Source organism: Anguilla rostrata, chromosome 8 (genome assembly GCF_018555375.3).
Source record: "Anguilla rostrata isolate EN2019 chromosome 8, ASM1855537v3, whole genome shotgun sequence".
Taxonomy (NCBI): domain Eukaryota; kingdom Metazoa; phylum Chordata; class Actinopteri; order Anguilliformes; family Anguillidae; genus Anguilla; species Anguilla rostrata.
In genome coordinates this window covers 55,974,454-56,118,295 of record NC_057940.1, presented here as the reverse complement: position 1 = coordinate 56,118,295, position 143,842 = coordinate 55,974,454, and the positions used below count along the sequence as shown (strand labels likewise).

The window sequence follows — 143,842 nt, the reverse complement described above, 5'->3', positions numbered from 1 at the left end:
TACTGGCAGGACATAAGGAGAGAGAGGGGAGAGGTAGAGGGAGAGGGGGAGAGTGAAAGAGAGGGGGGAGGGAGAGTGAGAGAGAGGTAGAGGAGGGATACAGAGAGTAAGGGGAGAGAGAGGGAGAGAGAGGTAGAGAACACACAAAATGCAAGTGAGTCTTTCTCAAATTTAGTTTAAAACTCTAATGAGATTTATTGACCACACATAGGCAGAGCATGACATAACAGTAATTCTAAAATCAACTACCTCAGAAATAATCTTACTTGCACTTTACTGTGAGAACAATTAAGTAATTTTTTTTCTTTGTTTTATCAGCTGGTTTTAGTCTAATTAGTGGTTGGCTGGCAGTGTTGGTCTGGAGTCGGATTAAGTTGATACAGGGCAAGTTAATTTCAGAACCAGCTGCCTGAGTTGCTCTCTCCCTGTCCCTCCCTTGTGCGTGTGTGTGTGAGAGTGTTTGTGTGTGTGAGTGAGTATGTATAGTTATGTGTATGTGTGTGTTGTGAGTGTAATTGAGTATGTGTGGTTGTGTGTTTGGGTGTATGTGTGTGTGTGTATGAATGTGTGTGTATGCAGGACTGTGCAGGGCCGCGCCCGTGTGCAGGGCCGCGCCCGTGTGCAGGACCGCGCCCGTGTGCAGGACCGCGCCCGTGTGGGTGGCGTGGCTGCAGTGTGCAGGACTGCGCTTCGGGTGTGTAGGGACCGGCGCGTGTGCAGTTTTGATATTGTCGGCCGCGTGGACTTCGCTGATGACGGCGCTGAAATTTATGCAGCAGAAACGAGAGCTAATTGAGCCGCTACCCGCGATGCGACGCCCCAGCCCGCCTGTCAAATTCCGCCGCCCGCCTCCGTGATCCGCTATATGCACACCTCCGCTAACCCTGCTATGCAAGCGATGCCCCCCACCCCGCCACCCCCTCCCTGATCATTACTGCACCCCTCCCCTCCCCCTCCCCGATCATTGCTGCACCCCCCCACCCCCAATACTGTGTGTGGGGGGAGCTGTTACTGATGCACACATTATACTTCAACACACACAAATTATACACACACACACACACAGGTTGTATAATCAGCAAGTGTGTTGTATGCTTTTGAACAGAAAGCGAGAGAGGGAGAGAGAGAGAGAGTGTGTGTGTGTGTGTGTGCACATTGTGGGAGAATACATCCTTAATTATGACATTAAATGTATTGATTGTATTGATGAACGTTCCTCAGATGAAAGGCATTCTGTATCGACCGTATTCGTAACATGGAGGTGAGTGGTGCTGGATGCCTGTAGAGGGGGAGGGTCTTTGGGGTTAAAGGGTTTTGGGAGAGAGGGATTTTGAGGTTAAAGAGTGTCAGGCGAGAGGGTTTTTGCGGTGAAAACGTTTTGGGGGTTTAGGGGAGAGGATTTTGGGGGTGAAATGGTTTTGGGGGTTAGGGGGACTCAGCTGCTTCTGGGCTGATGGGCTCTGCTGGCTCTGGGCTGTGGACTCTGCTGGTTTTGGGCTGGGGACTCTCCTGGTTCTGGGCTGTGGACTCTGGTGGTTCTGCTGGTTCTGGGCTGTGGACTCTGGCGGTTCTGGGCTGTGGGCACTGGTGGTTCTGCTGGTTCTGGGCTGATGGACTCTGGTGGTTTTGGGCTGTGGGCACTGCTGGTTCTGGGCTGTGGACTCTGGCGGTTCTGGGCTGTGGACTCTGGCGGTTCTGGGCTGTGGGCACTGCTGGTTCTGGGTTGTGGACTCTGCTGGTTCTGGGCTGTGGACTCTGCTGGTTCTGGGCTGTGGACTCTGCTGGTTCTGGGCTGTGGACTCTGGTGGTTCTGGGCTGTGGACTCTGCTGGTTCTGGGCTGTGGACTCTGCTGGTTCTGGGCTGTGGACTCTGGTGGTTCTGGGCTGTGGACTCTGGTGGTTCTGGGTTGTGGACTCTGCTGGTTCTGGGCTGTGGACTCTGCTGGTTCTGGGCTGTGGACTCTGGTGGTTCTGGGTTGTGGACTCTGCTGGTTCTGGGCTGTGGACTCTGCTGGTTCTGGGCTGTGGACTCTGCTGGTTCTGGGCTGTGGACTCTGCTGGTTCTGGGCTGTGGACTCTGGTGGTTCTGGGTTGTGGACTCTGGTGGTTCTGGGTTGTGGACTCTGGTGGTTCTGCTGGTTCTGGGCTGATGAATTTTTCTCCTGTTGGATCTGCGCTGATGTCTTTTCCCCCTGTGATGCATTCATCCCAGAATCCTGCTGGTTTTTCAGGAAGCTCCTTGACCTCAGAGCACATCCAGGATGCTGTCTGCTCTCCACAGAATCACAAACATCAGGATATGAAATAATGTGCAAAACAGACCATACCATGCGGGGGGATTCCCTTCTTAACTGATCAGCACATTTTAAAAAGAGAAACATATAGGGTGTAATGAAAATACAGGCAGTAGAAACAGGAAATTGATATTCAAAGAGTAATTAAACAGTAAGTGATGTGCACAGGGTTATGAAACAGGAAGTGATGTAAAGAGTGGTGAAACAGGAAGTGATGTATAGAGAGCATAGAGCGTAGATAGGAACTGGAGAGACTAAGTAATTAGGATAGTCTATCACCAAGAAGAGGTATTTAGTCCAGTGGATTGCGTAAACCTGAGTCACGTAACATTCACCGAGCTGTGGGTATAGCTTCTGGTGATGATGTTTTAATTTTTGGAACGATTATGTGGCAATATGCAAAAAAAGCCTATTAATTCCCGTTAGCTGACAGCAGTATAAGGAGTCGGATTGATTTTGAGGTTTACACCAATTTTATTGCATGTTTGCTAACTGTTTAAAGCCCACAGATAAGTGTACGAAAGATACCTTGAGAATGATATTGCAAACAATACCCTGCCCTCAGCTGATATTTATAAACTTCAACTACTTTACGTGTCGTCATAACATTCAATTCCGCCTTTTCATAATGGTCTTTGCAGGCTATTCATCAGATTGTCATCATGTTCAGTGTGACAAACCGGAGTGTAGTGTTGACTCTGTGATGAGTAAAACAACTCGAATATAACTTTATGGAATCATGTCAAGTTAAATCACGCATTGTTTCTTATTCTAATGTGTATTAATGCAGGAGGTTTCGCATTATAGTTTATGAGGAAATGGAGAGGTGCAATACACTGGGTGCCATGTTGGTTGCTGCAACATTGGTTATAGAAGTCGTGGCTATAAAAGCAAGCGATGATGCCCAGTCAGTATCCTACAGTTCAGTGACGGAGAGCAGGGAAACAGGTAGTGATGTAATGGTGTCAGCTGTTTGGACATTAGTCCTGAGGAGCCGGGACTGGCGAGAGATAAGGTTGTCTTGATTTGCTAAAAGTAAGAACCTTTCTTTTCAAGAAAGACCTCAAGCCTGCCTTCAGATTTAAATGCAGGGAACTGGAGCGAGGAAGAGGCTTACTCATGTTGCCACCTACGAATGGAAGATAGTTCCACGAGATTCTCATCGGCCCCAAAAACAATTTACCTCGAGGAGAAGGGCGATCTCGGAGATTCCGTTTGGCGGATTTATGCACGGAAATATCAAAACCTGTTTCCGCCGTAAGCTGCATTATTAGTCTGCACTGCCGAGCGCCCACAAGCTCCAAATTAACCTTGCGAACGAGCGAATAAATAAATAAATTAATACGTGCATTTTTTAATGAATGAATGAATTAATCATGTCCGTACAAAATTCCCAGCCAGCTCCATTAGTCATCCTGCTCAGTGCCTTATTATTAATCAATATGGAATTTTCCTGAAGTAAGGGTCCGTGCCGTCACCGTCCAGATTAATTAAGAAGTTTCCGGAAGAGCTGAGACTCTCTGTGTTGTTTCTATGGCGATCTGCGTTCAAACGTGGGCTGGGTGTTTTTCTGTGCCCTTGTTGTCCGCTAAAGCACACAGTAGAGCACATTAGGAAGGCTAAATCACACATTAAATAGGGTTTAAGGGTGCATTAAAGCGCACACTCAGTAGGGTTTAAGGGAACACTAAAGCACATACTCAGTAGGGTTTAAGGGGACGCTAAAGCATACACTCAATAGGGTTTAAGGGAACACTAAAGCACACACTCAGTAGAGTTTAAGGGAACACTACACCACATACTCAGTAGGGTTTAAGGGAACACTACACCACATACTCAGTAGGGTTTATGGAGACACTCTAAGGTGGTAAACATGGAGAGAGAGGGATTGAGAGGGAGGGATTGAGAGAGGGATCAGCACTGTGATTTCTGAATGCTTGGCTGAAGACTTTTTTTTGCAGGAGACCCGGACGCAGAAAGAGACTGTAACCTGTTCAGTGGGAAACCATGGCGACTCAATGTGCCTCAATCTCCGCCATGCGTCACCGTGGAGAAACAGAGCAGGTTAGAACACAATCACCCTATCCATGTGACTATAACCCCACCCACGTAACTGTAACTTCACCCACATGACAGTAACTTCACCCATGTGACTGTAACCCCACCTATGTTACAGTAACACCACCCACATGACTGTAACTTCACCCACATGACTGTAACCCCACCCACATGACTGTAACTTCACCCATGTGACTGTAAACCCGCCTATGTAACAGTAACACCACCCACATGACTGTAACTTCACCCACGTAACTGTAACTTCACCCACATGACAGTAACTTCACCCACGTAACTGTAACTTCACCCACATGACAGTAACTTCACCCATGTGACTGTAACCCCACCTATGTTACAGTAACCCCACCCACATGACTGTAACCCCACCCACATGACTGTAACTTCACCCACATGACTGTAACCCCACCCACATGACTGTAACTTCACCCATGTGACTGTAAACCCGCCTATGTAACAGTAACACCACCCACATGACTGTAACTTCACCCACATGACTGTAACCCCACCCACATGTCTGTAACCCCACCACTCTGTCTAACTCTGCCCATGTGACTAAAGCTCACCATTTTTCTATGGTAACATATTTTCCTTGTCCTAAATCTATGTGTCTGTCATACTTTTGAATGATTCCCTTATTCCGGATTGCAGCACTGCTGTGTCTCTCCTGCCAGGTTTTTGTGTTATTTTGGGCCTCAGTAAGTGTCCTCATAATGTCAGTTAAATACTGGGTTGCACTTTTCAGACAGGAGGACAGGGAGGGAGGGAACTGCTGCAGGATTAAATGAACTCCTCCTCCAACTGAACACCTGCTCTGACTGAACACAGCTCCTACTGAACACCTGCTCTGACTGAGCACCTCCTCCAACTGAACGCCTGCTCTGACTGAGCACCTCCTCCTACTGAACACCTGCTCTGACTGAGCACCTCCTCCAACTGAACACCTGCTCTGACTGAGCATCTCCTCCTACTGAACACCTGCTCTGACTGAGCATCTCCTCCTACTGAACACCTGCTCTGACTGAGCACCTCCTCCAACTGAACACCTGCTCTGACTGAGCATCTCCTCCTACTGAACACCTGCTCTGACTGAGCATCTCCTCCTACTGAACACCTGCTCTGACTGAGCACCTCCTCCAACTGAACACCTGGTCTCACTGAGCACCTCCTCCAACTGAACGCCTGCTCTGACTGAACACCGCCTCCAACTGAACTCCTGCTCTTACTGAACACAGCTCCTACTGACTACCTGCTCATACTGAACCCTTGCTCCTACAGAACACTGCTCCTCCTGAAAACTACTGCTACTGAACACCTGGTCCTACTGAACACCTGTAACTAAAAAAATGCTTTTACGTACAATGGTCGAAAAACCAAATGAATGAATGAGGGTATTCAAACCTTGAATGGTCTTATTTGTTCAGAGAGGTCAAAGGTCAAAGTGCACACACATTCCTGATGAAGCAACACCGAGGACCCGCTGGTAACCACAGCAACGCGAGTGTCAGTCTGTTCGGCGTCCCCCCCGCCCCAGCCCCCCCTCCCCCGACACTGTCACAGACTCGCTCGGCAGTGGAGAGATATGAAAGCGCTAAAATTACTTCCGTGTGCTTCTATCCCCTCGGCCGACAGCGCTGCCAGACACGCGATTCAATCTCACAAGCGACAAATCCGCCGCCGCCGATCGCATCAGCTTCTCTCCGCGCGTCGGTGTGCGTCGTCAGGGAAACCGCGGGCAGGTTCCGTCGGCGTGGAGACCGCGGGGGCCGGATGGTGATCGATCTCCTCTCTGCGGCGGATATTAATGGGAATCAGATGGGCTCTCTGCTCTTAAGTGCGCTGAATTACGGCTGATGTCTCGATGTGCCTTAAACTGACAATACGAACTCCGACTCCCAGAAGCCTCGTCTGCTGCCACGCCCGCCGCTTCGCACCAAACACGGCCTGCACTCACCGTTAATTAACATCATAATTGTTAAAATAATTTCGAAGTTTTGTCCGCAAGCTTGTGTGGAACCTGAGCAGTGATTTTAAAGCACATGTTTAGGGTTTTACGAGCCTCCTGGGCGAGTGTGATATAATGCTGACTTTTATAAAATGAGTGAGGATAGGGTTTGTGGGGTTCAGTCAATGTTAAGGGTTTGATTCTGTGCACTCAGAGTCAAACCCTGCAGTGTATCAAACCCAGCGGTGTACACTCAAAATCAAACCCTGCAATTTATCAGAAACCCAGCGATGTATGAAATCCAGTGATGTTCAAATCCAGTGGTATATCAAACCCACAGGTATATCAAACCCAGAGATGTAGCAAACCCAGTGATGTACACTGAGAATCATACCCTGACTGTTACTTGCTTTCTGGGTCCTGCACTGAGACCAGAACACTGCCCAGAGGGGTCAGATTGCGGGTGGCTGTTTGGATCTTGCATCATACAAAGGAGCGAGATTGCAAAACCGAGCTCTAATGGGTTTACAGCAGTGTGCCATCGTGGAGCACTTCCTGCTAAAAACCGTCCTGTAGGTAATTAGCCCACTGCCACCCCAGGGCTTAATTAGTGCACCGCACACCCAGCTTAAAATTCTGCAGCATCTGGGGACTCGTCAGTCACCAAACCTCCTGCAGGAGGGCTGGGGGGGAGGGTGGGGTGGGAGGGGGGGGGGGGTAGAGTTGCCCTTAGTACTTACTATTCAATCCCCTACAGACACACCGTGTGGCCCAGTCAGAGATGGGCTATTTCACCAGAGCACCTGGGATAGAACTCCATCAGTACTGGGGCTTTATGACATCACAGATGACATCATGGACCCCTGAAGCACAGGTTGCTGGAACAGTGTGGAAATCCACCCCCTCCCCCCCACCAATCACCACTCACCAAAACCTGCCCAGCTCTGCTCTAAATCCAAAGATCTGGCAACCACAGAACAAGAGAAGGGGATGTAGAGGAAAAAGAAAAGATCAGCCGAGCGAGTGAGAGAGAGAGAGGGGGAGGGGGAGGGGGAGGGGAGTGAGGAGGTAGTGAAAGAGAAAGAAATTATAAATTAATTAGGCAATCTGGTCTCGGTGGAATTCCTGTGTGCGACACAGATAAATGACTGTCTCCGTGACTCTCTGTGCCGTCTGACGAACAGAGACGGCTTCTGTCAGAATATTACAGTCAGCGCTGTGCCCTGCCGATGCACACTCACAGGAACCAGCGCTGTTTTTCACAGACTGGCGACACATACAATTTCAGGTAATGAATTGAGGAAATAGAACACTGTATCTATTCGATCTCGCAGACGTCTGACCCTGAAAGCTGCACTGTGGCATTCTGGGAATTATTCAGTACGAAACTGGCACTGTGTTTATCAGACTTATCAGAGACTTTTCAAAAAATCAAACAGCCAGGATAGCCCCAAAGAGAGAGAGAGGGATGTTAGAGAGAGAGAGGGAGAGCGAGGAGAGGAAGACAGGCGGGGAGAGAGAGAGAGAGAGAGATAGAGAGAGAGAGAGGGAGAGAGAGGAGAGGAAGACAGGCGGGGAGAGAGAGAGAGTTCTTGTCAGTCCTCTTTAGGGGTGTGTTATCCATCCTGCGGTTATTGCGCTGAGCTAATCCGCAGAGTGTAATCACTTCCTGTGCCGACGCGCGTGGGAATCTGCAACAGCTGGGCACCGAGGGGACAGGAAGTCACTGACAGGAACATACCCATCATGCATTGCTCTGATGATACGCAGACATCTGCAATAACCAACCAGTCCAGCCTGTGGCCAAGGACACCTGCTTACACTCACACACACACACTCACACACACACTCACTCATACACACACATACACACGCACACGCACACACACACACACACACAGATGCACGGTTGCGGATGCACACCCCTGTGACCTCCTGCTAACCCCATGCCTGACACACTCACTCACTCCGCCCACTAGCTCATGCATTTCAGGGTGCTGGGTTAGGGATGGGATGGGATGGGGGGGGGGGGGGATTCACCCTTTCCTGCCCCCCAGCGACTAATTCAGTCATACTGCACCAAATTAAGTTAATTTAATTTTCCTAACAAGGTGAGAAATAGTGGATTGTGTCCCAGAAGCTTGATATAATCTGACTAGATGTATGTATAGAAAAAATAAGGTATTTCCCTATGATGGGTGTTATTTAATTTGTGTCCGAATTGAAATAGCACAACTTACAAACCATTTGTGCGATTACTGTGACATACTTTGATACTAGGTCTGTTGTTGTAACATAGTGAGCTTTTTAGCTGTTGAATTTTGGGTGTGAAATGTTTATTCAACAAACACTGTGACAAAAAACATCCAGATGATATGTAGATGAGTTATGAGTGCAAACCATCATAGCTAGCAACCAAATTAAAAAACATGACCCTGACAGTTTTGGTGTTTTTTTTTTGTTCTATTTCTGTACATGAGTCATATGTATTTGACTCACTGAAACGCATATAAATGTTTTAAAAAACATAAGAATAATTTCCCATGCATCAAAATAAAAAATGACCATAAAAATGTTAGTATTTTTGTCAATTTTGTATGTAACACATGTATTTTGCTCTATTTCCACTGAAACACATATTGCATCATGAATGTCTTTAAAATCATATTTATGTGGTTATTTCACCCTGCTTGTTAAATAAAAATTATTTCACATAGGTCTGATTAAACTAATATTTTGTTGCATTTTGGTCGCTTTTTGTATATAAGACTATAGTCTTATATGTATTTTGCACTATTTCCACTGAAACATATTTCATCATAAATGTCTTCCAAATCATATATATATGCTTATTTCGCCCTGCATGCTAAATAAACATGATTTCACATAGTCTGATTAAAAACAAAATTTTGTTGCATTTTGGTCGATTTTTGTATATAAGACTGTAGTCTTATTTGTATTTTGCACTATTTCCACTGAAACATATTTCATCATAATGTCTTTCAAATCATATTACGTGGTATCTTCACCCTGCTGTCAGTAAACCCGATCACATCATTGAATAAAAAGAATGAAAAAAGTATTTTTTGTATTTTGGCCACTTTTTGGAATAAGACTATAGTCTTATGTATTTTGCCTATTTCCACTGAAACACATATTGCATCATGAATGTCTTTAAAATCATATTTCATGTGGTTATTCACCCTGCTTGTTAATAAAACTGATTCACATAGTCTGATTAACGAAATATTTTGTTGCATTTTGGTCGCTTTTTGTATATAAGACTATAGTCTTATATGTATTTTGCACTATTTCCACTGAAACATATTTCATCATAAATGTCTTTCAAATCATATTCACGTGGTTACTTCACCCTGCATGTCAAGTAAACCTGATTCCACATCCATCTGAATAAAAAAAATAAGAAAAAAGTATTTTTTTGTATTTTGGCCACTTTTTGGACATAAGACTATAGTCTTATGTATTTTGCTCTATTTCCACTGAAACACATATTGCATCATGAATGTCTTTAAAATCATATTTATGTGGTTATTTCACCCTGCTTGTTAAATAAAAATGATTTCACATAGGTCTGATTAAACTAATATTTTGTTGCATTTTGGTCGCTTTTTGTATATAAGACTATAGTCTTATATGTATTTTGCACTATTTCCACTGAAACATATTTCATCATAAATGTCTTTCAAATCATATTCACGTGGTTACTTCACCCTGCATGTCAAGTAAACCTGATTCCACATCCATCTGAATAAAAAAAATAAGAAAAAAGTATTTTTTTGTATTTTGGCCACTTTTTGGACATAAGACTATAGTCTTATGTATTTTGCTCTATTTCCACTGAAACACATATTGCATCATGAATGTCTTTAAAATCATATTTATGTGGTTATTTCACCCTGCTTGTTAAACAAAAATTATTTCACATAGGTCTGATTAAACTAATATTTTGTTGCATTTTGGTTGCTTTTTGTATATAAGACTATAGTCTTATATGTATTTTGCTCTATTTCCACTGACACACATATTGCATCATGAATGTCTTTCAAATCATATTTATGTGGTTATTTCACCCGGCTTGTTAAATAAAACATATTTCACATAGGTCTGATTAAACTAATATTTTGTTGCATTTTGGTCGCTTTTTGTATATAAGACTATAGTCTTATATGTATTTTGCATATTCCACTGAAACATATTTCTCATAAATGTCTTTCAAATCATATTCACGTGGTTATTTCACCTGCAGTTAAGAACACTGATTCCACATCCATCTGAATAAAAAATACAGAAAAAAGTATTTTTTGTATTTTGCACTTTTTGGACATAAGACTATAGTCTTATGTATTTTGCTCTATTCCACTGAAACACATATGCATCATGAATGTCTTTAAATCATATTTGTGGTTATTTCCACCTGCTATTAAATAAAATGATTTCACATAGTCTGATTAAACTAATATTTTGTTGCATTTTGGTCGCTTTTTGTATATAAGACTATAGTCTTATTATTTTTGCACTATTTTCCACTGAAACATATTTATCATAAATGTCTTTCAAATCATATTCACGTGGTTACTTCCCCCTGCAGTCAAAGTAAACTGATTCCACATCCATCTGAATAAAAAAATAAAAAAAAGTATTTTTTGTCTTTTGTGCCACTTTTTGGACATAAGACTATAGTCTTATGTATTTTGCTCATTTCCACTGAAACACATATTTCATCATAATGACTTTCAAATCATATATATGTGGTTATTTCTACCCTGCTTTTAAACAGAATTTTCACATAGTCTGAATAAAAAATATTTTTGTTGCATTTTGGGTTTCTTTTTGTATATGACTATAGTCTTATGTATTTTGCTTTAATTCCACTGAAACATATTTCATCATAAATGTCTTTCAAATCATATTTATGTGGTTATTTCGCACTGCATGTTAAATAAACATATTTCACATAGTCTGATTAAACAATATTTTGTTGCATTTTGTCGCTTTTGTAATAAGACTATAGTCTTATGTATTTTGCACTATTTCCACTGAAACATATTTCATCATAAATGTCTTCCAAATCATATTCACGTGGTTTCTTCACCCTGCATGTCAAGTAAACTGATTCCACATCCATCTGAATAAAAAATAAGAACAGTATTTTTTTGTTTTGGCCACTTTTTGGACATAAGACTATAGTCTTATGTATTTTGCTCTTATTCCACTGCAAACACATATTGCATCATAATGTCTTAAAATCATATTTATGTGGTTATTCACCCTGCTTGTAAATAAAAAGCATTTCACATAGGCTGATAGTGAAAACTAATATTTTGTTGCATTTTGTTGCTTTTTGAATATAAGACTATAGTCTTATGTATTTTGCTTTAATTCCACTGAAACATATTTCCTCATAAATGTCTTTCAAATCATATTTATGTGGTTATTTCGCACTGCAAGTTAAATGAACATGATTCCACATCCACCTGAATAAAGAAATGACAAAAAAATATTTTCTTGTATTTTTGTCACTTTTTGGACATAAGACTATAGTCTTATGTATTTTGCTCTATTTCAACTGAAACACATATTTCATCATGAATGCCTTTCAAATCATATTACTGGTTATTTACTGATTTAATAACATGATTCACATCCATCTGAATATAAAGAAAATATTTTCGTATTTGGTCGATTTTGTATATAAGACTATAGTCTTATGTATTTTGCTTTAATTCCACTGAAACACATATTTCATCATGAATGTCTTTCAAATCATATATATGTGGTTATTTCACCCTGCATGTTAAATAATCATGATTCCACATGCACCTGAATAAAGAAATGACAAAAATATTTTTTGTATTTTTGTCACTTTTTGGACATAAGACTATAGTCTTATGTATTTTGTTCCATTTCCACTGAGACACATATTTCATCATAAATGACTTTCAAATATGTTGATCTGGTTATTTCTACTCTGTATTTTAAATTAACATGATTCCACATCCATCTGAATAAATAAAGCCAAAAAAATATTTCCTTGTATTTTATTTTTGTCATTTTGAATAAGACTATAGTCTTATGTATTTTGCTCTATTTCACTGAAACATATTTCATCATAATGCTTTAAAATCATATTTATTGTTTATATAAAAATTATTCCAATCATCTATAAAAATATTCTTTTGTGTTTTTGTATATAAGACATGTCTTTGTATTTGCTTTTTCCACTGAAACATATTTCATCATAATGCTTTCAAATCATATTGTGGTTATTTACCCTGCATGTTAAATAACATGATTCCTCCACGATTCCATCTGTGAATATAATAGAAGCAACATTTTATATGAATGTTTAATTTACGTATTTTTGTTAATCTATTATCTTGATAATAAGAACTATGTGTCTTTATGTATTTTTGCACTATTTCACTGAAACATATTTCATCATAAATGACTTTCAAATCATATCTCTGTGGTTATTTCTTCATGCATATTAAATAAACATGAGTCCACATCCATCTGAATAAAAAATATTTTCATGTATTTTTGTATATAAGACCATCGTCTTATGTACTTTGCTTTGTTTCCACTAAAACACATATTTCATCATGAATCAATTTCAAATCATACTGGTGTGGTTATTTTACCCTGCATGTTAAATAGACATTATTCTAGATCCATCTGATATAAGAGAAATAACATTTGTTCCTTTTGAAGAACTATTTTTAGTTTTGCTTAATTCACTGAATATATTCATCATATGTCTTCAAATTATATATATGCTTTCCCATGTAATACATTTCACATCATCATTAAAGACATTTATGCACTTTTCACTACTTAGTCTATGTATTGCTATCTGAAACAATCATGCATAGCTTTTTCATGATCTGATAAAGGCGAAAAAGAAACTGGTGAAGTAAGGTCTAGTGCCAGAAGTACCATTGCATCTATCAAAGGGCTCAACTGCTGTTATGAGTAAGCTGGTAGAGACTAGCATGAATCCTACCAAGTGACAAAACTAGTACTGGAATCACACTAATCATACAAAAACAATCCTGCCAGATACACTAACATAATAAAATTATCCTAGCTAGGTACAGTGAGCTGAACTATAGGCTAGGGAGGGGTGGGGAGAGGTGCAGCCTGAAGAGATGAGTCTTCAGTCTGCGTTTGAAAGTGGTGAGATTCTCTGCTGTTCTGACCGTCACGGGGAGGTCATTCCACCAGCGAGGGGCCAGGACAGACAGCAGACGGGAGCGGGAAGTGCAGACGCGAAGAGGGGGAGGTGCCAAGCGTCCAGAGGTGGCAGAACGGAGAGGTCTGGCTGGTGTGTAGGGTCTGATGATCCTCTGGATGTATCCTGGTGCTGACCCCTTAGCTGCCTGGTATGCAAGCACCAAGGTCTTAAATTTGATGCGAGCCATAACAGGCAGCCAGTGGAGGTCAGTGAGCAGGGGGGTGACATGGGAATGTCTGGGGAGGTTGTAGACCAGGTTGTAATTCCACTGAAACATATTTAATCACAAATGTCTTTCCAATCATATTTGGTTATTTCACCCTGCATGTTAAATAAACATGATTCCACATTTATCTGAATAACAAAAATGTATTTTGCTTTATTTCCACTGAAATGCATATTTCATCATCAATGTTTTTCAAATCATATTGATGTGGTTATTTATACCCTGCTTTTTAAGTAAAATTCCACATCCATCTGTATGAATATTTTTGTGACTCTTTTATGTACATCTGTAGTCTTATGTATTTTTTTCCTTTCCCAATTAAACACATTTAGTATACATACACATTTACATACCTAAAGTCTTATTATTTTTTCAGTTTGTTCAATAAACATGATTTCCATCTATTCGCATGAAAAAATAGCAAATGTTTTTCCCCACTTTTTGTATGTTTTTAATTTTTGCAGTTTTATGTATTTTGCTCATTGTCCACTTGTTCACTGAGGTGTCTTCAGGCTTCATTCACTTGGCTGTTGGTCGAACACAGGTATGCATCGTCAGGCAATCAAGCTCTAATCAGCTCCACCTACAGGATGAAGACAGGCAGACTCCACAAAGCAAGGGAATGCAACATGCTGAAACACATATTTCTTCATGAATGTCTTTCAAATCATATTAATGCACTGATTTCAGCCGGGTTGTAAAATAAACAAGATTTAACATCCATCTGAATTAAAACATGATTTCAAAAAGTAATAATTTCCTTAGGTATTTTGTCACCTTTTTGTATTTAAGACCGTAATCTCAAGAATTTTGCTAATTTTCACAAATTTAATCATATGTCTTTCAAATCATATTAATGTAGTGATTTCAGATTTTGGCTATAAAATAAACATGATTTACTGTGCATTTCGAATGAAAAAAATGAAATAATTTATTTTGGTGTTTTTTTTTTTCATGTTTCGTATATAAATCTATAATCTTATGTACTTTGCTGTTTGTCCACTGATACACATATTTCATCAGAAATGTCTTTCAAGTCATAATAATGCACTAACCATAATTCAATGAAAATATGAGACTTAACTCAAAAAGGTTTTTAAGAATATATTAATCGAAAACAAACTCTATTGCTAGCTCCTGAATTACGATGATTGGTAAATCATGTTCATTTTATAACAATGGTGAAACCCAGGAAGTGGCAGGCATGACCCAGCAAAGTGGCACAGGTGACCCAGGAAGTGGCTGAGATGACCCAGTAAGTGGCAGGGATGACCCAGGAAGTGGTCAGGGTAATGAAGCCATGGGTAAATGCAGTTGCTTGTGAGAATTCATCATTTCTCTTCCTGGGAGAGAAGCATTATTCCTATATTTCCATGGGCAGATATCTGGGGTCATCTATTACCCCCCCTCCCTCAGCACCCCCCACCCTACCCCCAACCCCGTGCTCTTACCTGTAATTGTATCTAATGCCCTTATAATTATCTCAACAGGCAATAACTCTGTTAAGTCAAAGCTGACAGGCTTTAAAAAGGACAGAGCACAGGCAGGAGCACTCCCTAATCTGTGCAGAGAGCCAGAGGGGAGGGAGGGAGAGATGAAGGGATGGGGGAGGGAGGGTGAGAAGGATGGAAGGGAGAAATAGAGAGATTGGGGCGGAAGAGATGGAGGGATGTTGAGGGAGGGATAGAGAGATGGGGAGAGAGGGATGAGGGATGGGGAGAGAGGGAGGGATGGAGAGAGGGCTGGCGGAGGGGGGATGGAGTGATGTTTAAAAAGGGAGAGATGGGGAGGGAAGGAGAGAGGGCTGGGGGAGGGGGGATGGTGTAATGTTTAGAGAGGGAGAGAGGGCTGGGGTAGGGAGAGAGGAGGCTGGGGGATGGAGGGGGCGATTGGGGGGGATGAGGGTGAGTGAGAGTGAGAGGGAGAGAGGGCTGGGGTAGGGTGCAGTTGCTCTGTGACCGCGTGTCACACGCCGGGCAGGCCGCTGATCTGGGTGATTAATCAGAGTCAGGGCGGTGGGGTGCTGGTGCTGGTGCTGGTGGGGTGGGGGTGCGGGGTGTGAGGGGTGGGTGGGGTAGACATGGGCCGTTGTCAAGAACAGCGGCCCCCCGACACCATGCCTGCTGCACCACCCCGCGACCCGCCTCACACAGACCAAGCCCTCCGATAACACCCAGCACACAGCCCGCACACACCTCACACACCCACCACACACTCACTTCCACACTTTCACACCAGAACACACAGTCAGGTAGCATGCCATCACACACAGCCACACACACACACACACAACCACACACAACAACACACACAGCCACACACACACACACACACACACCACACACACACACACACACACACACACAAACACACACACACACACACACACAGACTCTTTCTTCAGGCTCCACCAACACAGGCCACACCCACTCCTGCCTGTCACGTCTATCACTATTAAAGCAGCGATACAGCAACTCAAACCGCTAAACTAACTAATGCTAACCACAGCCGTACTACACATTATAAAAGAGGGACTAGTGAGGAGTGAAACAGGAAGAGAGAGAGAGGGAAAGAGAGAGAGAGAAAGAAAGAGAGACAGGGGTAGATGGATAAGAAAGGGGGTAGAGGGCCTACTCCAGGGAGGAGGAGAGAAATCTCTCAGTCAGCTGTTTCCATGGTGTCACGGGAAAAGTGAGTTCGACAGGATGAATAATTTATTTTCTGCTGTGTCCACTTTAGACACACACACACACATACATAGAGACACACAAACACACATAGACATGCACACACACACACATACATAGACACACACACACACACACACACACACTTTGAATTTCTGAATTTCACTTGTTCCTTACATCAATCTAGCTCCCAGTTTAATTCACATTTAATAAATCAGTTCCCTACTCTACACTTAGTGTTCACCATTCACAATTAAATAGATCAGTTCTCTACTAAACCACTTCTTGTTCACCATTCACCTTTAAATAAATCAGTTTCCTACCCAACCTGTTACTTTTCACCATTCATCTTTAAATAAATCAGTTTCGTACTCAACCAGTTGCTGTTCACTATTCACCTTTAAATAAATCAGTTCCCTACTCGACCAGTTACTGTTCACCATTCAACTTTAAATAAATCAGTTTCCTACTCAACCAGTTGCTGTTCACCATTCACCTTTAAATAAATCAATTCCCTACTCGACCAGTTACTGTTCACCATTCACCTTTAAATAAATCAGTTTCCTACTCAACCAGTTACTGTTCACCATTCACCGTAATAAACCAGTTTCCTACTCAACCAGTTACTGTTCACCATTCACCTTTAAATAAATCATTTCTGTACTCGACAAGTTACTGTTCACCATTCACCTTTAAATAAATCAGTTTCCTACTCAACCAGTTACTGTTCACCATTCACCATAATAAACCAGTTTCCTACTCAACCAGTTACTGTTCACCATTCACCTTTAAATAAATCATTTCTGTACTCGACAAGTTAATGTTCACCATTCAGCTTTAAATAAATCAATTTCCTACTCAACCAGTTACTGTTCATCATTCAGCTTTAAATAAATCAGTTTCCTACTCAACCAGTTACTGTTCACCATTCACCTTTACATAAATCATTTTCGTACTCAACCAGTTGCTGTTCACTATTCACCTTTAAATAAATCAGTTTCCTACTCAACCAGTTACTGTTCAACATTCAACATTAAATAAATTAGTTCCCTACTCAACCAGTTACTGTTCATCATTCACCTTTAAATAAACCAGTCCCCTACTCAACCAGTTACTGTTCACCATTCACCATTAAATAAATTAGTTTCCTACTCAACCAGTTACTGTTCATCATTCACCTTTAAATAAATCAGTTTCATATGCACCCAGTTACTGTTCACCATTCACCTTTAAATAAACCAGTCCCCTACTCAACCAGTTACTGTTCACGATTCACCTTTAAATAAATTAATTCCCTACTCAACCAGTTGCTGTTCACTCTTCACCTTTAAATAAACCAGTCCCCTACTCAACCAGTTACTGTTCACTCTTCACCTTTAAATAAACCAGCCGACTACTCAACCAGTTACTGTTCACCATTCACCTTTAAATAAACCAGTCCCCTACTCAACCACTTACTGTTCACCATTCACCTTTAAATAAACCAGTCCCCTACTCAACCAGTTACTGTTCACCATTCACCTTTAAATAAACCAGTCCCCTACTCAACCACTTACTGTTCACCATTCACCTTTAAATAAATCAGTTTCATACGCAACCAGTTACCGTTTACCATTCTCCTTTAAATAAACCTGTCCCCTACTTAACCAGTTACTGTTCACTCTTAACCTTTAAATAAACCAGTCCCCTACTCAACCAGTTACTGTTCACCATTCACCTTTAAATAAACCATTCCCCTACTCAACCAGTTACTGTTCACCATTCACCTTTAAATAAATTAGTTCCCTACTCAACCAGTTACTGTTCACTCTTCACCTTTAAATAAATCAGTTCCCTACTCAACCAGTTACTGTTCACTCTTCACCTTTAAATAAATCAGTTCCCTACTCAACCAGTTACTGTTCACCATTCACCTTTAAATAGACCAGTCCCCTACTCAACCACTTACTGTTCACCATTCACCTTTATATAAACCAGTCCCCGACTCAACCAGTTACTGTTCACCATTCACCTTTAAATAAATCAGTCCCCTACTCAACCAGTTACTGTTCACCATTCACCTTTAAATAAATCAGTTTCATACGCAACCAGTTACTGTTCACTATTCACCTTTAAAAAAATTAGTTCCCTACTCAACCGGTTACTGTTCACTCTTCACTTTTAAATAAATCAGTTCCCTACTCAGCCAGTTACTGTTCACTATTCACCTTTAAATAAACCAGTCCCCTACTCAACCAGTTACTGTTCACTATTCACCTTTAAATAAATTAGTTCCCTTCTCAACCAGTTACTGTTCACTCTTCACCTTTAAATAAACCAGTCCCCTACTCAACCAGTTACTGTTCACTATTCACCTTTAAATAAATTAGTTCCCTACTCAACCGGTTACTGTTCACTCTTCACTTTTAAATAAATCAGTTCCCTACTCAGCCAGTTACTGTTCACTATTCACCTTTAAATAAACAGTCCCTACTAACCAGTACTGTTCACTATCACCTTAATAAATTGTTCCCTTCTCACCAGTACTGTTCATTCACCTTTAAATAAATCAGTTCCCTCTCAACCAGTTACTGTTCACTCTTCACCTTTAAATAAACCAGTCCCCTACTCAACCAGTTACTGTTCACTCTTCACCTTTAAATAAACCAGTCCCCTACTCAACCAGTTACTGTTCACCATTCACCTTTAAATCTTTCAGCTCTATCCGCTCCCATACCGTCTCCTGTACCCTGCCTGAGTGCGATCTGAAAGATTAAAACATTTTTCATATTGAGGCTTTGAACATACACCTTTACTTTATGATGATGTCACAAAGTGAGGCTTTCTGGTCGTGCTGAATTCTGCACTGTGAAAGATGTTGATGTTTCGCCTAATTTGCGCTGGAAAGAAGCCATATAAGAATACACTCATTGTGATGCCTCGTTCGCTGTAACATAACATTTACAACAAATTAAACACAATTCCCATAACACTTATTGCACCACACACCCTGCACCTTGCCCCCCTCCTCCCCTTCCCATGCTGCTGCTGCTGTTGCTAGGACACAGTCCATGAACCCCCCCCCCCATTCTGCTGCTGCTGTTGCTAGGATACAGAAATTCCTTCTCTTTTCGACTGGAGACGTGTGACCGTTGGGTGACCCCTCATTCTCCCAATCATCATTGCACACACACACACACACACACCACACACACAACACACAAAACACACACACACACACACACACACACACACACACACACACACCACCACACACACACTCACACACACACCACACACACACCCACACACACACACACACACCTCACATGAATGTGCATGCATACACTACTCACATACAAACACACACACACACACACACACACCATCATGAATGGCAGCAACACACCATACAACACACACACACACACACACACACACACTCACATATGAAGTGTGAACACGTATCACATACAAACCAACACACCCACACACACACACACATATGAATGCATGCATGCACATATCACATACAACACACCACACACAACACACATCACTTGAATGTGCATGCATACACGTACTCACATACAAACACACACACACACACACACACACACTCACATATGAATGTGCATGCATACACGTACTCACATACAAACACACACACACACACAAGCACGCACATGCACGAACGCACAGGTACACACATATGCCCAACCCCGCACACACACACGCGCACACATGCACATACACACTCTCTCTCTCTCTCTTACCGTAGCACACCAATCCCTGGTTGTGAAGGCAACCTGTGTAATGGAGGAGAGGGTTATGGGGTCTGATGGTGTGATGCTCTCTCTCTCTCTAAACCGTCAACACAAACACCATCATATTGGGCTAAATCTCGAACATAGCAGCACTCTCAAACATTACTGTGGCTTGAATCAAAACCCTCCCATGCTACTCTCTGAGCCAAAACATCACAGAGAAATGTGGATTAGACAGGATTTTCACCCCAAATCATCCACTTAACCAGCACCTTTCTTTTCAGTATAATAATTATGGAAAACCAATAGTAAATGAAACATTCTATAGCATTTTGATGTGAGCACCTTCACCACTAAAAATCAATTTTCTGTGAAAGTGCCAAAAGAAACAGCTCTAAGTGAGACCTGCATGATTCAGCTGATTAGGTAAGTTTACGGGTATCGTGAGCTTGCAGAAAAATATCTTTCTGTTCCTGAGAGGAATAAACCCCAACCAATAACCCAAACACCCACCCTAACTCAACTCATAACCCAAACACTCACCCCAACCCAACCCAAATACTCAGCCCAACTCATCCCCTAACTTGTAATCCAAAGCACTCACCCCAGCCCCAGCCCCAGCCCCACCCCTAACCCAATCACCCGCTCGCAGTGAGCAGCATGAAACTGATCCAGGGTCAGTCTCTGGAGCCGCCCGGGCTGATCAGGTGTTCCTGCCCGTTCTTACCATCGCCATGGAAACCTCTAGCAGACGGCAACCACTTCCAGTCAGACCTGTTGTGCATCTGAGGCCAGCCGTGTAGGTCACGTGACCTCCTGCACCCCACATCGGCTGCGACCCCAGCCCGTGACCCCCGACCCCTGAACCCCACGACCTGAGGCCACATTCCACTGTCCCACCTGGCATTCTGTTCCCCAGACTGGTCTGGGGTCAGTGTGAGGATGACAGACATGTCCTCCCTTTGTGACAACATCCTGCTTTAAAACTGGCCCCGCCCACCTGTTCACAGGCATGCTGCTCATTGGTCATACTGCTTTAGACTGGCCCCACCTGCACAAAGGCATGCTTCTTATTGGTCAGTCCTTTTTCACTCTCATGTTCCCAAATGTTCACATGTTCACAGGCACACAGACACAGTTCATAATCAAAAACTGTTTTTATTTTATTTTTAAAATTTATTTTATTTTGTCATTAATAAAAGCAGCCAGACATCCCTCATTTCATTCATTCATTAATGTATTCTGAATAAAACAGATCTGACCTGGATAGCTGATTTTAAAACCATAATTTAAAAAAACTGTAATCGAGGGGTGTACAAAGATTTTTAAAAATCAATAAATATCTTTTTAAAAATTGGGTTTATAGGACAAAAAGTACTTCCCATCATCATTTAATTCATCACCCTTTTCCCATAGACATTACAATGGAAAATTGCAAAAAGAAATTCATTAAAAATGAGAAAACAATATATATTCATATATTTAAATATATTAATAATAAATATATCTCAGATAACCCAGTGTGGGATTCTCTGAAGTGGCCTGGCTCAGTGACAGGGCTCTGAAGGTGCACTGATGCAGGCTCTCCTGTGCTCCTCAGCGCATGCATGCAGGTTAAAGAGCTTTTGAGAATACAGACACAGATGCTCTTTTCAGATTAACATATGATTATTTTTTAAAAATTAAGACTCATCTTTGATGGTTAAATATGGCCGAAGAAGGACAGAAAATCCCAAGGCCATAAAAAGCCAGTTTTGGGAAAGCTCCCTAGCAGTAACTGAAGACAAGCTGCAGTTCCAGCTGAAAGCTGCAGGGGGCAGTGGCAGCCACACATTGAGGCGCTCAGCCGCTGCTGATGGGACCAGCTGCAGGCCTGTGGGTCTCTGCCTCTGCACAGGATAACAGCATCTGACCCAGCACCGCATAGTATCCGACTCAGCACTGCACAGCATCTGACCCAGCACCACACAGCACCTGCGACCCAGCATTGCACAGCATCTGACCCAGCGCTGCAGAGCACCAGACCCAGTGCCCCACAGCAGCTGACCCAGCACTGCACAGCAGCTGACCCAGCGCTGCAGAGCACCAGACCCAGTGCTGCAGAGCACCAGACCCAGCATCGCACAGCAGCTGACCCAGTGCCCCACAGCAGCTGACCCAGTGCTGCAGAGCAGCTGACCCAGTGCCCCACAGCAGCTGACCCAGCATCGCACAGCAGCTGACCCAGTGCCCCACAGCAGCTGACCCAGTGCTGCAGAGCACCAGACCCAGTGCCCCACAGCAGCTGACCCAGCACTGCACAGCACCTGACCCAGGGCTGCACTGCAGCTGACCCAGTGCTGCAGAGCACCAGACCCAGTATCACACAGCACCTCTTCCCCCCCCCCTTGCTCTCTCTCTCTCTCTCTCTCTCTCTCAGTGATAGAGAGTGAAAGAGTATTATTTGTATTCATTCTGTCACCATTAGCACTATCCAGTCAGACCCCTGGAGCGGGTGAGCGTTATCAGGGTAAATCACAGCGCTCCCATTGGCCAAGCAAACTTCCATGGGGTCTCGGGCAAGCCCCACGGCCAATCAGAAACGGCGCCTGCCTGTTGCCAGTCTCCGCGAGGTCAAACGGAGGTCACGGCAGGATGTTGCTGCCCTCCCCGTCGCTCCCGCCCGGGGAACAATGAACCTGCGGTTGCCGGGGAAACGGGCTCTGCAAAGCGCGGATGTTCCGGCCTGGAGGTGGGGGGGGGGGGGGGGGGCGCGTCGTTCGGAAGGAGTTTTGTTTAATTAGCAGCTTTTAATTACTGACCCAATAGGCGGGTCTGAGTAATTCAGCTGGGAAAGAATGGATCTCATTATGCACCCATCGAGCCAGCTATGTCTGAAATCAATAACCCTGCCCTACTTCCTGTCCTGGAATCAATAACCCTGCCCGACTTCCTGTCCTGGGCTTAACGTCAGCAAGCAGGGAGCAGGCAGGGAGGCGCATGGAACACCCAAAAACGTTCATTTCCCACAGCATATGGAACACCTCCCACATTGAGCTTTTCTATAACATACAATCAAAATGGCGGAGTGGACTGCTCCACAGGTGGCAGAGAGGAGCCAGTGAGCCACGTGACACGAGTGCATGCCGTCCCTGGGGACAGCTCGCGACCCACCCAGAGGAAAACCTTCCCAAAAAAAAGGGGCAAAAAAGGTCCGTTTGGGTGTGATCTGCTGGTGAAGGTGGGATGATTCACCATGGCAACCCGGGCGCTGGGCGGTGATGTATGTGGTAACCAGGGCGCCTCGCCCATCATGTGAACCCTGCGTAGCAACGGATGGGGGGGTAAGGGTTGCCACCGGTGATGGGCACGGGGACGTACCACTGAACGGCCATATGGGTGGGGCCGCTCTATGGTCTGAACCAATCGGAGGACTGGATCAGCTTAATGGGGCGGGACAACTTGCTGTCCTCGCCAAATCTTGCATTTCTACAAACGCATTCGCTGTGAGTCTATGACTCAAATCCTGTCGTTGTTCAAAGTCTCCAGGCGGTAAAAGACTGCTTTCAGTTCCACGCTTAATTGCAAATGTATTTTTGCAGAGGAAACCTGATCAAAAAATGAATTTGATCACAAGTGTAAGGCTCAGGGGCTCTGTGTTCAGTTTTACATACTTAGGCACTGGAGTCCCGGACAGAAGCAGAATTAGAGGGGGGTGCGGTGGGAGTGGCCCCCGTATGAGCAGCCGGGGGGGTGGGGGGGGGGGGGCTCTGCTGAGAATTTAACCATAGGCACCAACCAAGGCCTAATCCATAAAAAAAAAAACACCATTTAATGAAGACTGACCAGAAACATTGTGTATTATATGAGTTATAAAAAATACATATTTTAAACCAGAGTTGATGTTGAAATGTATTGTCTCTTTAAAACAGACTATAGCATATCTCATCAGGCCTCCCACTCATATGAATGACAGGCTAGCCCCGCCCCTGGTCGTGTACATGACAACCCAAGGACAGTGAGTTTCTGCCACAAGAAATTATTCTTTTTTTAATAGTTACTTTTATTTTTAATTTTACAATTTTAAAGAGGAATTAAATGACCACTGGATTATGTGTTTTAAATGAAGGGTGCCTATCTCTCTCTCTCTCAAGGTGACTTTATCTATGCTATAATATAACACTGGTGACTCATGATGTTTTGATGGCGTGTGAGTTTCATTCGTGACCAAAATAGCGGGGTTGTTGTGCCGCGCGGCTTCAGCTCGCGGGCGTGGGGAAGTGAAATGCGGACGCGGGTTTGTTGTCAGGCGACGGCTGCGCGGCTGGATTGACTTTGGCAGCCAGACCGAATGGCGTTGTGTTCCGGCTGCCGCTAGATAAATATTTTTATTATCCGCTCGCATCCGATGTCCATTGAGTGATATTTACACTGTACACCGAGCACAGCACAACAAACGGAGGTTATCCGCTGCGTTTTCCGTTCTGGCCACCAGGGGTGCCGCTGCTCAGCAGGCCGCTCTGCCGTGGAGCGCGAGACAGGCAAAGGCTTGCTGATGATTTTCACCATGGCAACGGACAGAGAGACGTCTCAGCTTTTCTTCACTTCAGCTGTTTTACTTGGCAGATCTTATTCACTGTGTAAACGTTTCAGATGCACACAGCGCGTCCAAAAACTGCTGACCATGCTATACTTCAAAGGCAAATATTCGATTGCGTATATACTGGATGATAACAGCCAACTAAAACCTTTGTGATTAATCTTGACCAAAATTACCTGGAGGTTACAGCGAAAATACTAGGCTTAATGTTCAGTCACCAACCTTGCATTAAGTTTTAGAATATAATATTTAGGAAAATGCCAATCAGTGAATTAACTGAACAGATATAGGGTGATGATTTTAAAATATAAAATTATATCATTATATAAAATAATGCTTTTTGTTTCGTTTTGTTTTTCCACAGAAACCATAGAAACCAACTGCACGAGTGAGAGGTTGCGCGCTTCATTAATCTCGCGCCCCGCCAGATTAAACGTTACAGTGGAACGACACCGCATCCGTCTCTGCCCGGCGGTCTCTGCCTCCGTCGCCGGCGTGGTAATCCATATTGTTGGAGTGCATTCCATAAATCACGGTAAACTGTCCTCGTTCCGGCGGCCGTCTTGCGGCCAGAAAACGGTATTTAAAGTGACAGACGCCGTCGAGGGAGTGGAGCCACTGAATAAACTACCGACGTCGTCACTAATAACGCTGTAATGAAGTAAATTATCGCCGTAACAAATGTACTAGGCTCCGGGGGGTGATTTCGGCGATACCGTTAAGGGCGAATGGAAACGGATATTATCCGCAAATGTGAGCGCCGGCCAGTGAATTGGAAATCCTTTAAGGACACGCTGCGTGATAAATTCCCAGCCAGCCCCCACCGCTGGAGAACGGCAGCCAGACACCCGAAGCACAATGTCCAACCCCAGCGGTTCCGGAGGACAACCAGGCTCCTGGGTCCTACAGGGTATACGGCTAATTCTCAGAATCCGGATCTGACCGACCCGTCCAGTGGGCCGGCACCAGAACACACCTGCTGGGCGGACGTTCACAGGAAACCTGGTGTGACCTGGCCTCCCTTTTAACGTCTGCAGGGGATACTCTTACCTGAGAACTCTTCGGCAGGGGTGTCCAGTCTTATCCAAAAAGGGCTGGTGTGGGTGCAAGTTTTTGTTTTAGCCCCAGCACTAAGACACCGGATTCAACTAACAAACTAATAAACTCGCCATTTTTGGGTAAGATTGGACACCCCTTCTCTAAGGGATTCTCATAGGAGGTTCCCCTAATCCTGTTAAAGTGCCCCCATGCCTGAATCGCTCATCCATGAGGGGTAACATCCGGCTGGACGTCCTGAAGCACCTTCCTGCTTCAACCCCCTTGCTGTCAGACAGCGCCCCATCGTGTGAAGATAACAACCGGAAAATAAATAAATAAATAGATTAATAACAGTGACTGGTTTACTGCTCCTTTTCACACATAGTAGTCTTTCCATCAAACGTCTCATCATAAAAATGTATGAGTCCAAATATGAGTCCCACTATAAACAGGAAAATTTACAACAATTTAATTTACTAAATACTAAATATGGGACAGAAAACATAATTTTCATCAAGAGGAAGACACACAGGCGTGGGCAGGCCGAGCTATGAATGGTACGGGCCCTGCCTAACTTCTGCCAGTGATTACATCACGCACTCCAAGCAGACCTTCGGAGGGGAGGCGGGGTGGGGGTTTGGGTGCGGTGTCTCTGTGGGAAGCGTCAGTTTGACAGTCCCCCAGAATTCCATGGGGTGGGGAGGGGGGCATGGAGATGATCAGTCAGCGCTGATCGGTTTTCTGTGACAGGCCAATCAAACACCTGCCCTGGGACCCCTGTCTCCAAACAGGCCCCCCCCCCCCCTTCCCCAGTGGGTAATCCGGCCCAAAATGCCCCAATTAGCGCCGATCGCGGTAATCCATACGCCCGCCCGGCCTGTCAGAGACTCGGACCGCGCGCGACTCGATCGACCCGCGCATAACCACGGCAACCCCCCCCCCCATTATACTACCGTCTCTTTCACACAGACTGTGGCCCCTCCCTGGCCAGGCACACACCGTCCAGCACACAAACTCTCATGGAATAGTCAGCAGTCTGCACCCCAGGGGGAAGCTCGTCTCCCCAAAATCACGCAGCCAGGCTTCATCCGCACCTCTGGCCAGTCCTCTCACACCAGGATGTGTGTCTGGGACGTCTGCCCCGGACGATGTGCCCCCCGCCCCCCCAGGCCCCCTCGTCCCCCCACCCCTAGAGGGCTGCCCCAGGCAGCGTGCTGAGTGAGGTACCGGGAAGGCCTGGGGGGGGGGGGTATGTTTAGGGCGAGGTGCGCCTGGGGTGAGCTCTCTCGCCCCGTCACTCACCAGTCACCCCACGGACACTCGACCCCTGGCTGACCCGCTCGTGACTGTGTCCTGATCATGGATGGGAGTGGGGGGGGTCATGTGACCTCTGACCTCACCCTTCAGGACTGGAGAGTGTGGTCACACCTCAGCCTCCCTGACCGTCCATCCTGTGTGTACGTGTGTGTGTGTGTGTGTGTCAGAGTGTACGTATATAAGAGTGTGCATGTGTGTAAGAGTTTATATATGTATAAGAGCATGTGTGTGTGTGTGTGTGTGTGTGTGTGTACATGCATAGAGGTGCTCATGTGTTGTGTTTCCCTGTTTTGATCTCTCCCCGCGTACACTGTACAGGTGAGCTCAGTCTGAAAGGGAAGGTGTGGAGCAGTGGCTCAGCAGGGACAGGTAACAGGTGAAGGTGTGGAGCAGTGGCAGAGCGGGGAGAGGTAACAGGTGAAGGTGTGGAGCAGTGGCTCAGCAGGGACAGGTAACAGGTGAAGGTGTGGAGCAGTGGCAGAGCGGGGACAGGTAACAGGTGAAGGTGTGGAGCAGTGGCAGAGCGGGGACAGGTAACAGGTGAAGGTGTGGAGCAGTGGCAGAGCGGGGACAGGTAACAGGTGAAGGTGTGGAGCAGTGGCAGAGCGGGGACAGGTAACAGGTGAAGGTGTGGAGCAGTGGCAGAGCGGGGACAGGTAACAGGTGAAGGTGTGGAGCAGTGGCAGAGCGGGGACAGGTAACAGGTGAAGGTGTGGAGCAGTGGCTGAGCGGGGACAGGTAACAGGTGAAGGTGTGGAGCAGTGGCGGAGCGGGGACAGGTAACAGGTGAAGGTGTGGAGCAGTGGCAGAGCGGGGACAGGTAGCAGGTGAAGGTGTGGAGCAGTGGCTGAGCGGGGACAGGTAACAGGTGAAGGTGTGGAGCAGTGGCAGAGCAGGGACAGGTAACAGGTGAAGGTGTGGAGCAGTGGCTGAGCGGGGACAGGTAACAGGTGAAGGTGTGGAGCAGTGGCAGAGCGGGGACAGGTAACAGGTGAAGGTGTGGAGCAGTGGCAGAGCGAGGACAGGTAACAGGTGAAGGTGTGGAGCAGTGGCAGAGCGGGGACAGGTAACAGGTGAAGGTGTGGAGCAGTGGCAGAGCGGGGACAGGTAACAGGTGAAGGAGTGGAGCAGTGGCAGAGCGGGGACAGGAAACAGGTGAAGGTGTGGAGCAGTGGCAGAGCGGGGACAGGTAACAGGTGAAGGTGTGGAGCAGTGGCAGAGCGGGGACAGGTAACAGGTGAAACAGAAACCTGACCAGGTGTGTTTCTGACAGAGCCGTCAGTCAGAGCCTCAGGCTCGCACAGATCAGACCGCTCAGGTAATGTTTTCCCCTAAACCTGTGAGCTTAAGCTCTCACCAGGGAACAGTCACAGTTACTCAACCTTCCACACACACATACACACACACACACACACACACACAGCCTCTCACCAGGGAACAGTCACAGTTACTCAACCTTCCACACACACACACACACACACACACACACACAGCCTCTCACCAGGGAACAGTCACAGTTACTCAACCTTCCACATACACACACCCACACACACACAAACACACACACACAGCCTCTCACCAGGGAACAGTCAGTTACTCTAACCTGCCACTCTAACAGACACCACGATAAGCCCCTCCCATCCCAAACACACAGGGCTGCCAGAACGATGTCTGTGTGCTGGCAGAGTACCTTTCGCCCTTCTGCAGGCTCACCCTGAAGCAGTCTCCATGACGACCACAGGGGTAAAGCAGAACAAGCCAAATTGTTCATATTTTACAGCAAAATATCTAGCAATGTAAACAACAGCAACAACACAGCTGACATGCTACAAATGCGTGATTGTCGGCTCCATGCTGACGTTAAACCCTTCTGAATGACCGGATTAACCATCAAAGCCAGTGTTGACTTGAGTATGTCAGTTAGCGGACAAATTATCCCTAATCCTCAAAGAGTTTTTTTTCTCTTCCATTTCTGAGCTTGACACGTGCGTGATCCTTCGCTTCCCCCACGTGCTCCGCAGACACGCGGAGAGAAGCCGCGGTCCGCCGGGCGCAGCGGCGATCGGACGGCGAGCCATTAATGCGAGGCGATGAAACCGCCGTCCCCCCGAGGGGTGGGGCGGGGGGGAGTCAGCTCTGTCTCCCTCTCACCTGGCAACCCCTGCAGGCATCGCACGAAACACCGCACCTGTCAATCTGTCCGCGCTCTCGTGCGCTCGCCCCGGAACGCCGGCTCGCAGGTGTGCGAATCGCTCGCGGCCCGACACGGGGATCGCGGCGGTTACGTTTGAAAAAAAACGTTTACGGTTTGTCCGTCTTACTCACTTGTCTCTGATGTCACACATATTTCGGCAACTGAAAAGCGAGCAGGGGTGCAGCGCGTCCCCTGCGACTCCCAACCCGGCGGCTTCAGCGAATCACCTGTAAACCACCGGTCTACATCAAAGGGAAACCAACCTTCTATCGCTGCATGCGGTCGCGGTCAGTTTAAAAAAAATGGAGATGTCTTTCAGAAACAAATGCTGTCATTCAAATTTTGAATGACTTCCCCATTAAAATTTTGCCGTCAACCTCAGACTTACTCAGCTAAATGCGATGGTTTGAAAAAAGGGAGCCACAATGTATCTCTAAAACCGGATGACGTCAGCAACGCTGCCAATCCATTCCTGTCAGGGAAACAAATATTTCTGAGAAGGACCCAGAATCAATCTGACTGTTATAATCGATGTGTGAACTGTGGTCAACATCAGACACCGAACATCTTGCATGTTTATAATGTAACAATCTCTACATGGGTCAAACTGGGTTAACTCTGGGTAAAATGCACACTACATGGCCAAAAGTATGTGGACACCTGACATTCAACATCTCATCAAACATGATGGACATTAACATGGAGTTAATCCACGCTTTGTTGCTGTAACAACCTCCACTCTTCTGGGAAGGCTTTATATGTGTTGGAGGGATTTGCTTCCTCTCAGCCAGAAGAGCATCAGTGAGGTCGAGCACTGATTGGACGATTAGGCCTGGCTCGCAGTTGGCTTTCCAATTGATCCCAAAGGTGTTGGATGCGGTTCAGACCAGTCAAGTTCTTCCACACCATTCTCAACAAAACCATTTCTATATGAACCTGGCCGTGTGCCTGGGGGCATTGTCATACTGAAACAGGAAAGGGCCTTCACCAAACTGCTGGGGAAGCACAGAATCATCTAGAATGTGATTGTTTACTATAGCATTCATAGCAGAAGAACTAAGGGGCCTAGCCCAAATCATCAAAAAACAGCCCCAGACCAAGGGGTGTCCAGATACTTTTGGTCATATAGTGTATATTCTTTAGATTCCAGTAAAACGTGAAAACAATCAGATACCAGTGAATTCACAACAACAACAAAAAATGGGGGAGGGCGGTTCCACCCGCCGTCCAGATGCCCCTGTAGGCCGCAGGGCCCAGCAGGTGACCCCTACCTGAGCCAAAACGCTGACAGGTACGAGTCCGAGCTGGGCACTGCGGTCCTGCTCCGATCCAGCGTGCTGCCACAGGGAACACGGGCAATAGGCTCAAATCTAACCCGTGTGCCAGGGAGGGGGTGGAGGGGAGGGGGCACGGGTGATTGGCTGAAACACTTAGCTGGTTGCCGGGGGAAACCCCGATGATCGTGGTCGCGGGTTCCCGCCGGCCGCGGGGCCTGTCGCGCATTCTCCACATGCCGCCATTACTCACAGGAGCACAAAGGATTGTGGGTGGTGTTGATAGGCCGGCACAAAGGGCCCGATCCGCAGACAGCCGGGCGAAACCCGATCCCCTGCCAATCTCGGGGCGGGGGGGAGCGGCTGATTGGCTGCCTGCCCAGGGTCACGGTGAGGTCGCATAGACCATGTGATGGATGGAGGGGTAAAGAGGCGGGGTCACGCTGATTCAGCTTTGAGAGGTGCAGGGGCAGGAGTTCAGTGCACTGTACTCTCTGTCACACACACACACACTGGCACACACACACGGGCAGGCATTCAGCTGTACTCTCTCTTTCTCACACACACGGGCACACACACACGGGCAGGCATTCAGCTGTACTCTCTCTCTCACACACACACACACACATAAATATACACACTCTCACACGTGCGTACAAGTGAGTGTGTGTGTCTGTACAGCTGCTCCAGGCAGATTCTCATCAGCGTCAGAGTCCCGTCTCTCTGTGAGCGGCTGCAGTACAGAGGGCTCTGCAGCGATTGCAGGCGGATATACAGCCTCACCACTATCCCGCCATCTTCGCGTAAAAGCACGCAAACAACCACGCGCTCGTCGGTTTGACCAGAGCTTTCCGACGCTGCCAAGCTTCCCCTGTCTAGCGTCTGCATCGGTTATAATCCGCCGTCGTGACGTGACCACGCCCAAGGTTCCATTCCAACAGGCGCATGACGAATCGCTGCTCCCGCTGATCCAAACGATTATTCGCTTTTCATTTACATTATCTATTTATTCAGCCGAAGCTTCCGCGTGCCACTGCCCATTCCCGTGTCAATAAGGAGTCAATGTTGAAGGCCATTTTTACTAATTTCACCTGCTGTAAAGGAGGTTAAGTACCGAACTGGCCGGTGAATTAGTATTGGGGGGTTGGTGATTGGCGGTTTAAATCCAATATTCACACATAACACATTGCCATCTTTTTCAGCTCCTGCCCAGACGTGGGTGATTAAAAATCCAAAAAGCTTATTTGCCAAGTTAGGATACCCCTGTTAAGGTAATGTGACAAGAGACAGTCCTGCTCCTTACTGATTGTTCAATACACCGAAACTGTCTAAAACTCTAGAGAGCAGGCTATTCCTGATTTGACAAATGGTAAAAAGTTTTACTACTGTGCGGTTCTGCTGTGAATTTGGGCAGAGGTATCCTACAGCGTATTCATCGAAGGTACTAATAAACAAAGTAGGGTCCCAGTAGACCTCCGATAAACTACAGGGATAATTTAAAAAAATAACCACAACGGCTTTCTGTGCTCTTGGGCGTGACTGTTTCCGTTTCCACGTTTCCATTTTCTGTCATGATTTTCTTTCATTATATGAACGAAATGGGGCATAAAAACGAATTTGCTTTAGGGAATGTAAGCGCTGAATTTAATGACCACTGGGGTAATTTAAATTTCCCCATCACGTTAAGAGACCGAACCTGAAACAAAACCCTTGCATCAACCATCAGACAGCTGTGCCATTTATCCACTGTCACCTGTTCAAGAAAGGCAAACATTTAAAAAAAAAATCCTTCTGCAACCGTCAGAAAATAAGGAGAATTGTTTTACATTTCTCTTCTTAACAGAATAACACGACAGTGAGCGTCCGCTCTTCCCTAAACCAAAAGGAACGTTTAAATCCCTGCGCGCGCATGGGCCAGTTTTCATGGGGAGACGCAACGCGCAGACAGTCCGGACACTCACTGTACTGCCTGACAGGCACTTAAATGAGGATTGCGCGCCAGGCGTGTTTCAGCGCTTCACCTCCGCCGGTCTTTTCCTTTCAGCGGTCTCGCGGAAAACATAAAACCGTTGGCTGCGTGGCCGCGGGTGATAGGATCGCTTTCACAGCTTTGGCTCGCGAGGCACTCAGTCAGGGCAGGAGCTCTGAAAGCCCTCGAGCACAGTCACCGTTCCGGGAACGTCACGTAGAACAGGTTTGGAAAGTGGCAGTAAAAACGAGACGACTGGTATTAAGTCAACTCGGATACGGTACATTTTTACTCGAGTGGATTGATTTTCTCCCGACTGAACTCATCAACTGCAGCAGTTGAATTAATAGAGAATTCTTTGATTCTGATTTCGTCTAGGCCTTTATGTCATATAGTTATGATAATCTAGAGACCTTAACCTATATATATATATAACTGAAATATTTGTGTTAGTCGTCGTTAATCTGTTAGTAGTTAACCTATTTAATCCATGCTACTTTTTAATAATATGCTGACAAACATTCGCCCAATAACTTTTAAAATGGCGTTGGATAAGTCACTGTCGATCTACGCTGGTCCGACACCACTGAAATTCGGGCTTCTGAAATTGGACCTGCGTAGATTGAATGCTTTTGAATTTCTCATTTACGGTGGCAGTAATCGACGAATTCCTTTCAACAATTACATTTCTTCCAGACCAATTATGACGTTTATTTATATTTGTAGGGAAGGGTGTGGGGCTTTAGGTATTGTAAAAATACGTGTTATTAAATGGTTTCATTAGCACCTACTTTACGCAATTCATAGGCTTTTACGCCCTCGGCTAGAGTCGATGAAAAGACATATGTAAGCTACTTTAAAAAAAAAAATCAAATGATTCATTGCTTTGTAATTGTCATTGTAATTTGTGTCGTGCGTTCAAGCGTGTGAACTTTTATAAGCTACAATTTCACATATAGGCCTTGTAGTATTGCACTATGAAATTTAATTGTTAACATTTTCCCTAATTTTAGCCCACGAAATAAATAAAATAAAATAAACGACAGAACTTCTATTATGTTGAACAGTAAAAGGAATGTAATTTTACTGCTATAAAATTCAAGCCTGGTAGCCTAAATATTAAACATTCTTAAAAAATCAAAACAAAAACTGTTCAATTAAAACACTTAGCCTGTTCGCACCCATATTTTCTTATGTGTTCAAACTTTTGTAAAACTGAAGATTTTATTTTTTGGCCTATTGTTCAGCGAGCAAAAGTAGTAGAAGACGTTTGGTTGTGAGGTTGAAAGACAAACGGACTAGGTTAACCCAAATATAGCTCAGGTTTTACCCTGATATAGCCTGGCTACGTCCCCGTCGGCTACAAAACTTTCACTTTGCAATCAAATCTAGCCAGGTTTTTTTCCCCACCCCAAAGATTTTTACTGGGTAATTGTCAAAATGTATCTCAATAAAGAAACGGATAATAACAATAATAATAATAATAATAATAATAATAATAATAATAATAATAATAACAATTATGTTATTTTGTTGACCGAAGCAAGTAGTTTCCCTTTCTAAGACACATATAGGCTACCAATACATTTTTTAGGTTTTGGTGACGATTCCAGTATTTCACAAGTACGATGATCAGTGTTTGTAAATCAGTTGCGTCCTTACAACAGTTTTTATACAATACTGTAGATTTCAGTCTGGCTTTCAAATGAAAACCCTAACTGGATGCGTCTGAGTTGCCTAGTTGGACGCCGTTCTCTGGTATAAAGGTTTGGACGTTGACAGTAAACATAAGCATATTTCCATATGAGTTCAGTTTTGGGAAAGAGATTCGAGTATGCGCTCTGCCTCTCTCACCAACATGAGAGAATAGGGCCCGACGCCAATCAGCGCACATATAGCCAATCAGCGCAGTGTAATGCATTCAGAACCGTAGGTGGCACAGTGCTGAAAAACCTCTTGCCAGGTCAGAAAACATGAGATCAATTTCAACATATCCAAAACTGCGGATCAGTATTGGATGAAACGTGAAACGTTGGATACCTCCGCGCGTGACGGACGGTTTACAGCGGGTACAGGGTGAAACTGTGTTTTGGTTTGGATGCTATGGCAACAAACTTTCTGAGTGACCGCAGAGTGACCCGGCCCGGGGTCGTGGGGGTCACGGTCTGTTTCTAATCCAATCACCTTGGTCCTCTTGTGCTCTCGCGACTCGTTCGCCATTGAGGGGATTCAAGAGGTAGTCCATCTACACCCCAAAAACTACTGCTTCCACAATGGCTTCGTCTATGCATCACTTTAATTTTAAGGGGTTTGATTTAGGACAAAGAACAAACAAGAAAAGCATGCAAATGCAAATGTACAATTATTATCGAGAGTTAGAGCTAAGGTCCGCGTGAACGCTCATGCAGTATTTCCTTCTTTTGGAACGTTAAGACAAATATGCTACTTGCACGAGATAATGTGCACCTAATACTGCATCCGACGGTTCGTCCATTTTTTCCTGTTCGTTATTTATCACATTCAACCGAAACCAAAACAAACCACGGAGGCGAAATGACTTAGCCTAAATAATTCAATCAAAGCGGCTTAAGCGCAATTAGGCCTACTACAATTGTCTGTAATAGGCAACTGGATTCAATATTTAGGTACATTTATCGTTATTAATAATAATAATAATAATAATAATAATAATAATAAATGTAATTTCATTGTAGGAAATTTCCCATAATACAAAAATATAAAGACAATATTTCCACATATAGGAAGAGACGCACTTAGAGAGAAGCCGTTGACTGAACTGGGTTGTTCAAAATTTGTTTTAAATTTAAATTGAATCTATACATTCCAGAAAAAAAATATATTTTATGTGTGTGTAATATTTTATAACATTGTGTCGGGTCTAACAATTGCGTGACCGACCCTGGACGGATTTATATGGGCCACGCGCCGGTTCCACATAGAGCGCGTGGTTAATTTAAGTTTAACATCTACCGTATAGGCACATAAACAAAGAAACACGTTTCGCACTCTAAGATATAGGCGTAGTGGTGTTTTATATGAAAATATAATAAGCATGAGTCTTCTGTATGCTATACGTTTGACATTTTTCACCTATGTGCTTCCGTCTTGCCACGTAAAAATAGAATGCTATATTTATTTATTTATTGTATAAACCTATTGCTGACACGAGAAAATCTAATGCCGCTTTTTAGTCGGACGTAAAATTACAATAATTAAAAATTTTCTTGCAAGACCATATAAAGCGGCACAACCAGGAGGATATCGCCCGCAGCACCACGCCTGCAACATTAGAATGTCCCTCTGGCGCAGAAATGATTCTTTACGATGCTGTTCTGCACTCTTTCATTTCAAAGCAATTTAATTTAAAATTGCTCAGTTTAAGGGACAGAACCGGTAAGGAACGATGCAGGGGCCGATGCAGGGAAAAATGTTCTAATTTTTAACAAATTTATTTGCGATGTGTGAGCCTTTCACGCTGGTCAGTATTGAATTGATGGTAAACGAAACTGTGATTTTATTTATTTATTTATTTTTATTTTTTTTTGGTCTGGTCGTACATTTCTCTTTTGGATAAAATTCTAATACGAATTATATAAACTGGTTCCCAGAGGTCACGCGGCTCCCCCACCGCAAAACATCTCACATTTTGGAACCGTCTCCACCTCTCCCCTGCGTGTAACGGCGCGTTAGGCTAATGTGCAATACTTTTAATACTTTCTCCAAAGTTTAAAATCTACTCCGAGGCAGCATTCAATATAGATACAGTCATATACAGCAGGATCATAAAAAACGAAACGAGAAAATGAGCAATTTTTTTTGCACAGACTACCGCGTGCTCATTTAGAGTTGCTAATGCACTTCCGGACTGTGCATTTCATGTTGTGAGGATATATCAAAATACTTCGGAAACACCGTCGCTGCAGTAAATTCAGGAAAGCGCTTAGGGCGCAGAAAATTGTGCAAGTGAATGTGCCAGCAGACTGACAACCAGTCAGACTCTCGCACAATTGAACTCACAATTAAATAAAATATAGGCTACAGATAATTACATATTTAAATTAATTAAAAGTTTAAATCTTAAAATTCGAAAATTAAGCCCGGACGTTTTTGTTTTAACGTTCCAAGAACATTAACTGCACTGAGCTGTTTTTCAAAAACTTTATTTCATCGTGACCAATGCGCTACGAGTCAAACGGGAAAAGAACACACATATTTAGGAGAAAACCGAAACGAAAATTCAGCCAAGCCCCAGAATTATTTTCTAATGATTTAAACTGTAAATAAGTGTCCACTAAGGCTGCACAAGGACAAGAAAGGAAAATCGAGCTGTTTGGTTCAGAAGAAAAACGCAAATCGCCGATGCAATGTAGTATACAGTTCACACAAAATATATCAGCTTGTACACAGTACGAAGACATCACCCATGCTTGTCAACCAGACCATTTCGCGCGCCCAAAAAGTTTCCATACACTAAAAACAGACATTGAATGTTTTAGGCCTTTATAAACCAGCTGTTTTTACAGAAAAGATGTCCCTCGCAAACAGAAACACTTACACGGTTTTCCTCCGTCTCACATCCGGGGAATAAGTGGCTGGATCCGCGCGGCCTGCACAATTACCTCTCGCACAGGTAGAATTCAAGGTAAAGGTGAACGCACATCATCAATCACTAGTCAATTTCAACGTGGCCGCGCACCTCAAAGCAAGACCCGAAGCAACGGCACTGACAACACAGCGCGTGTAATTTAATCCGGCGTCTCTGCTTCAGATGAACGCTGGAAATGACGGAGAATGCTGGGCAAGTTACAGCCTTTCTCAAACAAACACTTCCTCAGATCTGATCTGCTAAATTGGCAAGAAACTTCAAGGGTGGTCGGGGTGAATTCTATGCAAGGTCTGGCCCGAGAGGAACAATAAAATAAACATTAATAGGAAAGCCATTAACCTAGACTCGGATGTAATCCATTAAGAATGGCGCGGAGAAATCCGGAGTTAAAACCGTCTGATAGGCTGTAGTGCGTTTACTCTGAAACCATCTATCATTCATTGCAAGTATGAAAATGTTTACTGTCGGACCTAAACAAACCACACTGGGTTCGTACATCATCGAAATGATGCAAATTAGCTCAAGTTGTGCTAATTAATAAAATCTACATTAGTATCATACTAGAGGGGGGGGTGTGGATAACCGCTGTCTGCTGTCTGTAGCGAGGTGCACCGAAATACTGGTGCCACCGTGTCAACATTATTCACTACGCTGGCATTCCAACAATAACTTTTCCAGTGAGGAGGCCAATGTTCGGAGCTGAACGCCGGAAGTGGCTGAGCATGACGTCAGAGGGCCACAGCAAATGTGTCCGTGCCCAACATAGTAGGGCTGCACGTGAAAGACACGCCCCCCCCCCCCACCACCCCACCATGAAATCCAAAGCATCCAATCACGCACCCGAGAGAGAAACTTCACCAACCTTCTACTTTCAAATCGTAAAATATATTTTTATTTTATTTACTCCTGTACTCCAAACTACTGGGAGCGAACACAACATTTTTGTGACGATTTACGCGCCTGAAAAATGCTTCATCTTAGGTTTTAAACTTCTGAAAAACACTGAATACGAAATTGCGGTGCTACTTCTTCGAATTTCATCAAACCCATTACTAAGAAGGAGTGCGTGTCTACTAAGAAACTTAACTGATACCACCACACACACCACACACACACACCTAACCGTAACTCTAACACACCCCTATGAACCTCCGGAATTCTCAGTAAAGAGACAGGAATATCCCGCGCTGTCCTTCCTGCCACGCCGTCGCGAGCCTTTCTATATTTACTCTCAGTGTTTACACAGCGGAATTAATCCATGCGAAAGTTTTCCTTCGAAAAGAAAAATCTCGACGAGGGAATGACGAGGCTGTCATTCCCAGTGACGCTGACGCACGCGATCGTTTCCTCAAAAAGGGGATCAAAAGAAATCCACGCGCCTCCTCTGGCCAGTGCCGGTTTAACCGGACGCAGTCTGCACTGTAGACATAATTTTGCCTTATTTCAAAAGCCGTATTTCAGTCACTGTGTCCCATCTCAGGGGCGCGTGGCTGATTTACCCAAAACCTTCCATTTGCAATACGTTCATTAAGCAGACGCCCTTATTCAGAGGGACTTACAATGAAATATATTTATTCACGTAGGTGCTTCAGAATTGAGGTGCAAAACAGCTACAATACAATACATTACCCGTACTAAAACTTATTCGTGTTGTCTTTGTGTACATAATTAACACACTGTTTTAAAGATACGGAGTGAACTCTTAGCTGCGACTCTAAAAGTTAGGCCAAGTCAAACACAGGAAACTTGATCCTGTATAACCATTTCCAGTAACGAATTTCAGCAACCTTTTTTCCTTACTTCTAACTTAATATATTAGATTTAGGTACCCTGGCCACTCGCGAGAGTTAGCTGTAAATGTTATTACTTATTTGTTCTTAAAATAGATTATCCAAAAGAAATACCTCCTAGACAGACCTGACTATGTGGCCAGGAATAAGGCCGTTCCCAACATCAAGCACCCTCGATTCTATATCATTCAGGTGCGTCCGTTATAAAATGCGCGCATAATAAAGGGTTCTCGGTTTGGTCGCAAAACGGACAGGCCTTCGATTTATTTGTTTTGACTGTGATTCATCCTCCTATGCCCTGGTCCGAACTGAGATATTATCCACTAGCCATGTTTAATAGGTCAATAGGTCAGTCATAGATCACTGCAAATGGATTGAATGAGAAACGCGATGCTATCCATAGCTACATTGTGATACATTGAATAAACATTGTGCATCTTTATGCAGGGCTGAAATTAACGGAGATAAAAAGTGAGACACAAATGGAAGCATACAGCAGTATGTTATAGAAGCAAGTGCGATTTAATACATACACAGACCCGTAAGCTCCGCTCTAAAGGAAGTAAAAAAAAAAAAAAAAAAACATTTTTGTGTTGCGTTCATTTAAACGGTAACAGATGTCAGCTCATTTCTAACTGATAAACCCAGTGTCAAAGACAGCACGGGGAGGCATTGGACATCATGCAAACGTCACATAAACACTCCACTGGACACGAGACAGTCCCATGGCGCCAGTAACTCAACCAGGTAGGAATTACGAGGTATTTAAAGAATGTGCCAGCACAGGTTGGAGGAGGACCCGTACTGACTTTAACTCGAAGAAAGCAGCGCATAGCAGGGTAGTCAGTCTTCAGCACTGCACAGTATAGGCTATATGACTTCAGAATCCGCGCGACTTCTCTCGAGCAGTTCGGGCGCACCCAAGCCCATCACTAGTGCAAGGTGCAAACTGCCGCGGTGCGCGCGCACACGTTTCAGCATCACGAGGTGTCCCAGCTCCTTCAGTTAAAAAAGTAAAAACGCTTAACTGTCAGACCCCCGGAGGCTTATTAACGACACTTGGTTGATTATAACAACGTTTCACAACACGCGAAATTAAAGGTCCAGACTGGATTTTATCTCGCTGTAAGTGCTCGAATAGGCTAGTGCATTTCTTTGGGTACTTTCCCTGTCAGTTGCTCGTGATAATTGTCTATCGTGTAATAATTTACTCAGTTTACCCTATTATATATCTGACTTGGAAACACGTCGAATATATTTTTAAATATGATTATCTCAGCATTCCTGATTGTATAATGCTTTGGGAAATAGTTATTTAAATCGTTATAAGATTTCCAGTGGGATGCACGTGCGATCTAGGTACAGCTATAGGGATCAGCTGTAGAGGATCCCGTGGACGAGGCTGGAGATGGCGTGGACGGGGCAGAGAGCGCTTTTTGAGAGTCGTCTTCTGCCTTCTCCTCGTGCTCGGCGATACCAAACGAGCACCTGGGCAGCAGTCCGTCCTTCTCGCGCTTCTTCTGCTTCATCCTGCGGTTCTGGAACCATATCTTCACCTGCGTCTCGTTGAGGCGCAGCGCCGCCGCGATCTGCACGCGCCTGGCGCGGGTCAGGTACTTGTTGAAGTGGAACTCCTTCTCGAGCTCCGTCAGCTGCTTGGTGGTGAAGTTGGTCCTGACCGTGTTGGGGTGGCCGGCGAAGCCGTATTCGCCGGCTCTGCCTGACGGGGGAAAGATGAGCTGTCATTGTTTCCACATCTGGAGTCTGACTGCAGCAATAAGACGCGGTTCTCAACTGTAATAACAGGAAAGGGGCCGTCTGGTAGAACAAACACTGCTGAGATAAGGACATGACTAAAAAAAAAAAACGACACCCAGCGTCATTCTGAGCACAGCACAGTTTCCGTTAAGAGTTGTACTAAACCGATTGAATAAAGTTTATAATCCCCTCGCCCGCGCGACACTCACCCGTTTTAGGAGGGTTTCTTTTGACTTTCATCCAGTCGAACGTCTGAGCCGGAGGAGAGCTCTCGGACAGCGGCGAGCAGCACGAGCTGCGGCGCGCGACCTGCAGAGGCGACAGGGAGCTCGCGCATCCTGCGAAGGGCAGATTGGGTTGCCCTTGTCCATATGCCGCGTGAGTGTACTGGAGCTGGTCCAGGGACGCTCCACCACAACCCCGTCGATGCTGCGCCCCGGCCGACGAAATATTCCCCGAGTAAACTATAGAGCCGCACGGGGGGTATCCGGCGCTGGAGTCCAGGTCTTGATTCAGCGCGCAATAGCTGGCACAGAAAGCCTGAGCGCCGTAGCTGGAGCCGCTGCCGTGTTGGGTGGCATATGTAATACCCAGGGGGCCTTGCGGCTGGTAGGACCCCGGCTGCTGAGGGAGAGGTGCGATGCCACCAGATGACCCCCTGGTCGCGATAAAGCGATCACCCTCCACACAGTTATTAGCGCTGACAGCGCAGGAAGGGAAAGGCGCGGCTCCGTGATCTGGATAAAGCGCTCTGGCGGAGCCGGGCCCGCCGCCGCCGCTCATCACAGAGTAATCTAAGAAGGTGCTCATTGCCGCATGGTCTCGGTGTCACTGGACTTTTGTCAGGCCCGGGACTGACGATGCCTCACCCCGGATGACCGTGCCAACTCGCCGGCTCCGTCCATCGGGTCAGCAGTCAGCGATATGAACGAACGATGGCCGTCACGTGGCTCGGGTCAGCCACTGAGCGCGCGACATCGCTCAGCGCGCCCTTCACTCGGTGACAGATCACCGTTCCAGAGGCATTTAAATTCCAAACGCTCCTCCCGATCAAAGTGACGCGCGTCAGCTCTAATATCAGTAGTGCAAACAATGGCATGCCGCTTGGTCGCACGTTGACGCAGGTGTGCAAGTTAACATAGACTCTTTCTAATGGCTGAAATACGAGTTAAATAACCCCCGCCCCCATTTGACAAAAGATGCGACTATAAGCTCTGTCATCAAACACAGCAGGTAAGATGACAACATTTCTAAACTGAAATAATTTAAATGCAAATATATTGTCAGTAGACAAGCATGGCGAACATTGATAATGTCGGAACTTTTTTCTTTGGTGTGTGAGTGTGTGTGAGTGGGTGAGAGAGAGAGAGAGAGAGAGAGAGAGAGAGAGAGAGAGAGAGAATGTGTGTGTCTGTGTGTGTGTGTGTGTGTGTGTGTGTGTGTGTTTCAGTGTAAACTCGCCTCCTTGAGCTGGCCTACTTGAGGCTGGAAGCGTTTGAATCTGGAGCTGTCAGGAGATGGGCGGGGAAGCGAACTTCGTGTCTGTCTGTGTTCACAGCTGTTGGCATGGAGATGAGAGGCTTGCGTAATCTTACACCCTGGCGCGATAAAAAAAAAGGGGGGAAAAAAGTTGCAAATCACAGCCTCGCGGCAGTTCGCCCAGCACATGTGCATTCCCTGCATAGCCGCGTGCTCAGATAGTAACGCACTTAAAACAGACTGAATTTATGATGCGGGCGTTGCGATGCTGACAGCATATGTCTCGCGAATATGCTACTGTTTATATCTGTATATCCAGTTCCCGAGTATATCACGTACACATTTACATTGGGCTTTTTAAAGAATAATTTAACAGAAACTCATCCGCTATTTTTAAACATTGCATTGTAGCCCACACTCATGGGCTATGCTGCCCGTCTGTTTTGTTTTGAGGTAAATTTAACGGGAACACTCGTATTGATATAAAACAATAAAATGTCAAATATCATAATAAATTCCGGATGGTCCAGATTCCCTTATTTATGATGTACCGGAATATGTATCTATAAAAAGAACCTCCAGAATTCTGATGCACACGTCATATAATATAATCCTAGACTGCAAAATGCACTGGGAGACGGCACGTGCCCTCCCTCTGAAATCTGATTCAACGAGACAAGAACGGCCCCGTGGACGTTCTGAGCACGCGGCCTCTTGCTCGAGTATAAAATGGCGCTCCTCTCCTGGACCCAGTTTACTAGAACAACGAAGCGACCTTCAGCCCTTTTCTTGGTGCTGAAACCGCCAGCAGCCTGTCTTAAGCAGGCGCGCTCTCAGCACAGCGCTCGTGTTGGCTATACATTCCACGCCCAACATATAATTGAAGCGAATAAGTTTGAAGCAATACGTGGAATAAATTCACAGGCTATGCTAGCTCTTCAGCAGCACATTCTAGTTCGCAGATTGGGTGAACCCTGGTCGGGTGAGATCCGCCTACGTGCTCGACATGTTTCGGCCTGTAGTAGGGGGGGAATCTTAGGAGGGAAGAGAGTCCGCATAGTGCAAGAACTGCAGTGCTAACCGGCTTGGGAAGTATCAGTGTATGAGCACCACCTGAAAAGTCGTCTTATCTGAAACTGTTTATACACATTCGCGCCGCGAACGAGTCAACTGATGGGAATATTGGCAAGATGTCACTCCGTGGCCGGCGTGAAACAGTGGGATGTAATAAGGTTACGCGCCACGCTCTGCGTAGATAAGGCCCCTCTATTGATTCAAATTAGCCACTCGAGTAAAGTACACTCATGCAACTGAGGCGATAAAATAGAACGCGAAATGAAACAGCCAATTGCGTGATAATGTTAGAGTCGCAAATTCAAAAAATATATTTTATTCTGCCCATAAAATGTAATCATGAGCATCAGGCGGCTAGTACAAAAGAGCAACGAGTGTGAACATAAAAACAATGTTTTTTTTATGTGCTGCTGTTGAAAAATTAAATCCAATCATATGTGTTTTCATATAATAATTATATAGGTGTTCCTATATATGTTTTAGAGAAAGTAATGAAAGGTTATGTTATATCTTTATCATTAAAAAAAAAATATTACAATTAAAATATTTAAATACTGAATAAAATAACATGTAAGTGTAATATTTATTTTGTGCATTGGTGTATTGAATAAATGAAAGGAACGTGAAAACAATTTTTTTAAGTCTACAGCTTGATGCAGCCGGCCTGAATTACGCTGCGTGCCACTCTTGGTTATTTCAGTCAGACACACAGCGCGCGCTCTGTCGCGTTAAACCGCTATAAAAATGAATTACTACCGAACAGTGACGCTTTTGGCTGGGATATCCCAGCTCCCTCCAAATACGTAGGAGGTTTTTATTTGCGTTTGCGCCTCAGCGATTGATCTCTGCGTTGACATGTTCATTCATAAAAATGGTTTGATTTATGATTTAGGGAAGAATTTCATCCGGAGATCCCTGAGCATGTCCCTCAGCTCGTGCAGTGCAAAGCAGCACTGCCGCCATGTCTTCTCCTCTCTGCGCGAGCCACGTTGTGTAGTCTGCTGGTAATTTGGTTTATATTTAACAACAGATTATAGGTGTTTACAGGGAGCGTATTTACAACTACATTCGTGTAATTATCGAATATTAAACGCGAATGAATGTAAATACAGAATAAAAACGAGGTTTCCCCCAGAGTATCAACTGAATGCTTTTATTTATAAACACTTAGCCACACTGTGACATAAGTTAATATCAAAATTTATTTAATATTTTCTCGAAGATCCTGGGCCGACTCGGACTCGAAGGCCTGCAGTTGTGAAATGGGTAACTGCGTGCATTCAGGTCTCGAATAAAATGGTGAAATAATTGTTTTTCGTTGATTTTTTAGGTGTTTTGGGAAGGGAAGCTAATTCGTGTATATTAAAAATGGACACAACGAAGTTTCAGACTTTCACTTACCATATTAGTTTTTAAGTTTTTCACACAGTATGTCTTTAACATGTTAATTACAACAATCGCAAAACATCCGATGCTAATCTTTTTAAAACCTTTCAGTCACATTTAAAAAAAATATATTTTCTTGATTCATACATTAAATGTATATATATGTGTATATATTATTGTGCAATATACATATAACTCATAGGTATATGTCCATTCTCTTAATTTTCTTTATAAAGTTCTCGTGTCCTAAAAAAAAAGTTTCGTGAAATGACCCAGTGACACGTTGGTACTGGTATCAAGTCAGCTTTATTCTAACAAAAATATTCATGACATTGTACCCGAAAGCCATACAAAAATAAAAGCACAAAGATTGTTCTATAATTGTCTTTTCGTGTTTACACGGCCATTAGGCTATATTGCCTTTGGATAGTAATCTATTTACTTTTTGTCGCTCAAATATCAAACTAAATATGTACACGAATCAAAGTATGGAATCTTACCTCATTTTTATTAATTATCTATAATGTAGCCATAAACACAATGGTCTGATCATTTCGTATTAAAGTTAAAGAAAGCGGCTACAGAGTTCTTGTTGCTTTTGCAGACGGATTCGCCTGTTAAGATCCGCTTTCAATAGTTTAAATGTTGCAAGTCGATTGTTGTGAGGGAGTCCGAGAAGAAATAATAACTGTCGGTAGAAATGTCCGCGGGACTGTCCAGGGACTCCGACAGGCTGGGAGAGGCGGTGTCGGAGAGGTGCAGGCAGGAATCCGCGGAGAACACAGAGAAGTCCTCTAAAGCAGGAACGTCCAGGGCCGGGGGAGCGCCATTGTCCAGAGCAGATGCCGCGTCGCGGCCCATTGTGGACGCGCAGGCCGGAACAGTGGGCGACGGGCTGGGAAAATGTTTCAGATTGCTGTCATTGCTGCGCAGAGGTGCGACGGTGAAAGTATGCGATTCTCCATTGTGTACATTCAGCGGCTGTTGTGGAGCGAGGGCGTTCTGCTGAAAGGGGTAGCCGTCCCTCTCCGACAGGGCCCCGGTCTCATTGTTCACGGGTGGGTCGTAGAGGGAGCCGGGCTCCTCCTCGCTCGGTCCCTCGTCCTCGCCGCCCCTCGGCTTCCCCTCTCCGCCGTGGTGGTCCTTGCACTGGGTCTGTCTCTTGTGTTTCATCCTGCGGTTCTGGAACCACACTTTGACTTGCCGCTCGGTCAGATCCAGCAAGGCGGCGATCTCAACCCTCCGGGGCCGACACAGATACTTGTTGAAGTGAAACTCCTTCTCCAGCTCCAGGAGCTGGGTGTTGGTGTAAGCCGTTCTCAGTCTGCGAGATCCTGCGACGCCGCTGTCCGGAATCTCGGGCGAGCCTAGAACGTGTCAGCGGTGACAACATTAACAACTACGGTAGCAGCAGCAGGGGAAGAAAAAAACATCGCAGCATTTCCGTTGTATGGTGCAATCACAAACCACTCGAGAATACACTGAATTTAATACATGCATTGCAACAAAATGGCCGCCAATTGCAGTAAAAACATGTATTGTTGCTTTGCCAATGCAACTGGTGCAATGTTTGTGAAAACCGAGCACTGGGGTTCACCGGCTTTCTGATCAAAAAGAAAAAACCCAAAATAGCAGCAAGGCTCTGGGAATGTGGTTCAGCTCGGCAGGATAATGAATACGTCAGCTGCCGCGCAGAGCAATGGCCGTCTATCACTCTTCATTACTGTCAAATATCAGAACCCTGGCACCAGCGTGGCGTGGAAGGTCAACGTGGAAATCAAATAAATCTTTTCACGTTGCATAAGTTTGGGGAAACTTTTCACGTCTACAGAAAATCCCACGCGTTGTGCATCCCCAAACAAATAATAATCATTTGCGTATGCCTTCCAACTTTGTTAGGCACGACCCAAATCCACCTCAAGCATTAAAAAAAACAACACTTTTTCACTTGCTAGTTTTCCGCCACTCTCCCGTCTCTCTAACTCACGCGCGCAGCTCACCTTGTGGGGAGAAGCAGACGGTTCCGCTCGCGGCGGCCGTAGCAGTGGACGTCGGCAGGTGATTTTTCTTGGCCGCTTTTTTCTCCTTCATCCAGGGGTACTCCGGTGGAAGAGAGGCGGTCGAGAGAGGGCTACTGCCATTGGGGTTCTGTCTGGGCCGGCCGTGGCGAGGGTGGCTGCCCCGATTGAGGCTGGGAATTGTCTGCTCGAAAGGCGGAGGGACCTGTGTCGAGTGCGAAAGCGTCGAGCTCTTGATTGATGAACTTTGAAATGAATCAGCGACAGGGGGAAGAGACGTCAGGCACTCTGCAAGCGACGGCTGACTATTGATAAAACCGCTCTCGCGCTCAAATTCGTAATTCATCTCCTCTCGCTCGGAGCGTTTGAAAGTTAGCTCTTATTAGAATGCACGGTCCCAGATTTTTTATTTTTTAAACAATAAAATCGCGGCAAATATATATTTTTTCTAATTCACTGATTACGGCCGTATGGGGACCGCGCTACTATTAAACTATTGAATTCATGGAGACAAGGTTGAAATTGGACCGAATTGCCTGTCACATGATTACTTCTGCCCAATGACAATTTGGGGTTTAATCAAAAGAAGCCACTGTCTGCGTGATTGATCCAAAAAGTCTGTAAGGAACGCCTCGTTCTGGGGGGAAGGACTGTTTTTATTTACACGTTCTGGTCAGTTTGTCCACTACTGCCTTCCTGCCGCCCTGATATACAGGCTATATTTTTGAATCGCCATTGCAACGGGACCGCGCGTCAGCCGCGAGCCTGCTGCCCTCCTTCTCTCGTGCTGTTTCTGGACGTCAGGGGAACGCCTCGCGCCTCACCAGTCAGCCCAGCAACTACATGCAAAGCCTGCAGTCACTAACAAAGTACCCCATTAATCTAGAAAGTTCTGACAGGAAACACCAATCGCCCAGGGATGCTGGGAAAGCTAGGCTGTATATGGCCTCTGTCACGTTAACACGCACATACGTGCTCACGCGCATACATGCACACACAAGTACACACACGACACATATACGCATATCCACATTTTAAATACCACCTTGAAACAGTCTTTACTTGTTATAAAAACAAAAACAGGTATTGCAGACAAATATTGTTATGCAGAAGGTATTCTCTCGTTCTCTTTCTCTCTCCTCTCTCTCTATACACCCGGCGGTGCATCTTACAATTATTAGTGTCATTTGTTTACCTAATACATAATTTGATTGTAATTTCCTGAACAAAATAATATTTGTTTATTATTATTTGAATGTGACAATAACAAATGCCGCCAGTGTGCATATATAACGCATATATGTACACTACTCAAATATATATCTGTGCATATACATATGTGCAGTGCACGCACAGGCTCGAGCCGTAGCTGTCTTAAAACCGCCCCCCTCTCTTAAAATGCCACAAAATATAAGAAAATGGTGGAAATAATAGCTTTTGCTTGAGTAGACCCCAGACACAAAGGCAGAACAGACACACGGGAAGGCAAGATTCCACTACCTGACCTTTCGGGCTGCACGCGCCTTTTCCCTCAGAAACCGGCGCGGATGGATTATCCAGGTGTGGCGAGTCAGTTTGCGCTTCAAATAAAAATCCTAATTTCTTAATTAGGTGTGGATTGTTCTCAACAATAAAATAAAAATAAAAAACGAAACTCTTTGCTTGTAACGTATGTTCTCGATAAAATAAAGCGGCTTGTTTGAAATATATGTATATTATGTCGTTAATAGAGGATAATTTATTGAAGAATTTTGTTGGTATGATATTGTATGCTAAATTTATATGGTATTTATTTCCTCCTAAATAAGAGAACTGTATGTTTTAAACCTAGAGAAGAACGGTAGGCCTCGCGCGGTTTATTGCTTATATACCCAAACAAAGAGTCTGGAAGCCTGCGCGCGATCAATCTTACTCGCCAAAAGGTCTGACAGCCTTGTGCCCCGAGAACACATTTAAACCTTCTAACTCTCTCTTAGATCAAATGTGGCCGGGAGGACGGGAGACGCGCTGAGCACTTAAAGCAGAAAGGCGCATACTCCTCAGCTTTCCTTACCGTTCTTTTTCTTTTTTTTTTTAGAAGATAATATTTTTTTTCAGAGACCAATAGGCATAATTGGTGAGTATCACACCTTCCCATTATTATTATTATGATTATTCTTTACTATTCAAAAACATTATTTTGAACATGGCTGCACGTTCGTTTGAGTATTTTTATTGTGTATAAATACGTAGGACGGTAAGAGTGTGTGAGAAAAGGACAGACGGTTTTGTAGCTACAAACAGGCTGTCGGTGAATAGAATGAGTGGGCGCGCGCATTCTGCCGAAACCCATTCTTCACGATGCTCCTGGAATTTGGTAGCTTTTTCCATAAAAAACATTTTTAGGATAATAAACTATACACCGCAAAGCTGCGGATTGCAGAACCATTTCAAATCAATTTAAATAATAAAACCATATGGAACACATAATGTGCATGTGTATATTACAATTTTTGATTAATGAGGAGAAACATCACGGATCAATTGTTCTCCGTGTTCCTGCTGACCATATGCCGGGTCGGGCTACGTGTTCCAAGGCCGAACACAACAGACATTAACGAGCAGTACTTTGAACCTTTTGGAGGAGATGTGTACAGGTAAAGAAAAATCACTTTGATGATCCAAATGTGTGTGAACGCGAATATTTAAAATGAGAATTTACCAACATATCCATCCTCGTTTAGAAAGAAAAATAACACCAATGCAAGGAATGCCTATTTATACATTTTGTTGTTATCAATAAACGAAATAAATGGAATAAAATAAAAGAAATACGTTTCACGCGCCGTTTCGTTTGTTTTCAATATACAAGAAACGGCCTCCTGCGTGAAAAAAAAAACCACCAATAACCGTTTAATCGTCTGATAAATACAAAATAAAACACTTAAAGGCTGGCTGGATAAAAATGTAGCTTTTTTTGAGACGACCGTTGTTAGATTATTAACGATCATGAATTATCACACAGCGCCTTCATATCGTTTTAAGTTAGAAATTTAAAATGGCCTCTGCCTCTGCATCGAACAATAGAAACCACCTCTTAAAATATCCGGCGCACGGGACAACCTAAACGGTTGCCTAAACAACAACATAATTACGATGAACATTTAGCTCATGAATAATTTCTAAAAACTGAATAAAGATGTTCACTACTGTTGCAAACTTTCCACGGCGTTCTCATTTTATGACATAAATTCGCAGACAGGCTTTGTAATCATACTAATAGCTTTATGGTTTCATAAATTAATAGGCCCACGTAAAGCGATCAAAGCACAAACGCATTAACTTTTACATTTGTGCTAATTTTATTGAACTTGTGATATTGAAGATTTTGGGGGTTGGGGGGGGGGGGGGGTCTTATTTCAAGCTTGGAAAATACCCTACCTTACTATTTAAACTTTTATCTATAAACCCCATTAAAATACTTTACTACATCCCTCTGTGAACATCGTGAAACAGTTTTTTAAATCAACATTTCCTTTTTCTCTTTTTCTCTCTCTTTCTCTCCCACACAACCTCCCTCCCCCCTCAGGTTCTTTGAAACCCCCTTGCTGACTAGGCGTGATGGATGTCCCCGCGCGTGGGTGGGGGAGAGCAAGGCCCCATTACGCTCTTCCACCGACCGCAGGCACCGGGAAGAGGAAAACATAAAATCACCATAAAAAAGAATAATCTAGCTTAATTAAAATACACACATTTACGCACATTTACGCGCGTGCGCCAGTAAATCTCCGTGTGTTGGGTCGTTTGATCAGAGGACCAAATGGTTTCTATATCTTTAATGCTTGCAGGTGATTGCAAGAAAATAGTTTTATTCTGTTATTATTATTATTATTATTATTATTATTATTATTATTATTATTATATAAAATAAAATCAATGTTCATGAATACAAAGAGATGCTTTTACATATTTTTTTTTAATTTTTATTTCTTAGAACTGGAGCAGCATGGAATGTAAGACAATAAAAACATGATTTTTGCCTTCGAATAAAAATCGATCTTTCGAATAAACAAACGCAAAACGTCTCGTTCTCCTTCCACTCAAATCTTATTGCATGACTGGTATTTTTATAGGTTAAGAGACAGAAGCCCCGGGAAGAAACCATGCTATGCCAGACTGCTCGTCACGTGCTCGGCCTCGAGGAGAGACCTCCAGCCGGGCGCCGTGTGCTTTTTTCCCCACTCCGAACAGATGGGGATAAATAATACTTCAAAACTGTATTTTTTTTTTTTTTTTTTTAAATCAGAGAAAAATAAATAAAGTTGAAAAGTCCGTCAGAATACAAGAGGTCCCGATACTAACGCGCCAGTCCTTCTCAACCGGGCGCGAGATACTACGAGGGACCCCCCGAAGTGCAACAAAATGCAAACAAAATACTTCAAAGCGGGATAAATAAAAGAACAAATTCACATTAAAGTATCTTGTAAAAATAAAATTGTTCATATACCCTGTTTGGTTAAGAAAAAAAAAAGCTTACGATAAGGCTAGATATGCATATCTGTGCCTCCACGTGATGTCCCAGATATATGCGCATGGAACAACAACATCAGCGAAGTTATAGAGACATTCAAGCAACAAGAATGACTACTAGGCCTATAACTACATCACACAATAAACTATAAAATAAAAAAGAAGGTACATATGCTAATGAGGATTTTTCCCTTTTTCTTCTTGTTTTTTCATTATTTTTTTTAAGAAAGCCGCAGGATCGGTGGTCAGAATACGACCAGCGAGAGGGGGCGTTTCCTGCCCCACGGACAGTTGCGTTACAGATGCGTCAGCTTGGGCGCTTCTTGGATCTTTCCCTGAGAGTAATGCGGTGTAAGGTCTGTGTACGTGGGGTGCGGATCGCACGGTCCGTGGTGGTGACTGTTGCCCATAGCGATCGCCCCATTGTAGTCCATGTTGGCCGAGGACGGATGAGGGAGGTGCGTGAGACCGAACACCGAGGGACCGGAGTTGGCCATAGAATCCACGTAACCTCCGCCGACATAAACCGGGCTTCCCTGCAAATGAGACCCGTAGCCGGGGTTGCTCTGAAGGGCGTGCGTGTCATAGTCGGGCGTGCCTGCGCCAGTCCCCGGGTACCTCTTCTGCGACGGAGGGCAGCTGTTCATGGCGTTGTTTATGGGAGCCGAATATGAGGTGGAGATGCTATATGCGTTCTGATTAGGCTTATTGTACGACGTGGGTGACCTGGATTCATAGGGAACGCTGCTGACGAGAGCGTGCATAGAACTGAGGTACCCCCCCGCCGAGGGTGGACCGACCGGGCTTCGCGGAGACTGCGCCCCGGGAGACGGCATCATCCCCACTCCCTTCTGATCCTTTTTATACTTCATCCTGCGGTTCTGAAACCAGATCTTTATTTGCCTCTCTGTCAGGTTCAGCAAATTGGCCATCTCGACCCGCCGAGGTCGGCAAAGGTAACGATTAAAATGAAACTCCTTCTCCAGCTCCACGAGCTGGGCGCTGGTGTACGCCGTCCGGGCTCGCTTGGACGCGGCGGATCCGGTGGGGCTCGTGTCTCCCGCGCAGCTCTCCACTGAACGGAAGAGGAAAATACAAGATCAGCGACCGCGGCGCGAGACCAAGGCGCTGCTCAAGCAGCAGCAGCGCAGCAGCAGTCACAGGAAATGCACAGACGTGATGAATGCTGTTCTGGCTTTGAGGTTTCACAGAAAAACCGCCATGGATGCTCTAAAGCAGAAAATCTGCAATACACTGTAACTTGCAATAAATAAATGCCTACATAAACATATAAATGCATAAATAAATAAATAAATGCCTTAACATGCCTGTGTGTGTGCGCATGCATGTGCTTGTATGTGTGTTTGTGTGTGCATGTGTGTGAGTGTTTTTTTTTTTTTTTGGGGGGGGGGGAGTGGTATTGCAGTTTAGTGAAGAAAGAACAGCCTGGCACCCCCCCATCCACCCCCTCCCAGACCCCCAAACCCACAGACGTCACATTTCATCATAAAAACACCCCTTTGTGCTCTTGCTCTTTTTGGGCCATGTGTCTCTCCGTAGCTGCATCCTGCTGCTGTACAGCCTGGCTTCCTGTGTTCCTGAGGAGCAGCGCTGGGAATCTCACAGGACTATTCCGGGACAGGGGTGGCCTCTCTCACAATGTGCTCACGGCCTGGACACAGGCTCCTTCTGTGCACCCCCCAAAACTGGGGACACCCCCACCCGGGGGGGGCGTGGGCGGGGGGGGGGGGAAGAGTCTCACGCTCGGCAGAGCGGGGTCCTCATCACCACCAACCAGAAGCACAGCTTTCCTGCTGCTTTTAACCCTTTAAGGTGTACAAATGTGTGACCACAATGTTCTTAACTGAAGATTCTAATGCTCACAATCACAACCGGAAGGTGAAAGCAATGAGAGTTCAAGAACACTGACTTTTTTTTTTCCCAACACTCCAAACCTATTCTTCATAAGGTTAACAAAAATGCTAAGTGACAATAGCTACAACACTGGCATATTTTGGTTGTTGGTTTTATCATTATAATTACAACAGTGACTGCCACAGCAGCAGCGGTAATAAGAGTATTCATAATTAAAAGTTACATCAATGTAATTAGTGATAACTCAGAATAATTACCTAAATTAAACATAATGTCCTTCTATATAAATACATAACTAGAACTACCCAGGGAGAGCTTTGATTCAATTTAAAATATCACACAGATTGGAATCCTATACCAATCTCTGAAAGTCTCTTGTGCAATTGTTTAACAACAAATCCTTAAAATGTTGTATTCATAAATAATCATTGTAATTCATTGATAATTAATGTAAAATAATAATTATATTATTCATATGTAATGTAATGTAAAGTAATATGTAATCATATCCATTAAAAACCATAATCCCAATAATCACATTAAAAATAACTCGGCCACAGATAAAATCAAGCTTCTATTTTGAGCCCTGGTCTGAGCAAACATGGGGGTCAGTTCAATCCAAACGCAAAAGGCACGGCACCACGATGTCTAAACAAACACAGAGGAACAGCAACTGGCCCTCCGGTGGTGACGTTCTCTCTGCCCACACCGCCTCTCAGCACTGCCCCAAGTTACTTTACATTTAAATAAAAAAAGAAAACAAATAATAGACAAAATGGTCTTCATTTTAATTTATGATAACTGTTTCAACTGATGGATTGGCTGGTGGGAGCTTTGCATGTACGCTGTGGTTCTGGTTCTGGTTCTGGAGACCCAGACCGTGTTCTCACTTCAGGGAAACTCTTTAAGTTTGGACTCCAGACACAAGGTCTTCAGGGATCATCCCAAAATCATTTCAAATACATCGTTCAGCCAGTAAAAGTGACTTAAAAATCTGCTTTTCAATTCCTGAATAGTTCACAGATACGTGGAGCAAAATTATTCTAGAAGAACCTCTAGATTGTGCATTTAGTTCTGCAGGCATATTTTTGACAGCAGTGTAGTATAGCTGGGCTTGAATTCACGGGTAGAGCATATTACCCTCATACCACTGAGCAAAGCGCTTAACCTCAATTGATTATTTACATATCAAGCAGGATAAATGGACTGCATGTAAATAAGGTGTGTAAATCAGTCTGGAAAAGTGTCTACCTGAAATGAAAATATGAATGTAAACAAAACTAAAATGGAAACAAAATGAAGAATTTTTGGTGATAATTCTCAGAGACCGGCACGAGTCCTTTCAAATTTGATTACTTAAAAAGTGTGTTTTTAAAAAAATACAGCATGTGACTGCAGATCTGCAGATTTAGTGGGGCTGGGAGAGGGGTCAGTTCAATCTAGCCGAGCAGGAGAAAAGCGATGCGTAAATTGCAATAAATCTGCACCGTGCCTGCGGCTTTGCCCTGGCGGTGTGTTTAGATTGAGGGTGGGGGGGGGGGGGCATCAGGGGGTGTGAGAATATTGGGGGGGGGGGGGTGTGCTGGGGTGCTGGGGTGAGGGTGAGGTTACATGCAGCTCAGGACAGGGGCTGTGTGTGAACACCATTTCCCCCAGCATGGCTGCCACAGCTGTCTTCACATGCAAATGGGCTCGGCCCGGCCTTCACACGCTCACGCGCGACTCTTTGATCACGAGCGCGCCGCCGCGGCGGCCGACGGGAGCAAGCGGGAGTCCTGCGGCTCGTTTGTTTTACGCACACACACGCCACCCAGGGCCACGCGGGAGGAGGAGGAGGAGGAGCAGAAGAAGAAGAAGAAGAGGAGGAGGAGGAACAGCACATTTGGTGTGTGTTTTAACGCTGAAACCGCACCAGGACATTTGGAGGCCTTATGGTGGAGAGGAGACGGGCGGCTCGCTGTTTGGATTAGGGGCTCATGGGTACGGCGGCCTGCGGGGCAGCAGCTAACAGAGAGCACGTGCCCTTTCTGACTGAAAATACAGAGGCTTTCCCCCACTGCTGTTAAAACTAAAACGCGCCTGTATGTTTTGCCGAAAGCAAAAAACATAAATGATTCTCATAACAATGAATCAGCTGTACATTCAAATTCATACCCCAATGACATGAAGGGTAGGGTGGGGGGTTAACAGGGTGCTGCTGTAAAAGAGCACATGTTCTTTGTCAGCCCAACCTCACAGAGGTTAATAAATAAATCATTCATTCCACAAAGTTTCGTCAAGTATTGGGTGACTCGCTTGGAACCCCACTACCACAGACACGTTCACCTGTGCTGGAGGTGCGTTTGGGACGTTTACCTGTGCTGGAGGTGTGTGTGGGACGTTTACCTGTGCTGGAGGTGTGTGTGGGAGGTTTACCTGTGTCAGAGGTGTGTGTGGGACGTTTACCTGTGTCAGAGGTGTGTGTGGGACATTTACCTGTGTCGGAGGTGTGTGTGGGATGTTTACCTGTGTCGGAGGTGTGTGTGGGAGGTTTACCTGTGCTGGAGGTGTGTGTGGGATGTTTACCTGTGCTGGAGGTGTGTGTGGGACGTTTACCTGTGCTGGAGGTGAGTACGGGACATTTACCTGTGCTGGAGGTGTGTGTGGGACGTTTACCTGTGTCGGAGGTGTGTGTGGGAGGTTTACCTGTGCTGGAGGTGTGTGTGGGACGTTTAACTGTGTCGGAGGTGTGTGTGGGAGGTTTACCTGTGCTGGAGGTGTGTGTGGGACGTTTACCTGTGTCGGAGGTGTGTGTGGAGTTTACCTGTGGCTGGAGGTTTGTGGGACGTTTACCTGGTCGGAGGTGTGTGTGGAGGTTACCTGTCTGGAGGTGTGTGTGGGATGTTTACCTGTGCTGCAGGTGTGTGTGGGACGTTTACCTGTGCTGGAGGTGCGTTTGGGACGTTTACCTGTGCTGGAGGTGTGTGTGGGAGGTTTACCTGTGCTGGAGGTGTGTGTGGGATGTTTACCTGTGCTGGAGGTGTGTGTGGGAGATTTACCTGTGCTGCAGGTGTGTGGGACGTTTACCTGTGCTGGAGGAGCTGGTTTTCTGTTTGGTGTTCTGGCGGGACTCCTTCATCCAGGGGAATATCTGCTTCCTGGTGGCAGTGGTGCTGGACGGGCCGGTCTTGGGGCCGGGCGGGGGGCCGGGACCGTTGCTGGCGTTTTGGGCGGGAGAATCGGGGGAGGACGGGAGCATCGGGCCGGGGGGAGCCTGCACTCGACTGCCGTCGGGGACGTCGGGGGCGGGGGGCCCGGGTGGGGGCCCAGGGGGGGGCGCTCCGTTGGGGGTGCAGATATCCGCGATCTGGCCGGGCTTGTGGAGCATGAGGGAGCCCCCGCCTCCTCCTCCGCCACCCCCGCCGCTGGGGAGGGGGGGCTGCAGCGAGCAGTCGGGTCGATGGAACTCAGTTTCCGGGTGAGTGGCGGGGGGATATTGCTGCTGAGCGGGGCCGTAAGCGAAGCCGTTGGCCCCCTGATACGCGTAGCCGGCGTACAGCGCCGCCGCGCCCTCGTAGTAGGGCGCCTTCTGCATCTCGCCACTTCCCAGCGCTTATTTCACAAACTGACAGGGTCCTGACACCCGCCGAGAATAACATTGGCGCCGCGGTCACGTGACGCCCCTCCGCCAATGGCCTCGTCCGCTGCACCTGCAGGGCGACACACGCAGCGGTGAGCGGCCGAAATGGGGCCGATCCATCTTACTTTCCAGAGCCCGGCTGACACACCGCAGACTATACAGGGGAAATATGGAGACCTTTTTCTTTTCTTTTTTGTAGAAAAACTTAAATTTACCTTCTTGGTGGACACATACAGTAGAAGCCAAGTGTACCCTCAAACTCAAAATTCAATTAATATACTTGGTGATTAACTCATGTGCTAATCTTTGTTATTTCCCTCTAAATACATTATACAAAAAAATAAATAATAAAACATAGCCTCACAGGGTAACTATAAATTTATGCAAACCCGTCCTCTGGTTTCACACAACATAACCTACTTGTTTCCTCGTCGAGAGTAAATAATTACAACGCTAAACTGGTTTAGCCGTGTCTGGTAACGCTCTTTAATGACGCGTCAAGGTAATGAAATCTACCGTCACGAACCGACATTCCAATAAATCACAATAACACTTCTATCAATAATAATAACATGACCATTATTATTATTATTATTATCGATGATGATCATGATGATGATAACAATAATAATAATAATAATAATAATAATAATAATAATAATAATAATAATAATAATAATAGTTGTAGTTTCAAATAGTCTATTTTAATGACTCGATCAGCGTGTTACCAGGCAATGCCCTGTGCGCTCTCGCTGCATAATTAATTGGCCTTAAACAAAAACTCAAAGCCGGAGAAGTTGCCTGCTCGTCTGCATGAACAGAACAGCCAGCATCGCCGCTTTCAGCGTGTGTAAAACAAAGATGGATGGAGGACCTCGGGGAACCTGAAAAACCGGGCGACCATCTCCATGACCACGTCCTGAACTTTACTCTAAACCCCACAATAATGGCTCCTGTCCGCGAGGCCGCCGCGCGGGTGATGTATGGGGGTCAGCGGGCTCGGTAACCAGTGCCCGCACGAGAATGCGGTATCCGAGGCGGCGGGTTCCAGAACGCATAGGTTTGGTGAGCGAACTGGTCGACTTAAAGCCAGAAAAGGCACAACTTTTTAAAGAAACGTTACGTGTCTGCACGTTTTACAGCGCTATTAAGCGCGGAGATGTCTGTTTAAAAACGAGGTAAACACAGTATGTAGAACTGCATATTACAATATCAACAATTATATATGTATGTAAACCAACGAATTACTTGTGATAATTATCGTCAGTGTCCGTTTATATATATATATAAATATATATATATATATATATATATATATATATATATATATATATATATATAAATATATATATATATATACCAGAATTATTACCTGCATGAGATAAATGCATTAATATGTATCAGTATTTCATACTGAATTTATTATTAAGTCGCAGCCCACTCTCATACCTTGATGTATATAACATTTTAAATTTTATACATATTTAATACATAAAGTGACCTTATTTTTATGTCGTATTACTGTCAAACTTTATTCTATTCATAATTATAGCGATGACGCCACGTTTAGCTATTTGCCCTATTCATAAACACGCTTCGTTCTGCCGTTCACTGAGCAAAGAAAATTAAGCAGTTACCCGTGATTGTATGCTCGTTTTACCGGTTACGGGTTTATAATTTTTACTGAATCCTTTTTGGAAAACGTATAGATTTCCCGATAATAATGCTGTAAGTTTATATGTGTAAATGGTTTGAGGCCATTTTACTAGGAACGGAATGGCAAGTAGCAAGACTGAAAGCAAACGTGTCCGTGCACGGCTACAGTAGCAGTCAGACTGGTCTGGTGAAGAAACACAAAGCGTGTCCAGAAAATGGTAAAAAATTGTTTTCATGGATTGCATATATTCAACACAAATTCAACTACTGTATATCACAATTACGCCAACAAAATTAAATTGAATTAGCCACGATATATATTTTTTAATTAATGGAAATGTGACCAACATCCAGTCAAACCACCGAATTAACACACTAATTGTGGTTAGTTATGATCTCATGAGCGCAAACGGTATTAAAGGACGGAATCTGCAAGAGTTCACAGAAAAGCACCGCGCGACTATTCGGGTATCGGGCCTCGTGAGGGAGGAGGCTCGAGCGTGTGAACTCTTCTTGAACCGAGATATAAGTCATACGGTCATAAATCACTGGGACATAAACTCCACCACTTACAACTGATAGCCCATTTCTGGCCTGCTTACCTTAGCCTCTGACGACAAATGCAGAGCACATCACAATATTTTCTCATTCAGCGGCAAAATCGATTAAACAGTAGTCCAGAGAAAGTTTACCGAAGGATACCAACAGACGGCGCGTGCACTTGCCGGAGTCATTAACCGAAAAAGGGGGAAAAAAAGGAAAAAGAACGGGTTCTTTTAAAGGCACAAATCCTTTCTTTTGCTATGGAACAGCGAACCGAGATTACGGAAGAACGGGCGCCCCGGTCACGGCTATATCAGCCCCAGCGCGTGCGCTTATCAGGCGCAGTAGAAGAGCCCATGATTCATACCAATATTAAAGGCAGCGCGAGCTGCCTTTGAGTGTTACTCTTCGCAGAAGTGCCGTACAGGCGCCAGTGAACTCCCCCGAAACACAGCGTCACCATAGACAAGAAACATTATGCAAATGAACGAGGTCTTCGGACGCACCGGGCTCGCGCGTATTGAAATATTCTCCACCCAGTGCACCCGAGTAATATGGAAACACAAACTGTTTTGCAATCCAAACACCTTGTTAAGGCAACTGTGGATTATCTTTGCCCACTAAGCTGTTGTATGTGATTGTCGTCGTTGATCTTTTTTTTACAAGTATATATATATATATATATATATATATATATATATATATATATATATATATATGCTAAATTGTAAAATAAAGGTAGCCTACTAAGATATGAATTTTATATATTTTGCCATTTTTAATTTTAAAATAAATGTATTCTCTGCGTTCTATTGACTGTTGATACAGCTTAACAATCTAACAATTAAGCAATACATGGACCCACTTATGTAATTAATATAGTGAACTGTGTCAACGTGAGGGCGTACATTAAGAAAATAAAACAGGCAATAAAAACGCCACAAATCAAACTCCGGTTCTCGGGAGGGTGTTGAGGAAGTCCCATTTTCAGTGGCTCGAGGGGAAAACGCGGCGCGAGGACGGCTTGAAACAGAAAGAACATGCGCGGGGGACTCCTCTGCATACGAATGCCTTTGTGTCGTTTCTGGCCAAACCCAAGATTTATGGCTTCATGCATCAAGGCAGTAAACACGTCGAAAATAGAACGAGAGAGGTAGAGCCTCACAAAGCCTCGCAAAACTCAGCGGACCGCGCGGCGTAGGAGGGGAGACGGGTGCAAAAAACCCTCACGTGAGCAATTCAGCAAACAGCGGAGGAGCAATTTAACAGAAAGGCCCCTCTGGATAATTATTTACTGCTTTGTATTATTTTAGTGCTGATTCGGATTTTTTCTTTAATACCGCGCAAAGAGCCGGGTTAAATGTCAAAAGCGCGTGAATCCCCTTTTGCCTCGCGGCTGGAGCTAAAGATCAAAGGGGCGCCCCAGATAAATTTCAATAAAGTTCGTTGCCGCCGTTGCGCCGAGATGTTATTTTTTCATGGGGAAAGTGAATTAGCAAAAGAATGACGCTGGTGCTCCGAGGTGTTTCAGAGAAGGCGTGTTACTGAGGTGTGGATTTTAAAACCTCTTCTGCCTCACAGTGACAAATTACGCACTAAAAAACATGTGGAGAAGACAAAATGACCCCTTTCGTCTTCTCACGGTTCCACTGTATCCAGGACAACTCGCCCTTTATGTCTGGTTTTAACAAATCCACTAATTAAAAAAAATAATAAGAGTAAAATAATAATTAAAACCGAAAGGCAGTCACGGTTTTCACTGGTAAAATGTTTTCACTTACCTAAAATGAGACAGGTTCCCTCCAAGGCCGTGGGTCGCGAGTATTTTATTTTTTGGGGAATCTGTATTAAAAAAAAATGTAAAAAACTTTTTCAATTTCATTTAAAAATTACAAATTAACATGAACAATTACATACAACATATTCTATGTCAAGCGGAACACACAATGAAGTGATTTAATCTGGCTACGTCACATGTTCGAAGGTTTTTTATTTGAGACTGAAAGAAAAATAATAAAAAATAGAAACAGTGATATTATCCGTCATCATCGTTCCATCCTTGCACAAGTGCATAGCTACCGGTTTCTACCCTTGTTCCCTTGTTTATCACACCTTTTCTGCTTAATGTGAAGCCATCTACTTATATCAAATGGTCAGGACATTTCTATTTATATCGCCACTCTAACCTAAACAAATTTAATTTTACATCAGCGTTGGGTTGTCGAGTAAGAGAACACTACATGTATTCTAATTGGATTTATTTAAAAATATACATTAGAAAATTATATAAAGCACATGAAATATAGGCAAATACAATTGCTATCCCCGTCACGACTATGACTACTATCAATAATAATAATAATAATAATAATAATAATAATAATAATAATTAAATAAAAAATAATAATGGTCATCATCATCACAATCATCATGATAATAATTATTATTATAATAATAATGGGGGTCTGTGGTTTGTAACCACTGAATTCGGATCGAAAAGCCATTAGCCAGCTCTCTGACTAGCTCTCGCGGCAGAGTCTGCCCTCAGTCCCAGAGACATAAATCACGAGCAGCGCCGTGACCCCCACGCGGCCGAGGAGCTCGCGGATGGCACTCCATATTACATTATAGCCCCATTTTCCTGGTGGAACACAGACCGCCGCTTTTCTTTATTATGTTTTCCTTTTTTTAAACGTTATGCTACTTGATTTATTCTTCCCCGAACACACCTGTGCAGTACACAAATTGATCTGTTTATAGTATTTATAGCGTCCAGAGATGGCCGTTATGTGGCATTGTGCCTTCCTGCCGTTAACGGCTCTTTATCCGAAGATATCATACTATCCTCACATTAATATGATTGATTTATTTACCGACCCAAAGCAAGCCAACAAAAGGCCCGTGTTGCACGTTGAATAGCACGAATAAAAGCAGCGAATGAACCGGCCATTTTTATTGTATCCTAATTTAAATCCCAAAAAATGCATTTAATTGTTTTATTGATTCTAACACACACACACACACACAAATACAGAAGCAGACGCAAACACGTGTAAACGGATATGCTTTCTTAAAAACTAATCGGCCGTCACACTATCGCTCGGATTAACGTGAATTTGAAGGGTAATATTTACGTATCAAGGCAGGATTAATGAGAGCGCCGTGTGTTTACAAGATCATGCCGCCGTAATTGTTGTAGCAAACAGTGTTTTGGTACGGCCATAGCCGTCTCGCGCTGGAAACAAAACTTCCTCCATCAGTGGAGTCGTTATGGATGTATGCGCCGTGTTCTCTGCGTAAGCCCTGGACCCGGTTACTGACCTTTGCCTTGAAAAGCAATAACTCAGGAGAGTAATGAACAATCAGCGGAAATACCTCAAAATAAAATCCATCCTCCCGGACGAGGGACTCTCTTTCTCCGCGAGGAAGAAAAAAAAACAGATCCACCCGCGAGAGCGGTTGTAGCGTCATCCACGAAGCACGCGCCTCTCATGTAAAGCGTTCGGAGCCGGACGAGTACTGACGGGAAAGCGGGTATCAGCCCCGTGCAGTCGGACCGGGTCTCCTGCTCCCCGTGACACTCTAATGTGCCGTATTATGCGTTCACTCACGTGGTGCGACGTCAACTTAAATCCTTTTAGTTGAATCTGTGAATCATTAAAGGAGGCATTCTTCATTACCAACCCCCAAAATGGACTGGGAAATATAGCCTATTTAAGACTCTACACAACATCGCTACGATCGAGAGTTGCGGCTGTTTTTAAATTTTATTAATTTATTATTTTTTAAAGGAAATCGTCTATTTTGGTGCAAGTGAAATAAATGTGCTGTAATTCGGTGGCGTGGTGTTGTTCTTTGGCTGTACAGCGCCGCGCGTCGCAGGGAATGTTCAGCGCAGCAGTGTTATAATTTACACGCGACAGGAGAGGGCTTTTCCTCGAGGAAGCCCCTAATGGGTGGCGTGATTATCACTCAACACATAAAGTCGCCTCTTTTTTTATGGGGCCATTGTGCGGCGCGCGCTCCCCACCCCTCCTCCTCCTCCCACTCGGTACACGGTGGCAGTAAAAGAAAATCAAATGTCTCATAATTACCTGACAAAACGCAAAGCGGGCTCCTCGGTGGGCAGTGGGGACCGAGCGCGAGTGCGAGTGCGCGGCGCGCGGCGTGGGGAGCTGTCCGAACGCAGCTCAGACTGAGGTCTCCATCCCACCGCAGTCCGTGGAGTCCCGCCGCGCGACCTGCGCTTACGCATTTCCTACAACCGGGTTGAGTGATGCTGGAAATTATAGGTTTGAAACCATGGGAGCTGAGCTCAGCTTCGCTTGGAGCGGAAGAGCAAGAGGCTACACGGAAACTCCTCCGCGCCCACAGAAAGCCCCCCAATCGCATAATAACCTAAGTTTATATGGACCAATAGATTTCAAGCTACAGGTTGTATTTCAAATCGAATCAACACACACAGAAACACACACACACACACACACATACACACACACACACAACAGGAAACTGGTGACTTTCAAACTGGCTTTAAGTCAAAGTGAGCGACATTACGCTTAACTCGAAGGCGCTATAAACGGAGTTCAGTCGGCTTATCCAGTAACTTTTGAAACGTTAATTGATGAGAGGGTCTGAGCAAACAGTCTGCCTGATGCCCTTCTCAGCTCCCCCGTCTCTATATTTCCGTCAACATGGAGTTGCCGTCTCCGGGCGCGCCACGCGGGTGCGGAGCGGTCAGTGGGACATTAATCACTGTAGCCCGGTCACCAGCGCCATCGCTCGCGCGCACACACGGTCAACAGTCTTTGTCCTCTCGAAAGTTAGAGAACAGCCAAGTTTGAACGGTCTCGCTGGAGCAGTGTTCCACAGCAATTCACGTTCTGATTGCAGTCGAATGCCAGTAAACTTCATCGGAACAAAGAATTTAATTTTTATAGCGCTCGAGAACAGTTTTTCTTCAAATAAAAATCAATATTCTACATTTTATCTCCGCTTAGCCTGGGGTTTTTTTTAAGCCGGATGAAGTTTCAGTTTGTTTCTGGACTGACCGGGACAGTTTGTAAGCTCCGGAATACCGCATAATGTAAACGGAAATGTTGCTCAACTTTAGAGTGCTTTACAGACCGCCGGATGTTCTGATTACTCCGCCAGCACCGTGGGGCACGTGGACTGGAAGTCTCGGGCAAGCGCTCTGCGTGGATGAAACGGGCAGAGATATGCCCGCGACCCCACCCTTGAATCTGTAACGGACGCCTGGAGCATGTGCGTGGACAACTGCCACGGAGAGACTAAAAGGAGAGGGGGGGGGGGGGGGGTCACGACATGGACTTATTTGTGACTGGGCAGCTTCGCCTACTGGGGTGAGGGTCGTTGCTGTTGTGACCTGAATCATGCTGTGAATGGACTGAGGAGCGGGGAGAACCAGCGGGCACAGACGCGGCCCCGCTCTTGGACCCTTGCCAACGGGCTGGCCGTATCATCCCACAGTGTTGACACGGAGAGCTATAACTGCGCAGCTAAGGTTACCGGCACACTCAGCTGAAGATAGCACTTGCACAACCGTTTACATCGGGCACCATCAGCGGTAAAGCGAGCTGTAAGCGCCGGTCCTCTACCACTGATCCGGCCGCGTGCATTAAGGAAGTTTGGCCGCCGTTCTCCTTCTCATATGTCAATGTAAATGCAGGTGAACATCGACATTAAACTTCAATTCAGAGTTCAGTCCTGTGTTGTGTGTGTCTGATGTGTACCCGGCTAAACATACAGCTTATTCACGATATATTTTTCCACCATGTATACATGTATGTGACATTTTCTGAAACCTGGAAAACACTTTGCAGTCAAGTGCATTTGAATTTAATATACGTTAACAGCTTAGCTTATAGTAAAACATTATTCTTTCTTCTTTTCTCATTCTAGTATACTACTACTACTACTACTACTACTACTACTACTACTACTACTAATAATAATAATAATAATAATAATAATAATAATAATAACAAATCGCACTCTGAGCTTATTATGGGTTATTTTATTTTTGCTTTGTTCTTGTTTCTCTTCTGGTACACTGCGTTTACCAGTCTGGCGCGAGGAAGCGCTGTAAATGTTTAACCTTTCCACTGGAGTCGGCTTTTGTTCCATAACTTTCCACGAATAGCGCCTAGCCGCCAGCGAGCGTGCAGTAGCCATTTTTATTTTAACAAATGTATCTGTTGACCTTAATAGTCTGTATGTTCGTGGGACATTTTTCTTGAAATTTCTTATAGTTAATATAAAAAAGTGCAGTTCCGTTTTCCCCCTATAACATCAGCCAAAATATTAAAATAAACGCGTACAAACATTAAACTATTGCGGTTAACTCGCCTCACAACAATTCCCTATCTAATCATCACATCAAAGCTTGCATAGTTGCCCACCTTGCAGTTTTATGCATTGCATTATCTGATATGACCAACGTAACAAATATAAAATAACATTTTTCAATTACGTAGAACTGTCTAAGCACCTGTAGCTGAACGGTTGTAGACTATATAGTAGCCTACATAGGTATTTGATTCCTAACAGATGTGTAGTACAATAATAACAAGGTAAAAACATTTACATCAAAGGAGGATTGGCAAAATAGAAATACGTTTTAAATGAACTGAAAAACTGTTGATTTAATGTAGATGTTTAGCCGAATTAAAACGTTGTTTCCTTTGCTCACTGCTTTCGTAATAGCTTTCAAACTTACAATTTCATAAAATAAGTTGCGGCTGCTATATGTTACAAGGTAATGAGACACAATACCTTTCTTTAACGATTCGGAGCGGTCCAATCAATTCTGGCCGATTTTTACTAGAGTAGTGATGTGATTAGTGATATAAAAAACCCCATAAAAGAAACGTTGTGTGTGTTGTAGTTCTACATTCTGCGCGTTCCCGCGTTTTCTCTCTGTACACGAAAAGAAAACTACGCTCACGAGCCTCACGGCATATGATCACCTTCAATCAGACGTCTTCAAATCACAGCTCACCTTGCCGCGTGGCATTTTGAGAGACTAACAGCTGCACATAAATACAGTTAGGCATCCAACGGCCGCCCTACCTTCCTCCGGGAAACCCAGCGGAAGGCGGTACAGCTATCCGAGAAGCATACAAGAAGACCAACAGACCGACTACAACAACCAATAATAATAATAATAATAATAATAATAATAATAATAATAATAATAATAATAATAATAATAGAAGAGTAGCCAGAAATTCCTCTGCATTTGGTCGTACTCTGAAAATATTGTTTGTCTCTAAATTCCTGGGTAGGTGACCGACTAGGTGAAGTCAAATAGCATCAGTAGCACACACACTGCAACAAAAGCGGTACTTACACTAGGACACGCTGCTCCCTGTTCCCATTCTCGCCGGCGGGAGAGAGAAGGATAGCGCCAGGTAGTGGGGACCCCGAATCGCACCTCGCCGAAGACCACAATCGAGTGAAAATACTGGCGACTTCATATCTATTTCTGACCTCGTGCATTAATTATTTAATGAGTCACGTGAGCGCACAGATAAAATTTCAACACAGGGCGGCTGTGGGTATCCTCTGCCTATGTGTTTCCCAAATTGCAATTCACTTAAATTCACAGGGTTTCCCAGCGTTTAGGTAGCATATAAAACGTCAATTGATTGTGTTCAAATCTGAGTGGGAAAAATACGCTGAACGTTCATGCACGAGGCAAGACAGACAGGGCCGAAGCCAAGCCTCAGAATCACCATTCCCAGTCACACACAATAATGGAAATTTAGACGTTATTTCGTTTTTTGTAAATTCCCAAATATTCCCCCATTCGGTGTAGCATTGGTTTTTGTGCTATTAATTTTACACTTGAATTTGTTTTCTAATTTGCAGTTTGAATTACAATAGCACATTGGATTGAAACGAAAAAGCCAATTCGTTTCCTTAAAGAGAAAAGTCACACGATTGCGAAGCCGAGGACTACACTTCCCCAATAATCCTAGATGCTGTCCTGCCGGGTGCTCGTCCTTGTTTCCTAATAAACATTATTGCCGTTATTGTTCTCTATTGATATAACTCGGTGTATAGACATACCCACACGTCTGTCCCCATATCGCCTTGAGTATAAAATGGGGAGGAATAGACAATGTGCGGGAAGGTCAGAGTTCATGGCGGCCATTCTAGTTTGATAATTGGACAGAAGCTTGACCTCTGGACGAACCCTTCCCAAGTTTTACCCAAGCAGGTACGGAGACAAGCTCACGCCAGCTCGTGCCCACAAGACAAATTTGCCCGGCAACTAGAGGATGCGAACACTGAAATAGGCCTCGGTATATTTTCAGAACAACTTTTTAAGTTAAAGTTTTTTTTTCCAAATAGATGCCTATTATTTGTATGACAACGCGCAACATAGTTTACACACAAACGACATGATTACAATTGTAGTACGGGGAAAACCCAATACCTATAAACTACGGTTTCCCAGATAATTTCCCCGTCACTACTGTTCGTTCAAATTATCCTGAAAGATAACATTTACGAATGTTTCAGTCGTAGACAAATAAATAATTTCGAATTACAATTAATTAATGACGTTTGAATAAGACTCTTCACAAAATAAAATGTATGTTGACCATATAGCTATGCCATTGTCAATATAGTCAATAGTTCGTAAATACCATTGTTTATATTGGTAAATGAAGAGATTACAATGGCTGAATGGTTTGATTTGTTATGATATATGTGTATGTTCTTATGTGAAAACACATAAACACTACCAGAAAAAAAACAGCAATTTATTCATATATGATAATTTAGCTTATCGTGCCACGTGACATTCGAACTAAAATTATAAATTGTACTGGTAAAAAAAAAGAAGCATGGAAATTTATGTTGACCATTAAACAAGAATCACAAAAATAACTGAACAACGTTCTTCACCCTATGTTGTTTACTGTTTCTCAATACGTATATCTTTAAACACACAAACACACACACATATAGCTGTGTGTGTGTGTGTGTGTGTGTGTGTGTGTGTGTGTGTGTGTGTGCGTGTGTGTGTGTCGGTCTGTCCATGGGTGCGTACATTCAACTGGTAGACCTGGTCTTATTTTTCTCACAGGCGTAAAACCGTTAGAAAATTTATAAGAGCCAACTTTCCGAATAGAGCGGCTGTGTTTAATCACTCGAGTTCTTCCATGTTATTATGGCTACATAGTTTTTTTTTTTTTTAATAAAAGTGCGCAAACTGATTTTTTCCTCTTTATCCAACCATTAATTCATCATAGCGAGGTTCTAGTCTGCGCAGTGGCAGTTCAAACGCGTTTTCCGTATGTTTGCCCAGTAAATGGGTGAGTACATTGCGCACATAACTCCCTATTTCTACTACACAGAAGCTGCAGGGCCGTTTAAACCAATTCTGCGGCCTTTTCGAAGGGGAGCGCTTGCATTCAACAAAAGGAACACCACGGCGAACACAGAAAGGGGTTCCCTTACAGAATGACAGTATGTATTACACTGAGCTGTAAAACGGAAGCCGTACGGTTTGCACCGGTTTGTGTTTGTTTATTGCCCGCCGTGTCAAAATAAACAAGAACTTTGTGAACTATGACTGGCTGAGATTTAACCGACGTCCAAAGAACACATCGTGCTCAAAGTGGAACACCTTTAAATACATTTTATTTTTGCTCTTATTTATTCTAGAATACACGACATCGTCAACAAATTCAACATAACAACTACCACTGATAGCAACAACGCACAATGTTAATCACATCACTCACGAACACTCAAACGCGCACAAACTGGGTCTCGTAGAGGGCGAAACGTCCATGGGATCTACAATACGTACACACATATTTTACTGCAGATGGGTTTCTATCGATTTGTCTTTATTTACACGACTCAGTCACCTAAGCGAGACACGAACTCGCACGTCTAGAACAACAGTGCGACGCTCTTCTCGAGAGCGCATCTCAGTTTCCATGTTTCCGCAGACACTGATATCAATTCGGCATCCGCAAAAGACAGGCCCGTGCAGTGTCTTTACACGTTTTTTTCTGTTGTTTTTATATGAGAGGGAAAAAAAAACATTCACATGCTATCCTGTGCAACAAGCGCGACAGAAATGAAGCAGTAAAGACGGAGGATGGGAGGGAGGAAGAGGTGTCCATCATTTCAGAGTAAATGCGTGAATGTTGAGTTTAAATTCCATTTAGAACTGATCCAAACGCAGCCGCCGCAAGCTTTCTCAGTCCACTTGCCCGGCAATCTTCAGGAAACTGTAAACTATAGGCGCGCGGCACAGGCCGTTGGGGGCAGTTCAGTCTGGTGAGGAGGTGTTTTGACGTGCTGCTTTCCGGAAGAAGAGCTGCTGGACCGGATCTTAGTGTTCGGCAGCTTGTGGTCTTTCTTCCACTTCATTCTGCGATTCTGAAACCATATCTTGACCTGACGCTCGGACAGGCACATCGTGTGCGCTATCTCCACGCGCCGGCGTCTGGTCAAGTAACGATTGAAATGGAACTCTTTTTCGAGCTCCAGAGCTTGCTGCCGGGTGTAGGCGGTGCGGGACCTCTTGGGCGGTCCTCCGTTGTAGTTCGGGCAAACTAGACACAGGCAAAAGCAAGCAGGTGTTACGGTTACATTCATTTACGCCACGTCTAAAAGATGGGGATTTCCAACTAAAGAACAGCCTATATTACAACGGAAACAAAACATGTCACAGAAACACGCATTGTGTTCAGAGGGAACGACGGATTATATATTTTACAAGTAAGATATTCCGATTTGCATTCGAATATGACCCCGAAGTGTCTAATTTGGTGACGTAATGTCCCAGCACACACATATCCAAGCTATTAAAATCGTCTGGAAAACAGCGGGGATATTGTGTCTTGGCTGCCGTCCAGAATAAGAGAGATAGTTTCGCTTAAAAGCAGCGACGGCACACGACTCCTGCAGAGGAACACACCAATAAAATTTACGAGGGTCTTTAATTACCGACCTAACAGCTCGGCGCTCGTAAATATCCTGAATGGGGCCGCTGCTGTAATGGGCGTTCGCACGTTCCGTTGGGCTCGCGGACGGCCAGGGTTCCATTTTCACACTGACATCGTAACTTACCCGTGTAAACGTGCACCTTCTTCATCCACGGATAGACCACGGGCTCTTTAGTCTTTTGCGCGGGCGGAAGCGTCTCGTTGGAGAGGCTGCAGTCTTTTGGAGCGACGGTCCCCTCGTCAGCGTTGGAAATCATGCGAATATCATGGTTCTGCGGGACGGGCTGGGTGTGAATGTGGCCGGGGAAATCTTCCAGTCCGTTTGAATGGGCATTGTTGTATTCGTAGCCAGGTTCCGGGTAGTCTGTCCGCTGAAACGGCGCTTCGTCCTGATGAGCAAACCCCGGCGCTTTTGGTGGTTCGTAGTATTCTGAAGGGGCGGTCATGTAGCCGTTCTGGGAGTATTCCTCGCATGGAGGGAAAGAGGGCTCGATATAGTTTGAGTTTATCAAATATGAACTCATGGTCATTAATTTCTGAAGTGCAATAATACTAATTTTTATTGCACTGTCGTTTTTCTCATCTCCACGAAACCCTCCTCCCTCCCTGTCAAATGTACAAAGTTGGGAGATCACGTGGAAAGCTCCACCAATAACAGGCGCCGCTGCGGGCATCGCATAAACAGACACCAATAGTAAACCAGACTGGGACTCGACGAGATTTATCGGTCAGTCTACGATGGTGTTTTCATAATTGGATAAAAATACACAAAGAAAATATAATGTAATGTGTTTGCCGAGAGCATCTGTTCCATTACATTTACTGTTTTTACATCTGCATTTAACTATCAAAACCATGTAAAATAGAGAAAATAAGGTGAAAAATAAGGCGGTGTGTCAGTGAGTGGTTATCTAGCCTATAACAAGATAACCATTTATTAAAATTACTCGATAATAGTTGTTAAAGACTGTTAAATAGTGACAAATAGCCCAGAAATCAAAGTGGTAATGGGCGTCCGGAGTATGTTCGTTGATACTGTAAAACTTTGCATTGACGCTCTTGATGACTGCGGATTAACTCTGGAACTGAGAAAAGACAGCATCTTATCCCTTCGTAAAAATTAGAGCAGGTTACTACTCCACAACCTAAAGGTGGATTGGTTGTGGTTTCCGCACGCGCCAGTCCACATTTAAAACTAAACTGTAAATCACCGAAGAGCTGCATACGTTTCCCTCGACCAGACCCTATACAATTTATCTCTGATAGGCGTTTTAATAACAGAAAACATACGTTATTCTCAAAAAAGGGCCAGTGTATAAAAAGTCAGTGTACATTCAGTCGGTGTTGTCGGTTGGAAACGAAAGAAAATCAGAAAGGCCTGAAACCGTAGACTGTGACATCGGAACGGCCAATTTGAGTAAACTAGGCCGAAGCAGGAATTAAATAGGACACTACTGTCACAACAGGTCACAAGAAAAAATATACTGAATATATAGAATATATAAACCGAATAATCATCTGTCCTTTCTAATTCTACAAGACACGAAATCCAACCGAACTGTTTCAACAATAAAAATGGTCTTATTTCAACAGCCAAATGAAAAGACGTTTTACCCGCACTTCGGATGGCTGCTACCTCATCTTATGTGAACTTTAATCTTCACGAAAAACGATGTGTGCTTTTTTTTTATTTTTTAAAGAAATCTCACTTTAACGTGGAAAGTGGTCTTGTATATAAAGCTGTAACACACAATCCCATAATTAGCTTACATAAAAATTACAACATAATTACAGCTATGGTTAAAATATAGTACGTTATTTGGAAATTATTATTATTATTATTATTATTATTATTATTATTATATGCTGTTTTTGAGATTGCTGCTGCTCTCATAACCCGTATACTTAATAGGCAGATAAAAAGTATATTCATGCCATGGTTCTGAATAATACTATTGATATAAAGAGTTGGTTCATTCACGCATTCATGTCTAGAATATTTAGTCACGAGTATATCACCCGACTTCTACCCACAAACTATCGTTCGTTTGCTATTTTTCCCCATTGATGACACAGTCCCACGTTACGAAGAACAGGTTCTGTCGAACGGCCATCTAATGACATGGTTTAAAAAAAATTCGTGCACAAGCAGATTTGAATATGAACATGGAGCATAGCACCAGCAAACAACCCCCTGACCATAATCTCCACGTGCCCAGCGTGTCCTGCTGATCGGGATGCCCTCCTCTATCTCATCCGCCCCAGCCCGCGACCATCCGCCTCTTCATCCGCGAGAAAACCGGGGGTCGCGAGTATCAACAGCAAACTTCCGCGCGACACGGTCTCAGGACCACCGGGGCCTACGCCAACAGCCAGGAACGTCGGAAACCTAACAAACGAATCCCCCTTCCCTTCCTCGGACAAGCCCTCACCAACTTTCAAAATGACCGAAAACTGACACCGTCGCCACTTTATTTTCTTATTAATCTCGCGCATTGACAGTCTTTGTTAAACAACAAGGCGTGTCCATTGCGAGGCGACGTTTTCATATTTGTTAGACGCAGTGACCTGAAGTTCACCCCTCATACTTGGACTTCGTATTTCCAATGCCTGTGTGGCTCAGAAGAGATAAGTGAGCGCTTTGCACGGGTCAACAACCAATAGCGCCCCAATAGGGACAAAAACCGGCCTAGAAATGCCATTTTAAAGCATGAAGTTGTAGCATTAATGACCCCCGCCGCCCGGCCTTTGCATGAATCCTCGCGCTCTACATATGTATTCGTTTCAGCCTGAGTGTCACAGAAGAGGTGAGGTGGTATAGAAAACTCCGGGCCAGTAAGTTTATGTACATTCTTGTCGATTATCGCTATTATTGCTGCTCATTTCGATTAAAACTTGATATCACCTACTAAATTGTTTTGCGCGTGCAATGTAATTAGTGCATCCATGAGAAGGAGTGTTTCGTGGTGTAGTTTTTATCTTCGTGTGCGGTTAGCTGTGATAGGATACGTCACAGAGAGCCGTTCTAAGTTCCAACCGCGGAACAGAAACAAACACTTAAGATCTTGTGCGACTGTATCTCTTAGTTTCCGGGGTAAAGATGTAGGCCTGTATCGTGTGCAGTCAGCATGAACACAGACGAAACGTGAATGAGAGTAAGTGAAAAAACAAAGAAAAAAAAATCAGTGCTTCACAATCTCTTAGCACATCACCGCTGTGGAGGAAATTCACATTTTCTATGGTCGTAAAAACTAGTCTAAATGAACAGACTAGACGTTTTGAACCTATTCTGAAATATAACAAATAGCGTTGTCTCATTTGGTTCGTATACCGAAATACTCACGACACCCTTTTAGTTATAAACCTTTACTGTTGCCACCATATAATCCTAGCTACGATTTTAAAAATATATATTCAGAATAAAAATTAAATGAAAAGGTGCTTGGTGGCTTTCGCGAGTAGGCTAGTTTAAGCCTCCATTCGGCTATGTTCTGTTGGTATAATTTCAACAAAAACTGGAAAAAACGAGCGCCTGGAAACGAAAGAGGAAATAGCCGCTTAGCTGGTTTAATTAACTTTTGGCTTTCGGTTCCGACCTCTTAATGTACGTAAGCGCATGCGCTGACCTGGAAAATTTGACATTTTTGGTCTATATTTCTCTCTTTTTTTGGGGGGGGGGGTAGATTGAAAACATTAATTTGAATTGTGTTGCAACGAATTACGCTTTCCGTGACAACACATCTCGCAATGAACATCTAACGGCACCTGTTGTACATATTTAAGCGACAGAAAGTAGATATTTTGCAACTGTAGCTGATATCGCAGTAAACTGTCACAAAAGGCTCGTTTTTTTATCCCTTCTCATAAAAAAGTGGTCATCGTTGTCTCCGAATGCATGGTAGAGAGACAATATTCAGGGAGGTTTCCTAATAAGAATATTGCAAGCATTCAAAGATAGTGGCGAGGTCGGCGATCAACAAAATGAATGAAAATGTTTTGCTGGCATTGCAAAAGTAACGCATTGGCGACGTTTAATTATGAGCCAAGGATTAATGTAGGATTAAATGCGGGGGATTATCCTGCAGTTAAAAAATGATCAGACGCCGTTTTCTACTGATCATTGTTTTATGGTGAAAAAACTTCAAATAAACAATAATAATAATATTAATTAAGATTTTACAACTTAATTGCCATTACCATAACGAATAAATGCGTGCATTGTGTCAAAATGTACATACATGTTGTTATATGCATTAGTAAATATTTAACATATTAAGATCAATACACATTAGTATTTTTGAATACTTTGAGGTAGAGGGTGCATTGTCAGCCAGTGAATATTTTCTCTCTTCAAATATGTAGCCTAATCTAATTCGTTGTAATTGCCTTTTTCATAATTTTAACTGAAGCGCTATTGTGAATATTTGATGGAGTGGATGAATATTCAAATCCGATGACACATTAAACGTTACTTTTGGGGAAAATTGAGATTCAGTGCCTGGCATAAACTGGGGCCAGTTGCTCAAATTCTCCCCTTTTCCTCCATAGGAATGCTTCATTGGAATCGTGTTAGAATTTAAATTTTCGATAACTTCAATCAAACCTCATTGGAGCAAATACATAAATTAATGAATTAAAAAAAAAATCAATTGTTGTGACTGAGAAGCAAATTGCGTTTGAGGTCACATTGGTTTTTCACTCAAACATTGTTATTCATTTTTCATAATTGACTCTAATTGTGTTATTTATTACTTTATTTATCGAAAAATGTCGGTTTCATCCTGGAATCAATATTCACGAATTAGATTATTTACACGGGCAATGTTGTTTCTTGCGTTAAGATTGAACAGGCCCCCTGAAGTTGACTTGTTCGATGTGGTTCTATCTGAGAAGAATCAGCTGACGTCTTTGTAATAATAACAAATAAAATTTAAAAAAAACTGCAAAAATTTGAGCGGTCTGAATGATACCATACCATTGAAACTGTAATCTGTATTTAAGCATGCTTCTCTAAGACACGCCATTCTTATGTTAGTTTTCATACGCCAATGTATTAATTTTTATACACTTTAACAACAATGATATATCTATATATTTCTTTATATATATAACAAACCGACCCAGCTGGGCCAGAGGACTATGGATCCCAGCGACCGGCGGTTCATAACCCGAGGTCACCCCGCAGCGCGGGTTCACCGGGAGTTCACGGTGATACATGCGTAATTCAAAGCTATTTTATCTTTTGTACTGAGAGTCAAGATCGCTATTATAACGGTGGCATCTCGCGCTGGCTGAACAGATGACAGAGAAGCGTTCAGAGCGTAAACTATTGACCCTCATTTTTCCTCGCGCTCATCCGCCCAGCGTCGCAGCGTGGCTGCTGGCCGGGCGGTTTCCGCATAGATTCGACGTCTGGCCTCGGCGCTGCCTTTTCCCCATTGGTTAGAACGGCAGATAACATCAGTCAAGCCATTATGGCGATCATTTACTGTAGTCACTGGGTAGCGTTAACATCCGAATGGGACAGGGACACGTTGACTCAAACCAGCAAGCAATAACAGCATTACCTAGCTTGACTGTATGAGGACAGAGGTAGAATATCCTAAGAATAGACAAATATAAAATGCCAAAATGTAGGGATCCCATTTACGGAAAGGTTTAGTTTGCGCACGTTTTTCCTCAATTCTTGTGATTTAATTTTGTGTAAAATACTGAAAATTACAGAGAATCCTGTCAATTTGCTTTTGAGCGTTCAGTGGCCTGTTGGCACTGTGGTAAAACATACAGAATACAATCTCACTGAAGAGGCTGCTAGAGGGCTAACCGGGTAACCGGCAATTATTTCGTAGTGCCCTGAATTAATGCCTCATTTGGGTTTGACGCAGCGCGCGCTGCAGTGACGGTGAACTTGGCCTAAAGCGGGCTCTGCTGGTGGCTCCAAGCGCGTGCAGATTTATCTTCATGCTATTTCTGACCTCCCGGTGAACCGCGCGCAGATCTCTCTCTCTCTCTCTCTCTCTCTCTCTCTCTCTCTCTCTCTCTCTATTCTCTCTTCTCTGCCTTTGGTGGTTGATTGGGTTAGTTTATTTCTTGTTGCTTGTCTATTCTTTTCATTTGAACTACAATAATTTGTGTGTTTGAACAATGTCCCAATAAAAGATTTTTTAAATCTCAAATCTGACCAGTTCTACAAGGATTCTGACCGAATTTAATTGCACCCTGAAATTATGCCCGTGCGTGAGACTCGAAAGCACTTTTCGTCTTACTTAACGGCCACAAACCAAAAGACATACGGGCACGTCGTTAGTCAGGGGGTCCTGCAAACAGGTTCAAGCGGGATTATGACGAGTGTGGTCGTGAATGAACGCTTCCTGGTTCTGTATTTTCATCTCTTTCATTTTATGGCCCACGCAGATGTTTGCTTGTTAATTAGCGAGGAGAGCCGAACGAACGTTCGGTTAAATAATGGTTGACCAACCATGCTTTGCTGAAGACACGACATACTTGCTGTTCTGCGTAAATGTAAAGTATATAGACACTTGAGTGAAGTCGCTATAAAATGGGGTAATGTTTGCTTGGCACAGCTGAGCAGATCTACATTTCTCCGCTGTGCCACGTATTCTGAATTCAGGGGTTCTTTGGACACGTGCCCATCACACATGGAACAATTGCACCTCTTTTGGTCCAAATTGTTAAGACGAGGTAAATAAATGTATATAAATAAATAAAAGTATATACATGAAGTTAGAACATTCGGAAAATAAGTGAAATTAAAGTACACCAATCTTTCCAGGACCACAATGGCGAGCCAACAGAAAGACAATGGGTCGTTTTTTCTTTTTTTACCATTTACAAAACTGGGAAACAGAAATGACGAGAAAGGACAGAATAGCAGTACGCAGAATCTGTTTATGTGATTTATTTTGTCAAATAAGACCCTATTTTTAGTATAAGCGCATGTTCGTGCGCGTGCATTTTCAGACAGGCTTTTAGCACAACGAAGATGCGCAAAACTCTGTGAGATGTTCATGCGCAGGCAAGAATTTAAAAATAACTCTGAATAAAGTCACATCAACCTGAACTAAAAACCAACATTGACACCAATCTCGTGTCACCCGAAAATTCGCTCGGAATGCCAGACACCTGTGAATTTTCGTTCAGTCAAAATACGCAGATACCATATTCAGTAAAAACGCGTACTATGCTTTTAGAGAGACGTGTAAAGTTGGACATCCAGACAACAAAGAATGAATCTGAAAGAAGTCTGTCTGCCCGATGGGCTTCGTCTCCCAGATCTCCAAACTTGGACTAAGTAAGATTTTCCGTTCCCTTTTGAAAAGGGACCAAACAGTTCTCCAAACCGTCCATTCCTCAGTTCAGGCTAATTCGGAACACAGAGACCCCTTACATTTATAACATTTAGCAAGGATGTACACCTATACTGGCAGAAAGGCACCTTTGTCGCAATACAACAGCATAACAATACCACCAAAAACAACAACAACAACAACAATAATAATAGTAATAATATTAATAATAATAACATCGGTCTTGTGAAGTTGTTGAGTCTTTATTATTATTATTATTATTATTATTATTATTATTATTATTATTATATATAAAGACTCAACAACTTCACAAGACCGAGACAGAGTTCCCTTTGTTAGAGCTTGAGTCTTAATGACCCGATGCGCAGAATTCTGAACTCTGGAGGGTAACAAGTTAAACAATTTAAACAAGTGAAACAATTCTGGAAGTAAATTTACATAAATCACGAAAAACATATCCACCCTTAACATTTAACCACTGCGTGACTGGGTAAAACAAAACAGAAGTTTGACTCTTTTAAAAACTCTGAAGCACCCAGAAGGTTGCTATGGTTCAAAGAAGCGAGACACACACACAAAATGCTCAGGACCAATTCTGCTCCTGTGAAAGATCATTTCTGTAATTTCTGAAACGCAGGGATTAGCTGTGAGAGAAACAAGATCGTCAGCCACATAGTGAGGGAGGGTGGGGGCAACGTGCCGAAAAGGAAGCAATTAAAATGCCCTCCAAGCTGGAAATACACTAAACATCTGCCCGGGCTAATATCCCAAGCGCTGCAATCGGCTGATTAGTAAATTAAGTAATCAGGAACGGATAGAAAGCCTCTTTCACGAGCCGGGGTCTGTAGGCGGGAGGGGGGAGGGAGGGCTGCTGTGGCGCACGCGAACAGTGGCGCACGCTGCAAGACAGCGGAATAAAGAAAAGGGAAACTTACCTTTAGGAGGGAGCCGTTTGTTCACGTTCCTGGCTCGCGCTGGCTCCATAGCTGGCTAGTCTGAAAGAAGAGCGGCTTTAACAGTCAGGGAACACTAACGGCCTGCAAGAGAGTCAAATGAAGCCGCGCGTCAGTGTGATTATATGTTATGTGAAACATACTGTTGGATGTCAACTCCCCCAAAACCATAAAACTTACTTTAATGGCACCACGTGACCATTTATGGCCAGTGAGCCTATCTGTCGCGGCTGTGGATGATTTTACGATCTAATTCATAGACAAACCCCCATTCATTTGGCACCCAAATGTCATGCAGCCGGAACTGGGCTAATAAAGTTTACAGCTCTAAACTTAAATAGATTCCCTGAGAAAGCCCAGCTCGAGCTGCGGCGCACTGCCTCTCCAGCCAGTAATTGGTCAGCACGGTTTAAGCCCAGCGCACGAGGGTGAGTACAGTAACCTCAATATTTCTGCCTGTTGATTTTCTGCAGAACTTAAGATTGTGTGACTCTGGTTTAAAAAGGGAGATTCTACAAGGGGGCAAATGCGAAATAACGCTGGGAGTTACAGAAGTTACAATTATTAATGAAAAATACAACGGAGTTCACAAAAAGGTCGCTCATCAGCTAGACACGCTCTCTCTCTCTCTCTCTCTCTCTCACACACACACACACACACACACACACACACACACACACACATATACACATTTCGAAACTGTTCATTTTTCTGATACACAGAACAGAAACTGTGGCGTATGAAAACGTTCCAGTACAAAGTTTATTATCATTTTTTTTATTTCCAGTCATTCTTAAAAACATTTACAAAAGCGGATCACAACGAGGCCGAACATTCAGGCAAGAAGACTTCAGGATAAAGTTTCACAAACAAGCCAAGCTCAGACTGTTGTGAACAAGAGCTTACAGAAATTCGTGCAAATAAAGATACGAAGGCACAGCTAAAATAGACTGGGCCGGAGCCCTGGTCGGTCACGTATTCACAACTCACAACAATTACAGTACAAGGTAGGTAGTATTTCTGGTCATAGAGGAATAGAAACTGGGGTTTTTCAGCTTAGAGCAATTAAACAATATTATATGTTTCATGTTTAATAGCATCCTACATTAAGCGAATACATACATACGTACATACATACAAATGAGCAACAGACTGTTTTTTTATTTTTATTTATTAAGCAATTTCTTCACTTTTCAATCAGAATGCAGCACATAACTTTTCAGACGGTTTTTTACGGTTTCAACTTCAGGCGACGTCTTTTCTTCAGAACAGTAAATAAGTTAACATATACCTCAATTTGTTTTACATTAAGCCCCGACAATTTTACAGAAAGCTGGTCTACTCACACAAGCATTATTACCACGCGATCAAAAAGAGGAAATGGCACGAGTGCCTGTAGGCTCTGCTCCGGCAGAGCTCGTGGAAAGTCTCGCGCACTGGATGGGGGAGAAAAAAAATCCTCTCACGCTTCCAGTACCTTTTTTTTGTTTGAAGTGCACAAAAATTTAGGGACGGTACCCGCCTCCCGCTGCGGCCATGCTCATGCTTTTGAGCTTATTGTCTTTCTTCCACTTCATCCTCCGATTCTGAAACCAGATTTTGATCTGTCTCTCCGACAGACACAAGGTGTGCGCTATTTCGATTCTCCGCCTGCGGGTCAGGTATCTATTGAAGTGAAACTCCTTCTCCAGCTCCAGGGTCTGGTAGCGCGTGTAGGCTGTCCTGGCTCGTTTGCCCTCCGGTCCGGCCATACTGTCTGGTACACAAAATTTCACGCTTACAATAATATACTACGACGCACGCACACACACACACAGAGTACAGAATTTCGAAACAATTTTAATATGCAATTTCTGTATGTAGACATTGTTAATAAATACTGGCGTAATTTAAATATGTGACCAAATAAATTTTGACAGTCATTCCTTAAGAGTAAAAGAATATAATTGAAGAATAATATAATATATTTGAAAAAATAACGTGCAATGTTATGGCGGCACCTTTTCGTCTCTGAAAACTGGAACAATATTTGTCAGATTTAGCCCCCACTTGCCTAAAATTGGAAGTTCTACATTGCAAACAGAAACGCAGCATAAATGCATAAAAAATACAGTAAGATAAACAAACATTCGATTTCTCGACTATACACGAATATCGCGCGTGCACGCCCCTGGTCAACGTGCTAAATTCGACTGTTTCAACAGTCACCCAGTTTCACTGCAGCGCACACATATAAACCCACCCACGGAAAGATGGACAGAAGAACAGACAGACGCACCCAGATATAATATCAATGGCAAATAACGCGCATGAAACAGGGTTTACCGTGACTTATGTGAAGCTTTCTCATCCACGGATATATCTGGGGTTGGATAGCCTCAGTGAGGTCCTGTGAAGTTGTCCGCGCGCTGCCCGCCGGCTTGTCCGTTCCAGAGACCTGCGAGGCGGGGACAACTTCCCTGCTCAGCCGCGCGCCGCCGTTGTTTGAACTAGAGGAGGAGGAGGTGGCGGGGCTGGATACTGAATTTTTAACAGCGCGGACAGTTTCGCTGACCGGAGAGCTGGCGACAGAGGCGCAAGGTAACGGGTCAGGTTGAGGCGAGTGAGTCGCCGCAGCCGGCTGGTTGAACCTGCTGGATTCGGCGGAGGCAGCCGTTGAGCTGGGCGTGTAGCCGGGCGCTCGCTCAGTGACACCGAAGTGCTCGGAGGCAGACCGACCGACACTGAGATCCATCCCGTTGAAGCCATAGCCGTACCTACTGGAATGCATTCCGGAGGTATCCCGGTACTGCTCGGTCGTCGAACTGTGATCTCCATAGTTATGTAACTGGTAGTCCGCGCCATTTGGATAGCGACCGCAGAATGAGTTTACAAAATAAGAGCTCATTTGTTGATAATAATTACGCGGTTGTGATTACTTAGAGAAAATAATATGTGTGCTTGATTTGTGGCTCTTGATGGTTTTGTGCGTCTATAGCACCCCTGCACAATTTATGATGAATTATGGAAATGACTGGGACATGTACTTGATTCCCTCCTACGTAGGCACCCAAATATGGGGTACGACTTGGAATCACGTGCTTTTGTTGTCCAGTCGTAAATCCTGCTTGATGACCTCCAGAGGTAAACTCGTGCACAAACAGGGGAGGCTGGGAGGATGCTCGTGCTGGCGGCGCGTGCTATGGAAGGGCGCCCCTGGCCCCGGTGCCTGCTTAGTTGTCGAAGTGCGCCACACACTGGAGACGGAGTGGAACTGCGGGAGTAGTTTCAGTCGGGGAGACGTCGGGGTCGAACAGAGGTTAATAGACACATCGCGGTAAAAATGCATCGCTCCGCAGGTACCGCAAGAAGCGCACGACAAGGACTCGAGCTCAAACAACAATTGTCCAAATCTAAATAAGAACGACTGGAATTAATCGATGGTTCTTCTCAAAATTAAAGGTTTATGTGTAGCTGATATGACCGAACTGTTTTCATTTCAAGTAAAAAAACTTGTGAAAACCTAGTTATTTAGCTACTTCTTTAACGTAAATATGTCAGGCATTATTTGGGCAAGCATAATTACTGCAGGAATTTTACAGTTTTTGATTAGCTCATTAAAATGGTTGAAATTTAATTGCATCAATAACAACGCAGGGGACAGGTCTTAATGAAATATATTAGGACTAAAAAGCTGAAATATTAAGCAGCAGGTGGTTCGGTTGTAGATACTCGTATTATGCGACCTCAATATAGCATATCTGAGTATAGTGTTGTATATTTAAACAATATTTCGAAAAGTGCTGCACGTTTTAACTGACACGGGGAAAGCACCCCGAGTGTGTACAGGTAATGTGCAGCCGGAGTTCATTAATCGTTTACAACTGATTCGGCGTTCAAATTAATCTAGACAATAAACGGACATAAATACCAGTATGAGATTTAATATATACATTTGACGTGGTTCGCAGGAACTTAACTGATAACAAAATAAATTCAGGAAAATATATAAAGGTGGCAACATATCAGGTTTAAATTAGGTTAATCAATAAAGATGTATTTTGTATTTGTGAATACACATTTTTATTTATAGTTATACTGTGGGAGTGAGTGGGGAGCAAGCATTTCATTGTACTAGCTAAAATCTGGCGTTAAAGAACTCGAATCTTGACATTTTTCATGAACACACTAAATCTTAATGCACTCGGTTTTTAAAAAAAGATTTATAAATTGCAATAATTATTGTAGATAATGTGTTTTAATAAATTGTTTTACTTAAGGACTGGGGTCAAGGCAGACAATATAGCCTTCGCTCTGTACAGCAGATTCTTCGCAGGCTCGGTGGGGGAAGCGATGCCGAGCAGCTTTGTTCAACTGTCAGGAACAACATCACTTACACCCAAAATTATCCTGATTTTGTCTTCCGAGAATTATACCCAAAATTCGCTTCTCCTGCTTTCCCTTTCACGCGCCGTCCCAGAAACTTTGAGTTTAAGAATCCGTTAAACGGTAGCAGCATTGGTATGTAGCAACGGTAAGGTATTCAAATGTTTATATAAACGTCTCGCAGAAGCTTTCCGTTTGGAGTCTGGAGTCAGTTTGTCGGCTACGTTTCCCGTCACCTCAGAACAATGAACTTGGAATAACTTTGGGGTACGATATAACGGCAGCAAATACGTGTTAGGCTGTATATTATTATTCCGTCATAAAATGTACCTTTATTTACATATGCATGGTTTTCATTTTCCTTCTTCTTCGTCCTCCTGTTCTTTTTCTTCTTCTTCTCATTATTATTTTATTATTATTACAAAAATTGTATAATAATAATAATAATTATTATTATTATTATTATTAATATTATTATTATTACTAGTGGTAGTAGTGGTAGGACGTCTATTTGTTGTGACTGTTGCTGTAGCAGCGCTTGAATCCTCAAATTGTTATTGTCGTAGCTTTAAGGATACGAAATGGAAATCTTCATTGACTGACACGTAGGAGGCGGTTATTTCCGTTGGGAGTTGTTGGGTACTTGTTTGGTTAGCACTCGAGTTGGCGCTGCCCTGTGAAGCGGAATGGCTCTCGGCCGCGCGGCCTTTTCGGGCGCCCGGGCTTCCACAGGGCGGAAAACGAGCAGCGCGGGGTACCTTCAGGCGTTAGAGTGCTGAATGCGGAAAATTATGTCGGTGGATTGTACACTCCGCCAGACAAATGGAAATGACATACAAATCTGTGCCTGGATGTGTCAAACGGTGTCTTTCCGGTTAGAGAGGGTCGCTACCCGGTCGCGAGTAGGGAATAGGAAAGACGTGAAATTTCTTCCATGAACGGAAAACAGTGATTTGTCCAGTATTTGTCTGGCTGTGACAGTATGTGGTCGCGAGATATTTGAGTCTATTTTGGCCCAGGGCCAAAAACAGTAAAGTAAGCGTCGTCTTACCCCACGTGCCTCTGGCGCCAGTATAAACACTTCCATTCTATATGCACATGCGATTCAGCATTGTGTGTGTGTGTGTGTGTGTGTGTGTGTGTGTGTGTGTGTGTGTCGTGAGAGATAGAGAGGGAGAGAGAGAGTGTGTGTGTGTGTGTGTGTGTGTGTGTGAGAGAGAGAGAGAGAGAGAGAGAGAGTCTGTGTGTGTGTGGAAGGGGGTTAGAGGAGAAAGCGGTAATGGATCCCAAATGCAAACAGCTGCTGAATATGCTTTTCAAAAGCAATAGAACATAATTATCTTACACAGACAGCCTAATAAAATGCCACACAACGCGAAGAGCCCTTGGCAGGCTAGAGGCTGATATGAAAATTATGTTTAATTTTATCATTATTAATTCTTATTATAATAGTCATTTTTCATGCGGTGCTTAGCTTCATTTTACGGAAGCCTTGTAAAAAACAAATCATAAACAGAAAATGCTTCGTGGTAAATCCCTGTTCGACTCAGATGTGCTCTGTTGGAGTTGGATTAATACCGGATATCTGCGTAATCGCATAAGGGTAGATGCGGAGAGGCGTCTATACCGCCTGATCCCTCGTGCTTGACCGTTAATTTTTAAAACTAATTTCCTCACGTGCTCAGTAGTTCAGTTTTATTCGAGGCGAGTAAAGACCCCCTCGGAAATAACGGAACCGCGAAGCCCGAAAACCTCAGATTTAAAAGAATCGGTCGCTATTATTCAATCATTCAGATTATTTAGTATTATTACTGCTATTGAAAATAACAATAATAATAATAATAATAATAATGTTATTATTCTTATTATTATTGGACTACAAGATAATTATGAGAAGATATTTAAGAAGATTATTATTTGTTATTATTCTTTATTTCAAACATGATTCATCTGTTTTGATTTCCTAATTCGACTGAAAAAAAAACGGCTCCTCTTGGTGAGGAACTGAAGATAGTTCCATGTGACGTACAATCCAGCATAACACATAACACCATCGATAGACATCCAATTTAAAACTATTATCAACGACAGACAGAACATTAAACACATGATATGTGATATGAATGATAATTACCATTATTATTTTAAGCAATATAACTATTATGGATGTTTTTAATATTTATTATTTTATTATTATAATTATTATTTTTGCGATTTTAAACACTTATTATGTTGCACATATTTTATTAACATAAATCCTGCGTTAATTAACCATAAAGTAGCCAGAATTATTTTTTATGGATATTGCCGTTGAACATCCTCGCAAACCAAAAACAATAAGAGAGAGACAGACAACAGCATTCTCTGATATTGTAACAGAAAGGACAAAAAAACAAGACTTTGAACTGGGAGAATTCGATTACATTACTGCATTTCATTGAGTCCTTTATCAATGTGATGTGTGGTAATGGAATATCAGGCTAATACAAACAAAGACCTTCTCAAATAAGTAAGATTTAGCCGAGATGCGAAGCGCCACAGTATGTGAGTTCACTGCATGGCGATTTAAAACCAGAAGAACAGACTATAGGTTGTTATTTTGCAGATGCCGACTCATTACTGCGCATTACTTTTCAGCGCCACAAGGTGGCGACATTGAACGACAAACTAAGCGGGCGCCGGAAGCGACTTTTTCCTTCATGACAACACATTCTCACTCTGGCAGAACAGAAAATGGCGCTCATCACATCATACAATTTTTAAATAACACAAACCAACAGCAGCACACAATATCTGCAGCTGAGTACATTGATATATTGAAATTGAAAGCTGCTTCTCTCTCTCTCTGCATGTGTGTGTGTGTGTGTGTGTGTGTGCGTGCGACTGCATCTGTGTGTGTGTGTCTGTGTATTTGCAATTGTAATTACGTAAATCATTTAACATTATAAGCATATTAAAATAATATTGAACTAAAACCTGAAACTGACCAGCCTTCAGAATTGGTATGCATGTAAACCACAAAAAGCAATCGAGTCTTTGACACAGATAAATTATCAACAAAACAGTTTTGCCAGTGTACACATTAAATACTGTAGACACGTTTCTGTGGCTGAAAGTTGCGTATAATAATTGTCAACCACTCCAATCATACTTGTAATTCATGGCTCCTAATTAACTTAGAAACATAACGCAATTAGTATAAGTTATCCACAGTCTTACCTTTACGAAGGGAGCTGGGGTGGCGCGCGGTGCGACTGACAGGTGCGCGCGGGGAGGGTCCGCTTCTGGGGGGTACGAAATGCATCCCCGGATGAATCCACCTTGTCTTCTCCGAATCCTGCCGATGTTTAGAATCCATTCACAGTGCCACGCGGTCCGCGGTGGGTGTCTTTTGCTCCAGCTCGAGAGATCTTGTTTGCTTTGCGTTTCGAAACAATCCGTCCACATTGTACCTCGCTGTAAAACAAAGAGTGACGCCGGGAGATCCGAGGCAACGGAAGAACGGAGAGCAGAATGCGGCTCTATTCTCTAAAGGGAAATTATATGTAAAAAGTTCATGTTCACGGCTACAATCCACATGACCAGTCGCGACCAATGGAGAGGCGAAACGCCTCGTAAAGTTGTATTGCAAAGTTGTAAATTTTCATACAGCACAGCGGATTTATGGCTGTGAGCGCGAGGGGGCAGGTCAGGGCCAGGCGCCATTTTACCTGAAGGACGAACGCAGAGTGCTAAATGAGCTGAAGAGATACATTATACCGACCGAAGCCTGTGTCTCGGACATCAGCGATAATGAACGCATTTAATCTGAGCAGCACGCGGTCAGCGTTCCCACCTCGGTGCCAATAGGTTCTCGCGTGACAGCGCTTCACCTGGGGGTTTAGTCGCGGCTTCTGTTAGCAATGTGTAATTTCATGTTATTCAGAATTTGTTTTTTTCCGACTGATTCGTGATAATGAATTGTTCAGATTTTCTATTGTGTGACATTTGTGCATTTTTTCTGAGTAGGTCTGTGGTGTTTATATGAATAAACATTAGCAAAGAAATTAGTCTTTAAAAGTATTAGTTAGCAGTTACTTTTGCAGTAATAGGGATTGGGTTAATTATTAATTTCAATATTAGAATTTAGCCAACTGACGCTTTTGATGCTGTTTTTGCTCTAATATAAAACAAGCAAATCAAATAAAAAAGCTTTAAATATAATGGCTCGGATGTGTTTATTCGTTCACTTGTACTACAAAATATCGTATAATACCATATAAATTGTCGGATTGATTGAACTAGGCTATTTTTACAGACACAATCAGACATAAGCCCCTAATACGAAGGAAACTGAACGCACACCTATAATGCTCATAATATCACATTTAAATCAAACATCTTTGCCCGTTACAAATAAACATACATACGCGCGAAGCACACACTTCTGAAACATATACAATAAATACCGAGAAACGTCATAACAAACACAACAAGCTTACAGTGCACATTGTAAAACACACCAACGTTTGCCTACATCTTACTTGAAGGTTATTTTTTAAACATAATTTTCACAAAAAAATATGTGAGGTAGGCCGATTCTTGCACATCACACATTTGGATGTAATTAAGCATGCGTATACGCCAGAACACAGCGACTTGCGACTTTTTTTATTAAAAATATTTGCTATAATTTACATGCTGACCATTTTCACGATTAAGACACTTTACAAAAAACAGAGAGCCACTAAGAGTCAGTTTGTTTGGCCTCAACTGTCAGCAAATAATTCAAGGTAGGGTTTGGCAGTTTTTGTTTTTATTTATGTTTTTATTCGTTTCGCTCTATCACGAATGTGTTTCAATTTTCACTAAAAACCCTAATCCCAGTGTTTTGTGCACGCGACAAGAGACGTCGCACAGCCTTAATTCCGAGATTCGAAGAAATAGTTCTGGATAAAATGAATTAGGGCTGACAGCGAATCCTCCGATAGGTAGTTTGTGTTTTTCTTCTTTTATTTTCGTTCCAGGAATGTTGGGTAACACAATTTATATGGCGGTTTTTAAATGTTTTTAACTACTGTATTTAAAAAAATATAAATAAAAATATAAATAGGTAGCGTAATGATGCCCCAATGACGGTGCTACACTGAAGGGAGTTTCCAATGAGCTTCAAAAGTTCAGGCTAACAAGATTGCGGGCAAATACTCCTTCACCAGAACTTAAATTGTAATTACAATTGTAATTAAACTGATCCATATTTTAAGTAAGATCCAGTACCCAAATGACTCATTTTACATGAATGGGCATAGCTTATTTGACCGTAGGCGCATCCACGATGTCGTCTGCCTGAGCGTCTAACTCTGTGTCCTTCTCCTTCTCCTTCTCATCCGCAGAGGCGGCGACGGCGGAATCGGGACCGGAACCGGGACCGGGACCGTCGGCCTTGTGGTCTTTCTTCCACTTCATCCTCCGGTTCTGAAACCAGATCTTGATCTGGCGCTCCGTCAGGCACAGCGCGTGCGCTATCTCGATGCGCCTCCTGCGGGTCAGGTACCGGTTGAAGTGGAACTCCTTCTCCAGCTCGAGCGTCTGGTACCGCGAGTACGTCTGGCGACCTCGCTTCCTCTCCGGATCTGCACAAGTTAAAAAAAAAAAAAAAAACATGGCGCCCAAATTGTCCAGGGTGAACGACATCCACGGAATTAGGGAAACAAGGAGATACCCTCTCCCTCCGCCACGGTGCATTTCGAAACACGAAGTCACAGAGCCGAACGAAACGACAAAGTAGCCTGTCAATATTTCCAAAAGTGTAGCTTACAAACCAACGAGGTAGCCTACGCATTGACAGCTAAACTCAGTAGGCTAATCACGCTCCTGTTTGAGAGAAATGGCAATAAACATGTTTTCCACTGACTGCAACGGTCTATAACTTTTTTTATTAGCCCTGAACATATTTTTGGCGGTGGTTGGGGGGTGGAGGGGTGCTCAGTTTAAAAATATTCGCCGTCCATTTACAATGTACACACGAGAAAATATTTAGACGAGAAAATATTTTCGACGTACATAATGAACTCATACTACAGGCTACATATGGCAAGCACGGAGAAATTTTTTTTTAAACCAATGTTTGCTTACACGACGCGGATTTTAACGAATGTCATGTCAAATTCATTTGGTTATTATTATTATTATTACATACAGGCGATTTTAATCAGCTTAAATCGTACAGAGGAGTAGTATGCTCCTTGCTATTACATTATAGGCAACAAACTGGCCGTTTCTGCATAGTTGTGCAGGACACAGGGTTGTCAGAAGCGCGCAAAAACACTGCGGCTAACTTAAAAGCAGCGGAAGTCTAATTAATTTATGGCCGTGGAACTCATTACTCCCACAGTAAAAGTTTTATGATTCGCCATGGGTTCGCAGCGTAGAGCCAGTGACGGAAGCATTTAGCCTGCTGCGTCGGCAGCGCGAGCAGCAGTCACACCCTCGCGCAGTCCGGAGCATACCTGAAGAGCGCATCCACGGATATAGCCGGAGATGTTCGTCCGTGGGCGAGCCGAGGTCGCCGGCTCCCACCGCCCCGGAAACGCCCCTGGGCAGGTCACTGCAGAGGAGGTTCTGGTCGAAAGAGCCGCAGGGCAGGTCGTAGGCATCCGCCCCTGCTCTGTACCCGGGGCTGAAAACAGGATGACTCTGGTAGGCTGCATTACTGACGCTGTAAAGTCCGGGTAGAGACGGGTGAAAGGCGGCTGGTCCCGGTCTGTACGCGGCTCTCTCCGGGCACGGCGCCCTGTCTGCGGCGCTCTGAAAAGCAGAACTGCCCGTCGTACACTTGCTAAAAAGTCCATTCACATAATAAGAAGAACTCATAATTTTTTTCCCAGTGATTTGTTGGCCCAGAGTCTTCAGTGTCGTTTTTACGAGGCGCGTGATGAATGACAGCATTACACCCCAGATTTACGCCATACCCCATTTTCCCAAGAACAAGGAGAATTTTCTCACGTGATTACGCCCCGTGACCCAATGGAGCCAATCACTGATAGACCTATCATTACAGCAGGGAAGAGCAGAGCGCACGCACAAGCATGCACACACACACACGCACACACACACTACGTATTAACACACACACACATCTAACAAAATAAAGGTAAGTGAAATTAATAGTGAAATGTTCATCAGAGTCGGCCCCCACATATGCTGGATTTCATCGAGTCAATTGGCTGAGGAAACACACACATGCACGCACGTACGTACACACACGCACTTTCGTTTCTAGCTGACTAGGTAAAAAATAGAATATTCTAATTGGTTGAATTTTGATTATGCTGAGTTTAAGATTCAGATATGTTTGGTGTTTTATATATATTTAGATATTTTTAACGTGGATGTACATCCATTTGCCCTGCCCCAATATCCCCGTCTGTAAAAAAAAAAAAAAACGCAGTATAGTGTGAAATCCACGAGCGTCCTGACTCGCTCAGTTTTACACTGCCCTCATAAATTCCCTAAACATATTTCTAAATAAATATTTACTGAGATGATTCTTTGTGTAATGTATCGGAATATAAAGCGTGACATGGCGGCACATCCCGCGAGACCACATGAGAAAAGACTCAGGCGGGGGTGTTTGTTGATCGGTCTTCGCCATAAAACTGAAACTGAAAGAGGGAATCATTATTGCCAAGATTATAGCTACTCCCATCAACGTTTAACATAAAGTTTAAATTAACACAGTCAATTGGAGAATCTTAGGCGAAATGATTTCATTTCCGAAAATCGAATTGTAGCGTATATGTATTCTCTCTCTCAGTCACACACACACACACACACACACACGCACACACACACGTGTGTGTGTGTGTGACAGAGAGAGAGAATACATATAGGCCGCAATTCGATTATATAGACTATACTGAATGGAACAATAGCCTTTATATTCAGTTTTAATAAGACGTTTAATTTATTGATGCAATGCACATCATATCTCTGCATATCTCTGAACGTCATTCATAAAAAGTCGTCATTCTCAAATATGTTCGGTCTCTACGTCATACATGGATTTGATCTTTGCGTGGCCGTCCTTATTAGAAAACTGACTAGTTTGTAAATAAAATGTTTGATTAATTACGTCCTGTTTTTTTTGGGAGCACACAAAAACACATATATCGACGGACAGACAGAAACACACACACACACACACACGGATGAAAATGTTGGATGTGTAGCAGTTTTAAGCATATCTGTAGGCGCATGCACAACAAGCACATCGTTTTAGACCAAATTCGTAAAACGTTAATGGTTTTATTATTTAGTTTACACTTTCATTAGTTTATAGCTTCATTGTCGCTTTATACGTTCTATTTGAAAAATAATTTATTTTAAAGATTATTATGACGGCATGGCTTCCGTGCTTATTTTTGCAAATATAATAAAGACAGACGTGACAATGAGGCGTCAGTTAGTGGGCAAATTCCAGATTATTACTTCACCATTTAAAAAAAAAAAAATTCTGGTATTTTTACGAAGCAGGTTTAGTAGCAATAATATTTTATTAGGCCTACAACCATAATACTGGAACCAAGAACATTCTTTATATTCCTGCAGTATTTATGAATAGGCCTATGTTCGGACGAAATATCAACCGCTAATTTAATCTTGTGGTAGCCGTTTTTGTTAGAAAACTGACTTGTTCGAAAACTACATTTTTAATAATGTCATACTTGTTTTGAAACACAAACACACACACACACACACACACACACGGATGACACTGCTGGATGTACTAAGCATATCTGTATGCGCATGCAAAACAAGAATGTCGTTTTTAGACTTAATTCGTGAAGAGAAGTCAATGCGTTTATTGTTTTGTTTTACATTATTTTTTTATTACCTTGCAGCTTTATTAACTCTTCATAAATGTCTCGACAAATAATTTATTTTAAAGATTATGTGACGATATGTCTGCGAAAAGCCTGACTTATTTTGGCATTTTTACTTATTTGCTACACTAAAGACACATTTGACAACGAGGCGCCAGTAAGCGGACAAAGGCTAGATTATTGCTTCTAAATACTGATCTATTATTTTGTTATTCTGGTATTTTTAAGAAGTAGGTCTAGTAACAGTATAATTTATTAGGCCTACAACCATAATACTGGAATCGAAAGCATTATACCCCGATAGTGTTCACAGTTTCAACAATCAGACTTTCATTTAAATTACGATAATACTTTTTAGTGGAAGTAGGCCTCCATGATCGCAAACTGTACTAACAGCAAGTAAATAAATTAATGGAAACGAGTTTGTACGAGAAAGCTGTTGGAGCTCGTTGCCGGATGAGAAGACATTTTATTCTTTAAATAACCATGTTACTGGAAAAACAATACCCGGTTTAATCATTTCTATACTTTGTACCCGATGTACAGATCAGAAATCAACGGTGAAAAACGTTCTGAAATGTGTAATGCAGGCCCAGATAAGATTTTAATTGGAAATAACAGCGGGAACTTGCGGCCCAAATGTTTGTTCACAGATATAGTACCGTTGTTTTTGTTAGCAAAATTGCACTACTAACGAAACCTATGTTTTCCTGCTGGTGGAGCAGGACTGCCATCTACTGGCGAGTGCCTGCACCAGCAAGGCGAAATAAAAGCCGTGCTGACGTGGATGCTGTTCTTGCAAAACTGGAATTTTCTCGGGAAATACATGAAATTGCCTGTCTTTCGGTCTGTCTATTACACTAGATGTTAAGACTGTTGCGCCCGAGAGCGTATAACGGGGTCTGGTACGTTCTGTCGAATATATTTATCTAACAGAACTATGATTGATGCTAAAAAAAATATTAAATCCTAATTAAAATGGCACACGTTAACATAAAAATTAAAATCGCACAAACAAATAAATAGTTTTATGATTTTTTAAAAAGAACTGCAAAATATAGTAAGATAAGCAGATTAAAATACACATACGCACACACCCACAGACACACACACACACACACACACACGGAATTCATTTAACTGGAGATGAGCAGACAGATGTGTAGAGCGCCCAAGATAAACGGATCAAACCAGAATACAGTATATAATGAGATATGTCGTAAAATCAAATAAACACCTCATCTGGAGAAACTAGATTATTAAATTTTTGTACTTTAAAAGACATTTCTGCACATAAGTGTTTGTTAGATTGTGAATTTGTGTATAAGTAACATGTTTAGTGCATCATTCTCAATTATCTCGAAATTATATTTAGGCTATCGCATTTATCAAGCGTCGGAAGGGCAAGAGAATTACATCATATATTTTTCCCAGATCTGGTATAAATACCCGTAACCAGGGCAAGGAAATCTAACCATTTCCCCCCTAATCACATTATGTTTATATTTTAAAATGGCATCGCTATAAGGGAACTGTTCTCGAGGCTAATTTTACAGGTACAACAAAGGCAGCTCGCGACGGCCGCGAGGCAGTGAGCGCCGGAGAAGACTCCAATAAAGGAAACGCTTTCAGCCGTCCCCTTTGTGCGCAAGAACAAGCCCTGGTAGAGAAACAAACGGGGGGCTCGGTTCTGGAAACCGCCTAATTGTGTCTGGACGGCCATAAACTAATTAAAAGTGGAATTCCAGACAGAGCTGTAGACCTCGCGTTTTATTGCACTGTCTCCGGAAGGCCCTTTGAAGCTTAGTCCATCTGTGGCATTGCGCGTCACAACAACAACCTCGCTGGGAAAAAAAAAACTGGCGTACAGGCCAACTTCGACTACCAATGTGCGCAGGCGTCCAAATGCCTAGATCGATAATATGTGCAGTTTCTGAAGGACACCGGGTGGTACATATGCTCGCATATATGTGTGCTGGCTCTCTGTGTGTGGTGGCGATGGTCGGCCACTGCTGCTTAGATTGGCGGCTGGTTGCCGATATTTATAGAAATATGTAGCTGTGCCATTTTATTTCCGGCTTCAGCTGTCAGGCTTTCAACGTCTCTCTTGTGTTGCGTCCTCGCGCCTTTCAGCTCTTTGCACCCCATAAACGGTTATGGCGGTAATTGTCTTTTATGGCTGTATACAGCCAAGGGCCTCCTCTGCCAACGGCATCTGTGAGCCGCATCGCAACCTGTCTGTGCAGAAACCAAACAGGCCGATTCCCTTCCAGCAAAAATCCCGCAGGATTTTCGAATACTAATTGAATTTGAATAACTAATATAAAACCCCTGTGTGTGTGTGTGTGTGTGTGTGTGTGTGTGTGTGTGTGTGTGTGTGTGTGTGTGTGAGAGAGAGAGAGAGACTCACAAATTTCTCACTGTTTATAAAACAAGGTAGTATCTCGATCTTAAAAATAACTAGTGTTTGCACCACTCCTCTATTATAACTAACAAAGCGTTTAACATCAAAATGAAGTTATGGTAAAATAGACTTTGTAAAGTGTTTGGTTTGCTATTGCGGATTAGTCTACGTGACCGCTAAAATACGTCTTCTAGTAACTGGCGAATAAATGAAAAGAGGAAGTCTTAGTGAAACAGCAATGCAATCTCATCCAAGAAAAACCGTCATTTTAACGTTCGCTTTTTTAACATAAAAAATTTGAAAACGACTACATGCTCGGAGCGCGTTTCCGCGCAAAATACAGGCCCGAACGGTCCGTCCGCAGTTTGAGGCAAAACATTTTCACAGGTATTTCAGTCATTTTTATTATTTAAATAACGTACAAACTCAATTTCAGAACAGACTGGTCATCTGACCACGAGGTATTAATCACATTAAATGAACAGTGCTTTCTCTTCTTTAACAAAAAAAAAAATGCCCGCCTTCAGAGTTTAAGCTCATGAAATTCACAAATAATAATCGTAACTGTAGATTTACACGTTAATAGTTCGTGTAAGCCGCATTCTGTGGGCTAACAATTACAATTACGTGTATTTGGCAGCTACAAATTTCTAATACATGTAGGTAGTTGTGAGACAGTATCTGCAGTAAATATATGCATACTGTCACATGGTTTCAAATACGTAGTCAGTCTAATAAGATGTTGCATTTCAAGAGGTCGTTGAAGCTCATGCACCCGATTTTAGTAATGGTTTCCTTTTACCTTCCAGTCCGAGACTGTATTGCGTCTTTAAACGATGTCCATCTGAGCCAGAAGTATTATTACATCCCAAACGACCCTGAGGTACACATAAACTACAAAACAAATAAACACATTGCTACATTTCTAATCTACGAAGTCCAGTCACAAGCTAGCATTTGGGCCTATTCATAAACGCCGCAAGTATGGCGGCAAACCTAGACCAGATGATTTACACACTTTTAAAACAGAAATGAACGAACATTTTTGTACAGACTGCAAATTTGTGCAATACAAGGTAGTTTCGTATGAGGAGGAAACACACATTAGATTGACGAACAGACAAGAACATGCGGTCGTAGCACGGATTCCTATACTTTTTGAAACCAGCCAAGACATTTTAAGATTGAGAGAGAGAGAGAGAGAGAAAGAGCTAAACGCAAATTCACATTTGGTTAAGAATTAGAGTAGTCCAACGCCTTTTCTTTCTTACTTACGTTAATTATATTTCCATAGCCTATATATATTCATTTTATTTCACATGATTCAATCGTCTTTCTGTCCATCTTTGCTTGTTTTTTTCATCTTCATTCGCCGGTTCTGAAACCAGATCTTGACTTGCCTTTCCGTGAGATTTAGGAGTCTCGCCACTTCGTATCTGCGGTCTCTCGTGAGGTACATGTTAAAAAGGAACTCCTTCTCCAGCTCCAGGATCTGGTGCTTGGAGTAGGGACAGCGCTTTTTCCTTGTGGAGCTCGCGTGCAGCCAGTTGGACACCGGGTTATCTGAAAGAAAGGTGTCGGGTATGTGAGCAAGGTTCAGTGCCCAAATCCTATAAATCCTATTAATCGCATTAATAACTCTTTATAATAAATAAATAAATATATAAATAAATAAATAAATAATAAACATGAGTGTGTCAACGCACACAAACATGTCTCTGCTGCCGGCTTGTGTTCACGTGGAAACATGCAGGCCTTTTTTGTAGCTCCCTTAAACATGTATCTGAATCTCCTGGAAATGTCCTGCAGCGGTATGCTGCTATTTCACGCGAGTAAAGAAATAAAACGGCTACCGTCTCAAACGGGCTGCGGCACGGGAGGGTTACAGCCTCCTGCTGGCTTCCGGGGTGCCGGGGAGGGCGGAGGTGGCTGCACTTACTCGGGTCGGCTTCTGCCTTCTTCTGGACGGACGCGGTCTCTGCGGCGGGTTGCGAGAGGGAGGACGGGCTGGACACCGCGCTCTTGTCCACCGGGGGCGATCCGCTGGCGAAATCGGACAGGAGCAGGGTCGTGCTCTCCGCTCCGCCACCGGCCAAGATCTCCGGTTTAACGGCACAATGCTGGCTCGACGGTATTCCAGTCAGGGGCAGCGATCCAGCGAAAGGCTCCAGTAACCATGACTGCATATACCTTCCTTCAGAGTCCCCTGCGGTAGCCTGTGGATTCGCGTACGGGTGGTACACTGACGACACACCGCTCGGAGGCTGGGTAGGCACGGCGCCCCAGGACGCGCTGAACGCGGAGGGTTTGGTCTGGAAAGTGCAGGTTCCGAACTCAGAGTGTTCTGGGAGCGCGGTCGGCCGCGCGCTCTGCAGCCCAGCACCGGCGGGGTATCGAGGAGCTGAGCAGTACTCGGCGTCCGCGAGGACAAGGGAGTCCACGTAGTAACTACTCAGTGTTCCTGGCGCCGACATGGCAAACGCACGTTCGCATACACGCGCGCACACACAAACACACAAACACGCGCACACAGGCACTGTACTATCGCCACAAAATAACAATCTGTAGAAATCAAGTGGCAACTTGCCCCGACAAAGAACTACAGTCAGCTAATAAGTTGAACGTTGCCTGCCATTCGATTGGGTGACATGCGCACGTGATCCCCAAGACAGAACAATACGGAATAAATCAGTCTGTTCACTATTAAATGGCTACCGTTTCCCCTTCTAACGTTTTACAACAGGGCCATGTATTTTTTTATGCATACAAATATTACTTTATATGTAGAGCGAACTTGATTGTGAACAATGGGAGAATTGTAATATTGGGGAGACGTGCGCTTACACCACCGGGCCAGCGGGCTCACGGGTTTCTTATTCTCTGAATAAATTATGGCTGAAAGTATGTGGAAAAAACGTTTCACGGGACGAAGTTACACACGGTTTCAGCGCCAAAACTGCCAACTGCTGCATTCTAAATGTAGCTAATGTTGCAATTTCTTATGATTAAACATTGCAAAGAGATTTACATTTATAGCTAGGAAAGTTACGACGTGGCCTACTGCGGAAAATAAGGTAACAGTGATATAAAACTGAATCTGAAGCCTTTCTGATTAACCTAAACCCCTTGGTTGCAGCAAAATTAAAATCTCCTCCGATTGACAAAATTCGCTACTTTGAAATGCTTTTGCACCGCTGAATTATCCGCGCCGATTAATCCAACCGGCGACGGAAGTCCAACAGCCGGCAGAACTCACAACAGAAAATATAAGAACCACGAAAAGCAAAATGATTAAACCTGTATAATTAACCGCTCTAACTTATCCACAGCCTTAACTAATACATAAATTCATCCATTAATCTGCTCATCAAATGCACAAAGCCATTTTAAGAAATGGTAGTATAGGCAGTAGCCTATATTTAGCTAAATAAATGGGTCATGTCATTATTATTATTATTGCTATTTTGTTGTTTTCATCATTATAAAAATGGCCAGGGCTATTTTTTCATCGCAATGGGACTCATCTGGATAAATTATATAAAATAATTATTATTATTCTAGCGTTAGATTATTGTACGTGTGTGTGGGCGTGCAAGTACTCCTGTTATGTCTTTTATAATTATTAAAACACATATATAAGCACTTTAAAATCTAACATAATAATAATAATAATAATAATAATAATAATAATAAATGGTTAATAACAATAATAATAATAATAATAATAATACAGAATGGATTTTACCATAGCACTAATCTAACTAACACGAAACTAACATTAATCAGTGGAAAAACATCATCAATAAAAAGAAAAAGAAATGAAAATAAAACTGCTGTTGCAGATGTTAGCCCAAGTAGGTGCATTCGTTATTTTCACTTTTTCATATTTTCGGAGGCATGCATTTGAATTTCAGTTACAACAGTCAACAGTCACACCATATTTAAATATTGACAAATTATGGCGATGCATTAATGGTCCGCTAATGTGTCGTTGAAAATATACAATAACCCACAATACCTGGAAGAGATACATGGTTTTATTATTTTGTGTTATTTTAATGCCAATGTCATATTCCTATAATTCCATTCATTTTTACACATTCATAATGCGCAAACACGCGCACGCACACATTCATATGCACAGACACGACACACTTATTCTCGTGTGTGTGAATTAACAACCCTGGAAATCTGAAAAATTCTGTGAAAACTATGCCAATGTGCCAAAACAGTAAAAACAGAGAAAGACACGCCAAGCCCTCAAAACTTCTATGAAAAGTATTTATTTCTTATAAATGCCTAGGAGTCGTATTTTAAAAGAGCTATAAAATCTAACTTTCTCCATTTGAAGAGTCCTGCGCCAAGTACTACGCTTGTAATTTCATATACCCAAAATTGCTAGAGGTTATAATTTTAACATTAACCAAACATTAAATAAATACATACATTTGTTTTAAATTGGGAAAGCATTGCTTATTTATTGTTAAAAACACTTTCAGACTGTTTATACGAATGACCAAGACTAAGGGGTTGGTAGATCAGTAAATTCAATGTTTTCGCACTGATCCCATGGTAAGTAATATTTTATATTGAGCCTGAGTCTGTATTTTACTTTGTAGACCACCAGTGCAATATAAAACGTTTTTGAACTGGAGGCTAACGTCAGACCGGGCTAGCCTGCAGCCTCCCTGTGCTACTTTTATTGGCGTGTAATAAATGTAACCCAGAAACTGGACCCTTAAGAGTCCGCGCAATTCGATTCCAATGTTTTTACTTTTGAACATATATTTTTAAACGAATGAAACCCAGTGGTAATTCCGAATAGCACATTAACGATGTTAAATCTGCATCGGCTAATTCCCTGTTTCTTTCTCGTCGTGTTATCGGTGCGATATACGGATGAGGTAATGCAGTTTTTTTTTTTTTGGTTTAAAAAAAAAATGTATATTGACACCAGCCGTCTTCAGAAACGCTTCGGGTCATCCTGCACCGTAGGCCGGTTCTTTGGCTGTAAAATGAAGCGGATAGGTTATGGCCGGACCCTCAGTTTACCGCAGGGGCTATTCAGCTCTTTTTTTCCGCAGATAACAGCCAGTCTGTAGGATCTAAATATCCCCATAAAGCCCGTGCTTCCTTTGTGTTTATTTTATTGAGCAGCGGCCGCATCCGGCTCTCCACCGGCGCGCCACTGAGGTCGCTGTTGCGCGCGCAGCTGCAGTCAGACTGCATTGATCGTAACCGAGGCCTTGCCCCCCGTCCCTGCCTAAAAGAGACACATTTTTACCTCATTCCAAGTCCACCCCCTCCTACCCCCCACCCCAAGACAGACAGATAGACAGACAGACACACACACACACACACACACACACACACACACTCTTCCCTTTTTAAAGTAAGTGTAAACTCTACCGAAGCTCATTGCAAGCAAGCACATAAAGACCCCTAAATAAACAGTTCCTCGTTCTCGGTGTTGCGATGAATTTAACTGTGGTAATGAAGACAGTTTCGTGTTGCAGAGGTAGAAGACGGAGCCCAACAACATGAAACTACCTAAACCACGCGACAGTCCGTTCCAGCCGTTCAGAGCTACACGCGCTGCTGCATTTCCAATTATTTTATCTGCATATGATCGTTTCAAAAATGAGCAACCTGTTCGGTGCCGTTAAGACCAAAACCACGAGAAGGGCACTGTACCCGAGACGGTAAAAGACATATACACTGTTCGGTTTCCCTTCGACAATTAAATAAAGCATAACAATCCAGCAATCACCGGACTCACCGAATTTACAGCCGCGGTTGGAGGGTTTGTGGTCTCGGCGTCCTCGCGGCGGATCGAACACGGGTCTCCTGCTCGAACGTAGTTGCGTCTGCGTCCTCTCCGCCCGGGAAGCCTGTACTGAACTGCGGCCTCGTGTACAGGAAAAGGACAATCCACATATACGAGCCAGTCATAAAACTCCACGAATGCCGGCAAACCTCTTGGAATACTGGTTCCACACGGATTATGGCCGTCTAGGTAATATTTAAATGGGTTACAACATCAGCGGTAAGGAAGACGACACAAGACAGACTAATTTCAATTAAAACCAGCAGAAAAAAAGGTTTAACATACTTTAATAACGCTGTAACAAGCCCATTGCCCGCACATACGCACACACACAAACGAAAACATTTCCACAAAAAATGTTGTTTTGTGTATGTTTTGTGCCGACAATTTATTAATAACGGAACACACAGAACACCACTCGATGAAACATTTGAAACTGTATTTACACAATAAGTTCATTTTATATATATATATATATTTATATATATATATATATATATATAATAAAAAAAGTTTTTTGTTTTTCACAGTGACCCAATATAATTCTCCCGTTACACATCTGCCATCTGCTCCAAACCAAAATGCCAATTAAGAATGAAATTCTTATTTTTCCCTTTATTGAATAAAACACATATCTCCTGAAAGCGAACAGATATTAAAATATATATTATATATTATATTATATATATACAATCGGGTTTTACAGGAATATCTACACCAGCTTTCGGATAAGGACTAGAAGTCCATTCAGTCCTTGAGAGGATTTATTATTTGCGAAGATCATAATTTACATCATTTTTTTTCACATTGGCAAATGCTTTAAAAAGCTAATTTTTCAGAAAGTGTTTGGTTTTAAAAAAAAACATGCACAGCTCTCACTAAATAGAATTTGGGCCAGTCCATCAATAGGCTACAATAAACGTCGAAATCCATACACCCAAATTCCTACTTCGAAGGATTAATATTAATTTGCTCTTTCAAGCTTTGTTCACATCAGTTTGCTTTTCCCCGTCCGTCCGATAAAAAATAAAATAAAATAAAACAAAAAAAACATCGTGATGCAACAGACAAGAGAAAAGAAATGCAAATCAAAATGGACAAATCAAGGACGATTGAGGGGGGGAAAACCACCAACATGAAACTATTCATGAAAGAAACACCCACGAATAAACAGTATCTTACACAGATATGCAAACATGGGGGCATCCTTAAAACCGGATGTGCCTCACGCAAACTTGACTGTGGAAGGTGTCGAATTCAGACAGCTCAAATAAAATTTGAATCACGAAAAACTGTAATTTGCAGTAAGCTCCCGAATTCTGTTTTCGCGATTCATTTTCTTCAGTTTCATACGGCGGTTCTGGAACCAGATTTTGACTTGTCTGTCCGTCAGGTGGACGTTACGACTGATCTCTAGGCGACGCTCGCGAGTCAGGTACATGTTGAAGAGGAACTCCTTCTCTAGCTCGAGGGTCTGGTGCTTGGTGTAGGGGCACCGTTTCTTCCGCCCGCTTTTCGCTGTCAGCCAGTTGGCTGCATTTTCACTTTTTGAATTTCCTAAAAAAAAAAATAAATAAATAAATAAACTTCAAAAAAACACGTTTTAAATAACAGCGCAGTCAACAACAATTTGTTAATTACAAATAAAATAGTACAACAGGGCTTTATACATTAGAAAAGTACCCTCCCGTCCCCGCTTGAACTTGTAATTAACCTTTGTACATTTAAAAATTAAGTTTCAAAATATAATGCCCAAAACAGACAACGACTCCTACCCCTTTTTGTAATCTTTACCCAAATAAGCAATGTCCGTAACTGCGTCCTGAAAATATGCTTTCCAAACCCATTCAATAAGTAAGGCCGTATTATTTACAGGCCTGCTCCTACGCTAAATAAATTATTAGAATATGTTCTCAGCACTTTTGGCGCAAATTTATTGTCAGTAAAACACGGCTTCACCCACCACAATACATTTTCTCCCGATTACAAAAGCCTCCTTTATTTTAATTTTTACATACTCTCATACACAGTAAAATTTTCTGTGTTAATTCAGTTCTTACATGGTACATATGTGGCCTCTATTGGACTATTTTGCACTTTTGCACTCCGCTAGAGTTGAATTAACGCTGAGCATTTTACTGCGTAGATTTTATTTTATTTTTTACACAAAACTGAAGATGGTGCAGCCGACGCTGGCTATGCTCCGAACATTAGCACGGAACATTGGGGAGGTCGACTCTGAGCAGCGTAAATGTTTACAGCGGGAGTGAACGGCCCAGTTTACAGCAAAAACAGAATGCCCCGTCCTTATACCTGTCTCAGCACGCCTCGGGAACAGACACCATTCGCACACCTTTACGACGGCAGCGTCCTCACCTTTACTGCCGGTCCCCGGGCTGTCCTTGTACGCGTCTGGGGCCTCCGGACCAGATGACTCGTCTGCCGACGAAGCTCGTGTCTCCTCTCTCCGAGGCGCGCGCGCGGCGCTCAGTGAAGACGCCTCCTCGCTCCCCTTCCGGGCCATCTCCGCCGAGGTAGAGGATGATGAAGGCGGGGTGTCAAAGCGAACCGGGGGCTGCGGGTCAAAGTGGGGCAGGTTGGACTGAACGCCGTGATAAACCTTAGTGTGCGCGTGGGTTTGAGACAGGCGGAAGTAGCCAGGCATGGGGACATTGACGCTGTCACTGACTGAGCCCGCGGCTGAAGTCAACCTGGTATAGGAGAGGTCTTCTGCGGCTGACGGTTTGGGACACTTCTGCGACTCGTAGACACAGTAAGCGTTCTCCTCTTTAATGTTCGGAGAGAAGCATGGGGTGACGTGCTGGCTCACGGCCGGCTGGTTCACGCGGCACGACCTCGAGGCGTCCAGCCATGTATCCGTCACGGGCATGTAGGGGCTGGACGCGGGGACCATGTTTTGAGAGCTGGGCTCGTTGCGTTTCCCCAGTCCTGGAAAAAATCCACAGTTTGGTAGTCCGTAGGGCAGCTCGGAGGCGGGCGGCACGCACGCGCTGCTACCCTGATAGTAGGGTCCGCAGCTTTCGCCTCTGACGCTGATCAAGGAGTCCACCAAAAATGAGTTTCCTGGAGGGCTGCCGGAGCATGACATTGTTGTGGTGTAATTTGGCGAAGGGAGAAGATAGCTCTTTCTGGCTGACATTTCTTGTGCAAAACATGCCGAATATGATTAGCGATACCCCCACTACACTGTGAAAACAGAAAACCAATTGAAACTTCTGAAGAAAGAAGACTCCGCCCCTCCCGAGCCACGTAACAACACGGGGTCATATCCATCTCGGTCTTAAGCAAAAAAAAGAGCAAAAAATGTACATTCCGTTAGTTTAATCTTGAATAATAACGTCGCACGGGCGAGAGAGAGCGCGCCCAAAACCTCAGTGTAAAATAAATGTGTGCAGTGCGACATAGGCACAAGTGCGGCCTGTACACCACAGAACCAAACTATTTCACTAACCAGATGTTTAAAGATGGAAGTCATAAAGCTGATCCACATCAAATCAGTTTTATGAGTTGTTTCTTCACCAACCGTTTGTACAAAAAAAAAAAACAGTTTTTAACTTCACGTGACGCCGCCGGATTGGAAGTGCAGAATTAGAGATTTAATTCAGGCCCTATTATCAGTCACGTGCAGAAAGACGAAGACAAACGGGTACAAAACGGCGGCGTCAGTGCTTTGTTAACGTTTTTGTAAAATAAAATAAAAGAAAATAAAAAGGTTTATCTGAAAGAAACAAAATCACTGCGGCGATTAGTATTGCAGAGATACCAATCACCAAAAGTAACTTTCGTTATTGAATTGTCTAGAGCGTTACATTTATCAGGTTGGCTAATTCTACCCTCCGTCCGACCGTCTCCACTATAAAAGAGATTTAAAACAAATTCCAATTTCCTTGATATGAACAATATTGAATTTACCAGTACAAAATACCTTTATTCACTTTGGATTTTAGCTGGAAAGCAACGATTTTTGTGAAACCAAAAACTAAAATGTTTGAATGGGTTAATACTTTCGCAGACCTTTCAAATTTAATTGATACAAACACTGAATCTGGAATAAAATCTTTGAAATTAAGAAAAGTCCGTTTTGGTGGGAAATTCAGTACAATATAGCCTATATAATACCGGAATGCCGGTGTTCATTAATCTGTAGACGATGGAAGATGACAAATCACAAGGAGATAATAAAATAAATATAAGATGGCAGAATTTAAAGTAATATCTATGCGAGAAAACAAAAATAAACTGAACGAATACAAACTCTCTGTGATATGTACATACGTCTATCGATGGAACCAACATCGCAAAACATGTAATAATATGCGGTAGGCTATTGAAACACCAGTCCTGCGCAATGCACCTTAAATGTAGATTACTTAAATAAATCTACAATCTCACGTAGCGTTTATTTTACTGAAATAAAACGAAATTTAGCACAAAGTATTCACACTATCGTCTATTTTAGGTTGTTCTTGTTTGGTTGGTAGAAACGCCGTGGCGTTCGCTATCTTTGTAATATCGACTGCTCCCAATAAGAAAAATTTCGAATTCAAAGGTATATCGAATCTAATCTATATATTTTCGCTTCTGTGGTTAGTAAGAGAAGCGGTCGGCTTGACAGAGTAGCCTAGTCACTTTGCGTTTGCACGCCAATTACCAGTGTACCTATGTGTGTGTATGTATTATACACACACACAAACAAACACACACACACACACACACACACACACACACATATATATATATACACACAGACAGACAGACAGATAGATCAAACGTTATTTTATTAAACGTCTTTGCGAAGGGTAACTACGCAACGTTTGTGTTTGTGTTCCTCGTACTGTAACTGTGCCGCAGCATTTGACAATAACTGCCTTCCTCGAGATTTAGAAAACAGAAGTGCTCTGGTGCACCGAACACCCTCTCGCGCCAAACAAGATTGTGAACTTTGATGGGCGCTCGTTTCTTCCCTCGAGCCGGCGACTAAAAATAAACGGATAAATAAATAAGGATTAATTAATCAAACGGGAATGAATATAAAACTCGGCCCATAAAGCGTGACCGACATCGCCACACGATGCGAGGATACTAACAAACCAAACTGCAGATGGCAAGCCAAGTATAAAAATCGCAGCCAAATGATGAATAATTCTACACGCGTTTATAGACAAGTTATACAATAGGTATTTGGACACCTATGTACATGGTCAGCAAATCTGTTAGATAAAAAAACAACAGCCCATAAACTTTAGTACATTTAGAGGTTAAATCACCAGGCAATGACTAAAAAGTATTCCAGCGTGAGAATGAATATGCATTTCTTTTATAACTCAAAAAAAGCGTATGCATATTTCTACGGAATCATATTCGCCAGAGAGAAGCGTCGTTATGTTCAACAATGGGGCGTTTTATCGCATCCCGCGGAAGCTTTTTATTTTACACCGGAGACAAAAGCTACACGCGCACGAGGGTTAATAAAACCCAGTTTCAGTGGTTTCATGTAGCCTGTCTTTTTGAAAATCATAAAGCACGCGACCACCGCATCTGCACCACAGTCTTAGTCCTCGCGTTGGACCGGAAACATGTGGACTTCAACAATAACTCCATGTTCTCTCGCGTGCCCTTCAATGAAATAACTAAACAGAAAACTTAACAAAAACTTGCCTGTTATAAATAAAACAGCATCAGACAAGTTTAAGTAATCCAGACAAGATTCGTATCATTATGGATATGGATCGCAGCCTCGCATATACTTTCAAAAGCGTACCTACAGTTTAATTTTAAAATGGACACGAATGGTTTATTACATGACGGCGACGTTAAACAATATGAGCAAATATAAGGACAACAGATTAACATTCGGAGATATAGGACACAGAAGCTTATGTATTGGGTGGCTGGTGTTCATATCGTGGCGTTGACCGTTTTAAAACAACCCTACTTGAGCAGCGCGCGCCGCCATACTGTAATGGCTAACATAGCATTTGACATTGCTTCGACATATGCTCGAAAATATAAATATGCTGAACGAGTGTCTACAGGCAACGTAAAAACAACGAATGCTTTTGTTGGTTAACAAGAAACGTTCACATCTCGGCATAGGTAACTCAATACGGTCCTTCTGCGACTACAAATGGTCACCGGGATTATGTTGTTAAATAAAATTTACCTGTACGCGCGTTTGAGGCAAAAAAGGCAAACAGCGAGTCGCGGAGGTTTCGGGTGGGATCCTGTTGGCGTTTCCCTTCCCTCGACAATGACATTGATCGAAAGAGCGCCGCCCAGTGGAGAAACCTCAGTGGGAGGAAGACTGGCAAACACCGGAGCCAATGCAGGACGCCTGAAGTTAACGAATGAAGCCGCAACGATCCGCACGCATCGGGTTTTCAATCGCTGCTGCTGCTGCTGTTGTTGTCGTATTCTTAGCAACAGTTAATAACCTTGGTTCTCAGACGGTTTATTGCACCGCGCTCCAATCTTGCAAACGCCCCAGACACAGGCGGCCTTTATGGCCCGGTTGCTGCGGCAACGGGGAGGATGTGTCGTAATTAGGTCGGGATTCCACAGACGCTCAAAGGATGCGCCGAACCGGACCACGACGGAATGCCACAACCATAAACCCTAGGTCTTTGTTTATTGGTCTATAGACGGCCGTGCGCACGAGATATCGCAGCCCATAACGTTCGGAGAGGTAACTGGACGTTTTCACACTGCAGGGCACTACGTCACTGACAGCGCGAGTGGACACCGGAGGAAACTTCCTAATTCCAAGGCTGTAGGGGTGGCGAAAAGTTAGGCTACAAAGAAGTTCAAAGCCAAAAATGCGACAACAAAAATCGCAGATTTGTAGCATAACACCTGGTACCAATATATATCAGCAGCAGTCATGAACAGGTACATTGTTGTTTACATAGACAGAAGGACTACGAATTACAAATATTTACTGCATATTTCAATAAACCCAAAACTTATTCCTCGTCCCGTGCGCAGAAATTGAATATTTCACTTGATAAAATAGCCTTTAAGAAAAACATTTCCTTTCCAATGTCTAAATGAAAACGAATATTACATTTAGACATTGTACACTAATGTGAATGTACATGAAGAAAAAAAATAACATATGGGTATTCAGTTACAGCTTGGAGAAAAAAACTGAGTTTATTGTGTAACATAAAATATATCAGATATTTGAGGTTAAGCTCAGTCTCAAAAGTAAAAAAAAAAAAAACCAAAAAAAACCCCACGCGCTCCCTCACAGCCCTCGAGCCATTGTTGCGTCACTTTTATTTGCATGTTTAAAAAAGAGTTCTTGGAAGAACTGAGGTAACGCGTTTATTTCTTGGAAAAAATGCACGAATAATAAAAGAAACAAAATGAAAGCTGGGGTGAATATCATTTACATTTCAGACAGAATGGCGAAGCACAGACGAGCAGCCCATCCCGTCCTTCTAAAAGTCAACACTCCCATCCCCAACGTACCATACAAAATAATATTAATGCATACATTCTTGGACAGACCAAGCATAGTGCCCCAATCTTCTTATGTGAATATTGTTCAAATGAGGAATCTCACTTAAGCACTTATCACTTATGCAGCACCTTATTCGAATATAAATGGACCAGGAGCTACTACTTGTGATCAGGCAGCGACTCAGTTTTACCTGCGCGAGCATACGTTTTTGGTTTTTTTTTTTTCTTCTTCTTTATAATTAAAAACAACAATAAACGCAAATAGCTGCGCATAAATTATCAGCACTTTTGCCTGTATATACAGAGACGCTGTCCACCCAATATTGCTTCTTCTCTCTGCGTACAATACTCAATAGTAAAATACGACGCACCAGAAGTGAATAATTATGTTCTCGTTTGCACATACACGTGAGTGGGGTGAGGCCGCGTGCAGCAGCCACGGTTTAAAGTTCATAATATTGCACACCAACAACCTCGTGCCTGTCTGGCGCAACAAACTTTACTTAAAAAAATAAAAATAAAAAGATGCAGATGAAAATTTGTCGGTTTATGTATAAATAGACCTGAATCGGAAACAGCTTACATAGTGTCGACCTCCGCATCGCTGTTTTTTTGTTTGTTTGTTTTTGAACCATCAAGACACAACGAGGGCAGAGTAGGATAGGGTACAACCTGACAGTCTCGGCGCAACCAGCGCAAACACAGGTTGAAGGACTGAAAACAGACGGCGTTCTCTGATCATTCAGCCATTAACTCTGTAGAGTCGGTGCGCGTGAACAGGAGTAATGCTGTGGACAATGGTACTTGGCCTCGCGAGGTTAATGCAATAGGTTGCCGAATGCCGCCCGGGCTCTTCTTCCTCGCGCTTTCGTCTAGTCTTTCCGCATCCTCGAACTTGAAATTAACCTCTGGTGTCCGGTGCTTTCGCGGCCCTGACGGAGTCCGAAGCCACGCGCGCTAAAGCAGCGGGTTTGTGCTGTAATACTGTAGACGGTCCCTGTTCAGTTTTTTCTCCTTCATTCGCCGGTTCTGAAACCAGATCTTGACCTGGCGGTCGGTGAGATTAAGCATCCTCGAGAGATGCAGTCGTTTCTCCTTGTTGATGTAGACACTAAAGAAAAACTCTCGCTCCAGTTCCCTTATCTGATACTTAGAGTAGGGACATCTCTTTTTACGCGTTCTCTGGCCACCTGAAAAATAAGGCCAAAAATAAAATGGGTAGGATACAAGAAAATTGTACTACAAATGCTACTACAACTACAACAACTACTACTATTATTACAAATACAACTACTACCATTACTACAATTACAACAACAACAACAACAACAACTACTACTACTACTACTACTAATAATAATAATAATAATAATAATAATAATAATAATAATAATAATAATGAAAGGACAGATCCAAAAACACATGTAAACATTTTTGTCAGGTTTAAACATAAGGCAATTGTACGTTTTACCCAATAATCTAATTGTGTTCCCCTAAAAATCGTTGGTTCTGCCAGTTATGTAGATAAGGGCTATGTTACTATGATATGCCATAATACAGAAATTAATTACATGCTCTTAATTACTCTAACAAAGATAGCACCAAGTCGTTACTTTTATCTAGAAAAACCCATAGAAAAATAAATCAATATTAGTGCAGCGCTTCAGCCAAGAACATCGGCAGTCCTGCTTTATATAGGTTTGCTTTAAGACGGGTTTAGGTTCACGCGCACACGGATTTCGCAGGTGTGGTGTGGGTTTGACAAGTCTCTAGAATGTAATAAATGCACTTTTATTGAATAGCATAATGTTAATGTCTTTGAGACGCGTTTGGCGTTTTAAAACGTGAAAGGTATCCCATGAAAGAAAACAATAATTATAAAACTAAACAGAGAAATTATATATAAGCATAATATAATATATATTCCGAGAGGGGAATGGGAAAAAGAACTTCCCTGATGTTTTGTTCACGGCCAATTTCAATTCCTTGCACATGATGTTGCACTTTATAACAACGTTTTTGTTCTTCCTTTTCGGGGGAAATCTAAAGACCCTACATAAACCTTATATGCTTATAAAACAGCACATAAAATTTTTAACAGCACCGCGCAAGAATGTAAACTTTCCCGCGCGGCCGGTCCGCCGTGTTGATACGTACTGCCGCTGCCAGGCTTCTCCCCACTGTTGCCGGAAGAGGCCTCCGGGCTGCTGATCTCGTCTCCGCGGTCTTTCGCGTCGGTCTCGCGGCAAGGACCGGGCGCCGGAGTCGTCAGCTTGTCGGCGATTTTCTCCCCTGGGAACACGTCGGACAGAGTCTCGGTGTTTCCGTATGCCGAGTCGAAGAACTGGTCGAAAACCTGCGGCAGCACCCCGTTCCTGCCCACATTGGCGTAGAAGCTGGAAGCCGCGCTGGAGCCGGAGTGGTAGCCGGCGGAGGGACTGTTTCTCGCGAACATTTCCCCAGCGGCCGGGGGAGGCAGGCAGTCCCTGTGGACCCGGTTTTCGGTGGGGTAGCAGTGAGACAGTTCCCCTCTGTGGTGCCATTTACTGGAGGAGTCGATGGTGTAGTCCCTGAAGGTTATCTCTCTCACTGGCTGAACCTGCGGCAGGTTAGACGAGTAGGTGTACGTCGCAGGGCACGAGGACGGGGTCTGGGCTAAAAACGAGGGGAGGCTGGAAAAGTCTGTCCCCGAGACGTAGTAGGTGCAGCTGGGCAAATACATGTTCGACCCAACCGAGACCCGCTCGTCAAAATCCATCACTTCTCTTGCTGGGGGCTCCTCCGAGTGGCGGCGCGTGACATGGTTCTCCGGCGCCGCCTGCTCGCGCCTCTTTGAAGCAGGTCCGCAGAGCAGAAATTTTGAGACGGCGAGCTGACGTGGAGATCCATCTCCATCCATTCCAGAGAGACACGGGTCACGTGACCGAGGGCAGAAATTGACAGATTTCTCCGAGAGGACCCGTGTGGGGTGCTGCCCGTGTTTTCATGAGGGCTTGCATGTGCGTGACGCCCATTGCCGGCTGTCCTTAAAAAACTGCCGTTGTGGTTTTGTGGCTCTACATAGCCCTGGAAGAATTTATTTTCTTAAATGACTTGAAGCCAACAACGAAAGCCAAACCTTGTTATTAAAGGTTAGTGTAGCCTACATTGATTTACTGTGTTCCAAGCTTGGAGCGACACACAAAAAAGAAAGAAAACAATTTACCACTTCCGTCCAGAGAATAATAAGAACATTTACCTTTAAAAATAAAAAAAGACTGCGGCAATAAGCTGAATCGTATATGCGAAACTCTGCCCGGGGACAGGAATATTGCCACAGCTGTTCTACTTTTAACTTCTATTCAAATAGCTAGACAATATCCCAATTATACCTACTGTACACCGTATGATTTCAATTGAGGCAAACGGACACCGACGTATAAAGGCCACCTGTCTATAATTTGAAACGGTTACGATGCCTCAGAGAACACATAGCCTATTTCTGGAGCTTGATTCAAATAAGGAACGAAGGAACGAAGAAACGAGGTTCTTCACAATTTCGTCTGAATATTGGTTTGTTAGAATATATTATAATAGAATAACTGTATTTTTCACAGGGGGGACTTCAGATCATGTTAGGGTCTGTGTGTAGTTATAACAGTGAAAACAGAACACGAGCACCATTTCAAAAAATGAAGGAAAAAAAGGCCAAATGAAGTGGGGTCGACATTTGCTTGAATTTTGAGAGTGAGAAACTGATTCAAAACAGAAACAAATGAGAGCACGCATTTACATTTACACCCAACCTAACTTAGGCTACATTTGAATTATTTTTCCTTTTCTAACGAATCAGCGGATTATAACCATGCAGGTTCACTGAATCACAACTATGCTACACGTTCATTCTGAAAGTATAACGCACTATATTATATATACTGAATGCCAGAAATAGTTTCTGCTCAATTAACTTTAAAAATAATGAATCAGACTTGTGTACTAATACGGTTATAAAACGTAAACTGCAGTCAGTCGTGCTTTGCTGTCTTTAAAGGGAGGAATGGAGGAAACCTCTTCTGTTAATTTAGGATGTGTTTTGACAGAGGGAACGTTTCCGGAATATTTTTCCTGTAGGACACAGATGCCGAATATATGCTGCAGACACACAAAATCCGCGCGCACATAAAACACAAAAGAGCCTATCCATAACATATATCTGTAGCCTACATATTTAGAACACACGAGGGCTGACGACTGAACGGCGAGGTTACAGGGGAGGTAGTCCGAAGGACTTGTGGAACTTCATTTCCGAAAAAGAACCACTGCGCAATGGTAAATACTAATCAGAACAAAGCGAGGGGCGCGCCGAGCAATGTGCACGTTCGGGAAAGTTTGTTCATACCCAACAAAGGAATGCAACCAGAAATGAAAGCAAATTTCTTAATATGAGCGTTAGAATAGCTTAGTGGCCGCATGCGCGAGTTGGAACCGTCGGTTGGAACGATCGAGGCCACCGGGGTGGTTAAACTGTTTCAAATATTTTCCATGGATTTCTGTGTCTTATTTTCCCTCTGCGATTTTAATATTTCACCTTCTCTCCCACTGTTTAACGCTGAGGCAGCGTGAAGCCAGATGCTTTAAAAGACCTCAACTAAGCGAGCCGACCTACGGCGTCGCTACTGCCGTGAATGAAAGACCCAAACAATGATTCGGCCTCCACAAATAACCCACAGGTACACTTTAAAGCCCCATGTAGGCCTCTGCGTCGCTGCAGCGGAGCACAGAGAAATGCGCCTAATGCAAACGCTGGGTCTAACCTCGCGCGAAAGGGGTGCATAAATATTGAAAGGGTGATTTAAAAAAATAATAAAATAATAAAAAAAACACGTTGGAGTAATTCCTACAGACGTCTGTTTCATTTGGAAACCACGAATTTTGAGCAATGGTAACAAACAGCAATATAATAAAAGTCTATGGCCTTGTGAAGACAAGTAAATTCAGACAAATTCAAACTGTTCTATTTAGGGCTTTTCTATAATTAAACGCAGGGTACCCACGAGGACTAGGCTAATGCCAGCTCGAGACTGGCCCGCGGGGTTTAAGACGTTTTTCCCCTCTCTGGACAGCTGTGGCTGTTCTGAAACAGACAAGACCAAACTGGCCAGACTTCATGACAAGACGCCACCTACCTTGACATTCGAGACGTCTGACGAAACCAAGGGCCCGAAACCACGGGCTAAGCTTTCAGCAAAGGCCAGTTTGAGGGAGCAGGTGACGTCCGTCCTATAAACCTAATCTGGTGGAGTTTGGCCTCGTGCATTTTCGATGCCAGTAGGCTATTATAATGTAAAAAGTGGACTTAATAGCCGCGAGCGGGAATATAGCTTAACTCATCATATAACTTAACTCGAGTGAGCCTATTATAATGCGTAGACTATTTTAAATGTGGCTTAAATGTTTTCAGATACTCGTATTCGTGTTGTACTGTAAAATTTGTTTACTTGTGCGAAATTCCTTTATAGCCTACTTTTGTCTGACAGCACGCCGGCTGTGGGTAACTTTCCCCGCGCCAGAGCTTTGTCCGCGTGGTAGACTTCAAGTTCGGGGGAGGAGGGTCACCGCTCGCGCCGCGGGATCATGAGAAAGGACTACAGGCGCCATTGAGGACACCCTGTGTGCCCCGGATGAAGTTTGTCTGATTACTGATTCATTTCAAATTCAGATCAGACTCTGGTCTTCGATAGAGGAAACTCTTTAAGGTTCCAGAATGTTTAACAGCCGTAGAGGATCAATAACGGCTTTTTATTTTAATTGCCTCCGAGATCTGGGAAGTGAAGTGAAGTTGAAGTGAACTTCAACTTTCCGGCTAAGATCTCGCCTTGAGACAGTCGGTCTGTCACGTCGCGTTCGGTGGAGACACCGGGAAGTGCCAGTTGCTCGCCCTGCCAGCCAAGCAAACGAGGACTTAATAGGGCCTACGAGAGTAATGAGCAAGTAAGCGTCGCTTTTATTTTACATCGTGATGTAGAGATGCGTTTTGTTTTAGGGATTTTACACAAAAGATATATAACTGAATATTGACTGGTTTGCACACTTACGTTGAAATACCACAGATAACTATTGTCGAGTAGTACACCAGCAGTAGGCCTTCATTCAAAACGAATGATTATTGTTTGTTTTGTTTTTTTAAAGAATAATAATAGCCTACATTTAAAGCAACATTGATACTTCTAGTCAGCTCACATCTAAAATGAGAATAGGCCGCAGCGTTTTTGACGAAAGACAGTATAACAATAAAACCTATCTGTCATAATCTTTTGCTGTGTTTGTGTTTCGGAAAATTCCAAATAAAAACCATGATCATGTGAAGTAAATTAAAGTTATGTTCTTTTAAAATATTTTTGATGTACTGTAAATTGTTTGTTTGCGTATCATTCGTTTTCAGTCGCATATTCTCTTCCAGTACCTTGGGGGAGACCACAAAATATACTTGTATATAAATAAATATAGGCCTACTTGTATGTCCACCGAAAAAAAGACGCTAGAAAGAATGACAGCAGCCTAAACTCTAAATACATTAATATAATGAGAAACATTAGTGTGCAACCGTTTATTTATGTAATGGCAAATTACGAGGTGGAATGTCTATGTCTACACCAGTCATATAGAAAACGAAGAGCAAGAGATTTAATTATTTCGTTCTTAGAGCCTAGATTTAAATCCGTTATTTTGATTTTTATATCCGTTTTTAAAATTAGTTTGTTTTATAAACTGTAGCCCTAGGCTACATAAACATTTCGGATAAGACCGTAAAAGAAAAAGAAATGGGCCAAGTGGGCATAGGCTAACACGAAAAGGTGATTATTATTAGTGGCTTATTTATATCCAATGCAATCACTTGTTAATAACATGCCATGTTTGAAATTTTCACCAAGCAACGTTTAGTAAGAGCTAACTAACTTCCAAGTGTTTAAACACTAGCATATAACTAAGAGTTTACGTGAGTCCAGTATGGATAGATGTTTCTGAGTAACGTGTAGCGCACTTTAACCGAACTCAATGTACTCTATTGGATTGTTTTAGCTCTAAATACACATAGTATTGAACGTCTTTAATGTGTATTCACATAGCCTATAACCTGTTAACCTCGTCGAATCACGAATTGGCTACCCTACTTCTCCAGCACCCAATTGCGTCTCATTAAAGCGACGTCAACATGGCGTGCCTCAAGATGTTTGCTGTTTGGTTTTGGTGCCAAAGGTTCTACTTTTTCACGCAACGCTTTCTAACTTGAATTAGGCCTATATCTTTTTTCCTCGGCTGTGGAGTGTTTGGACGTATAAAGCAAATAATGGTCTGTGGCGGCTGGTAGATTCTGATTCCACTAAGAAGGCCACAGTGAACTTCATGTATATAAAGTGTTTAGCCGTTGGCCTCAACTCCTCACGAGAACCTCCCGCTTTCTGCAGGTGGAAACTGTCTCGCGGACACGGCCAAGCATGCTGAGAGGCCGCCACGCGCCAAGGACCGGTGTGCACGAACAAGTCAAAGATGGAGACATTTTCACACTTTCACATTGTGAATACACTATGGCGGAAATAAAGGAGGCCCGTGATCAAGCGAATAATCTCGAGGACTCGGACGCCAGATGACGTAGCTACAGCGGTCCTTGGGTCACTGTTCAACAGGCCACATTTTGACTATTTCCCCAGAAGAATGCATTTTACAGGCAGCGAAAAAATATAAAGAAAACTTGAACCGAGAACAAATATAATGAACCGATATGTAGACTATCGTACATGAACGATGAAGAAATACACAGACCTTTAAAGACAAAATCCACAAGCGTAACGGCAAGATTGGCGATAGCCAATAGCTAATAAATTGTCAGAGATTTACTATTGTTTTTTAATAATCGTCGTCGTGGTTATTGGCATCATATTTTAGCCGAGGCTTAAAGTATTAGCACTATAACCATTAACATAAAATATATTTATTCGACTGCTAATGGCCACTTTACCGAGAAAGATTTCTCCTGCTGAAACCAAGTAGCGGAAGAGCAATTTCTGCCGAGCCCAGATCGTATTTCACATTGCTGTTAAGAAGTTCTTGGTCAATTACTCTAAATGTAATTCCTGGAAATCGCTCAAATTACTGAGAATTAATTTAGACAGTGTCAAGCTTTGGCAAAGACGCGGGCGTGAGGGGGTAACCTCGGAACAGATTTATAAGGTGCTGGATTTCTCTCTTGGCCGAATTAGAGCTGATAATTCTGCTGGATCAGATATTACAGAGAGATTTCGCCCAGTAGAAAGATTGAACAACTTTAGAATAATAGCCCACTATGCGATTATTATTATTATTATTATTATTATTATTATTATTGTGTTTCCTTCGGGATTCGGCAGTTATTGCATGTATCCAGGATAACCAGTTATGAGTACGTATTCACGAGTATGTGAGCGAATTCATTCATCTTTTCCACGATATTTAACATATGCATATTTAAGGAATCTATTTTCCAAAAATACGATATGCCAGGTGGCTTGATAAAAACAAACACGGGGATACGCGCCTATGTTTGATTAGTCGCATCTAACCCCCGGATTTATGCACTGTGATAGTAATTGTTACAATGTCACAACAATAATAATAATAATAATAATAATAACTTTTCTTTCAAAGCTTTCAATTGCAGTACTTTTGTAAATGACTTTACTGCTAAACAACAAAAATAAAAGAAGCTTCATTTATTCCTTTTTTATCGATTCTATCGGAAAAGCGTGCAATTTCCTTCATCTCTGGGTAAATATCAGTGCAGCGCGATTCAGACCAGAGAACCGCACTAAGGAAAAACGAAACAAATACTGCACTCAATTATGAATGAAACCAAAAATAAAAAGAAAATATCAACGTTTATTATTAAGATTAACTTCGATTGAGCGAACTGTCTTTTGTAAATGCATATAGCTGTATTCGTGCATAATATAGTCCTAACTTAGGATACACGTCTGTGTTTTAAATATTTAAGTGAAATACATTTTAACAGCGCACGGCGACCTAAGGTTACAACGAACTACTATTTCTACAACGGACAAGAGCGAAAGCTTAAAGCTATACTTCTAACACGAGCTCTTGGAGACGGAAATACAATTCACTATGTTTCAACATACATATCTTCACTTTAACGTAGGCCTATAGATTAATATATACAATGCAAACATAATATATCAGAACAAAATGACAATCGTATTAGGCCTATACTAATTAATTACAAGAGTATTTCAATATATGAGAGATCCTAGAAGATAAAACATTATTAAGAGGTGAAGATGCAGAAGGCGGGGTTCCAGTCAGTAGTCAGGGTGTGGACTCTAGCCAATCAGTGACTTACAGCAATAACTCACGTGTGGAAATACACCGAAAACCAGCAGACACTGATGCTCTCCAGGAATGTGTTATTTCCTCCGTATCCTCCTTTGCGATGCAGGCTACGGAGTAAATATAGACCTGAAAAAAGCAAAATACGATGATGCTCATGCTATAATAATAATGATAATAATAATAATAATAATAATAATAATAAGCAAAAAGGCTATTGAAAGAAATATTATCTTGTTTTGTACAGTGCAGCTTTAGATCCACGTGCCGATGGCCAGTTCAACAAGATGCCGAGAATTTTACCTGTTTTTACAGATTTTGCCTGAAGGCGGCGCCACGTGCTGCCGAAATAGGCTCCAGAAGCAAATGCGGCCGAGTTCGCAGGCATTAGATTCCAATCCAGACCGCGATTCCGCCCACAGTTTATTTCTCGCCGCGTGTTGCGCGTGCCCAGACCAGACGGCGCACACGATTATCCAGGAAGCCACGGTGCAGCGCGTGGGACAGCAGCATAAGAATTGGATGTCGCACATTCGTAGAATGTCTGAGGCTTCCGCGTGACGTCTCCTGGGTTCCACTCACACACACTCAGAAAAAAAGGTGTATAAGGCCTGTCACTTATAACCCTGTTTCAGTGACACTCACTAAACATCTGAAAGAAAAGTTACTGTTAAAAAAGTGAAGTTACTGAATCAGCATGCAATAACACAAGCAGTGTTGGGTAGTGAAGGATTACATTTAAACTGGATTCTGCAATTAGATTTAAAAGATGGAGTAATCAATCTATAAATTACATGATGAAATTTTGGATTACATCAACATACAATGTACAGACAGACATGCAATCACACACACACACAAACCCCCACCCCACACACAAACACACACACACTCACCACATGTACACACACTAACACCAGGCACCATATGAACACACAGTAACACACCACACCACACCACGTGCAATCATACACTCACCACATGTGCACACACTAACACAACACACCACATGGCTGTCCACACAGGAAGTGAGCATGTGTATTGTAGCTACACATTCAAATGAAAAAAAGAAACCAGACTTACCAGAAACACAGAAATTAATGTTGGCAACACATTTATTCTGTAATATACTTGGCTACTTAAACTGGAAGTAATCCAAAAAAACAGATTATGTTTTATTAGTTCACACATGTTCAATGACGTAACAGATTATGTTTCTAATTACATTTCAGTCATGTCATTTGTAATCATTATCGGATTACATTTCCCAAGGAATCTGCTTAACACTGAATATAAGCAATATTCTTAAAAAAAAAAAGTATTTTAATTTAATTTGAGGTTAAGTTGGCTATTTGCAGAAACAGTAAAAAAATTTGATTTAAGCAGATCTAAAATGAAAAATGAATGAATTAATTTGTTAGTTTAGCCTTTTGTTACATATATTTGTAGTCTGCTACCAAACAAATTGATAAAATCTTGCCCATTAGCACACAAACATCTCCCACTAAGATGATTTGTTTGAGGAAGCATTACATTTTTATTAAGTCACAAAGCCCTTTTATTAAATTTCATACTCTACAGCCTCACTTCGACTATATTTTCCCTACGAAGCAAAGGCGCCGTAAACGAACTATCTTCCCCAGGAAACCGCATTACGCGTTTTGGGCCCACGTTTTGTTCCCATTGCCGCATTAACATTATTTATTTATTCATTGTCATTGTACTTTTATTTTTTCTAGGCAGATTATGGCAAACGCGTTTATTTTTCGCAGGGGGTAGGGGACTGAAAATTCAGAGCGACAAATGAAATTCTGCATTTCTGAACAACTTCTGACGTGTTTGGACAACATTTTGAAATGATGCTCGCGCCACTTTGTCGATGCTAAATATAATAAAGTGAAGATTGTGAGTCAACTTGTATCAGTGGTCTTGATTATGACGTGAATAAACCACGTGCTCATTTTAGCATAAACCGATTCATCATATTGATGTATGACGTATGCACGCATTTTCTTACTAAGGAATGCTGTTGACTCCACCGTGGTGTCCAGTGTAATTAATTGTGTATTATCGAGCCTCACTACAGCAAAAAATCACTGTAGAACACATAGTTAATGAATTTATTTTACTCCAGGATGATTTCTGACAGTTAAGTTGAAAATATATCATTTTTCGATGTTTCCATTTTCCCTGTAATGTGACCTTAAAATGATGTCTAAGTGAGGGTCTCTAAGCAGGCCTTCGTGGCTAAAGCGCGAGCATTTTACGAAAATAACGCAATATTGTAACGTCACAGCTACAAGGAAAGGTCGCTTTGCAGTTTACGGGGAAAGTAGTGAAAATGAAGTAAAAGAGTATCCGAATATCTTCTTACGTTAATATATTAATTAGGCCTACGTGTTTTTAAAAAGGAAAACCGTTGAGCCTACCAGAACGCTGCTCGACTCAGTCGGCAGTCCGGCTGCAAGGCCTGCTCCAGCCAGCGCCTGTCAGAATTCAGAAACGCGTCCTCAATCTATTCAGATGACCTAGACAAGGTAACCGTGCATTTGTGAATGACATAACCCCACACGTTGACTGACACGTTAGGACCCGCGAATAATTCTCTATAACGCCTAACTGCAGGAGTGCGTGCACATACAAGGTTTCCTCCGTGTTCCGAGTAAGATAAATTGTCGCCTCTGGAAACAGACATTAAATGAACAGACATTTTCAGAGATAATAATGGGGAGGGTTAATCACAGGCCCGTTCTTATGCTGTCTTTGTTAAGGTGAAAATTTGTTAAGGTGAAAATCACAGGGTTTGCATGTCCTAATTATTTCCATAAATCATAAACGTCCGCGACAAATAATTGAAACGTAGGTTAGTCTACTAAATTCAGAAACTAGTTGTGTGACTTAATTATTTTCCGTTTGTAGCATAGTTTGTAGACTGTCGAACAATTGGTTTGATCAGGCTAAAATGCAGGTCTAAATAATAAAAAAATAAAAGCTCAAATCTCAGGTGAACGAAAATAATTTTGAAAGACAATGTGCACAAATCAAAGGCATTTAGTGTGGAAAGTTCACCTCTCAATAGAAATGATCAGGCTACATCCGCACCAATATGACGAAAATGTTTATTAACCCTTCGAGGTATAAGATCACTAATAGGCGATTAGAATGTTTTTAACTGAACATTCTATTGCTGATTTAATAATCACGATTGATAATTGAAAGGAACGGAGTTCTAGAACACTGACTTTTGAAAAACATTCATACTCTTGAAAAACATTCCTAATGCAGAAACGTTTTAACATTGTAAGCGAACGGAATTAATGGCCCATTAAATATAATCTAACACGTTATCATATTTAATAAAACCGCGTACTCTTTGGATAAATCGAGACCACGTATTTCCAGAACAGAAATGATCAGATAAACCTATAATCTTTCACTTTTAAGGTGAAAATATGTTAGCATATTAGCATAAAGTAAGCAATAAATGTTGGTACATTAACAATTTCTATAGATCTGGTACACACACACGAAACACGCGCACCCGCACGCACGCGCACACACGCGCACACACACACACACACACACACACTCTCTCTCTCAAATCACAACATTGGGTGGCACTGGGGCGCAGTGGTTTGCACAGTGGTTAGCACTTGCAAGGATGCGGTTCTGGGTTCGAGTTCCGGCCGGATCCTCTCTGTTTGGAGCTGAACGTTCTCCCGCGTTCGCACGAGTTTCCTGTCGGGTATTCCGGGTTCCACCCACATGTCAGGCCCGGAATATTCCTGCCCTTGTCCTAGGCACTGGGCTGAGGTGGTCCCCGGGCGCTGCACTGCGGCTGCCCAGTGCTTCTGAGTAACTAGGACGGGTTAAATACAGTATATTTTGAAAATAAAACTCTTAACACTGAATTGCTCCGTGAGAGAGGGACACAATTTGTAAGATGGCAACATGTTCTAAATCCGTAGCTATGTTTTTTTTTTTTTTTTTTAATTTAAAATAAACGGTAGGCTACATAAGAGAGCCGATCTAAACTTTATGAAGAACACAAAAGCTGATATTGTGAGTTCTTTCTTAAATACGACGAATTGGGTCAAAATATTTACAGGATCTATGCGACCGAGTGGCGCCCTGCTACGGTGCAACGGTCATATGCCGACCTCGGTTTCCGTTATAAAATTAACACTATTAGCATTCGCCGCGAGATTCTACAGGCTCTCCCTACGTTACAGTGGACAAACAAACTGGCGCATATAGCACATCCGCCACAAGATGGCAGTATTGGTCTACAACATGAGGCGAAAAACAGAAAAGAGAAAATAACTGACCAAAAAACGTCCGAACCCCCCCCCCCCATTTTTTAAAAAACGAATTAACTATCTTTCGGGGAAAAGCTCCATTTGTCCATTTGTCCATTTTGTGTGGACTAAGGTCCACACAAAATGTCATTTGAGAACGAATATTCATGGGTCCCCCTGACAGGAAGATAATTTCTCTATTACGATTGTTTTTTGTTTTTTTTGTAAGTTTTTTAAACGTTATTGGTAGTATCAGAACTCACGTTAAAACGTTTAAAATACATCGCTGGGCACTTTTAACGCACGGGCACGAGTTTACTGTACCTCAGTGTTTGAGTGTGGGGGGCCTGTGCAGTGCCCGTACAGTGGGCACAGCCTAAATAAAATTGTAGTGCTCGTCAAATTTATGTCCACAGCTTTATTGGGATTCTCTTTGGTCATTGTACAAGGCACACGGACAACAAACAGATATACCAGCGAATTATTCAACAGTTTACACGCAGTTTTGCCTACCTTTATGAATAATCACATTTAAGGCGATATCACGGAGAGCTAAATTTTACACACGTTTTTTTCTGGCGATATTCTGAAGGACTGATTATGAAGGACTGGCAAAATTGCACCAGAAGATTGTTATCAGTGAGAGTGTTAATCACATCATGAACACGATCTTCAAAAAATATTAAGGCAGCGCACTGATTGTTTCAATAAGGAATTAGATTTTGTGAAGAGTATTTGGCCATTTAATCATTCAGAATAACAACTTACTTTACATCATTAAAATAGGCCACTTTTCGACGCATCAAACACACAGTGGCTATTATTTTGGAATCCTGATGAATATTGGTTTACCACGAGCTATTTCCTGAGCAGATTACAGTAATTTCCTTGGTCAGTAGAGAGTTCATACCCTAATACTCTGACCACAGACCCACGAATTAAATTTTGACATGAAGATGATTAGCCTACCCGATGTTTTTGCTTTTCACTCGTCAGCAAACTAAAAACATAGCCCAAGAAAAACACATCTCACGCGACTTCGTCTCGCGCCACATACAGTCGTCTATGCAGCTGTTTGCGTCCGCTCTCTCATTTTACAATCGATTCCACCGGGCGACAAAATGTGGATGTTGTGTGTAATCGGCGGCAATAAGGAAGTCATATTCCAAACAGAAGAGCTTTCGGGCCGTCGATATGTTTTCCGTCCCTGTTCTCTTTCGTTTGGCTTGTTGTGTTGTGTTGCATTTTGGCTCCGGTGGAACTAACTGTTAATCTTTGGTTTGCTGACCACTTTCTTTTCCTTCACGCGCCTGTTCTGGAACCAGATGGTGACCTGCCGTTCGGACAAGCTGGTCTGCGCGGATATCCTCCTTCGCTTGTCCTTCGTGATGAATTTATTGGCGGCGTACTCGCGCTCCAGCTCCTTCAACTGTGCCTTGGTGTACGGCACGCGCTTCTTTCTCCCACGGCGAAAAGGGCAGCCGTCCACTCCCGCTTGTGACGCGGTATCTTGAGACCAGGACAGGGAAGAGAAATGCGCGCGGTTAACCACTCTCCACAGTTTATATACAAACAAACACTGCCAGACAGCCAAAATAAAATTACACGGCAGACACATTTAATGAAAAGTTGACATTTTCTGCTGATTAATTACGCCTGTCTCGGAAACTCACACCCGGCCCCAAGTAACACCCTTTCCCAAAACAACAAAGAGCAGGCGACATGAAATCGAAGCGCGAGCACACTGATTCAACCACAACAAGGCAAATCGTGTTTAATTCAGGACTTACAAAACGCGTTTCCCACTCATACACACACGCCTAGCCTACGCGGTAACGCTCCAGGTGTGAGCGCGCGGCCACGTCTGTACCTGGCAGGCGTGACTTCCACAGGGAGCACGGCGGTGTCTGTTCCTTCCCACAGTAGACCTGGCCGCTCCAGCCGTCACTCAGCGGCCACGGCTGGTAGCTGTCCACGGGCAGCAAGGGCTCGTGCCGGGGCTCCGCGGGGCCACTCGTGCCTGAAAGGTCGAGGTAGCTGGGCACGGGCTGATATGGACCGGCGGCGTAGCTCGGATAGAACGTAAACTCCTTCGCCCTGGACGCGAACTGCTCGCCAGGAAGGGACGTGTCCATGTATTTCTCCCCGTAGGCGGGGGAGGGCTGCGTGCCCGCTTTGACGCCGCACTGGTGGGGCATCCGGCACGGGTAGTGGCCGCTGCCAAAGTAGCCGTAGGGCAGGGAGGCGCCGGGGGAGCCGCGGGCGGCAGAGCAGGGGCCGCACCGTTTAACGGGTTCGCCCGCGCCAGGCGCCGGAACCTCGCTGGACGCGTATGCGGCGCCGGGAGGCAGTGACGCCGGGTGCGCCATCACGTTCCTGCACCGATTCGCAGCAAAGTCGCCGCCCGAAAACGCATCCATGCCTCCGGTTACATCGTCTGAGCCGTTATCGTACAGGAACATCACCGGGTCAACCCAGCGCGGACGGAGAAGCACTGACGCTGTCATAGCATGTCCGACATTGAGACAACTGGTTCTTTTTTTTCTTTTTTTTTTAACAAATCCCAAAGACCGCAAAACGGAGATACCGAATCCGAGTGTAACAGACCGCCTGACGTTGCTGTGCGCTCCCAGGTTATTGGTCGAGACCGGGCACATGATATGCAAATAACATGATAAACATCTAAGATACAGATAGTCTAATTGTGTGTGCGAAAAACATGCGCCATTGTTAGACGATCGTATATTTCTAAAGATCGACTTTTCGTAAATGTTTGAGTGAAAAACGCATCTGGTGTGTACATGGGTGAATTAATTTCGACTGTCGTCTTTTCTATGAATAACGTAATGTATTCGATATACCTTTGGGACAGACATTTTAAGTACAAAAATAAAATTCTGAATAAAAACAAATTCCCAGCTAAACTGTAATAATTAGCCTAAACATATTATTCCATAATATTACCTAAACTCGTGGACAGAGAGAACCCACGTTCTATGAGTCAGGATCTTGGAGTGTCGGCAGAAGTAGCCTACATATCCAAGTTTAGGCCAAATTGAAGATTTCCAATTGTTGCCAATTTTTTCAAATGCATATAATTTAAACAGCAAGAAAAAGGTCTCGAAGGAAACCCCATTCACTGAAAAGTTTGAAAGTCCAATGTGTGTTTTACTTTTCAGAATGCACACATTTTCCTACTGACATTTTGTATTAGTGTATGAAAGCATAAATATGCACTAAAATAAGATTCCACCCTTTGCATTATTACGATACGTGTACATTCCATTTAATTTTATTTGTTCCGATGAAACAGCTACAGATTGTTCCGATTTCCTATTTTGCTGAACGGATATAAACCTAAAAATACTAGCAAAAATTAATCGTGATTTATGATTTACATGACGAAAGAACTGTTTGTCGCAACGCACCGCCAGTTTGGAGCTGTATTCTTTAAAAGTGTTTCGATTCTTGGAAATGGAGTCAGAGAAACGGGCTGTTTTGTGTTTTATTATATCGGTCTTTAAACATTATCCATCATTAAAACTCGCAAATAAAGAAGAAAAAACATGCACACCGTCTCCTGGTAAACAAACACACAAGCACACACACACAAACATGGTGAAAGGTGAAGTTTCCGGTGTAGTTACAATATTCGAAAGGCTAGAGAAGACCAAAGTTTGACTGCGGCGTTTTACCTACGGGTTAGACACATCTCGAGGCCAAGGTCAAGTTTAAAGTTGCAGTCTAGCCATTGAGCTTGGGTCATTCAAGACTTGGGAGACACGCGGGCAACTTCCGCCAGTGCACGCGGGCTGGTGAGAAAGCACGAGAAAAGCTATGTGTAGGTCCAGAACATTACATTTTACAATTTGCATTTAAAATAAAAAATAAAATAAAAAAAAACATTTCTTTGTTTTCTGTAGAGTATTGTAATTGGATAACGCGGCACACATGACTATTTTTCATTTATTTTCTATTTTTTCAATGTTTTAGCGATGATGTGAGAAAATGTTTTGTTTACTGAAAGACGCCTCGTAGAAGAGTCGCGGGAGCGTCCGGTCTGCGTGCTTGTGTTTACTGGCGCGGCTCTTTTACAAAGGTAATGTGCGCAGATTCCAGTGCAGAAACATTAGCCGATGTAGGGATTCCGAAACCCGAACGAAGGAGAGGTTTTAGCACCCATCACTGGAAACTGAACTAAACGGTTTAGGGCGAAAGTGAAGCAAAAGCCATTTTTAATTCCTTGGTGACTGCTTTATATAATATTACTCTCTTACACACACAATATACATATATACATGGACAACATAATTTACATGCGTTTGAGGCAACGTTTTAAACGCGCCAAGACAGGGCAGTCCTAATTCCAAGGATTTCTTCATTCTTATTATTCAAAATTTTTGATATTATGCCGATTCCCTCTTAGAATTGCGGTTTATATTTATCAGCAAGCGCGGACTGCGCTCTGAAATATAAACCTCCACTTAGTTAAAATATTTCGTTTCTATAATGCGCTCAAAAGCTTTCCCATGTTTAGTAATATGTAGAATAATAATAACCAAGAAACCGTTTGATGCAGTCTATCGGACGCGAGTAAACAACAATATGTGCAAATTAATTAAACTCTAACAGTGGTTAAATAAGACCAATAGAACCACATGTACGCTGTAAAATGTACTTTAACACCGAACATTTTCCTGTACGGTCTTATCGAAATAACTGAACTATTTATGAAACGCCTTTAGAAATAAATTAATTAATGCTTACGACAGCAACCAAGTTGATAAGCGGGTATTATATTACATTACATTATATTATAACACGCATGTTCGTTTTGTAAATATAGTAAGTTTAGCGATAAGTTTTACTGTTCTTGGCTTCATGTATATACGATTCCAGACGTCAAATTTCACGACAAACGGACCTTTTCCTATTACACTAAAAGAGAAGACGGGCGTGTATTCAGTCTATATAAATACATTTCGCCCTTCATCCTCATGCGGAGGAAAATAGTGAATTCAGGGAATACACACACTCTCTCACACTCACACGCACACGCACACACACACACACACATATATATATATATATCAAAACAGTTCGGGTCCAGAGGTTGCAGCACATTCACACTGCAAGCTAACGGGTCTACAGACATAAAGATCAAATTAGATCACTTATCATCTTGATACATTAAACTTAAAGTAATTATTTGAAATCTACTTAACGTGAGTTACGTTGGCATAATGCAAACCACGACAACCCGAGGAACAGTGAGCTGGTTCTGCATATCAAAATAGTCAATACGAAAAAGATTCGGGTGGATTCTAAATCTTAATGCAGCGATTTTGGGTTATCTTGGACAGGGGCCCAGTTCGGTCTCGAGACAGGTAAGAAGCGAGCAGAGGCCTCGAGGCAGGAAGACACAGAGCGCAGAACACAGATTGAAAATCTTGCATATCACAGTAGCATGGTCACTCTTCACCATCGCAAGGGTAAATGGATGAGATAAACAAATCATGTTTCATCTTAATACATGCCTACAAATGCTATTTAGAAATAGGCGACATGGTACGCACATATGTTTACATTTCTGGCAGAAAGAGTCACACAGGAGCGACCAGAGAGGGACTGAGCTGCCACAGACAGCAAAGAACTGCCAATCAATCACACAAAATGGCGCGGTAACAACGAGCCTACTGTCTCACTAAGCCCCAAAGTAGGCCGACCAAGTCGTTACAGGTCAAACCCAAAATATAAAACTTAAATACAAAAACGTCACCCAAATGTCCATGAAATGGAATTAAACCCAGAGAGGAACGAGTGAGCCCCTTCCACACGTACCCAAATCGGGACAAACGAGAGCTGTCAGCACGAGAGGGGTGGGGGCGCGTGAGGATTATGAGCCCAGTTGCTCCAGTGCACAATGGTGCCACGGTCAATTAGCTGATCAAGCGCCGCTTTAAAAAATAAAAATAAAAAAGCTTGATTCCTGTTTTCGCCATATCAGAATAAAAATGTTAATGTCGCACAGAAACACGCGCGCGCACACACGCGTCCATGCATGAACATACGGCGGCCAACTGGTCTACTCGCATGCGCTCTTAAAGCCGCGAGCTGCTAATACCCAGAGCGAGACGCTGGAAAAAGCACTGGTGTGTGTTAATACATTGCAGCATTTCTCCGACCAATAAACCTTTTGAAGCCTTCCTATAAAAACATCAACTGGTCCACGAATATCACACACACGCACAAACACACACACACCAGTGATACGGTTCCAATTCCAATTACACCAATTAGATTGAAATTTTTGAAGTCCGTTTGGGGTCTACCGCAAAGCGTTAAGTTACTGAAATTAATTTACATAAAACGGACCATGTTAAGTTACAAAAAGCAATAATGTCCTAACTTCTTTATTCTTTATTGGGTTATGATGGTAAAGTCATGACTGGTAATTCTGTATTTAACTGGGTGTTACCCAGTCTATATAGCTGAAATTAATTAATTTTATTTATTATTTTTTTCAGATGTTTCTTGAAGTGGTCACCACTGATTACGCGAATGTGCACATGGCTCCTAAGTAGATTTTAAGTGGACACTGGTAGTTAATTTAAGTGAACGAAATTATAAATCACAGCATTTGTTTAGCTGAAGTGCACATCTTACGTTGGGTAACATAAATCCTCGTGTCCGCCTTTGCGTTCCCACCCATTAGCGCGAGCCAGGACCCAAAGCGCAGCCCTTTGATCACTAAACAAAACTTTTTCCCTTAAAAGACGCATTTTTAAGGCGCGAGCGGCATTCCTGGCTCCCTACGGAATTCGAATTCAATCCACACGGACCTGCGGTCCGGGAAAATTAATTTCTTCTGAAAATACAGCGGTTCAAATATTTCTGGACTGAATTGTCCGAATGTCCCCCATCACGACTATGCAGCATTCAGTTAACATTTTTCCTTCGCCGACTGTTTGAAGAGTTTTTAAAAACCCAAGGGAAATGAATGCAAAACATTTTGTATTATGTAGCCTAGATGCACTGAAAGATCATTTTAATTTAAGGACTAGTTTAGGTCCTTAAATCCTGCCTGCCTAACATATGTGGAACCGTTTTTTCCAGTATTTTCGCATCCATATTGGCTCGAGCTGTTCAGAAATTATATATAAAAAATAAAATAAAAACATAACGCAATAATAAGATCGTGGCACAATATTGATGCATAAATGAAGCATAATTTTAATTAAAGAACAGTGACAACATTAAAAAAATTGACAGAAGTCAGCGCGTGACACAGATCAAGGCTGAAGCGGTTCGTTGGACTGTTTCAAAGGGAACAATTTTACGAATTCTGCAAACGAAATTGGTTGAGGTCTCCCTTAATGGCGCCGCTGGAAGGACGGCCTAACACACACCGCCTTTTCCCGTCTGCTTACATTCCAAAAACGTTAAAACAAGCAGCCACTTTAGACTTCCTGTCCGGAAACACAGCGCCCGAGACACGCGGAAACATGTTTTAATTTAATGCCAACTCATGAAATTCCCGCTGCCAACCTGAACAGAGCACATTGTGATATTTTAAGTATAATTATGGACTTAATATGCGTAAACAATCGGTCATAGAAAGGCCGTTGCATATAGCATACTGAGTTCGGAGCGCTTGTGTCACATTTTCACAGTCTAAATATAGGCCTATAAATGCAAGGGTTTTATTATTAACCTCGGAATGTCATTCATATTCGAGAGCAGTTCATAAACTAGGATTTGCGTCCTAAAATTAAAGCAGAAGAAAGAAACCTTAAAATAAAACAAATTCACAAAAGTCAGCATTGGTGGCCACAGAAAAAACAGAACAAACAAAAGTTAAATCTATTGGAAGGGTGTTTATCAAAAGAGCCCACATTTCATATTTTTCGCGTAGACCGACAGACCGATAATAAAACGGAGTTTCTTTAAACACACAGGTCACTGCCGCGACGCAGAAATCATACGTGTTCCGGTTGCAGCACGGGAGGGACACTTTATCCAAAGTGTAACAGGTTTCGTTTCATTTCAAACTGACACAAAAGTTCGTTTTAAGTTCGTTCCAGCGCGCGATGCGGCACGATGGAGTCAGGCCGTTGTCATTAGCCTATATCTTGTACGGGCCTACAGGGAAAGAAACGAATTCAACTTCGCTTCCAACAACAACGGTGTCACGCAATTTGTATTTGGATTACACTGGGATGTGTAGAAATCAATGCCAAAGGTTAATCAACTGGTACGGTCCCACACGCAGTAGGCTATATCTTTGATATGTGTCCTAGTGTATAAAGGCTGACATGGGTTAAACGTTATACCCGTAAATCGTGTCTAATTTAAAGTTCACAATTGCATCTTTCCTACGGGAAATAATAAGACCCATGATATTTACTTTCGTCACGTCGCGAGTGCCGAAGAAACTCAATTCACCGACAGCTGCCCCCATGGTCCTTTTTCCACAAAACTACACTCTGAAAATAAGAGGCCCAAAATATTTTATCCAGCCTAACTGTGATATAAATATTATTAATAATAATATGTTCATTATTCGCGGTTTTTCATTATGAGTCACATAGAGCAAACAGGTGCAAGCACTCGGGTCTGGTCCAGATGAACAATGAGCACGCGGACTCCGAGATGCTGTCCCGTGTACAGCGTGTAATGCCCGACTGCTTCCGCTAGGTGTCTACCGATTACAAATCTGCCCCTCGGGAGCGAGCTCATTCTCCGAGCCTTCACGGCGTCCGACTGCGCGTGTGGCGAAGTCCTGAGCGACGTATGGGCTATGTCTTTGCGACTGGCAGGTCACACTTCCTGTCCGGGCGCCAAGATCAGTGCGGTTGATGCACAGACTTAAAAGGAAGACGATGGGAAGGAGGCACGCGGACCAGCAGCAGTGTTCACCACGCGGGAACCGTCACAGACACTATTACGTAATTATATTACTTTGCATTCGAGACTGTCCTGCCAGTGCGTATACCCTATAGGTCTACACTTTAACATGGCATTTACAACACCGTTTAACCGCGTGCAAAGATAAGATTTACGTTGTTTGGTAACAACAACAACAAAAACAAACAAACAAAAAAAGAGTTCACTGCGCGCGCATCATGTTCAAGTTCAAGTTGGAATGGTAAACTCCACAGAGGCGCGCGCGCACAGGGCTCTGATTACATCAAACCTTTGATCCGCCCACACAGCAGAAACGACTACAAGCCTTCAGCAAACAGCGGTCTGGTTCCTCTGTTTGCACTTCTGCGCACTAAAATCTAAAACAGGCGCCAGGATTGTGGGCTGTACTGCCGATAAACGGGGTGGGTCAAAGCCTTCCATTATCTCCTGCTCAGCAATTGCATTACAAGGCAAATACATGTCAAGAAAAAGCTTGTAGACTTGTAGGCTACAGGGTAACAAAGTCGGCACATTTTATAACAGTTTTGAAGCTTCTATCATGTCCGCATATATCACAATTTGAAACAAACTACCAGGACTTGGGGGCGTCATGCCGGTTGATACTGTCAGCAAACAGATCTTGTCAGCTCATTTTGTGAGTGAGTCACGATCTGGCTTCTGCACCGAAAGAGTTTCGGTCTCGCGAGCAAAGGAGGCGCCTGTGGACCGGAGAATAGATGTCCCCATCGTTTGCTAAGCAAACACTATAGCTTGCAGGTAATGTTTGATGACAAAAAAGGTATACCCCCTCCATTTTAGCGAGATGAACAGGATCGCTTTGAAGGGGCGGGAGTAGCTATAACAGATGGGCAGTCCTTCATTCTTATTTTATGTAAGATCCTTTCATTTACAAAATCTTAATTAAGCCCAACGGCCATATCATGTTTGTGGGGGAAACAATATATTCATCAAATAAGCATGTTCAATAGGATATAGGATATTAGACATTCAACAGGCCTTCGTGTTTCAATTGGCATTCAAAGTACAAGCCAAAAAAAAAAAACCGAAACTAAGTCTGGAAACAATACTGTAACACAATGTCTATGCTTCTAAAACAAGACGACAATCAGTAATGGATAAATGAAAGCAGCTTCTTTTTTTTTGGATAATTTCTTTTTTTTGCACAATAATTATATGACTAAAACAAAATGACCCTTTACCATTCAACGTAGTCCTAATTTTAAAAAAAGTTTCATGACAACACAAGACTGATTTTAGACACTAAAACATATTGAACTGGTTGATTTTATAAAACAAATATGGCTGAGTTGGCAGGGCAAACCGTTTTGGACGAGTGGGAAATAAATGCACATACAACTTATAACAAAGCCACATACGGGGTAACCTATTTTCAGTAATAGCAATTAGTCTCGGGGCATTAAAACTTCTCACGCGCAATGAAACACAAACCTGTTCTCTTCCATTAGCGCCCTTGGGTAACATGCGTAAGCGCATGGGTGGGCACTGTTGGCCCCTGATCGAAGACAGATAATAAGCACATATAAGATGAGGTATTAAAGAGAGTTCAATGTATAATTAATTTAATTTGGCATAACAGGACATTCACCATATAGAACTTTGGTTTGAAAGTTGTCACTGAAAAATGTTGATGAGTATGTGTACAATTGTCCAGCGACTGACGCAAAGCCTTTATGTGTAATTCCACCGACCCGGAAACATCGAACGTTCTGTTTTTTCTGACCACGGGATGGGAGACCACTGTCGGGTTTCATTAGGTTGACAAAACAACCTAGTCCTTCGTTTCAGTGACCATCGTAATAGTAAAGAAGAGCACTTATTTCATAAAAGCAGGAACGGAAGTTTATTTTAATATGCCGCCAAATGTTATTATACATTTGGAAATGTATTTAAATCTAAATAAGTATTCACAAACTGGTGATCCACTATGTTCAACGTCTGTTTTAGGCTCCCATCTCATTTCTGCGACATCGATTCACAACATAGACAACTGACTGCAATTACTCCTCCAAACCTTAGGTGGCAGTGTAACAGGAAACAGCAATGCTCTCTCAATTACACTGCTCATCTCAAATGAATTATAGACCGGTACTATTTTCAGAGGGTGATATTTAACACATAATGGAAGAAAGGGTGGAAAGATCAGCTCAGTCACCTCTGACCTTTTTCAGGTGATTTCTGAAAGTGAAGCGTGCCCAGGCCTAGCTCATAGCCTGAATTTAATTCAGCAGTTGAATCAACTTTAATGAATCGAGATCTTTGTGAGGAAGACCTCTGCTCTCAGTAGGGGACCAGTGTTTGATCCTGTTGCTTCTCTTTTTTATGAGAAGCCTTTACAGAGAGCAGCCCTGGCTCCATTTAATTAACGCAGCTCTGCCTCGTGCTCTGGGGTTTCCCACCTCGCTGCGCAGGGGCAGACCCAATCGCACAGGAGACGCCATTCTACAGAGTCGGCTCGAGGACACAGAGATTCCTTTTGGGAACATTACGAAATTAAGCTAAATGTCGACGCGCAGCCTGCCAGAGAATGCACAAACAGGATGACATCACCTGACTGACGGGCGAGGCCTCGGAGTGCTCGCATCTGCTGAATAACGGCCGTCGGCCATGTTGACGAGAGCTGGAAGAGCTTTGAATTAATGAAGCACTACCTGTCAAGATGAACTCCAAGCTGAAGCAAGCTGACAGGCCATTGCCCCGGGTGTAACTATGATACCAAACAGGAATTCTACAATACAGGTCAGTGTTGGGAGCATTAAAAACAAACTTTCATAATCACAATGTGGCACAAATTTACCCCCGGTCCTGGCCTATGACCTGGGTGAGCAGATATGACCTCTTCCATTACCAGAAAATACACAGTGTTTACACTCAAAAACCATACAAGGATTACTAATCACTAACTATCAAAGCAACACAACCAGCCATAACTTCGTTCACGTATCATGATATATTAATATTTCTTTGGAGATACTACTACATCAATCATGTCAATCAAGATAACCCGTCAAAATTGCGGCCACCCACAAATCCGTCCGTTTACAATGGAATGCTGCCGGCACCCGATTGGCTAGATTGGTCTCGGCCCAACGCTTTTCAAACCGAAGCAACATGGCGGCCCAGTTCATAAGCTCTCTCATATTCCACCTTCACGGTCTACTAAAATATGTTTCTGAAAATATGCGAGGGGATTTGAGCTGCAACACCTCGTGTTACGGTTTGATCTGTGTTTCATGAGCCTACGATGTACAAAACATTTGCATATACAAATTTATGCAAATAAGATGGACACACCTACTCCACCCACCCCAGGACACATTTTTCAGAACTGTGTAGAAGCCCTAGCCAGGCTGAAACAGTGAGTGCAATTACTATTTCAGTGTAAGTGCATATTGAGCAGCAGCACCTTGGATCCAAAGGGAGTTTTAACCTTTTTAGGTGTTTAAAGGAACACCATTTAAGGCGTTCTCACAACTGAACATTTTAACACTTACATGTAACAATCACTGCTGGTAACTGACAGCAATGGGAGTTCTAGAACACCGACTTGGAATTTTGAAGAGACATTCCGAATAACCTGCCCATCAAAGGGTTAAATGTCACAAACTTGCGGCTCAAAATAGGCAAAAGGGTGAGTGGGTGTGGCTAAACGGGCAGCCAATTAAAAAGCAGATTTAACCATTAAAGGTGTGAGGTCACAAATATGTGATCAGAATGTTCATAAATGAACATTCTAATGCTGATGTGACAATCACTGCTGGTACTTGAAGAAATGGAGTTCTAGAACACTGACTTAAATTTTTGAGCAAGAAAACACTTTTTTTCCAAAAAACCTACTCTTCATATGGGCAAAGTGTCAACCAGGTGACACCAATATCAGAAATAAGGTCCACAGAATCAAGATCAAATGAACAGAGACCATGTCACAGCACCTGTTCAGCAAATTGGTTTAAGTGCCGTTTGAATAGTGCCGGTAGTTATATTTAGAAATTCTCGCATTAGACACATGGACAATAATCACTTCCATCATGAGAGTACCAACAGCAGAAACCTCATGGGCTTGTGTGTAGGGATCAGATCAGGTGAGGATGGCTCATTCAGATTGGTCGGGTTACGTCACATGGGCAGATGCACAGCTTGTGTGAGATTCAGAGTCACAAACGCTCGTAAGGATCGGAAACCAGCTGAGATCTCCCACACGAATCAGACACTGCACTGTACTACAGACGTCAGCCGTACTGAGTACAACAGGCCAAACAAGCCGTCCACTCAGGCACACCATTACATTACATTACAGGCATTTAGCAGACGCTCTTATCCAGAGCGATTTACACAACATTCTACATGGCATTTACACCGCATTTATACAGCTGGATACTGAAGCAATGCAGGTTAGTACCATTCTCAAGGGTACAACGGCAGTGTCCTACCCGGGAATCGAACCTGTGTCCTTTAGGTTACGAGACCAGCTGCTTACCCCTCACTCAGGCAAGCCATTTCCACTGAGGGGAGAATTAAAAACAGAACAGGGCCCAGTTCCAGAGTGTCCCGATGCATGGGACAGACAGGGATCCTGCAGGGCCCAGTTCCAGAGTGTCCCGATGCCCTGTTCCAGAGCCCAGGCCAGTCTGACAGGCGCTGTGCAGCCACTTAGTCTGATGGGAAACAGACCTTGGGTCTTCAATCCGATGGACCGGATCCCATGTGTCCCACTCAAGGGAGCCCCAGCGGTCGACAGTGGAGTTTCACTTTGATAAGAGCAAGCATAACCTGCATAATGGTCCCCCAAGGAGCACCGCGTGTCTGTCAGACAAGTCATCACCCAGAATGCAGCGGCACATATCGCTGCTTTGCCATCACAACATAACTGTGTCCTTTAAAAAAAAAAATATATATATAATGGGGAATGGGGATATCCATGTCAAACCACAGGGGAGTAGTTCTTCCTGTGTAAGAATAGATAGACAAAAATAAAGAACAGCGTATTAGTTTCTCGTTTTAGAAACCATGATTCACTTCCAAGCATTTCAGCGTTGTAAGGGGAGTCACACGCACAATCGCGCAATATTCTAACGCTTAGTGAGTTCTTCTTTCTGAATGCAAAATGTAAAATTATATACGCAGTATAGTTAAACTTATATTATAATCAGGAATATCATTTTACTGGCAATGTGTCATGAACATGACAGAGGTTGCAATACATTTATAAAAAAAATGTTTTTATTCAAATCCGTGTCAACATAACCTATAAACAACTGACCAATAAGCAACTGCTATTTTCATATACTTAATCCTGAGCAGACCTTGTGTAACTAGCAGCAGAGTCAACTGAAAGACCGTTACCCGTAGAGACGGAAGGCCCACGCGCGCTTCTTACCTGGAGCCACAGTGTTTTCTGAAAATGGCACAAAGTAAAATTTTCCGGCGAAGAGCCACTTAAGCCTGTCTCCTCCCTGAGTTTTAATTAGCTAAATTAGCCGCCGTTTTTATGACGCCATTGCAAGACTAAAGAGCTACTTGTCAAATAGGAGGGACCACTTTTTATTGCCATTACAAAGACGGACTGTGGGAAAAGTTAAAAGTATGTTTACGGAGGCGGGCAGTCTGCAAGGAGATGAATTGTGTAATAAGCAAACTAATAGCGGCGTGTTTATTGTTGAATAGGAGCAAGGCGTGCAGTATGTAGGCTTCTTAAAAGAAATGGCATACAATCCGGGGACTGTGAGAGCGAGCGGCATTCCTCTTACGTGCGTTACACTCGCGAAGACTGTGTCATTTCCTCTTGCCAACAGGTGAGGGCGCACGAGGACAGCAATTTTCCAGCGAGAGGCAAGAAACGTCACTCGAATACACTGTGTGTGTGTGTGTGTGTGTGTGGGGGGGGTCGATGACGTCACCGTCCAGCACGGCGCCTCGTGAAAGCGGCAGGAAAGGAGTATCATAAACAACCGGCCTAACGGACGCTGAAGCATAAGACACGTGACCTCGCATCTCCTTATCTTCTTATCTTGCAGATGAAACATAAAAAGGAGTAGACTGCATTATTATTATTATTATTACTATTATTATTATTCTAACAATAATAATGACGACCAGTTTCACCTATTTCAATGTCTTTATTTGTGCCAGATAGTCCAGATACAATTTCATCAGCGTTAATTGCTTCGGTTAGTTAATCTTCCATGGTGTTGAGTACAGATGAAATTAAGTCTCATTTCTCTTTGCGATAACTGGTAAGATGAGGATCCAGGACTAATTTAGAGCGGAAGGTTTCAACAGAACGGAGAGCAAATAGAGGGTATATAGCTGCTCTGCGTCCCTCCTGACTGTTTGCCAGGTCGCCACGTAAATAGTTATCCACGGGTCTGAAACGCAAGATAATAATAATAATAATAATAATAATAATAATAATAATAATAAATTAATTACGTTTAGTACAAAGAATAGCATAATGTATCATAAACTCTGTAGCTGACATGAAACGTTTAAACTGAAGCTGCCACAAAATGAACATGATTGGCAGTGTCTTTTTTATTATTAGTTTCACTCTGGGCTAAACGATCTGTTCTCATCAGCTGACTGGGCATGTTCGTTCTGCTCAGCAGAAAAACATCAAAGACACGCGGACAGCCTCTGCCCCAAGAACACCGAACACCGGATGTAACCAAGCACGCGCAATTATCATCCGCCGCCACCAGAGCGCCCGCGAGATAATTCGGTGTGAAAACGGGTTATTTTGAGAAATCTATGATGCTCTGACCTTATTTTAAACACAGTTTCCAACAGCCCGTAACGTAATATTTTTTCCAAATATGAAAACTCGTTATCCATTCAATAGTTTCCCTTCTGATGTTTAAATAATTATTTTTAAACTTTAGTCTAATTAAATGTATTTTTCATATTTTATGTTTGCCTTCCAAAGCTGAACTCTTCCCTAAAAATTGATTTAGCTGTAAATTAATATGTTAATGTACACGAATGATAAATTTTCCACCATTATATTATGATAACTTTGTTATAATAATTGGAGCTCTGCTGATAATCGTATAATATATAATGATCTTGGTTAATATACATACATACGTATTTAGTGCCCTCGTCAGTGACGTATAACAGCTGTTTAGATTAGACATTCTTAGAAAACATCTTAAATTTGGACAGTGGGTACACTGAGCAACCCACAGACCAGAAAAAACGTTGTGCTTTTTAATTTAATGTATGTCTTGGTTAAAAATGCATAGGCTGCAAATACATTTTTAGATTTTACGTTTTCTAAAATACAGATTAGTTCATTCCTTTGTTGTTTTTCCCCTATTCTTGTCTAGATCAGTTAGGAATTTTTAACAATTAAAATTAAAATACCTCAAAACCCTCCTAGCTATTGTTCTTCCTCTTGCAAGGCCTTGTAAAATAAATTAATAAATCAAATAAAAAAATCAATCTGAACAAATTTGCTGTAAATTCACTGTTCATATAAAACATGACAAGCCCGAGTAGCTCTTTCACGTTGCACGTCCAATCCCGTTTTATCGGTATAGCGGGGACGACCGAACACACGCGCTAAGTTAACTGGCAGGTTCTCGCTCTAACCTAATGCATTGTCTATATAACGCGTTTCATACTGCAGTGAAGATCTGATACAATTTCCCAACGGTACAATTATGATCGTGTCATCTAATTCTCTCAACATAAAGTGCATGCGCAAACTGGATATTGGATACATTTACGGTCACACAAGCATACTCATCATTTTAAACATGCGTATAGGCTAACTCATAAACCGGAATAGATAAGGTATAGGCTACATACATTCACGCGCACTCTCATACATATCTGTGAACCCTCAATTACGCGCCTGGCAGTTGTAGTTTAAGCCTTTAATGCGTTTGTACAGTAATAAAAAAGGAAGGCAATGAAGAGGAATTCAAAATTACCACCGGTCTTACTGCTGGATACCTGTTTCATGGTAACACTGAATGTTGAAAGTATTAATCAAGAATTAAACTGGGAATTAATTGAGTCATCCAAGAGATAAGAATGACATTTTTTCCCTTCTGACACGCTGTTTCGTATTGGCCAGGCTGTTGGTTAGACTTCTACAAATCTAATTAAATGTCAAATACCCTGTTATTGTGACTTCTGCCCACGAAGACTTGACCTTTACCCGCTTTACTTGACACCACTTTGGAGAGAAAGAGAGAGAGAGAGAGAGACAGAGCGCGAGGGGGTGGCGATGACCGCGAGCTAGACGAGAGCTATAATGTTGCACATTTATAGCCAATAGCCAGGCACGAGATGGACAATCCGTTAAAAAGGTTCAGGGATTTTAACGCGCGGAACCATCGAATAAATGTGCTGATCCGTGAGGAACACGTAATACATTCGCAAGTGGTGATAAAAAAAAACTATCTTTGAGAAGTCTCGATTTATAACCACTTTAGATTTTTTTTTTGGGGGGGGGGCATATCGTACCGTTAATATTTTTTAATTCTAGTCTGTCTCACAATACAGCAGATTTTACTACACATATAGAAAGTGAAGTGTAATTCTCAGTGTTTGTTTTGTTAGTATGCTGTCGGAGTAGACCGCAGACCAGTCGCTCAGAGCCGCCTTATTCCCCATTCGCCGGCGACGTCGATAGAGATGACAACCGAATTACAAAGACTTATCTCTCAATAGTCCATCGACTATACAAAGACTCGGCTCATCTCCACCAGAGGCGAGAAGCAAAGCAAACACTACTCCTGACCGACCGGCAGCCTTTCACCTACAGATTCAAATGCGCGTCCTCCACAGTCACACAGACTAATTAGCCTGCATTTAATACAAGCACATGTCCTACGGATCACTGAGAGATATGGCTCAAAAAACTATCCGTTAAGTTGTTTATTTGGATTTGGTACCCACACTATTTGTAGGCCTAATATAAAAGTCCCGTTACCGGCTGAAATCAATATTGGGTTATTCACATTCCATTAAACGGAAAACGAGAACTCAATAAATATGGTAAATGGTACGTAATGCATTGCGCTCTGAAGTAAGTTGCCAGCGCAGGATTTTCAACATGCAACAGCACTGGAAATGTTAATTGGACTTCAATGTCTGGGGCCGCTATTAGTTCACATCTTAAACCGAAAACAGACAGAGCCCACAATAAAGTTCCAATCCGCGTAGATACAGCGGTTGAGTGAACCGAGCTAATTAATCAACCACAAATACAACAGAATTGTTGGCCGTTATACATTCACAATTTCTTCAGTTATTGCGATAATAATCCATTGACTTTACAAAACGGGCACCTAGTACTTTAGCTCGAAATACTTTAATAGGCTACGTGGTTATTTTGGTATATCAATGCGTATGACCGTGTATCTTTTAGTGATATCGTCGTCAGCTTTGCCTCCTAATTTCCTCACACACTTCGTGTGGAGGTTATTTTACGGCCTCAAGCCCCCCTCGTCTTAGCGACGTAGTTGCTGTTTTCTGTTTATGTGCTCTGAATCGATGAGTGGCGTCACCGGGGGTACTATTATGACGACTGCCCTATTAAGAATGACAGCTCGAGAGAAGAGGGCAACGGTGATCCCTCCCAGAGCTCGCGCTGCACACTGGAGCGCTCCCACAGCAGGGTCAGCACGTCGCCTCTCGCGCTCCGCTTCGTCGTGCGCTCCCGCTGAAAACTGCTCGCCCTTTCCCGCACTTGGCGCTCGCTCCGCGTCCATAATGGAAAACAGGAAGGAGATGGTGATGTTCATAGAGGGAGGTCAACTTGGCACGCTGGTTGGCAAGATAGGCGCCAATTTGTCAGAAGCAGTCGGGAGCCCTGTTCAGGAACCGCAGGAGAAGATGATCCACAAAAACTGCGGGAGCCCCAGGTCGGCGCCTCTATCACGAGACAGAGCGGACGGGGAGGTGGAGGACGCGCGCAGCGGCGCCTGCAGCAATATAAGCCCGGGCGGCGTTCCCTCGGCTGCGGGGAGAGCTCGGTCAGAACTCCGCAACAAAGAGCACAGCAGCTCCGACACGGAGTCCGATTTCTACGAAGAAATTGATGTCAGCTGCACGCCAGAAAGCATGGAGTACCCCAACGGAAAGGGTGAGGTGGACATGTTACCCCGGATTTTACATTTACTGTCGTATCTTCCGAATCGCTCTGTTCTGACGTGTTTCAGTAATGAATGAATGGATTAAAACTTATCACAATCACGGCATTTGTACGCTCCCGTCTAAGACAAGGCAAGACATCCATTATAAAACCTGACGATAGTGTCAGATCGTATCATCCTGTAGCATCTTTGCTTCATCGGGATTCAATGATATTTAACACACGGACTCTTCTACTGTAGCCTACGGTATTTACTATAAATATATTTAGTTACGCAAAGAATAAGTTAACAAAATTACAGCAGTCTGATGCACCAAATAGACTACCTTGCGTAGTAAGACATCATTTTTGTGCGCATATATGTGCGATATATATATATATATATATATATATATATTCCGAACACACAGCTGAAGGAGACAATCTAGTGCTTTTAGAATGGGCATCGTGTTGTGCTGCAGGTAGCAATAACACCTTTACCACCGCTTTTAATTACTGTGTGACTTCTACACGCGGCGTCCCGGCGCCAGCTCGGAAGTACCCCGCGCGCCTGAGACAAAGCTGCACGACGGCATTTTAAGGAAAAAGATTAACATTTTCTTGCTATTTGAACCATTTCGTTTTGCTACGTATTACAAGGTTTAATCTATGACGAAACGAACATGCCAGTAAGTTCTAATGTTTCTGCAACTGTATGACACTGAAAATATTGCTCACCTATCAACAATTAAAATTAATTACTACATTTCATATATATATAAATATATATACAAGTAAATAACTAATATTTATAACATACACACACATTTAAAAAAAAAAAGGATTACTATTTACTTTTTAAAAAATCAGTAGAGTATCATTTGGTTGTTCGTAATTTTTCGAACATAAATAATTGTACTTAATTTAAACACACATACTGACAGTATTCATCGTTTTAATAAGGCAAACACGTCACCATTATTCACGCAATTTTTGTATGCATTTCGAAAGATGTCAGCATATCTTTCTTTTGTCAGTTATGTAAATGCAAGGTCATTTTAAAAAAATGAAACAAGTGCACAATTAAAAGCACATTTCACAGTATCCTTCTGAAAAGCGCGCCTTGAATTATTCAATTTATTAAGTACTTATATATCACACATAATATAATTTCAAATAAATAAATGTCTATATGTAGCCTCTTTTTCCCCCCAATAATTTTACTTTAAAGAGGGAACATTGATTCGTTGTCGTACGCGTATTATTATTATTGTAATTATTATTTTGTATTAATATTAATATTATTGTGTTAAATATTATTGTTATAATGATTCCAGGTCGCTCTGGGGATTCTCCCGGCCACGGTAATGACTGCGGGGTGGAGTCGGGAAAGATGAGCGCGGCTCAGGGCTCGCTCTCCTACGGTGCGGACCAGATGCGCCGGTACCGGACGGCCTTCACGCGGGAGCAGATAGCCCGCCTGGAGAAGGAATTCTACCGGGAGAATTACGTCTCCAGACCCAGGAGATGCGAGCTGGCGGCCGCTCTAAATTTACCAGAAACAACAATCAAGGTTGGTGAGAGCCGTCACCTCCGACAGCTCACTCAGATGTACCAAATAATTTACTTTTGATGTGCAATGTTCTCTGAAACAACCCAACATATATAACCTGCACTCGGGATCTAATCCGATAATTACGATACAGTTTATTTAAGTTCGCGCTTAATACATTTCCCACTGTTCTTATGAAGCAGGGATTTTCCCTGAGAAAATGTGGCCTATTATCTTGATTTTCATGATTTATTGACGAAAATGGCCTCTGTACAGGAGCAGCACGAGAGAAAAAAATGCTATTGATTATTATCACACAGCTGACAAGGGCCGCGTGACAAGGGCCGCCATCCCACACAAACACGGCTTTAAAGCACAGTGTGCATATAATGTGTGTGTCTATAATATGTGTGTGTGCGTGCGTGTGTGTGTGGTGTTGGAGTGTATGTGAGCATAATGTGTGTATAATATATCTGTGATGTGTTGTAGATGTGTGTGTAATATATATGTGATGTTTTGTAGGTGTGTGTATAATATGTGTGTGGTGTTTTGTAGGTGTGTAATATATTTGTGTATGTATAATATATATGTATGTATGTTTTGTAGGTGTGTGTATATAGTATGTGTGTGTATAATATATGTGTGTATGGTATTTTGTAGGTATGTATAGTATGTGTATAATATATAATGTGTATGTATTTTGTAGGCATATGTAAATAGTATGTATGTAATATATTTATGTATTTTGTAGATGTGTAATATATATATGTGTGTGTGTGTGGTATTTTGTAGGTGTGTGTATAGTATATATGTGTAATATGCGTGTGTATTTTGTAGGTGTGTGTGTGTAATAGGCCTATATGTGTGTGTGTAATATACATGTATGTATTTTGTAGGTGTGTATGGTATATGTGTGTGTAATATGTGTGTGTATATTGCATGTAATTTATAATGTGTATGTATTTTGTAGGTGTGTATAGCATATATGTGTGTGTATGTGTGTGTGTGTGTGTAATATACATGTATGTATTTTGTAGGTGTGTGTGTATAGTATGTGTGTGTAATACGTGTGTGTATATTGCATGTAATATATAATGTGTATGTATTTTGTAGGTGTGTATGGTATATGTGTGTGTATATTGTGTGTAATATATAATGTGTATGTATTTTGTAGGTGTAATATATGTGTGTAATATATAATCTGTATGTATTTTGTAGGTGTAATATATGCGTGTAATATATAATGTGTATGTATTTTGTAGGTGTAATGTGTGTAATATATAATGTGTGTGTATTTTGTAGGTGTGATATATGTGTGTAATATATAATGTGTGTGTATTTTGTAGGTGTGATATATGTGTGTAATATATAATGTGTGTGTATTTTGTAGGTGTGTATAGTATATGTGTGTAATATATAATGTGTGTGTATTTTGTAGGTGTGTATAGTATATGTGTGTAATATATAATGTGTGTGTATTTTGTAGGTGTGTAAAGTATATGTGTGTAATATATAATGTGTGTGTATTTTGTAGGTGTGGTTCCAGAACAGGCGGATGAAGGACAAGCGGCAGCGGCTGGCGATGACGTGGCCCCACCCCGCAGACCCCGCCTTCTACACCTACATGATGAGCCACGCGGCGGCGGCGGCGGCAGGGGGGGGTAACCTGCCCTACCCCTTCCCCTCCCACCTGCCCCTGCCCTACTACTCCCACCTGGGCATGGGGGGCAGCACCGCCTCGCCCGCCCCCTTCAGCGGGCCCCTCCGGCCCCTCGACACCTTCCGGGTGCTGTCCCACCCCTACCCCCGTCCCGAGCTGCTCTGCGCCTTCCGGCACCCCTCCCTGTACCCGGGGCACGGCCTGGCGGCCGGGGGGGCGCCCTGCTCCTGCCTGGCCTGCCACGGGGCGGGGCAGCCCAACGGCCTGCCCCACAGGCCGCCCGCCTCGGACTTCGGAGGCCCCGCCTCCAGCAGGACTGAGGCCTTCCTGACCTTCAGCCCCGCCGTGCTGAGCAAGCCCTCCCCTGTCACCTTGGACCAGAGAGAGGAAGTACCTTTAACCAGATAAAAGGGGCTGCTGTGGCCCCCGGGGCAGCCAGGACCGCGCATCGGGCTGTGCCCGCACTGCTCAAACGGGACTCGGTTACACGCATGAGGGAGGCGCTGAAACGGAACGAGCGCGAAATACAGCGGGAACTGCGCGAGACGGACACCTGCCAGAGCGCAGGACTGGAGCCGGGACTCGAAATTCTCCGGTTCTATAAGCTAATGCGGCACCTGCCAGCGGATAATAATATTTATAGATCTACGAAGACGAAAACAGAATTCGCAGTGAACTGTAGAGATTTCGCGAAAATCGTCCTGGCTAAAAAAACAAATGAAAAAAAACATTGGAGGAAAAGCAAAATTAAGCCCAAATCTTGAAGCTATAATCTTTTACCGATC

General features: G+C 43.0%; 11 protein-coding genes and 3 long non-coding RNA genes across 23 annotated transcripts in view; 4 read left to right on the top strand and 10 right to left on the bottom strand.

Moving 5' to 3' along the window:
- Positions 1–39,538: 39,538 nt before the first annotated feature.
- hoxa1a (homeobox A1a) lies at positions 39,539–42,499 on the bottom strand. Its single transcript, XM_064349145.1, has 2 exons — positions 40,985–42,499; positions 39,539–40,737 (listed from the first exon to the last, which is right to left on the bottom strand). The coding sequence occupies exons 1-2, from the start codon at positions 41,583–41,585 to the stop codon at positions 40,373–40,375; spliced, it is 966 nt and encodes a 321-aa protein (XP_064205215.1). The 5' UTR covers positions 41,586–42,499; the 3' UTR covers positions 39,539–40,372.
- Positions 42,500–45,001: 2,502 nt separating this feature from the next.
- Positions 45,002–47,613, bottom strand: LOC135262205 (homeobox protein Hox-A2b-like). The gene is made up of 2 exons (XM_064349140.1): positions 46,715–47,613; positions 45,002–46,081 (listed from the first exon to the last, which is right to left on the bottom strand). Exons 1-2 carry the CDS (start codon positions 47,076–47,078, stop codon positions 45,345–45,347), a joined length of 1,101 nt encoding a protein of 366 aa, XP_064205210.1. The 5' UTR covers positions 47,079–47,613; the 3' UTR covers positions 45,002–45,344.
- Positions 47,614–48,561: 948 nt separating this feature from the next.
- On the top strand, positions 48,562–51,013 carry LOC135262211 (uncharacterized). The gene is made up of 2 exons (XR_010332138.1): positions 48,562–48,848; positions 50,301–51,013. It is a non-coding gene; the product is annotated as an uncharacterized LOC135262211 (long non-coding RNA).
- On the bottom strand, positions 50,836–86,631 carry hoxa3a (homeobox A3a). 6 transcript variants are annotated; one of them, XM_064349134.1, is made up of 5 exons: positions 85,800–86,631; positions 78,198–78,299; positions 60,716–60,776; positions 56,183–56,805; positions 50,836–52,316 (listed from the first exon to the last, which is right to left on the bottom strand). In XM_064349134.1, exons 4-5 carry the CDS (start codon positions 56,688–56,690, stop codon positions 51,538–51,540), a joined length of 1,287 nt encoding a protein of 428 aa, XP_064205204.1. In that variant the 5' UTR covers positions 56,691–56,805; positions 60,716–60,776; positions 78,198–78,299; positions 85,800–86,631; the 3' UTR covers positions 50,836–51,537. The 6 variants fall into 6 exon arrangements, with proteins under 6 accessions (XP_064205204.1, XP_064205206.1, XP_064205208.1 ...); XM_064349136.1 differs by having other exon boundaries at positions 78,198–78,257; XM_064349138.1 differs by lacking the exons at positions 78,198–78,299; positions 85,800–86,631 and adding an exon at positions 66,307–67,054.
- hoxa4a (homeobox A4a) lies at positions 68,596–72,396 on the bottom strand. The gene is made up of 2 exons (XM_064349141.1): positions 70,059–72,396; positions 68,596–69,541 (listed from the first exon to the last, which is right to left on the bottom strand). Exons 1-2 carry the CDS (start codon positions 70,606–70,608, stop codon positions 69,222–69,224), a joined length of 870 nt encoding a protein of 289 aa, XP_064205211.1. The 5' UTR covers positions 70,609–72,396; the 3' UTR covers positions 68,596–69,221.
- Positions 78,178–88,473, top strand: LOC135262210 (uncharacterized). Its single transcript, XR_010332137.1, has 2 exons — positions 78,178–78,643; positions 87,953–88,473. It is a non-coding gene; the product is annotated as an uncharacterized LOC135262210 (long non-coding RNA).
- hoxa5a (homeobox A5a) lies at positions 78,960–82,931 on the bottom strand. The gene is made up of 2 exons (XM_064349142.1): positions 80,541–82,931; positions 78,960–79,971 (listed from the first exon to the last, which is right to left on the bottom strand). The coding sequence occupies exons 1-2, from the start codon at positions 81,100–81,102 to the stop codon at positions 79,721–79,723; spliced, it is 813 nt and encodes a 270-aa protein (XP_064205212.1). The 5' UTR covers positions 81,103–82,931; the 3' UTR covers positions 78,960–79,720.
- Positions 86,779–89,724, bottom strand: LOC135262209 (homeobox protein Hox-A7-like). Its single transcript, XM_064349143.1, has 2 exons — positions 89,069–89,724; positions 86,779–88,192 (listed from the first exon to the last, which is right to left on the bottom strand). Exons 1-2 carry the CDS (start codon positions 89,505–89,507, stop codon positions 87,870–87,872), a joined length of 762 nt encoding a protein of 253 aa, XP_064205213.1. The 5' UTR covers positions 89,508–89,724; the 3' UTR covers positions 86,779–87,869.
- A 4,502-nt stretch (positions 89,725–94,226) lies between these two features.
- hoxa9a (homeobox A9a) lies at positions 94,227–97,706 on the bottom strand. The gene is made up of 2 exons (XM_064349132.1): positions 95,788–97,706; positions 94,227–95,411 (listed from the first exon to the last, which is right to left on the bottom strand). The coding sequence occupies exons 1-2, from the start codon at positions 96,320–96,322 to the stop codon at positions 95,173–95,175; spliced, it is 774 nt and encodes a 257-aa protein (XP_064205202.1). The 5' UTR covers positions 96,323–97,706; the 3' UTR covers positions 94,227–95,172.
- Positions 97,707–98,787: 1,081 nt separating this feature from the next.
- LOC135262199 (homeobox protein Hox-A10-like) lies at positions 98,788–106,871 on the bottom strand. 3 transcript variants are annotated; one of them, XM_064349127.1, is made up of 4 exons: positions 105,860–106,871; positions 102,052–102,975; positions 99,628–101,232; positions 98,788–98,856 (listed from the first exon to the last, which is right to left on the bottom strand). In XM_064349127.1, exons 2-3 carry the CDS (start codon positions 102,833–102,835, stop codon positions 100,958–100,960), a joined length of 1,059 nt encoding a protein of 352 aa, XP_064205197.1. In that variant the 5' UTR covers positions 102,836–102,975; positions 105,860–106,871; the 3' UTR covers positions 98,788–98,856; positions 99,628–100,957. The 3 variants fall into 3 exon arrangements, with proteins under 3 accessions (XP_064205197.1, XP_064205199.1, XP_064205198.1); XM_064349129.1 differs by having other exon boundaries at positions 102,052–102,624; XM_064349128.1 differs by having other exon boundaries at positions 102,052–102,882; positions 105,860–105,940.
- Positions 106,872–107,009: 138 nt separating this feature from the next.
- hoxa11a (homeobox A11a) lies at positions 107,010–111,617 on the bottom strand. The gene is made up of 2 exons (XM_064349131.1): positions 109,318–111,617; positions 107,010–108,350 (listed from the first exon to the last, which is right to left on the bottom strand). The coding sequence occupies exons 1-2, from the start codon at positions 110,057–110,059 to the stop codon at positions 108,118–108,120; spliced, it is 975 nt and encodes a 324-aa protein (XP_064205201.1). The 5' UTR covers positions 110,060–111,617; the 3' UTR covers positions 107,010–108,117.
- Positions 111,618–111,752: 135 nt separating this feature from the next.
- LOC135262203 (uncharacterized) lies at positions 111,753–118,431 on the top strand. 3 transcript variants are annotated; one of them, XR_010332136.1, is made up of 4 exons: positions 111,753–111,869; positions 112,263–112,407; positions 112,677–113,130; positions 114,606–118,431. It is a non-coding gene; the product is annotated as an uncharacterized LOC135262203 (long non-coding RNA). The 3 variants fall into 3 exon arrangements; XR_010332135.1 differs by having other exon boundaries at positions 112,659–113,130; XR_010332134.1 differs by having other exon boundaries at positions 112,263–113,130.
- On the bottom strand, positions 117,615–124,664 carry hoxa13a (homeobox A13a). Its single transcript, XM_064349130.1, has 2 exons — positions 122,686–124,664; positions 117,615–122,324 (listed from the first exon to the last, which is right to left on the bottom strand). The coding sequence occupies exons 1-2, from the start codon at positions 123,470–123,472 to the stop codon at positions 122,077–122,079; spliced, it is 1,035 nt and encodes a 344-aa protein (XP_064205200.1). The 5' UTR covers positions 123,473–124,664; the 3' UTR covers positions 117,615–122,076.
- Positions 124,665–138,899: 14,235 nt separating this feature from the next.
- The window catches only part of evx1 (even-skipped homeobox 1), a 5,705-nt gene continuing 762 nt past the window's right edge, over positions 138,900–143,842 (top strand). Inside the window, exons 1-3 of the mRNA XM_064349126.1 lie at positions 138,900–139,857; positions 141,183–141,418; positions 142,932–143,842. The exon at positions 142,932–143,842 is cut by the window's right edge and continues 762 nt beyond it. Coding sequence (XP_064205196.1) covers positions 139,251–139,857; positions 141,183–141,418; positions 142,932–143,465 — 1,377 coding nt within the window. The 5' untranslated portion in view covers positions 138,900–139,250 and the 3' untranslated portion in view covers positions 143,466–143,842. The remainder of the gene's footprint in view (positions 139,858–141,182; positions 141,419–142,931) is intronic.

What these genes read in the sequence shown, in the direction of transcription:
- hoxa1a (XM_064349145.1), bottom strand. Translation starts at nt 41,585, where the DNA reads ATGAGCACCTTCTTAGATTACTCTGTGATGAGCGGCGGCGGCGGGCCC. An exon ending in AAGAAACCCTCCTAAAACGG is followed by an intron (nt 40,738 to 40,984) that starts GTGAGTGTCGCG and finishes TTCCCCCGTCAG; the next exon opens with GCAGAGCCGGCGAATACGGC.
- LOC135262205 (XM_064349140.1), bottom strand. Translation starts at nt 47,078, where the DNA reads ATGAATTACGAATTTGAGCGCGAGAGCGGTTTTATCAATAGTCAGCCG. An exon ending in CGTCTGCTTCTCCCCACAAG is followed by an intron (nt 46,082 to 46,714) that starts GTGAGCTGCGCG and finishes GACACGTTCTAG; the next exon opens with GCTCGCCCGAGATTCCGGAC.
- hoxa3a (XM_064349134.1), bottom strand. Translation starts at nt 56,690, where the DNA reads ATGCAGAAGGCGCCCTACTACGAGGGCGCGGCGGCGCTGTACGCCGGC. An exon ending in AACCAGCTCCTCCAGCACAG is followed by an intron (nt 52,317 to 56,182) that starts GTAAACGTCCCA and finishes TCTTCCGTTCAG; the next exon opens with TGGAGAGCTGCGCGGGAGAC.
- hoxa4a (XM_064349141.1), bottom strand. Translation starts at nt 70,608, where the DNA reads ATGCCCGCAGCGGCGCCTGTTATTGGTGGAGCTTTCCACGTGATCTCC. An exon ending in GAAGGTGCACGTTTACACGG is followed by an intron (nt 69,542 to 70,058) that starts GTAAGTTACGAT and finishes GCCTGTGTCTAG; the next exon opens with TTTGCCCGAACTACAACGGA.
- hoxa5a (XM_064349142.1), bottom strand. Translation starts at nt 81,102, where the DNA reads ATGAGCTCTTATTTTGTAAACTCATTCTGCGGTCGCTATCCAAATGGC. An exon ending in AAAGCTTCACATAAGTCACG is followed by an intron (nt 79,972 to 80,540) that starts GTAAACCCTGTT and finishes TTTGTGTACCAG; the next exon opens with ACAGTATGGCCGGACCGGAG.
- LOC135262209 (XM_064349143.1), bottom strand. Translation starts at nt 89,507, where the DNA reads ATGCTGTCATTCATCACGCGCCTCGTAAAAACGACACTGAAGACTCTG. An exon ending in TCCGTGGATGCGCTCTTCAG is followed by an intron (nt 88,193 to 89,068) that starts GTATGCTCCGGA and finishes TAACTTGTGCAG; the next exon opens with ATCCGGAGAGGAAGCGAGGT.
- hoxa9a (XM_064349132.1), bottom strand. Translation starts at nt 96,322, where the DNA reads ATGTCGGCGCCAGGAACACTGAGTAGTTACTACGTGGACTCCCTTGTC. An exon ending in GAAGGCAGAAGCCGACCCGA is followed by an intron (nt 95,412 to 95,787) that starts GTAAGTGCAGCC and finishes CCTTTCTTTCAG; the next exon opens with ATAACCCGGTGTCCAACTGG.
- LOC135262199 (XM_064349127.1), bottom strand. Translation starts at nt 102,835, where the DNA reads ATGTCAGCCAGAAAGAGCTATCTTCTCCCTTCGCCAAATTACACCACA. An exon ending in CCCGGGGACCGGCAGTAAAG is followed by an intron (nt 101,233 to 102,051) that starts GTGAGGACGCTG and finishes TTTTTTTTTTAG; the next exon opens with GAAATTCAAAAAGTGAAAAT.
- hoxa11a (XM_064349131.1), bottom strand. Translation starts at nt 110,059, where the DNA reads ATGGATGGAGATGGATCTCCACGTCAGCTCGCCGTCTCAAAATTTCTG. An exon ending in GGAGAAGCCTGGCAGCGGCA is followed by an intron (nt 108,351 to 109,317) that starts GTACGTATCAAC and finishes CTTATTTTTCAG; the next exon opens with GTGGCCAGAGAACGCGTAAA.
- hoxa13a (XM_064349130.1), bottom strand. Translation starts at nt 123,472, where the DNA reads ATGTGCCCGGTCTCGACCAATAACCTGGGAGCGCACAGCAACGTCAGG. An exon ending in GTGGAAGTCACGCCTGCCAG is followed by an intron (nt 122,325 to 122,685) that starts GTACAGACGTGG and finishes CCTGGTCTCAAG; the next exon opens with ATACCGCGTCACAAGCGGGA.